Source organism: Rhinolophus ferrumequinum, chromosome 14, assembly GCF_004115265.2.
Source record: "Rhinolophus ferrumequinum isolate MPI-CBG mRhiFer1 chromosome 14, mRhiFer1_v1.p, whole genome shotgun sequence".
NCBI classification, from domain to species: domain Eukaryota; kingdom Metazoa; phylum Chordata; class Mammalia; order Chiroptera; family Rhinolophidae; genus Rhinolophus; species Rhinolophus ferrumequinum.
Genome location: NC_046297.1, coordinates 71,990,682 through 72,112,577, shown reverse-complemented (window position 1 = coordinate 72,112,577; position 121,896 = coordinate 71,990,682). Strand labels below are relative to the sequence as shown.

The 121,896-nt window shown below is 58.3% G+C and overlaps 1 protein-coding gene and 1 non-coding gene across 9 annotated transcripts; one reads left to right on the top strand and one right to left on the bottom strand.

The window, feature by feature from the left end:
* The first annotated feature begins 2,505 nt into the window (after positions 1-2,505).
* On the top strand, positions 2,506-74,224 carry TSNARE1 (t-SNARE domain containing 1). 8 transcript variants are annotated; one of them, XM_033126020.1, is made up of 14 exons: positions 2,506-2,676; positions 28,818-28,942; positions 33,058-33,207; positions 34,162-34,662; positions 46,249-46,326; positions 47,097-47,166; positions 53,418-53,508; positions 54,671-54,742; positions 55,236-55,295; positions 59,354-59,515; positions 65,242-65,314; positions 66,649-67,128; positions 69,701-69,765; positions 73,004-74,224. In XM_033126020.1, the coding sequence occupies exons 1-14, from the start codon at positions 2,594-2,596 to the stop codon at positions 73,568-73,570; spliced, it is 2,577 nt and encodes an 858-aa protein (XP_032981911.1). In that variant the 5' UTR covers positions 2,506-2,593; the 3' UTR covers positions 73,571-74,224. The 8 variants fall into 8 exon arrangements, with proteins under 8 accessions (XP_032981911.1, XP_032981910.1, XP_032981909.1 ...); XM_033126019.1 differs by having other exon boundaries at positions 54,668-54,742; positions 59,357-59,515; XM_033126018.1 differs by having other exon boundaries at positions 54,668-54,742.
* On the bottom strand, positions 39,361-39,434 carry TRNAT-GGU (transfer RNA threonine (anticodon GGU)). Its single transcript has one exon. It is a non-coding gene; the product is annotated as a tRNA-Thr (tRNA).
* Positions 74,225-121,896: the final 47,672 nt, after the last annotated feature.

The window sequence follows — 121,896 nt, the reverse complement described above, 5'->3', positions numbered from 1 at the left end:
GCTGAGAAGAGGGGCACCTCTGGACAGGGCCCGGAGCCAGAGCTCCCCTCCCGCCACCTCACGGACTCCCGCACTTCATCACAGCTCCAGGAGGTGAGGCTCTCGGTGCTTCCAACCCCCCGCCCCGGCCACGGCGCTGTCTTGAAGTTTGGCAGCGCTCACTGGGGAGAGGGGGCCCCTGGAAGTACAGAGTGTTGTGATTTTGTAAAATGCTGTTCCCTCTGATTTTTATGTTTGCTTATTAACATCTCGTTTATGTGTCCCACACACAGCAGTCAGGAGGGTTTTGAGTTGTTGCGGTGAGGGTGGGTGGTAGCCCATGGAAGTCAATTCTTGACTCTGAGTGTGAGAATGCGTGTGACTATGAGAGTGAGTGGGGCCATGTTTGTGCATACGTGTGCAGCCAGGGGGAGGGGAAGTGGGGGCCCAGGCAAATCCCCGTATGCTGTTTGGCATAGGAGTCTGGACAGAAGCTGACACAGGAGGAGGATGTGGCAGCCTTCTTCAGCAGCCAAGTTAGATTCACCATGTGCCTGCCTGACAAACTCCTACTCATCCTTCAGCACCCAGCCCCAATGCTCCTTCTCTGGGAAACCTTTTCAACACCCCAGGAATAACATACTGTATCCCTAGGATCTAGCATGTTGCCTGACACTGGAAGAAAAGATTGTGAGTAAATAAATGATGGTGAATAGGATAAGATTTGTCGAGAGAGGCAAGGGGACACTGAGCCAGGTAGCAAACGTGGGAGGTGAGTATGGAACAGACAGATGGTGCTCCATGGGGCGTGAAGCTGCCTCCGCCCTCGGGGATGGAGGACGAGCTGGCTCTGCCTTTTCCCAGGACAGTGGCAAACTTCTCCACTGAGGATGCGATTAAACAGACAACATGCACATGCTTCTCTCATGCATTTCTTTTAACTTGTTTTTTTTTTTTTGCCACTCCTGCTTGGTGTTAAATACCTTGGGAGGCTGTTACAAGTCTCATGGAGCAGTTGATTTTCTGAGCCTGGTGCTATGACATGACTGGTCTTGAATGGTTGGGGGCCAGGCGCTTGCCTCAGCCAGAACCCTCTATATGCTGGGCCTGTGCCAGCCCCTTCCCAGGGTGCATCCCCCTCATGACAGCGTCACTGCATGGTGACAAGGCAACTGTGTCCGCTCCCTCTCTCCCCAGCGCTTTACTACGCTCGGGTTTGGGCAACTCCTGCACTGAACCTTTGAGAACACACCCAGAAAAGGTGTGTTAACTGCTCAACATCACTCAGCAGATTGGGTAGGTTTGGGGTTGGAACAAATACTAGGTTCCGTGGGGAACACCATGTGAAAACTAAGCCCAGGAGTACAGCTCAGCTGCTCGCTCACCACCCCTCACTGCTCCTGGCCTCACCTTGTGCCAGGCACTCTGCTGATGCAGAGATGCGAACACAAACATCTGGCCTGCCCTCAAGAAGCCCGTCCTCCAGTGGGCAGGACACACACCTGGGAGGGCGATGGTCCCATCCTGATGGACAAGGGGCCCAGATCCTATAGGAAAGCTGTCAACAGCAGCATGAAGAGAACAGGGCTTGTTTCCCCTGTGATGCTGTCTGGGGGTGAAATTAGTCCCAGCTGGCAGGAGGCTGCCTGGCTCAGTCTCTCCATGGAAATGCTTCGCTGTGTGGTAACTTAACAATCCTGCTTATATCCCTCTGGGCGCTGACAAAGGTGTCTGGGTCTGGCCTCCTCCCAGGAGCTCAGCAAGCCCCTGCCCGGGGTCGCCAGCAGTCATAAGGAGGCTGCCTTTAACCTGGGCCGAGGAGAACAACAATCGTGGTATGACAGCGGTAAGGAGGACCTATGTTATGTGTGGCCGCTCCGCTGCCCCAGGTGTGGCTCTTGGTTCATCAGTGGGAAACAGGCTGAGAAGACCTTGAGGGGTGGGGCCCAAGGTCCCCAGGTCCCTTTCTCCAGTGTGTCTCCCGGAGGGCAGGGGCGCCGTCGTCAGGGGCTTGAAGCCCCGTGCCCACAGGCAGAGCAGGGAGGGTGGCCAGCCGCCCGCCCCGGAGGAAGGAGGGCGCACCCGGCTGCTGGCGGGGAAGGGGCCGCTCGGGCTGCGCCGTGGGCACAGGCCCTTGGGCTCCCTTGGGTCTCAGCGTCCGGGGCGACAGGCTGCCCCTCTTCTGGCGAGGGGGGCCCGCGTCCCGGGGAAGCCCACCAGCGAGCCTCCGCACTCCTCGGGCTCGGACCCCTCCAGGTCGGGCTTGGCTCGGGCAGGGGCCCATTCCCGAAACGCCTGCGATCTGGCCCTGTGCGCTCCTTGTCTAACTTCACCTTCAAGGTCACCCGTCTACGGATGCTGAGACTGAGGCTCGGGGTGACGACGGACCGGCCGCCCCCGGCCCCGAAGCGCTCGTGGGCGCGGGCTTTGGGCCCCAGCCGGCCGCCGTCCCCGGCCGTTTCCGGCTGCCCGCGCGGGGCACTCTGGGACTTGTAGACCTCGGGCGCACGCAGTCCACGGCGCGTCCGCGGCTCCGCGGCCATTGGCTGACGCCAGGTGCCCGGCGCGGGGTGGCCTTGCGGTGCTGGGCCAGCGCGGGAGGGGCCGTCACGTGATGTTTGGGTGTAGGCTCCGCCCCTCGCACCGCCCCTCCCGCCCAGAGCGCACGGAGATCGCCCGCGAGCCACCCGGGCCCAGGTGAGGTGGCGGCGCGCGGCAGGTTCGGCCGGCGGGGGCGGACCCGCGAGGGCCAGGCGGGCCGGGGCGGGAGGGTGCGTGGCCCGAGGCCTGGGAGGGCGCGGGTCCGGGGCCGGGAGGGGCGCGCGGGTCGCGGGGCGGGGCAGGCTGGCGGGGGCGGGTCCGCCGCCTGGGGGCGGGGCCTCTGGCGGGGAGGGGCCGCCTTGGGAGGGCGGGCCGAGGGGCGCTCCAGCTCCGCCTCCCCGAGGGCGCCCAGCTGCGGGGAATCACCCCAGGGCGCAGGCTTCGGGTCGCCCCCTGCGGCGGGTTCGGAGCGCTCAGGGTCCCAGGGCGATGGGCGCTCTTTTCCTGAGGCCCCAGTGCCCACTCGTTGGGTTCGAGGGTCGATCCCCAGCCCCCAGCGCGTGGGAACCAGTCCTCGAGGGAAAGCCAGCTCTTGTGCGATTCCCTCCGCGCCTTCCGGCTCTTCCTGAGTTTGGCTTAAAAGGTGCCTCTGAGAGCTGGGACCTTGCGCCCGCCCGGGGAGCATCCAGGTGACCCCGTCGGTGCTGCCCCTTGGACGCCCTCCAGGGGCCTCCTTTGGAAGACTCGCATCACACGCCTTCCGGCCCTGGGGCGGTGTGTGCGCTGTCCAGCGTGGTGGCCACTGGCCTCACTTGGCACAGGTATGGAACATTGTGGCCGTCGCACAGTTCTGTGTGCCAGTCTCCTGGACGGGGTGGGCCTGCTGTCATCCCAGCCCTTTTCCTTCCTCACCTGCCCTCTTCTAGTTCCTGGCAGAATGGCACCTCAGCCTCCCCTGGGCAGGTCTTGGCTCACTTTTCTGACCACCCACCCGCTCCCACCAGTGTTTCCTGCCTCAGGCTCTGCCTCCTTTCCTTTCTGTCACTGCTGCTTGCTGCTTGTGTTCTATTTTATCTTTAGTGCTTGTGAGGCAGGGATTAGGGTTGGTCATTACTGCACCCCCAGCGTGGACACAGTATTAGGGTGAAGGAGACAGATGAAGTTTGTCAGTTTGGAGTGTTGCCGCCTGTTATAACAGTGCTTTCACGTGGTTCAGCCTCACAGGTTGTAGGTCCTGGAAGGAATCTGGTGCAGCAAATAAATGCCTGCCAAGGATAGCACAGCTTCAAGTGCCAGGTGGTGATTGCCAGTGGTTGCGGGAGATTGGCAAATCTTAGAAGGCTTCCTGGGGGAGGGGGAGCTTTAGTCGGACCACTTTCTTATGTCTCCTCCTCTGTTGGCCTGGCTGCACTGACTGTGACAGTCAGTCACAGTCAGTCAGTCACGTTCCGTGACGTGGGCGCCTAGGCACGGAACCGTGGTCTGGGGGCTCACGGGCTCGTGGGAAGGCATCCTTAAGTCCCTTCCCTGGTTCTGTGCCGTCTGCAGGGTGAAGGCCAGGGTCTGGCTCCTGCGTGTCGCTCCAGCCACATCTTCCATGATTTGCCTCATGGGCCCCAGCAGTGCAGAAGTCCTCGATTCCTGAACATCCCATGTCTTTTCCCAGCAGCATGAGTGTGTGGGGGCCAGGCCCTCGGCTTGGAGTGCCATTGTGCTCCCCATGTCTCTTCGGGAGCCCTCCTGTCCCCTGCCTCTTCTGGGTTGGGTTCACCCACTTACGCCCATGGCTCCAAGCCTCAGGTGCTTACCTGGCCTTTCTGTGTTACACTCAAATGATCTCTGTCTCACGCATAATTGGCAGCCCCTGGGGTGGACGGACCTCCCTCTTGGTCACCCTTGGACCTCGAGTGCCCAGCCCGGCTTCTAGAGCCTGTTGGGCACCCAGCAGATGTTGATGCGTGAGTAGACTGCACGGAGAAGCCAGTGAAGAGAACAGAATGAGACATGTGCTTGTGGCGAGGGTCTGTCTGTTCAAGATGTGGAAAGCTTGAAGCATGGACATGGGACTTACCTTCCAGCTGTGATGAGGGGTGTGCTGAGCGTAATGACACGGAGTAGATGTGCGCCCCAGCGTCCTGAAGGAGGCCTTCTCAGGAGGTGGGCTCTGAGCTGGGCTGGGTAGCGCGGCAAGGTTGGTCGGCCAGAAAGGATGGGTGAGTGTTCTGGGGTGATGGCACTGACCGTCCCTGCCACGCTCACACAGCGTGCCGGCTGCTGGGCTCTGTCCTACGTGATTATGCCCCATAACTCAGGTCGTTTTCTCAGTGAGCCCAGGAGGAAGGCCTGTGTTACCCAGTGTGACAGCTGAAGAAACGGAGGCACAGAAATGTGGACTTGCCCACGCCCCTAACTGCGAACTTCTAGGGTGTCATCCACTCTACCCCGACGTACGGGTTGTGTCTGAGGTGGCTGGGCGTTCACTGCTCTGGCCAGTATTGGCACCTGACCAGGTGGCCAGGGCTTGGGCTGTTCTAGCTCACACGGGCAGATCGGGGGCTGCTGGGTTTGTTTTGATTGTGTTATTTGCTACCAACGGAATTTAACTGTGGCTTCGTCTTGCTGTAATTCACTGTGCTTTAAAATCTGATTTGTGTGATGTCAGTAGTGATGGCTTCGCCGGTGCTCGGAAGGCAGCCCGTCTCTCGGATTGGCCGGTTTCTGCCCTCCTGCCCAGCACTGCCTGGCTCCTGAATCTGTGAATGAAGAGAGAATGAGTAGAACTGAAGAATGAACGGGCCTGTCCCGTCTCTCCCCGGGACGTTACCTCTGGTTGTTCGGTACTAATTCTTGTAGGTTTTTCTGTACTTGACCTTGAACCTCTTATCCCGTTTGGGTGTGCTGAAGCAGGCCAGGGGGCTGCAGGTCACATTTTTTAGCTGAGGGACTTGGGCTCAGAGAAGGCTCCTCCCATGTGCCCTGAGCCCAGACGCCAGGCTGCCCGTCTGCCTCCCGTCCTACTTGGGAGCTGCACCACTGACCACCCAGCTGTGGCTCCGGCCTGAACCAGAGGGCTCCCAGTGCGTGTTTGTTGAAGAAGTGAAGGGATTGTGACAGAGCTGAGCTGAACCTGCATCCTTACTCTGCCACGCTTCCTACAGCGCGGCCCGTGGAGCCAGCGGGACTTTCTGTAGGAAGGGACTTGTCTTGGCCCGAGTCCTGCTGGAGAAGACAGGACCCACCAACAGGCTAAGGCAGGTGCCTGGCAGGTGCCCGAGCTGCAGAGCCAATGGCGACGCTTCCTGGGCGTGGGGGTGGGGCTTTGTTAGGGTGCCTTCCCTGCCTGCAGTCCAGCGCTGTGCTCAGAAGCCCGTCGCAGCCGTTCCACCAGCTTTTTCCAGCAGCGGGATTGTCTCCCTCAGCCTGAGCCTTGCTGGGGGTCAGGACGGGTGTGAAGGGAAGTGGAGCCCTCCTCCTTGAGGTCCTCTCTGGGCCTGGGCAGGCCTGTGAGGACTGAGCCAGCTAGGTGGGCTGCAGGTGCCATTGCAGGCAAGCAGGCCTGCTGGGTGGGTCAGTGGCAGGGCCCTTGTGTCCTTGGCGGAGCCACGGTGTCTGTGGTCAGGCCGCCATCCGCGATGCAGAGCGTTCCCTGAGGATGTTCTAAGGCCAGGCCCTGCCCAGAGCCTCAGGGTGTGTGGGAGCAGAATGGGGCTGGCCTCGTCACAGAGTGGGGTCACAGAGGGTGGCCAATGACGGGTGCGACTGTGCGTGGGTGGGTATGTGGGAAGGAGTCCTGGATGCGGGGGGCCTGGGCCGAGGCCCGGACACAGCATTAGCCTGCGAGGAGGGGACGGAGGGAAGAAGGCTGGTGCAGGCCGTGGAGATTGGAGGGTGACACAGGGTGTGGGGCTCCCCGCAGGTGCGGCTGCCTGGGGCGGGGCTGTGAGGGCCTCAGGAGGCAGGGGAGGTCTGGGCTTTGGTCCAGCGTGAGCCTCGCTGCGCACCACTGAAGAGGACTGGGGACGGCTGCGGGAGCAGGGGCCAGGGGTCTGGGTGGGATGGCGTGCGGGGTCTGTGGCTGGAGGCCGCCCTGGCATTGAGAGGTGTGTGCCCTTCCCCAGCCTGCAGCGGCTGGGCCTGGTGGCCCTCCGCTCAGTGTCATGTGGCTGGCTCTGTGCTGTAGACCCCGCCATGCAGTGATCGCTTGCTGGGACAGCTGGGCCTTTCCAGGGACTGGGACAGGGGGCTGCTCATTACCCTGGGCTCCGCCTCTGGGAGAGAGCCGCCGTCCTGGGCACAGGAGAGCAGGGCCAGCATCACGCTGACCCCTCAGCCCCAGCCGGGAGCTCCAGCCCAGGACACCTCTGTTGTTTACTTTCACCGGATCCATGGAAGACTGTCATGTTTTCTGCCTGATTTCCCCTGAGAGAAGGACGGTGTTAGCGCCCAGGTACGGAAACAATGAGGTTCCCCGACACAGCATTGCAGCATCTTAGCTATGGGAACCTGATGAATGTCCCTCATTAGCGCATTCCTGAGCCCTGCAGCAGCCACCTGGAGGTGGTGGCCTCAGCTCCGTGGCCAACACGGACACTGGAGATGTTGCTTGAGGGGTGTGGGGGCCTGTCCCTCTGCTGAGGGGCCCTTCGGGCTGCCTCCCCGCTGCCTCCCACTCCCGAGCTTGCGCTGCCTGGACTGCGAGGCTTGGCCGCCTTTGAGGTGGGTTGGTGGGAGTGCAGGAGGCCTGACCATCACCGGTCAGTACCATCAGTGTGTAAAGCAGCACTGCTGTGACCTCTGGGGTCTGCCAGGCGCCTGCTCGGTTCCTGATGTCCCTCAGGTCAGCAGCCCTCCCAGGGCTGAGGTCCTTCCCAGAGTCCTCAGGGAACGGTCGGGATTTGAACCCAGCGCTGTTGCATTTCTGCTCTGCTGCCTCCCGCAGGACCAGCTTGGGAGGGCCTGCGCCCTGCCTGATGCCCCGTGGGGTAGAGGACGTACTTGGTGATGGCGGTGGTTATGCTCATAAAGACCCAGTCCTGGGCCTCTCTCCCTTACTGAGCCAACGTTCTCAAGGAGAGCTTAGCGAAGGTCAGGGCGCTTTAAGGAATCCAGGTTCGGAAGCATGGTATTTCTCACAGAGGGGAGAGGGTGGCCCAGGTGGAATTCTTGTCCCCGGTCAGGCTGGGTGACCGGTGACATAGAATGAGCTCTCCTTCAGGCTGTGATTGGCCCTCCCTAACCTGTGGAAAGGTGTGCAGTCATCGAGTCAAGCATTTTCAGGGCTTTGGGGCCACGTGGCATCTGTCTCTCCATGTTTGTCTGTCCCCTGAGCCAGACCCTGAGTGTGGTATGAGGGGTGCAGACTGGGCCTTCACCAGCTAGGAAGCCAGACATTGGGGGTCCAGGATGGTGGTGAAGGAGAGGATGGGATGTCATCTGGGGAAGACGGGAGGCGTGTGAGGACTTTGCTCTGGGAACTTGGCTGGACAGAGCCAGCCAGGAGGAGGCGGGTGCCACCTCGTCCCTCCCGCCCGCCCCCACCTTGGCTGCCTAATTCCTCCAGCTAAGGATTCGGAAAGGCCCAGACCCCACCTCTCCCCACATTGAAACAATGCAGCACAGCAGCCTCCTTCCGGGGCTTGGCTGCCCTCCTAGCCCCGGGCTCAGCAGCAGGGCCCAGGAGGAGCTGGATTCATTACCCAGGGCTGACCTCATCCCCGCCAATCCCCGCAGCTCAAGTGCTAATGAGCTTGGGGGTGGGGGGTCCTTTCCACCCCGTCCAGGGTCCAGGAAACCTTCCGTTGTGGGGGTGGACGCTCTGGCCGCCCCCAGCATCCGGTCGGCGGCAGGCCCTCCATTCACTCCTACTGTTCTGGCCTTCTTGCCCGGGCGCAGCTCTGGCGCTCACTCCTGGGGGGCCGTCCGCTGGGCGCCGCCTCCTTCACTTGGTGGTGGCAGCTCCTTGCAATTTGACCTGATCGTCTTTCCAGCCTCTGGTTGACTTGCTGGGCCTTTGTGTCGGCCCCCTGAGCCTGTCCTTGGGTGTCAGCTCGCTGCCCCCTGCCTGGAATGGCGGGTGCCAACCCCACCTGGCGTCCTCCTCCCACCGTTCAAAGCTCTGCTGAGCGCTGCTCTGTGGAAGCGTGCCCACCCGCGGGGCCTGGCACCCTGGCTGCCTGCTGTTTGCTCGAGTCCTGGAGGCGGCCGGGCCCCCAGAGGGCTGCAGGCCAGTGCAGTCTCACAGGCAGCTCCCTCGCTGCCTGGTCATGTCTCAGCGTGGGGCTCCCCTGCACTCCCTCAGGGTCACCGGGGTGTTTTCTGTCTCTGTGGCCCCAGGACAGGAAGAGCATACAGTAGGCATTCCAGAAGCACTTGTGCGGGCTCGAGCTAGTGATTGGGAAGCAGCACGCTGTGCTGGGCCTCCGGGGCACCGGGCCACCCGCACGTCCCCGGGGGCTGGCGGCCGTGAGCAGGTGCGTGATGTGTGCGGCACCCACTGCTCAGTGCAGAAGGGAGACCGTGTCCTGGAGAGGACGGTGGCCCGCTCTGGGACTCAGCACTGCTCGGGGAGGAGTCTCAGCGTCCAGCTCACTGCCTCCTGGGGTCCAGGTAGAGAGCTGACCTGACAGGTGTTTGGCACGTGGGGGGCCTGAGGTAGTGTCAGGGCCACCGAGCAGAGGAGGGGACGGGGGGTCGTTACTTCCTGGACTGCCAGAGGTGATGTCGTTTCCCCAGGGCCACAAAACAAGTACAGCGCAGGGCTGGGAGCAGAGCCCGTAGGTCCAGCTGGAGAACCTGGAGTCTGTCCCACGCTGCCCCCAGCACTGTGGACCCTGGATTGGGGAGAGCTGCTGGACCAGTGGGTTTGAGACGGCTCCTGGGAATTGGAGGGGCTCAGGGTCCCCGGTGCTGCACCCCCTTTCCCCACAGCAGCTCTGGTGTTGTGTCCACCTGTGCTTTCTGGGTGCCGTTGTGTTTAAAGAAGGGATTCTGTCGCTGGGAACCGTTCTAAAAGTGGCTCAGCCTCGTGTTGCATGCGGGGAAGCAGAAGCCAGAGCTGCCTGCTGCTGGCCAGTGCGGCCTTGCCCTGACTCCTCTGGTATGACATTGGACAGGGCAGAGCACCTGCCACCTTTCTGGTCCTCTGCTCACCTGCAGGAGGGGTTGGAGGCCAGTGGAGGGGTGGGGCCCATGGGCAACATGCAGGGTTCGGTCTCATGGGGCTTGGGGTCAGGTTGGCAGGAGTGAAGTCAGGCATCCAGGTGTAGGCACGGATGTGATGGGCTGGCTGGAGGTCCTAACGGTGTAGTCCAGGTAACAAGCGTCCCCCAAGTCTCGTTGCCTGAAGCACCGAAAGTGTGTGTTCTGGGGAATGGAGGGACTAGTCCAGTGGAGTCAGAGACCCCGCTGCTGGGTCACAGAGCAGCTGTTGTCAGGAATGTGCTCTCTCTGCCAGAGGGAGGAGAGCTCTGGGGGTCCTGTCCTGGGAACTAAAGGCTGGCTCAGACGGGAGCCGGTTGCTTTTGCTCACAGTTCAGTGGCCAGTGAGGGATCCCACCCCAAGCGGCCAGGAAATGTGGGCCCCCACCCCCCTCGAGGGAGGGAGCTTGAGATGGTGGCCAGGCAGCTTTGTGCCTTGGGCCACCCTTCCTTCCTGGGTTTCTCTCTTCTTCCTCCAGGGGTTCCCCCTGTGCACAGAGAGGTTTGGCCTGCTGGCTCAGCTCCCTTCTGGTCCCCCTGTTCCAAGAGGCAGGTGCTGGGGAAACCAGATCAGGTTGCATATGGCCTTGGCTCTGTCTGCTTGGTGGCCGCAGGAGGCATGGACATTGACAGCCTGCTGTCTTATTGTTAAATTTTTGATTTTGAGACGATTGTACCTTCACATGTGGTTGTAAGAAATGCTTCTGAGCCATCTGTATCCTTTACCTGGCGTCCCCAGTGTTGGTGTTTTCAGAGCCAGAGCACAGGCCACACCCACCATGCCCACATGGGTCAGTCAGCAGATGGCTGTTTCCATCTCCGAGACCCTCGCTGGTTGTCCTTTTGGGCCACACCCGCCCGCCTCCCTGCTGCCCCAGCCATGCTCAGCTCCTGGGGACCACTGATCTGTCCTCCTCTCATGTCATCGCAGGAATGTTATGGAAATGGAATCACACAGCGTGTAACCTCTGGGGAATGGCCTTTCTCCTTGGTGAAATTCCCTGGAGATTTCTCAAGGTTGTCACATGTATCAGTAGCTTCTTTTTGTTACTGGGTCCTGTTCTGCTGTGGCTGCATGGCAGTGTAACTCTTCCAGTGTCCTTGCATTTCAGTAGTTTGAGCAGTGTATATAGTTCAAAACTAGAACTATGCCGTGGAAGTGACAAGTCTCGCAGCCCCCGCCGGCCCAGTGCTCGTCACCACTGTTGCTGGCCTCTTACCTGTCTTCCTAGCGACACAAGGATACAAATACCAACCAAATGCAATCCACCATATACAGATCAACGAAATGCACACATACACTTTTATTTTACCTTTTTCTTTCACAAGTCATGTTTTAACAAATCTGCACCTTGGTTTTAATTTTTCTTCCTTACTCAAAACAGAATGTCCTGGAGATCTTTCCACATCAGTACAGAGAGCTTCTCTTTTTCTTTTGAGAACTACAGAAGATTTCACGTGTGCAAATGCCCAAATCGATTTTGTCCTCCTTTGTTGATGGACATTCAGGTTATTTTCCATCTTAGCCAGTTACAGAATGAATAACCTTGTTCCCATGTCATTTGGTACATGTGAAGTACACATATGTGTAAGATAAATGCTCCCAAGGGCAAATGCTGGGTCGGGATGGACAGACTTTCCTAATTATGACGCAGCCTGCGCTTCCCTTCCCGGGGACGGAGCAGTGCACACACAGGAAGCGTGACCGCGCCTGGCCCCGCTGTGCCCACACTGCGTGTGATCAAGCTTCAGACGGGGATGTGCCTTTCCTTTATTGGGCGTGAGTTTGGGATGTTTTTACGTATCAAACAGTCAGCCGTTTGTATTTTCTCTGTGAACTTTCCATTTCTTGGCTGCTCACTTTTCAAAAAGTGCATCACCCATCTTTTTCCTGTGGATTATGGAAATTGGCTCATGAGGGTCGGACGAATCCGGTCGTTTGGTTTCTGATGTGCTGTTGCCGTCCCGGGTGGACGCTCTTACGTGCTCACTCGTCAACGTTGGCCTGTGGCTTTTGGAGTTTGAGTCAGTTACAAAGTGCTGCTTTTCTTCAAGTTTCAAAACTTTCAACCTCGTGTGTTTTCTTCTAGTTTCACTGTTGTGCTTGTACAGCTTTGATCCATTTCTTGTCGATCCTGGCCTGGGCGGGAGGTGTGGGTCTGGCGTTGCTGTTCTGCCGACGTTGCACCAGTAGTCCCGTCCGAACTATGAAATCGGCCCGCTCTTCCCCACTGGTTTTATGGTCGGGTTGAGTCATGCCCTAAATTCCCATTCGTATTTAGATTTTTGAAAACTGTATTTTATTGTGATAAAAACCCTTAGCGTGAGATCTGCCCTCTTACCAAACGTTCAAGCGCGCAGGACAGGCTCCTCGACTGAGGGGCGGGTCGTGTCGCGACTTAGGCACTCACTCGTCTTCCTTGACGGAAGGAAACTGCCCTGAGTAGTAACTCCCCACTTGCTCGCCGCCCAGCCCCTGGCAACCACCATTCCAGTCTCTGACTTTGTTGGACCGTGTGCGTGGAATCATGCCGGGGTAGCGCTGCGTCCGGCTGGCTTCTCTCAGCAGCCGTGTGGTCAGGTGTTCCAGCCTTGCCTCCGGTTAGCTGAGCACTAGTGCACTGCATGGAATCCGTGCCTGTGTGACGGGCCCTGGCCCTTCTGAGTCATGCTGCAGTGAACACAGGCATGCGAGTGGCCCTTCAATATCCTGATTTCAGTTCTGTGGCACAAACACCCAGAAGTGGGGTTGCTGGATCACGCGGGGGTCCTGTTTGTAATTTTTTGAGGAACTTCCATACTGTTCCCCAGCAGCTGTGCCATTTTGCATTCCCACCAACAGGGTGCGCGGGTTCCAATTTCCCCACATCTTAGCTGACACGTAACCTTTTGTTTTTTTGATGGCAGCCACCCCGAAAGGTGTGAGGTGACAAGCCACTGTAGTTTTGATGTGCATTTCCCTGAGGGTTAGTGACGCTAGCATGTCGTCATATACTTGTTGGTCGTTTCTACATTGTCTTTGGAAAAACGTCTGTCTAAGTCCTTAGCCCATTTTATAACCAGGTTATTAGTTTTCTTTTTCTTTCTTTCTTTCTTTTTTTTTTAAACTATTGAGTTGTAGGAGTTCCTCATACATGTTTTTGCGGATTAACCCCTGAGGTATAGTTCACAAATATTTCCTCCCCTTCCTTTGGTGCCTTTTCACTCTGTCGATTGTTTCCTTCACTTTGCCCAGCCCACAGCCCCACCAGCCTGCATGCACACACTCAAAACCCACAAACTTGACTGGTTTTGGGTTGAAATTGTGTTAAATTTATAAATTAACTTAGGGAGAGTGACCTCTAGTATCGAATCTTCCTTCTCAAGGAGGTGGTTTGTCTGTCCAGATGTGGTTCGGTTTCCTTTTGTGTTCTTCTGTAATGTTTTCAAGTTTTCTTTACTTGCACGGATTTTATCCTTTTTGTTGTTTTCGTCAGGAGTCTTGTTTCCTATTGTGTCCTGTTTAGTCAATAATTATACCTTTCTCAGTGTTCACCCTTGTATTATTAAACCTACTTGTATTTCTGTTACTGAAATGTCAGCTGTAAATTGTAGCCTCTGACTTGTGAGTTCTTATTGTTGAAGTGGTGAGCTAATCATTCTGCCTTCTTTTCTCGTTTCACTCTTGATTTTTATTAGTTGAGTTGTTTCTCTGTAGTCAGAGCATTGTGTTATTTGCATCTGTCACTCCAATCCCAGGTTTGTTTTAGTCTTGTGTCTACAGGTAAATGTGTTGACTGCTCACTGACAGACAGCCCTTTTGATCGAGTTTCCTCTGTCAGCCTTTGATGGGCTGAGGTTTGTCCTGCAGGTGCTTTCTCAGAATGGCTGACGGGAGCAGTGGTGACTAAGGGCTTATGTGTTCACAACTCAGCTGGGCTTGAAGGACAGTTTGCATGTTGATGGACTCCTGGGTTTAGACCATCATTCTCTGGCTATCTGGTAGATCTCTTTCCACTGACTTCTGACTTTGAGTGTTGCTTTGGGAAAATCTGAGGCCTGCCTGGTTTTTCTTTCTTTTATAAGTGATTTCTTTCTTTTTACCTTAGTTTATTCGTTTTTCTTGTTTCTGCCCCTGGTGACACTTCTGAGTCCCCCTGAAATGTCTTTTCTCTCTAGTCCTCTTCCCGTTTTATCTTCATGTCTTGGACCTAGAGGTGAGAGGCTCCCTCCTTCAGTGCTGCCACCGTGGCAGGCTGCTTCCTGCAGACATGGCTGGCTGGCAGTGCAGCCTGTGGTCCCACTGCTCTGCTGCTGGAGCCTGGCTGAGCTCTCAGGAGGCTTCTCATGCCGGCCCTCCTTGCCCATCCTGTTCTCGGGGGTGTGGTGAACACAGGCTTGGAGTTCAGGGGCAGCCCGTGACGCTCAGGTGCTTTCTGAGATCTGCCACTGCTGCCCTGTGTCCCCTCACTGCTCACAAACATCCCTTTACGTCCTCCTGTGAGGACTCTGCCTCATTTCTCCTGCTCTTGGTAGCCCTACCTATGTTTTGGGGCCTGCAAATTGTATTCATTTTCTACTTTCTCTAAATATGAAGTGTGAGCTTTTACATTTTTTGTTTGATTATTTTTGGGGGTCATTCTTTTCATCTTAATGTGATTTCTAGAAGGAAATAGGAAAAAATATGCTAATGTATGTAGCCACGTTTATATTTGAGGTTAGTTTCCTCATATTCAGTAAACTCCAAGAACTGTGAAAATGAAAAAAAGGATAATGTGATTCGAATGGCTGTTCTGGTGCTTGCACACAGTAAGTACTTAGGAAGGGCTCATTCACTGCCCTGCTCCCTCCTGCCATGGCGGTAAGGCCACCAGCCCTGGCAGGAGTTAGCTTCAGGCTGGGGAGGGGTGGACCCGTGAGCCTCTGAGTGTGGTATGGGCAGAGGCCACGGAGCCAGCGCAGGGCCTGTCGTGCTCAGCACCGTGGACAGCTCCAGGCGGCTGAGCAGGCGCCGCAGGCCCCCTCATGGGCTGAAGGGCAGGCGGAGACTCTATGCTGGGAAGTCCTGTCTGTTCTTGGGGCACCTCCTCCCTGAGGCCTCCAGGTGAGGGCTGGGTGCATAGGGCTGCCCTGGTGTGCCAGCCACTGGCCTGGCCTCACACTCAGTGCCAGAGCGTGGGCAGGCAGGCAGGGGAGAGGCTGTGAGGTGTTGCTGTGGGTTGGGGGTGAGGGTGGTGGGCTCTCCTTTTCCTAGGCGACCACTTTCAGCTGTGCCTGCTCTTTGGGGGCCCGCCTATGCCTGCCTGGGCAAGTGATGGTGTCCATCCGTGATTTAACTCTACCGTCTGTAAAAAGGGGGACCCCTCCCCGTATTTGCTGAGACCTTGCTGCAGCTGTCGCCCCTCTCGTGTGGAGGGGGTCTTGCCCTCCTCAGCCGGTTAATTTGGAGGTTACTACCATTAAAGTAACAGACAAACAACAAGCCTCCGCTGGCCTCCCCTCCCTAGCGTCACGTCACCGGAAGGCTACGGGAGGTGGTGGTGATGGGCGTTCTCCCCTGGAAAGCTGGGCTGTCTGGTGGGTGGGTGCGCCCAAGCAGATGCGGCCATGGCTCCCTTCTGCGGGCTGTGGGCCTCCTCCAGCCACCCCCACAGCCCACTCCGCATCTGCCAGAAGTCTTAGGGTCTGCGGGGAGCATGACTTCTGGGGCCTGCAGCCCCCGCCCTCATGACTCAGGCACAGTCTTGCCCCTCAGCTGCCACCATCGTGGGAGGGGCCCGCTGATGAGCAGGCAGCCGGACAGTGGGCAGAGCCAGGACAGTGGGCAGAGCCAGGACAGTGGGCAGAGCCAGGCCGGAAAGGAAGCCTGGCCTCCTGTGGCCTCCCCTGAGGGTGGGGCAGGGTGGGGCGAGCGCGGCTGGTGTCTTGACTGCCCTGTGGTGCTGTGGGAAGCCCCGCTGCTGCACGGCCCGTTCTGGGCATCGTTGCACGAGGTGCCCGGGGTGGCTGGCTGGCATTCTGTTTGACGTGGTCCAAGTTGCTATAACAACACTCCGATGTGTGTCATTGCAACTCCCCCGGCCGGGCCCTCCTCTGCCTCTGGCTCCGTGGCGCACAGGCACACATGCGCGTGGGGCCGAGCGTCTGGCCTGGGTGTGTGTGGAGGGAGAGGCAGGTGTGGGTCGGGTGTGGGCACGAGTTGGAGCTCTGTGACTCAGGGACTCCATACCCAGACGAACCTTGGCAGGTGAGAGCGTGTGCCCAGGGCACCCGTGAGGGGGGATTTGCCCCCAGCCTGCAGCTGACTCTCCCACCAAGCAAACGAAACTCAGCTGTCTGGACTGGTGACCTGTGCCTTCTCTTTTTGCTGTGTCCTGCCGCTCAGAGGCCCTAGGACCTGGCTGGCTGGCCTGAGCGGTAGCATGCTATGGGAAGGGGTGCTCCAGCATTTGTCCCTGAGAGCTGCTCCCTGGCAGAACGCCAGGGGCCCACTTCTCCCTACTTGCCCTCATCGCCCCCTGGGCCCAGCCCAGGTCCTGCTGGGGGCAGTCTGCAGCCGTTTTATCACAAAGGGGGTGGGCTTTCTGCCGTGGTGTCTAGTGGTGGGTCTGGCCCGTCCTTCGTCGGCACTGGGGGCTTCCTGCCCCTATGCCTGGGGCCCTGGGAGTCCTGCATGTGGCAGGCCTTCAGTCCTTGACCTTTTCCCTTTGCCCGACACCTTTTCCAGGGCACAGGGCCTGCTGGGACTCAGGGCCACCTTTGTGTCCTCAAGGTTCCCTGCAAGGGACAGCTGGACCAAGTGTTCCTTGCAGCCCACCTGGGTCAGCACACCTGCTCTGTCTCCCTTCCCTCTCTGGCGACCCTGTTAGGGGCAGAGTCTGTGCACAGACAGGGCGGGGGAGTGACTTTGTTAAGGCCGTATGTCCAGCAGAGGCAGAGCGGAGACTCAGACCGGTGTCGCTTGCACTCTCCTCACTCCCCTGACACCATCATAAGCAGCAAGCGGGTCACAAGCTCTAGCCGCTCCCCTCCTGGAGAGGCAGAGACCGGCTGTGGGGTCGCCAGCCCACCTCCCCTCCATCTTCCTTCCCTCCAGCTTCTCGGTTGCTGCCTGGGCCCGGCCTTGGGGGGCATGATCTGTGTCTCCTGTGTTGGGACCCCCCGTGGGTGGGGTGGGGGCGGCATGGAAGCAGGCTCGCGTGCCGGAAGCCACCCTGCCATGACCGTGGCATGAACTGGGGGCAGTGTGATTTGTTTTTTCATTGTGAATGATGTGATTTGCTCATTTACGGGTCAGGACTTTGAGAGGCCGTGCTATGCCACCGTAATAAATAGGATGGCAGACTTGCCTGGTGGGCTGACTGGCTGTGCCAGGCCTGTCTGGCAAATCCCACAGAGCAGAGGCACTGGCGCCCGCGCCAGGCCCGTCCTGCCAGGTGCCTGCCCTCTTCTGTGCCAGCCCGCCTCCCTCTTTCCCACGTGGGAACATCTTGGTCAGGGACCTAGCAGCAAGTGGGGGGACAGGCCCGCTGCTGGCTGCATTGCCTTGCACTGTGGGGTCCCCTGCTACCCTGGCGCAGATCAGCTGCTGACTGACCCAGCGTGGGCCTGGCCCCTCGAGGGCAGCAGCTGGGGCCCCTGGACACAGATGTGAGCCCTGTGAGCTGTATCACAGCACCCAGAATGGGCCTGCCTGTGGCAGCTGGGCTCCAGTCTCTGGTGGGAGACCCCAGCAGTGCTGGGGGGCGTGCTGCTCCTGCATGTGGGCCTCCCTGGGAGGCGCAGGAGCTCACGGTGTTCGGGCACCTGTCTGATGTCGGGTCCCTGCAGGCCCTGTCCAGTGTGGATTTGTCTAGCTGCAGCAGTCTGTTGGGGGTGAGCCGTGGGGCCTTCCCAGGGCCCCCCGGTGGGTCCCGCTTTGCTGCCTGGCCTCTGTGCCCACCAGGATAGTCCCTTCTCAGTTCCTCTTCCTCATTTCAAATGGTTTGCATTTGAGAGAACTCTCCAGGGGCCTGGAAGGCATGGGTTTCCCACTTCTCAAGTGATGTGCTTGGAAACCAAGTCCCCCGTGAATGATCCTCAGCCGTTTAATTTTTCCCTGAGTTTTGTAACTAACACCTCCAGAAGCCCTTCTCCTGCGCTCCATTCATCAGCACGGTCCCTGGGGACCAGACTTGCTTTTTCTCTTGGCTCCTTCTTGTGGGGTGTGTGCCCCTCCCTGCCTGTGGGCTGTCTCCCTTTTTTCCAGTCATCTGTCTGTCTCCTGGCCTCTCTCCGTCTCACCCTCCTGATCTCTGTCTTTGTCTGGAGCCCTGCTGGGCTCCTGACAGCCCTGGGCTCGGCCCAGCAGGTAGCTGGGTGGGTGGGTGGGGGCTGCGTCCTCTGCCAGGCCCCTCCTCACCGGCCGAGCTTCCTCTCACCCAGACTGCACCCAGGAGCCTGTGCCTCGGACCCAACCCACATGGTCGGAAGGACCTGGCGGTGGGGTCATGTCACGGAGAGTCAGGCCAGGGCTTTTCTGCTATGTGGTGGTCTGGGGGTTCCCTGCTGTCACGGTTCCCCACTTCTCACCAACCAAGACTCCCGCAGCAGCCTGGGCCAGGTCCTGGGGTCTGCCGCCGAGGGGAGGGGCTGGCAGGAGCCTGAGGCTCACCCTGGGCCACCTTCCTGGAGAATGGCCTGTGGATTGTCTTGGGTGCCTGTGTCCTGGTTTCTTAGGCAACTGGGGGTGGGGTGGGTGTGGGGGAGAGTCCAGTTGTCACCGCCATCCCCCTGCTCAGCCTGCAGTCTGGTGAGGCCGGGCTGGCCAGGCTTTGGGCTCGCACGGCCTCGACGGCCACCTGGCTGCCTGTTGGAGGAGGCTGTGGCCAGGCCTGAGCCGCCTGCGCCCTCCCCTCCTTCCTCTTCCCGGGCAGTTGTGCTCACTCTAGGCCTTGTCCCTGCGCCTCCTGCCCAGTCCTGGGGGCTCCCCGCCCCCCCCGTTTTCTTCCTGTGGCACCGAAACTTGGAGGCTGCGAGAGACGCACAGCGACACTGTCACAGAGAGCTCTGTGGTGTCAGCAGACAGGTGAGGGAGGGCAGCGCTGGGGGACTGCTGGGCTGGAGGAAGGGAGAAGATGAGAAGGAATCCAGAAGCACGGGCGAGGAGCAGCACAGGCGCTCGCTCGGGGAATGTGGGCGTGTGCCCTTTAGCCCAGGTCACCTAGGAGGTGCCAGTCAGGCTTCAGTCTCTCCTTTAGAGCATTTTTGTCTTTGTCCTACTTAGGAAACCGTCCCCCACACGCAGGTTAAAGAGGAACTCACCTGTCTCTCGGAAGCTGTTCTCTTTTGTATGGGTAGCCATGATCTATGGGAATATATTCTTCCTATGTTCGGCAGGGACCAGTTTTTCCCCCACATGGCTAACCAGATGTCCCAGCACCATTTATTAAAAAGTCTTTCTTTGATTTGAGCTGTCGGCATTTATTAGATACTAAATGTCCATATGTGCAAGGGTCTGTTTTTAGACTTTCTTATTCCATTGGTTTATGTTTTCATGCACGGAGTTTTAATTATGGAGGCTTTCTAGCATTTGTTAAAATAGCTTTATTGAGACGTAACTCACTACCCCAGAGTGCACCGTTTTGACGCGTGCAGTTGGGCGGTTTTTAGTGTATTCAGAGCTGTACACCCATCACGATTGTCACATTCCAGAACCTTTTCCTCACCCTAAAGGAACTCATAGCTCTCAGCAGTCACTGCCTGCCCCCTCCCCAGCCTCTACCACCACCTGTGTGCTTCTGTTCCTGTGGATCTGCCTGCCCTGGACATTTCTAGTACAGTGGGATGCACCTGTGTGGCCTTTGTGTCTGGCTCCTTCCAGCTCGACAGTGTTTTCGAGGCCCATCCACGTTGTAGCAGGTGTCAGCGCCTCATTCCCCGGGCTTTTCAAGCCCGTTGGTAGAGGTCTGCTTCCTTTGTTTAGTGTTTTCCTCACATTCTCCGTCCGTCTGTTTCCCCACAGGATCCCCCTGTCAGCTTGTCTAGTTCTATAAAAATGCTGGCTGGCATTTTATTGGGGTGGGAGAACAGGCGCTTTTTGAAACAGGGTCGTCCTGTTCAAGGGCAGGCTGGCTTTCTGTTGGTTACTTCTACCTCTGTCTTCCTGGGTGTTTTCACGTCTCCTCTCAGAGATTTTCCCCATTTCATGTTAAACTTATTCCGAGGTATAGTATCCTCTCTGTTGCTGTTGTAAATGGGGTTTTCATTACCACTCTGCCCTCTGCCTGGTTATTTGTGTATGTGAAGACTCCTCCTTTCTCTGTGTGAATTTTATACCCTGCTACTCTACCACGGTCTTCACTTCGTTGAATTTGGGCGTTGTCTCTGGTGTTTTCCAAGTTTTCCATCCTATCATTTGCAAAGAGAGTCCTTGATCCCACCTTTGTTTCTTACGTCTCTGGCTGGTATCTCTCATGGAAGGGACCGCTCTCCCTATGCCAGGATGGTGTTGGATGGTGCTAAAGACCCAGGCCCCCTTTGCTCCCTCCAGGATCTCTGGGAACTGTTGCCAGCATTTTCCCTTTAAATAAGGTGCTCCTTTTAGGGCTGAAGGATATTCACCAGAAAAGTTCTTGAGTGTTCGCATCAGGAATTTTGTTGATGCTGTTTTTAGCATCTGTGGAGGAATACATCAGCTTTTCCCATCGGTCCATCAATATGATATATTGCAGTCATGGATTCCCTGATGTTGAACGTGCCTTGCATTCCAGGAAAAGTAAACAGATGGGGTTTTGACTTTTGTCTTAGTGTTTTATTTAGTATCATTGCATCAGTATTCATAACTGATACTGATTTACCATTTTTATTTTTCTGGACTGTCTTTAGGTTTTGGTGTCAGTGTTATGCCTGCTTCATAAGAGAGTCTGGAGGTTTTCCCTCACTGTCAATGCCCCAGAATGATTTGTGGGACATGGGAAATATTTGACTTTGGAAATGTGGCAGAATTCCCCTGCAAAACCATCGGGTCCTGGTGCTTTTTTATGGGGTAGTTTTTATGATAAGTGTTTCTATTTCTTTTATCCAAACTTGTGTGTTTAAGCTCTCTGTCTCCGATGGATCACTTTTGGTGAACTTCATTTTTCCCAGGACAGTACCTGTTTAGTCTGTTTTATACTTATTTACATAGGATTTGAAAGTGGTTCCTTAACTTTTTTTTCTGGTTCAGTGACTATTCTTCCTTTTTAATTTCTTAGATTGTATCTTTGTGCTTTCTCCCTCTTTTCTTGACTAAGTTAGCTAGTTGGTTGTCTTTTCTGCTAGTGTTTTTTAGAAAACAGGATTTTGATTTATAAATTAGGTCTATTGTTTTCTGTTCCCTACTTCGTTACTGTTGCTTTTATTTCTGTTGCTTCCTTTCTTATGGTTACTTTTGAGTTATTTTACTATTCTTTTTCTCACCTTTTGAACTAAGAATTTAGTTCATTACTTTTTTTCTTTAAATGTTTCGTGTTATGAATTTTCCTCTGATCATTGCTTCAAATGTATCTTGATTTTTATATGTAATGTTTTCACTGTTTTTAAATTTTTTTTAGAAATTCCTTAGTTTTAGTTGATATTTTTCCTTTTTTTCTCTAAGAGTTGTTTAATAGATTGATTTTAAAATGAGAGAGGCTTCTTGATTTTAGAAAACGTTTTAAATACGTGTCTGTGTCAGTGGCCAGGTCTCGATTTCTGATTTTACACTCTCGAGTGTGTCAGTCCGTGAGCATGATGTGCCCCCCACTCGTATACGTTTTCTTTTAATAATGCTTTTTAGTTTTCAGTATACAGATCTTGCACCCTTCTTAAATTTATTTCTAGGATTTACACAAATTCCCAGAGTGTTTTTATTTTATTTTTAACTTAAAATTTTGGATGTAATAATTCTAGATTTTACAAAAAGTGACCAGATTAACAGAAAGACTTCCTTTCACCCCCATTTCCCATAGTCCCACTTCCCCACATTTGTGTTCTCCCTTTCTCTTTGTAGACGTACACGCACGTGTTCTGAACCGCTGGGCAGCAAGTCTAGACATGATGCCTGTGGGTGAAGGGAGAAAACCAGGAAGTTTCTTGTGTCTGGTCTGAGGGCCCTGCTCGTATTCAGAGGACAAACCTTGTGAATTGTCTTATGAATACCCTTTGCAGCAGAGTGAAAGCCAGGATCGTGTGCTGGATTTTAGTGATGACGTCTTTCTAGCCTCCTGGAATCTTTAGGAACAATTCCTCAGTCTTTCTTTGTTTTCCGAAATTGACATTTGTGCCGAGTGCAGGCCAGTTCTTTTGTAGACGGCGTCTCCTCGTGGCTATTTTTGATGGTTCTCACTGTCCTACGTTGTTGGCAGGAATGTCACGGACGTGCTGCTGTGTCCTTAGTCAGTGCATCGGGAGGCACGGAATGCTGACTTGTTCCATCCCTGACGGTGTTGACTTAGAACATTTGGTTAAGGTGATGTCTGCCGAGTTTCTCTTCTGTCAAGTCATTGTTTTCCCATGTCGAATCAATAAGTATCTTAGGGAAGATACTCCGAGACTTGTGAATATCTTGTTGTTCATCAGCCCTTCATCCACTACTGCTAACGTCCATGGGACGTTCTTGCCTGAATCCGTTGTTATGATGTTGCTAATTCCATCGTTCCTTCCACAGTTATTAGTTTCTACTCTAAGGAAGAACTTTTCCTGTTTTTTCTTATTTATTTATTTATAACAGTGTGGACTCATGGATATTTATTTTGTTCAGTGGGTTATAATCCTTTATTACCTTTATGTATTTTCTTGCTCAAATTGCCCTGGATTTGGCCAGTGGAAGTCTTTTCGGGCTGGTTCCTGTGTTCTTCTGAGTTGTCCCCACCTTCCTTTGAGCACTTCCTTACTCTTTTGCTTAACAAACATTCTAGACTTTTCTTTTGATTTTCTCTAGCCACCGCCGCCCCCCGCCCCATCCTGGAGTCAGCCGTTTGTTTCTCTAAGCAGTCTGAATTCCTCCTTTTGGTGAAGAGTGGTGTTTTGTAACCGAGGCCTGTGTGCTGGGCGTGCTCATTGTCCTGGCGCCGTAGTTGGCAGAGCAGGAGGTTATGAAGCCATTTGCGCACACAGCTGTGTGCGTGAGTGCCTGCGTGCCGTCCTGTGCACCCGTACACAGCCTCATCTGCATGTGTCTGCACTCTGCAAACCGGGAATTCGCACTGATGCCTCCCAGCTCCAGTCGAGTGGTGCTGCCTGGAGGGCGGATGGGGTGCTGGACAGGGGCCGTATGCAGGTGAGGGGGCTGCGGTCCTCTCCTCCACGGCTCCTGTTCTGGCGGGGAGGACCTGTGTGCCTGGTGCAGACAGCCCTGAGAAGGGCGGCCCTAGAGCCTGTCTCTCTGTGGCTTTGGGTAAGTCACTTTCCCTTCCTGAGTTCAGTTTTCTCATTTAAAAATCGGGGTTTCCTCTAGATCAGGGAATACCTGGCAAAGGTACCTCTGCCCCTACCCCTTCTGGGCCCATGGTGTAGACACTTGTCATCGTTCCAGGCCCCCGGTGGCCCCAGAAAGGTCCCAGATGTGTTCAGTGACACTCCCGTCTTGGCACTAGGTGTGCGCAGACTTGGGGCCCAGCCTGTTGGGAAGCCTGGTCTTGAGTGTTGTGACCTTCATGCGGGGTTTCCGAGCTGGCTTGGCTTCCAAAGCAGCCCGGAGGTCGCACGCATATGGCTGAAGCATTTTGGTGGCTGCGTGGGTGGGGGACAGTGGAGGGAAGTGTGCGGGCCCAGATGGCATCATTCCAGCTTGAGGGCTCCTGCACCACTGACTCATGGTGCCCGCCGGCCCTGGGGTGGTCAGGCAGTCTGGGCCAGTCAGCATCCACCTGGAACAGCGTGGGCGGTCCGAGTAGCACTGTGCCTCCCTCCTCACCCTCCTGGGGGCAGCTCAGCGGTCTCTAAGCAACGCAGCCCAGGGCCTCCTGCCTCCCTGCAGCCTGGGAGGCTGGGGTTAGCGGCTGGGCCCAGGGTGGAGCAGAGCACAGGGTAGTGTCGCTGCAGCTCACCTGCCAGCAGGCCTCCAGGGAGTGCGGGCCTGACCAGGTGAGTGGAGGCCCGCAGCAGGAGGCCCCTGGCTAGCTGTCCTTCTGCACTGCCTAGCACGCTCCTCTTCTTCCCCAGCCTTGCCTCCTTCAGGAAGCCTCCCGGATCGCCTCCCTCCTCCTTCCCCTCTAATTTCCTCACACAGACAGGGCATTGAGGAGTGCAGGGTGTCAGCCAGCTGGTGGCCGCAGGGGACCGGAGCCCTCTCAGATTTGTAGGCGTTAGTGTGGGAGCAGGGACGGCGCACAGGGCCCCGGCAGTGTGGGGACAGATGTTTTGAGGGTGGCCAGCACCTGCTTCCAGCGAGCTCGCCATCATATGCGTGTGCCGTCTCCCAGGGCTGCCCTCCCTGGTTCCTCTCCTAGGGAAGGGACTGGGGTCCCGAGCTCAGGACTGGCGGGGCAGTGGCCAGCTGGGGCAGGCTGGGACTGGACCATGTGCTGTGCGGTCAGAGAAGTCTACAGAAGCCAGAGGCGTCCGGGGTGGCGGTGGGGCAAACGCCTGCGGTGTCACACGATCACCGAGCGCAAGGAGGACCTCACCTTGGTGCTGGGCAAGGTGCAGCCACCTGTGTGGTGCTCTAGCTGTTACCTGTGCAGGGGCTGTGAGGCCACATGTGGGGTGACAGGTGGAGAGCTGGCAGGGCGGGCCTCGGCGGTGGACATGCTTGGAGAGGCTCCTGCCATTGGTGGGCAGGTGGCTGCTGGGGCTGGCGTGGGGGGCGCCCCGCATGGCCCTCGCAGCTGCAGGTGCTGGGCCTCATTCCCCCCCTTTAACTTGGAAGTTTCATTTTGCCCTAGAAAAAAGATTTACCTCACAGGGTGGGCTGTGGGAACAGCGATTCCCATCTCTCCAGGTCAGTGTATCCCTTTCCTGGTGGGGTGGGGCCAGGCTGCCATAGCCCTGTGGCCGGGGGTCTGTCGTGGGGGCTGTGGGTCACCAGGCCCACGCTGGTTTGTTTTGGCCAGGCCTCACCCTGTCTGCCCCTGGCCTGGTTAGGACGTGAGAGGATGGTGCCACCCAGCCTGGCTGTAGGAGCCCGGGCCTCCCAGACACTCAAGTCAGCTGTGTCACTAGTGTCACTGTCCTGTGCCCCAAGGGACAGGAGGGCGGGGAGCTGGCGCCTGCTCCAGGGCTGTACCCCCAGGGCCCTGTCCTAGCCCCACACTGGCCCGGAGTACAACCTGGAGCTGTGTGGGTGCTCCCTCCTAACTGCTGGCAGGCCGCTCCCTCCTCCTGGGCCTTGGGGCTTTGTCCTGGGGGCCGAGCTGTCCTGCTGGGCATTCCCTGGCACCCTCACTTCCTCTAGTGCTCTATAAACAGAATCTGGGCTGTGCAAGGACAGACGGCTCCCTTCAGGCTGCTGAGGGGATGGTGGCTAGGGAAGAGCCCGGCGCCAGCCCAGGGGCACGAGGCCCGAGGAGGCTGGCAGCCCTGTGGGCGGTCTCGGAAGCCACTCAGTAGGAGGTTTCCTTGGGAGCGGACCTTGTTCCTGTGACCTCTGTCCGGCAGCTTTGGGGCAACCCCGGGCCACTCCTGATTAGCATCCGCCCAGCCCTCCGGCCCGCAGGCCTTTGTCCAGCTATGCCTCCCTCTTCCTCCTCTGGCTCTGCTCTTGCCCACGGCTGCCCTCGCCCATGGGGACAGCTTGGCTGGGAAGTCTCGGCGTGAGCTGGGTGCTGGTGAATGAGCAGGAGCCGCGGGGAGGAGGCAGAGGGCACAGTCGGGGCACAGGGCATGGAGCACAGGGGTTTGCGCTGGCATCTGAGTGCCCCATGGCCCCTGGTGGCCTCCCCACAGTGGGGGAATGGGTCTGCTGGATTCCAGCCCTGCAGGGTTTGAGGCCCAGCGTGGCCAGCGTGTCAGGCACCCAGCAGCAAGCAGGGGCCCTGCACTGGTGTTTCCTGTTCTCAGTAGTGCCCTTGGAGCTGCCTGGTCCCAGAAGTCTGGGGCTCCTGCCGCGCCCCCAGGGTCTCTGTAAGCTCCTGCTGGAGCCCTTGTCCCCGGATACTGCAGGTGACTCCTGGTAAATGTCCAGGCCTCGAGGCCACATTGGACACAGCGCCTGGCGCACAGTGGGGGTGTGGGGTGTGTCTGTGGAATGCGGCCGAGTCCTCCGGCTCCCTGCGCCTGCCTGCCTGGCATTTGCCTGGCCACTCGGGACACCGCCAGCGATTCGCCAGGGCCGCCTTCCAGGGACGGGAGGACAGTGCTGGGTCCTGTCTGCTCAGGGAGATACCCCACAGCCGCCGCTCTGCTTCCAGACTGATCTTTCTACATGATGATTTCAGTGGGAGTTTACAAGTTAAGCTTTAATGTTTTAAAATTGTACGTGCTTCAAGTCTGGAGAGTGAGTGAGTTCTACACGGTTAGTGAAGAAAACGCAGCCGCCCCAGCCGACGACCCCCCCCCCCAGAGTGGATCTGCCATACTTAGCTCTGCTCTGAATCACACGCTCCTGTTGCTACTTTGTGACTTTCCAACCTTCAGACGTTGTTTATTGACCTGTAAGGTGAGGACTGAAGTCTGTGCACACACGTGCCCTTGCTGTCCCACACCCCACACTCACGCACATGCACACGCCTCACAGTGCACACACAGGCACGTGCACACGTGTGCCCACGCCCACAGGTCCCCCCTCGCGCAGTCACATGTTGGGTCACACCCTGTCGTGGATGAGACCTTCCTCATTGCAGCCATGCACGGGAGAGAGCTGACCGTTGTCAGCCAGGGTGGTTCGTTTCCTGCCCAACTTATTGGAGTTTGTAGTTGCCTGTGTTTGCATCGTGTTTGATGAACTTTCCAGCAACTTAACCCAGAGCCCTCCTCCGATGTCGCCGGCTTAACCTCTTGTACATCAATCGCCCGATGTGTCACCTTCCTGAGGAGGTCCCTCTAGAACTTTCTGTCGGCTCTGGTCTGCTGGTTGTCCTCCTGGCCTGGGCACAGCCTCCTGTGCCCTGGGTCCTTCACCTGCCTCCTGCCTCGGGCGGTCTGCGTCTGCCCACTTTCCTGTGTCATCCCCGTCAGAGGGGCACGTCCCGATTGCTTTCCTGGGAGAGGTGCTGAAGGGATTGTTCGAGACCCCTGTGTCCGGGTGTCTTTCTGCCCCTCATCCCAGCGGTCCTCAGGCGCTGGAGCTGTGGGTCCCCAGGTCATCCTGGCCCCCTGTGTGTTCGGGTGCTGTCCAGGCCCAGGTGCTGAAGTCTCATGGGCGCGAGGCCGCCCTGGTCATGCCTGCCCCTCACTGAGTCTTTCCTGCTCCTTTCAAGCTCAGGCATGTCAGTGCTGGGTGTTCACCATGGACCCCTGTGTGCTGCTTCCATTCCCGTGCTTTTCTCTGTCTCTGGATTTCTATCGCACGGATGTCGGTGCTCCTGAGGCTCCCGGGCCTGACTGCTGATTCCCCTGTGTCGACTTTGTGGGAGACCTCTTCAGCTCATCCTTCACCTTTCTGCTGCGTTCTTCATTCCTGTTGCTTTCTCAACGCTCTGCTCTGTTCTCTGAAAGGCCTTTTCTGTAGAGTCCATCAGGATTCTCAACATGTGCTCTGAGGACTCCTGGGGATGTCAGGGCTCCCGGAGGTCCTTCCTCTGCCAGCCACCCCCTCTGCGGCCACATGTCTTCATATGCTCCACGCAAAGCAGTTGCCACAGCTTGTACCGGAGGCAGGTTTGAGAGCGCAGCCTGTCTGCTAAGCCAGACTAGAGAGTTACCAAGTACAGGACACTCGCTGTTCCGACTGTGTTGTTTAGTTTGGGAAAATAGAGTTATTTTTCATGAAGAATGTTATTTATGTTAAGAGGTAATGGGCTTACTGTTGTTATTTTAAAGTGAACTGGGCATTTTTTTAAAATCTTCATTTTAATTTCTAGTGTAGTAAATAGTGATTGATGTCACCCCCATAAACCAAAGCGCTTTGGGTTCCTTGATAATTCTTCATCGTGGAAGCATCCTGAGACATCTGGGGCCCGCTGGGTGCCTGGTCTCCTGGGCTGCCCTGTCCTGGATGGCTGGGCGGCATGGGCACCACAGGGGCAGAGCGGCTCCTGGAGGGCCCAGCCCAACAGCGGGAACTTGGACCTGCTCCTCGCCCCACGTGGCGCTCACTTTGCTCACGGGCCTGCCTTCCTGCTGAGGGTTTTGTGTGGGTGAATTGAGTCGTGGCTGCAAAGTGCCGAGAACCCAGCCTGGCCTGCATGGAGCGCTCTGCCAGCTCCACTGCCATTGTTAGCACGTGGCAGGTCCGACCAATGCCAGACAAGCCTCCCTGTGCACTGGGCCATGTGCCTAGGTGTCCCCAGTGGCGTGGGCACAGGCACACCAGAAAATTGTGACACTGGAGGTCACAGGTGTCAGTTCTTCAGCTGGAGTGGTCCCCTCTGCCACCCTGGAGCTGCGGTTCCCAGGAGGTGCAGAGCGGCAGGCAGACGCCTGGTGGCGTGCTCAGGAGCCGGTGCTGTCACCCTGTTGTGAGCCTTTGTGCGTGTCTGCTCACCCTCGCTCCTCTGAGAGGCAGGCCTCTTGTCACCTGTTGCGGACGAGGAAGCTGAGGCCCGGATAGGGCGGGCTCGTCCAGGCTGTGCACATAGTCAGTGGCTGAAGTGGGCTCGGCCCCACCAGCCTGCCCCAGCCCTTACCCCCCTGTGCGGCTCAGGAGGGCAGAGAGGAGGGGGACAGATTTGGCAGGTGGCGCGAGCCAGTGGGTTCTCAGAGGGCGCAGCACTCGGCTTCGGCAGTGCCATGGGGACCAGTATGCATGGGGGCCCAGTGGCCTCAGGAGCCAGGCAGGGGGCTTGCTCAGGGGCTGCAGTTGGGACCTCTGTGGTCTTTGAGAGGGGTCCCTTTGGGAGGGTTTATTCCCAGCACCCCCACACTGGCCAGTGGATAGGAGACCACCTGGACGGGGCTCGCTGACCTGAGAACCAGCACGGGCAGCTGGGGTGAGGACGCTCGGGCGGGTGGCAGCCAGCGTGCACCCTGCCTCAGCACTAACCATCTCTCCTCCTCCGCCCCGGTTTCTGTGTTTCCTCCAGCTCAGCGGGAAAGTGGTGCCCTGTCCTCTGTGAGAAGATGTCCTACGGAGCCATCACCGGTAGCGGCGGCCTGGGGAGCCGAGGCCCTTTTGGGGGACCCTCGAGACAAGGCTATCAGCCCCTAGGTAATGGCAGCGGCGGGCCGCGTGTGTGGCGGAGGTGGGGGGTGTCAGTGGCAGGTCTCTGCCGTGTTGTGTTGTCTTGGTGGCCACAGGTGGGCTCAGTGGCTCGGGCGGAGGTGGGGCTGGTGGGCCGAGTCAGTCCTTTCCTCCTGGTTTTGCCCTGTGTGTCTGTCCCGCCCCAGCACCTGCTGGCCTTCCAGCCCTCAGAGCCTTGTTTCATGAGCGTGTTTCATGGTTCGCTTTGTTCTGCCGCTGGCTGGGTTTGCTCTTCAGTCAGCAAGGTGCGTGGCTCCCAGGAGGAGCAGATCACGGGACAGAATTGTCCTCTCCGTGTCCCTGCTCTGCGTTTGGTGATGTGAGCGTGCCGTGGCATCTGAACCTGGTCCGCGTGGGAGGGATGGTCAGGCGGTCCATTTGGTCCCCTTGCAGGGCAGTGCCGAGGCCTGTGGGCACTGCCGGGGCTCTGCACCCAAGGCCCCTCCAGCGGTTGGCTGGGGCTCGTGCTGACCTCACTCCTTCGGGGAGCACCACGTGCCCTCTGCTCCCGCCCCTGTCAGCACCCGACGGCGGCTGTGGCAGCCTGTGGGCCTGCAGGGCTCGCCTCTGGTGAGAAGTTAACGTTTCTCTGGTGACTCAGGGATTGATCAGTTTTTCCCATCCGTTAGGCATTTGAGTCTTCCTTAATGCTTTCTGTTGGTTTTTCTCTTGAGTTGGTCTTGTTCTGATTGATTTGCAAGGTTTCCTTATGGATTGTGGCTGCGGGAGGCTTGTCAGATGTGCTGTAAACTTCTCCGGTTGGTCTCTCTCCCTGGGGTGGGGCCTCCTGAGCGGCATAGGTTCTTCATGGGGACACTCCCGACGGTCGACGGTCGACGGGCGTTTCTGTCATGGTTTGCGTTTTTCCGTCTCGTTAATAAATTCTGTTACAACATGATAACGATGTTACCTTTACTTTCCTCTAAAGTCAACATAGTTTGTTTTCATGTTTAACTCCTGCTTTCAGTGTGTGTTCCTAAGGGAGACGCCTCTTTGCACCCAGACCCCGCGGTGACACTGCATTGAGCGGCTCCCAGGTGTGCAGTGGCACCGCATAGGGTCCTGATGGGATCCACACAGTGCAGTCCATCCATACGCCTTTTAGGTCTCGCTCCACGTTCTTGCCATCTTTCGGTTTTGTTTTTTTTTTCCCTTGAAATTTATTTCTTGAAGAAACCAGTTTTATCTTGTGGAGCTGATTTTGCTATTAATGGAATAATTTGTAGAATCTTAAGTTTTACTGTCTATGTGATGGTATCATTTGTGGATAATGAGTTTTTCCTGTTCTTTTCCAATGCTTTCTCCTCTTGTTTCTCGTTCCTTCTTCCTGTGCTGGCCAGAACCTCTGTGATAGGGAGTGGAAACGGTGATTATATTCTGTGTGAGTTTTGGGAAGAACAGGACTATGTGCTTTTTCAGTGTTTCTGGGATTTTGCTGTAAAACCATCTGCCAGTTAATTTCTCTCTTAAAAACACTCAGGTTCTCTGTTTCCTCTTGGGTCAGTTTTGTTGTATTGTGTTTTTCTGGACATGTGTCTGCTTGCTCTAAATGTTCAAATTTACTGAAATCAAACTACGGAGTGGAGTAGCCGCTGGTGGGGAGTATAACACTTCACGTGGGGATGGCACAGCTCGGAGGGCAGCTGCTTTGGTTCTCATCCTGCTGCTCTGCCGCTTGCAGGCCGCCTGAAAATGGGCTGCGGGTAGGGCTTCCTGGTCACGGTGAGGACCGAGCACTCACAGTCAGGGCTGCGCCGGGCGTGATCGTGGAGCTGCCGTTTTATTAGCATTGGCTGTATCCGATCACGTCCTCTTTTTATTCCTGATATCGTTTATTTTACCTCCCTGTGTTATTGTTTTACAATCAGTATTGACAAAGATGTGGAAATTTTATAAGCCTCTCTGGAGAACTGACTTGACTTTCTTGGTCCCTTCTATTATATATTAGTTTTACAATGTGATTGATTTCTGCTCATATTTTTATTACTTTCCTTTTTAAAAATTTTTTTTTAATTGGGGAATGTTGGGGGACAGTGTGCTTCTCCAGGGCCCATCAGCTCCAAGCAGTCGACCTTCAATCTAGTTGTGGAGGGCGCAGCTCACTGGCCCATGTGGGAATTGAACCGGCAACCCTGTTGTTCAGAGCTCGCGCTCTAACCAACTGAGCCAGCGGGCCAAGTATTTTCTTATTTCCATTATGATTTCTTCTTTGACCCAGGATTCATTTAGAATTGTATCGATCATTTAAAAAAACGTGTGTATTTTTTTCTAGTTGTCTTTTAGAAATGGTGTGTAACTTAACTGCGTTTCTATCAGACAGACACCTACATTGTCCCGATTTGTCGACAGTTGTTGAGATGGGGCCGCTTCCGGGACGCCGGTTCCTTCCCCTCCTCGCTCTGGGGTGACTGGGGAAGGCTCCGCAGCGCTGGCTGTGCGCCAAGCCCTGGGGAATCATGCAGAGCTTCGGGGGCCTCTTCGTGGTCAGTGCCATTACGAAAGCCCCCTGCAGGACTATTAATGCGTAAAGAACTCACGTAAATGGGAGGAAAACCCAGAAACCTCGTCCTGATGGGCCAGGTCTGAGGAGATAGGAAACATGGCAGCCCACAGTGCGTGAGAAGAGTTACATTAGCTCACGCCCAGGCTGCGTGGAGCAGGCCCACTCAGGAGGGCGGCCGAGGGCTCCTGCTGCCTCTGGACCCGCCAGCCTCCCTTCGCCCGGTCATGCCTCTTCTTGGACTGTGCGGAAACCATCAGAGAAGTAGGCATAGGTGTTGGCTGCAGCGTGACTCGTGAGGGAGAATTCTGAAATGCTGTCACCACCTGGCTAGGGGACAGTGGAGTGAGTGCCGTCGTGGTGAGGGTGATGCCGCCGTGAGGACAGTTGTGGAAGGAGGCTGACGGCCTTGGTCCCCGTCCGATGTGATGACAGACGTGGTGAACGGCAGACAGGGCCATGTCACTGCCCCCAGTGTGGGCAGTGTTCCCCTCTGGATGCCATGGTCTTTATCGTTTTCTTGTAAGTGTCAGCATTGAAGTATTCTCCTGGAACTGTGTGTATTGTTCTAATAATCAGAAACAAACAGTTAACTGTCCCTGGGCAACCCCTACCCCCAAAGTTCAGGGTCATGTGATTCCAGAGGGCAGACCAGATGGGCTCCTCCGTAAGTGTCTGGATGGACCATGTGGAGTAACCAGGGGCAGGTGTGAAGGGCTTGGATTTCTGGTGACCAGATGCCTGTTCGGTGGCAGTGTGGGCTGCCAGGCGGGCCTGTGGCCTCCTTGTCCTTGCAGGAGGGTCTCTGGGGGGCCCTGAGCAGATGGTGACCCCATCACCAGATACCTGCATAGCTGGGCCTCCTCCTTACAGACCGTTGTCTGGACAACAGTTGCTAGGATGGAGTTTGGGGGCCTGAGTACTTTCTACCTTCAGGGCGTCTAGTAAGGGTGTCTGGGCGGAGACCCTTCCCGGAGGCTCCCCTCCGTGCTATTTGGAAAGAGGGAAAGTGGCGGGCCCTTTCCTGGAGGCTCGAGATCGGACCCCCTCCCCCAGGGTTGCTCCCCAGCTCTGCAGCCGTGTGTCAGGAAGAGCAGGTTTCTGCTTTTATTTTCACTTCCAGTGTACACGGAACAATGTTTTTATAAATTACAGCAGAACAATCCCATGCTTGGGTGTTGTGGCAACTTCAAATTTCAATAAACCTTCCAAAAAAGCCTTGTTCTCCGTTTTGTCACAGGCAGGTAACTCCTGTCAAAGGCCCACACCTGAGGGCCCTGCTCTACGGGTTTTGTCCTGGTTTGAATCACCTTTCAGAAGGACTGTGGTACAGAGAAAGATCCAGCACATCTAAAGTTTTCAGCTCCATGCTGACTTTCAGCAAAAGGTGGCATTCTGGAGGGTGTGGCAGTCAAGGAGGGCTTCCTGGAGGAGGTGGGCCTGAGTGGAGTCTCTCTGTGTGGATACTCTGAGGACCCAGCGTGCCTGCAGTCCTGTGTGGGGGCCTTGCTCCACCAGCCGTGCCTGGAGCCACTCCGCGGGCAGGCTGGGCGTAACTGTGACTGTCCCTTGCTGTCTGTAGAGTGCGCTAAATGTTGGACAGAGTATGGAATCCGCCATTTCCCCTGCCCGTCGCCAGAGAACAACCCGCAGGACCCCTGTGTGGGCAAGGACGGGGAAGGTGACCTGGGGCCAGCGGGCGCTCCCAGAGGCCTGAGGGCCAGGAAGCGAGGTACTTCCACTGGGATGCTGGGTCTGGGGGTCCCGGGGAAGGCCCCCTGAGATACAGAGCACTGAGGAGGGCGGGGCAGTGGGTGGGAGCCGACTCAGAAGCCCAGGGCTCTGGCTTGGGGAACCTGGGGAGAAGCTGCAGCAAGGGTCTGGGCTGTCTCCACCCACCCCCACTAACCTCCCTTCCCCATGTATTGCAAATGGTGGGGTGGGGCTGGACCGGTGGGGCGCAAGGGCTGTCACCAAGTTGTCACCGTCCTGTGGGCTCCAGGCATGAGGCTTGGCCCTGCATGATGGAGAGTGAGGGCTGCTCATGCCGGGGGTCTTGACTGGCTCACATGGCCCCTTCGCCCCTGAGCCTGGGTTCTCCTTGCAGAGTGGGCTGGCAAGGGAGGCTGGGGTCCTTGGTGCATGCTTTAGGAGGAAAGGGGACAGGGCCACTGCAGACCAAGCCATCGCCACCTGCCTGCCCTCTGGCTCTGAGGCCAGGACTCACGCAGCTGGGCAGCAGGAAGGTGTCAGCAGCGCTCCTGAGGCGTCCTTGGCCGTGGCATCTGGCGTGTATGTCATTGGTGAGGGTTGGCCCCAGGCAAGGGACGTCATAGGAGCCAGCTCGGCCCTGGCCCCAGAGTGCCTTCTCCCTGCAGACAGGGACAGCCACCGTGTCTGTCTCGCTCCTTTGTCCCTGACAGGGGCTGTGGGAGGCAGGCAGGACCAGGGCTGGCCTATTTTGATGGACACGGTGGTCGGAAGTGAAGTGCCTGTTGGATGACGCGCAGCCAGGCCGCAGCGGGCTAGGACTTGGACCCAGGCCTCTGGACGCTCAGCAGGCAGGGGCGGTGGCCGGGAGCGGGCAGCAGTGTCCTGAATTGGAGGCAAAGAGGAGGCACCTGGGAGCCGCTGTCCCACCCTCACGGCCCGGGCCTTAAACACCCACCTTTTGGTGCCTTTCCAGGGCCAGGGGTTGCCCCCGAAGGCCGAGGGATGCCAGAGCCCACCTCGCCGCCCACCGCCGGCCCGAGGAAGGACTCGGCTGCCGGGGCCCATGGCTGGATGGCGGGATCCAGCGCCTCCCGGGCCAAGAAGAGGAAGCCCAACTTCTGCCCCCAGGAGACAGAGGTGCTGGTGACCAAGGTCAGCAAGCACCACCAGCTGCTGTTTGGCTCGGGGCTGCTGAAGGCCGAGCCCACCCGCAGGTACCGCGTGTGGAGCCGTATCCTGCAGGCCGTGAACGCCCTGGGCTACTGCCGCCGCGACGTCGTGGACCTCAAGCACAAGTGGCGGGACCTGCGTGCCGTCGTGCGGCGCAAGCTGGGCGACCTGCGCAAGGCAGCCCCCAGCCCTGGCTCCGGCCAGCCCCAGGCCTTGGCTCTCACGCCCGTGGAGCAGGCGGTGGCCAAGACCTTCTCCTGCCAGGCGCTGCCCTCCGGGGCCTTGGGCCTGGAGCCGCCCAGAGGTGAGTCCAGCCCCAGCTCACCCACAGGCGGGCCGAGGGCAGAGACCCTGCTGGCGGCTCGCCCGCTGCAGCTGCTCCTCCCCCTGCACAGGGCCGCTCCCCTCTCCCTCCCCCACCTCGGCCTCTGCATCTTCCTGTGTCGTTCTTCCTGTGTCGTTCTTCCTGTGTCGTTCTTTGCCCCTCACTCCTGCACTCGCCTGTCTGTCCATCCGACACACGCCATCACTGTAAACCCCCAGCTACTTCATGAGATTTCACTTCCCCTCAGCTCTGCCTTGGCCCGTCCCTCACCCATCGCAGAGCGAGAGCTGGTGGGACAGACAGGGCACAGCTCTATTCTCCAGGTCACCTCGTGCTACCATACCACCGTGACTACAGTAAATACAGTGTGTGCACACACAGCTGACATACAGGGCGTTCAAATGGTTCCAAGCCTTGCACTTCCTGCACGCCCTGGCATGTTTCTCCTGCCCAGCCTGTCCTATGCTGTCCTGTCCTTCCCATTAAATAAAGTGCTCGTGCTGACTTTCTGAGCCGGCTTCGCGACCTGTGGGTTGGAACGCCCCTTGCCGGTGGACCACGAATGCTCCCAGCAGCCCTGAGGGCTGCGGGGCTGCTGGGAGGCCATAGCAGCCGCAGCCGTGAGCTGGAGGAGGAGGCGGCGTGCATTCCCGCTGCTAGGGCCTCAGGTCTCTGTTCTGCCTGGAAGCTGCCCAGACAGGTCACACCACCTGGGACTGGCCGGGAACCAGCGGCTGCTGCACGTGGCCGCTGCTCCCCTCAAGATGCTGGCCTATGCCTGCTCTCGTGCCCAGCCAGTGTGCAGCGAGGACTGAGCCGGTGCTGGCACAGTGGAATCAGTGGTGGCTGGGAGACGTTCTCAGTGGGCAGCCCCTCCACAGCGGGCGCGTCGTGTCTGCATGGCACGGCCCCCCTGCTCGGCCCCCAGGAGAAACGGGCACAGGTGGCAGCCCCCAGAGCCAGCAGGCTGCCCTCACACAGGAGCTGGCTGGGGGCTGGTTGTCTCATGTCAGGAGTGTGTCTGCCAGGAGTCAGGGCGGGGCTCCTTCCCGCAGCCGTGGGGACCACCCGCTGCCTGTCGTGCTAGAGTCTGGAAGCCCCTGTTCAGCCCAGGGCCTCGCCTTTTGCGCTGTGTTGGGTGAGGACAGATCGCCCGAGTGGGTCAGGCGACGTCATGATATTGTGGTTCCCCAGGAGCTGGGGGACACAGGGCTGCTGACCTGGGGTTCTGGGCTCCTTGACCTCTGGCTGTCACGTGGAGAAGCCCTCCTGCCGCCTCATAGGCTTGGGGGGCTTGTGGCACCGTCAGAGTTGGGGGCTGATGAGGATGGTAGGGGTGGCTGTGCCCGGGGCCCCAGGAGGGCTGGGTGCAAACTTGCTGGTGAGTAGCTGAGTGGACGTGGCGTTGATGGGGAAGGCAGTGCTGGGGGAGACGGCAGGAAGGAGGGGTGCTCCTCGCTCTGCCTATTGTTTGGCCCTGCGTCCCAGGCCTCTGCTCCTCTAGCCTCTGTCCTGAACCCCAGGCTCACACTCTTTGGCTTGGGGTCAAAGGGCAAGGGCTGGAGGGCAGCGTCAGGCTACTGGGCCAGGGGCTGCCTCTCTCCTAGTCCCCCACTGCTGTCCCTTCCTTGAGTCTCACCCACACCTGCCAGGGTTGGTGTTTACTGGTCACCAGCGAGAACCCCCTGCCACTCCTTCCCAGGAGAGATCTATCGGGCCTGTCACCCTGTTCAGGCGCCCCAGACATGCGTGGGGGGCGGGGTCCCTGGAGTTTGTTCTCTCGTGTTGCTGCCCTGGGTCAGTGTCCTCCGTCCTTGGAACCCTCGCTTGTGCTGTTCTGAGATCCGTAGAGCGATGAGGGCAGTAGGAACGAGAGGTCCAGGCCGTGATGCCGGGGCCGCGGATGAGCCGCTGGTGGAACACCATGAGTCAGAGACGGAGAGGGAGCTGGAGGAGGGGGTTCAGGCTGTGTGTGGGTCATGTCTGTGAACCTCAGTCCCAGGAAGGTGCTGGAGTTAGTCCGCGGGCATTTCTGATTCCTTTCCTACTCTTTGACCTTGAAACAGAGCCAGAAAATACACAAAGAACTTGAAAACAAAGCAGAAGAAGCACACGTGTTTGGCCAGCCGCCAGCCCAGGCTTTGTACCCTTCTCTGAAGCCAGCCCACGTGGGGTGGGGTGCCCTGCATTTAGCTAAGGGCACCGCCTCCCTGGGTGAAGGCCCTGCCCTCTGCCGTTTCACTTCCAGCCACTCTCACCCTTGGGAGCTTATGTCCCTGGGCCCTGGTGCGGGGGTGGGGGCCGAAGCAGCCCCGCCGTGGAGTGGCCCGCGGAGCCCAGATGCCCGCTTTGTGGTTGTTATCCAAACATGCCCTCTCCATGCAGCCGGCGAAAGTTAACCTTCCCTCCCGTGCGACGGCCATGGACGCGTGTTCCTGGGGTCACTAAGGGAATGTCCGTATTTGGCTGCCATGTGGGAGCTGCAGGCCCCTCGTGTACTCCTGACTGCTGCTTCTCACTGGGACCCCCTCCCTGTAGCCGGGCCCAGACTTGGATCTGGTGACAGAGCCTTTCGGTCCCAGAGCACTTTGCAGGGGCATTGATCTAGAACAGAGAAATGGGGATGCCTGGCGGTGCCTCCAAGCCCCTCACCGTGTCCGTGGCAGACATGGCCAATCAGCTGCAGCATGATTAACCGCCAACCAGCCTGAAGAGGCCTCAGTAGACCCCCTAGCCAGGGCACCTTCACGAGTAGGAGCCTGTCCTCCTCCTTGCCCCGCCCCGCCCCGGCCGCAGGCTCCGGTCTGTGGTGCAGTGGGGTCGTCTCCTGAGATGCAGAGCTGTCCCTGTTTGTCGCAGCCTTTCCCCGGCTTCTCCTCCAGTGCCCACAGCATGGTGCAGGCCAGCTGCCCCCACCCGTCCTCTGAGCACTCCGAGCTGCCCACGTCTGTGTGAGTGCCATGCTGGGTGCACCCCAGAAGCCTGTGAAGGATGCTTTTGTCACCCACTGCATACAGTGGGGTGCACCCCTGCCCCACTCATGGGGAGCTGCCCGGCTGGGGTGGCACTGGGGGGGCCGAGCCTGGCTGGCTCAGCCTTTACCAGTGTATGTGAGGTGGGCTGGGGGCGGAGTCTGCGGCCAAGGGGGCTCTGTGCTGACCCAGGAGTGTCGTGTGGCTTCCTGCGAGGTCCGCTCCCGCTGACCAGCTGGCCGGGCCTGCTGCTGCTGCAGGTGCTAGGGCACCCGGCGGCCCACAGAGCCTGTAACCCGACAACGGCCACCAGCGTATTGGAAGTCTTCATTTCTCTCTGCAGCCGGCAGATAAGGCGGCAGAGCCGCAGTGAGACGGTGGAGACGTGAGGCTGGCACAGTGGACACACTTCTTCTCTCTGGTCGTGTTAGAAAGTTCCATTGTGTCTGCTCACAATGGACGCAAGGCGGGAGGGTCCCGAGAAAAGCCCTGATAAGCTCTGCTGATTTGTTATTTTACTTGACCGAGTGCGAATGAAGTTGTTTTAGGGGGAGAAGAATCTCTGAAATGGATTTTCCTCTGCCTTTTCGGGGTGAGTGTGGGGGGCCTGCAGAATGAGAGACACCCCTCTCCGCCCTCCTCCCGGCGTGTTTCTTTGCTCACAGATTGTTCTGGAACTCATTGTGCGGAGGGAAAGGTGGAGAGCCACTGCCCTTGCCCTGCGGAAGACCACCCTGCCCTGGGGGTCCTAAGAGGACCCCTAGGCTTTGGCACTGGCAAACCAGGCTGTGTGGTGGTGTCTGGGGGTGGAGGCGGGAGGGCGGCTGGACCCTCGTGTGGGACCCAGGTCACGGCTCTCTCCAAGAGTGATTTATCTGCAATACGGTACATCATGTAAGGGCATGACTCAGTGAGATGTGCCAGGCCATAGCGTCCCCCCAGGGAGTTGAGTGAAGAGCCACTGGGGACTTAGATGGCCCCCCCATGTCCCCACCTCTCACTCGCCCTCCTGGCACTCACGTCCCCCACCCCACGTTCGCTCCTGTGGGTAGTTTCCCCTACGTGGAATTCTGTACTCTTGTTCTCTTGCGGCTCTGCCTGTCCTCAGCCTGCGGTATCTGTCGCCTGTGTCAGTAGTGTCTTCTTTCCTGCTCGGGGGCGGGTGTCCATAGTCTGTGTCCCATCTACTGTGACAGCAGTCCCCTTGCTGCCAGTTTTTGGCTGAGCTATCCACCATGGATATCTGTGCATGATAGCTGCGTGGGCAGTACTGTCACTTTTTAGGGGGGTTTGATAAATCCCTAACAGTCAGACTGCTGGTCACATGCTGAGAATAAGTTTAACTTTAAAGGAAACTGCCAAACTGGTCTCCAGAGTGTTGGTGCCCGGTCAGCTCCCACAGTGCCCCGCGGGCAGTCTCTGGGTGGCCGTCCGGTGGGTGCCGTGGCTTGGGACCCCATCACGGTGTCAGCATGCAGTTCCCTGACGCCAAGTGTCTCGTCCTGTACTTACTGCCATGTGTCCGTCTTGGGTGGGGCGTCTGTTCACATCTGCCGTCCGTTCTGTATCTGCCGTTGGCCTCACTGCCTTCTGTGGGCTCCATCTGGATTCTGGATACAAGGACTGGTCAGATACCTGTATTATAAACCGTTTCTCTCACCTCCTGCTTGTCTTTTTTTTTTTTTAAGGAGGGCGCAGCTCACAGTGGCCCATGCGGGGATTGAACCGGCAACCTTGGTGCTACCAGCACCACGCTCTAACCAACTGAGCTAACCGGCCACCCTGTCTTTTATTTTCTTAACTGTATCTTTTTGGAAGTTCAGAAGTTGTATGTTTTAATGTTATCAGTGTTTTCTCTGGTGGTTTCGCTCCTTGTACTCCAACTGAGGTTCCAAAGTCATTGCTGTTTAGAGTTTTATAGTTTCAGCTTCTGCATTTCATTCTATGATCCCTGTCGAGCTAATGCTTGAGTTTGGTTAATTTTGGGTTGAGCATCAATGGCTGTCTAATTGTTCAGAGACATTTCTCCTGAATTACCCTCCAGCCTCTGTCTACAGCCAGCAGACTACGCTCACCTGGGCTGTGGCCGTTCTGCTCATCTGTGTCCCTGCTTACTCAGCACCACACTGTCTTGATTCCAATGACTCTAAAGTTTTCTAAGGGAGGCTGTGTAGAATTGGTATTATTGTTCCCTTAAATATTTGGCAGAATTCAACAAAGCACCATCTGAGCCTGGTGTTTTCACTGTGGGAAGATTTTGAGCTACAATTTCGTTAATGTTAGAATGCTCTCTGTGCTTCTGTTTCTTCTCGAGAGAGCTTTGATCCTTTGTGTTTTTCAAGGAGCTTACCCATTTCATTCGTTTAAGTTGTCAAATTGATCTGCGTGAAGTTGTTCCTAACATGCAGAACTGCGGCAATCACCCATTGCCTGTAGGGTCGGTAGTGAGGTCTCTCATCCCCAATATCGCTAATTTGTGTCCTTTCTATTTTGTTCTAATCAGTGTATCAATTTTGTTATTTCAAAGAACCAGATTTGATTTCATTACTTTTCTGTTTTTCCATCGTCAATATAATTGATTTCTGCTCATCTGTGTTATTTTCTTTCTTCTGTCTTCTTTGGGGGTAAATTTGCTCTTGTCAGATCGTTGCCTTGAGACCTTTCTAATATAAGTGTTTATTGCTATAAATTTTCCTCCGGGCACTGCTTTACTTATACAAATTTGCATATATTGTGGCTTCATTCAGTTAAAAAATATTTTCTAGCTTCCTCTGTGATACCTTCTTTTGCTAATGGTTATTTAGGAGTATATTGTTTAATTTTCAAATAATTCTCACTCTTTCCAGATATCTTGCTGTTACTGATTTCTAGTTTAATTCTGCTGTGGTCAGAGAATATCTTTTGTGTGGTTTCAGCTATTATAAATGTATCGAGACTTGCTTTATGTTCTGGAATATCGTGTCTTCCATGGGCACTTGACAGGAATGTGTATTGACTGTTTCTGGGTGGAGTGTCCTATTAATGTCATACAGGTCACGTTAAACTGTAGTGCGTTAGAGTCTTCATACCCTCCCTGATTTTCTGTTGACTTGTTCTACTAACCACTGAGAGACGTGTGGACAACTCTGACTGTACTTGCGGATGTGTTTGTTTCTCCTTTCAGTTCTCTCAGTTTCTGCTTCATGTGTTTTCAGGCCGTGATGTTAGGGAAGTGTGTATTTAGGAGTGTGTTGTCTTCTTGGGTTGACCGCTTTATCATTTAAAAATGTCCTTTTCCCCTCCCTAGTTCTCTTGCTGTTCTGAATTCTGCACTGATATCAGTGTAGTCAGCCCAGCTTTCTCGTGATGACTACATATTTTCCAATCCTTTTACTCATAAGCTCCACTTGATTTTACATGTAAAGTGGGTTTCTTGTACTCAGTGTGTGGTGGAATTTGCTTTTGCTCCCATCTGACCATCTGTGCTTTGGACTGGAATGATTCACAGCTGTGCCGTCCACCAGAACTTTTGGTGACGATGTGCACGCTGCTGTGGTAGCCACTAGCCACACAGGGACTGTGTCGGACGACTCAGAGTCAGGTCATTTATTTTTAGTGAAAATACCAGTGTTTCAAAGCTTATCTCCCATCTTGACATCTGCTGACTTCCCTTTGTTCTCTTTTCCTTTCTCTCCTCCGTCCTTTTTTGAGAGTAATTGAGTATTGCATTTTGCTTCCACTGTTGGTTTATGAGCTATACCTATTTGTATTGATTTGTACCGGTTGCTTTAGAGTTTATATATCTAGCTTTTTACAGCCTGCTTGCAAATATATTGTATTATGTCGAGTATGATATGCAAACCCTACAGCAGTTAGTTGACTTCCATTTCCCCCTCTCGTCCTTGAGGTTGTTTTTGTACGTTTGCTACAGCGCACGTTAGTAACAACACGTTATTGATTTTAATAATCGTCTTTTAAACAAAGTAAAAATGCGACAAAATGCCTTTTTCTTTTGTCTTCATACTTACCATCCGCCCCTCACTCGTCTTCAGTTCTTTATGTGGATCCAAGTTTCCTTTTATTGTTTCTTTCGACCTGACGGACTTTTTAAAAACATTTCCTGTAGCACGCATCTGGTTGGAACAGATTCTCTCAGCTTTTTTGTCTAAAATAAATCTTTATTTTGCCTCTATTTTTGAAATCTTTTTCCACTGGGTAGAGAATTCTGGATGAAAGTTTTTTTTCCCTTTCTCTCAGTCCTTTAAAGATGTCATTGTATGTCTTTTGGCTTCCATGGCTTCTGATGGAAGGATGAAGCCTTTTTTTATATTTGTTCTTCTGCGTGGTAATGTGCATTTTTTTCTTGCCCCTTTTAAATAAATTTTTTCTTTATCACAGGTTTTCTGCAATTTTGACTATAATGTGTCTTGGGCTTTTTATTTTTAATGTGTATTCTGCTTGGGACTTACTGGAATTCTTGGAACTCTCAGTTTGTAATTGCGTAAAATTTGGACACTTTTAGACCTTGGTTCTTGAAACCCAGACCTTCTGCGGCCCTGCCTGTGTGAGGGCCCTGCGGCTGTCACCTGGCTGGTCTTTTCCTCTCTGTTTCATTTTGTTTAGCTTCTGTGGCTTGTCCTCAAGTTCACAGGATCCTTTATCTTCGGTGTCCAATGGGCTGCTGATCCCAAGCAGAGAAGTGTCACGTCAGGTGCTGTACTCCGTATTTTCAGCAGCACCCGCGCCGTCCGTCTCGCCCCTCACTCGTCTGCACCCTGAGCAGTTACAGCTTTTGTCGGTGCCCCTCTCTGTGAGTTCCATCACCTCTCTGTCATTTCTGGGTCTGATTTTCTGTTGACTGATTTTTCTTGGGGTGAGGGGTCACATTTCCCCACTTTTTTGTATGTCTAGTAAGTTTTAATTGTGAATTTTGTATCCTTTCCTGCTGGATTTGATGGTTTTCCTTTGAGGAGAATCGGGCTTCGTTCCGAGAGCAGTTAAGTTCCTTGTGGGTCAGTTTGATTTTTTTCAACGCTTGTTGTAGAAATCTTTTACGGCTCCTCTGACCCTGACCCTGACCCTGACCCTGACCCTAACCCTAACCCTAATGCCTGTTGTAGAAATCTTTTACGGCTCCTCTAACCCTGACCCTGACCCTGACCCTGACCCTGACCCTAACCCTAACCTCCTCTAACCCTAACCCTAACCCTAACCCTGTGGTAGAACTCTTTTACGGCACCTCTAACCCTGACCCTGACCCAAATGCAGCTCCTGAGATGTGACCCTTTGCGGTCACTGCTCGGTGCCCCGGGTGCTCAGTGAGGTCTCGTCCATACTCCTCGTGGGAGCTCCATCGATCCCCAACCCTGTGTGACTGTGGAGGAATGGCTCACAGCTCCCTGGTTGTCCTTTCCTCAAAAGTCACCCTCTTCTCGGCCAAGTGGGGTCTCCCTGTGCACACACAGATGTGTATTTGGCCGGAGACCAAAGGGACCGGGTGAGGTTCCTGAAGCTCCTTCTGCCCCCGGGAGCTGCTTGCTGCAGCTCAGCAGACCCTGGCATCCCTGTCCCGACCCAGACATGCCGGCCCCATGCTGGTCCCTCTTTCTTGCTCCACCGGCTGGACTTGCTACAGGAAAAGACGGGCGATTTTAGGTCTGTTCTTGCAGGATGGCCAACTGTACCAAGGGTCACCCGTCCTCAGCCCATTGCTTCCTGTCTTTCACCCAGGTTTTAGCTGTTTGTGGGGCGGTGATCCTGGGCCCCGTCCGCTTATGACAGAAACTGACGTACTCTCTAGTGCTACGCATGGTTTCATGAGAACATGGCTTATGGTTTTGGTCATAATTTCTCTGTACCGTTGGCCCCCAGATTCCTGTTTCCATCGTGTACCTCTGACCCGAGCGTCTACCCACACAGCCCACAGCCGGCACTGGGCACCTTTACTCCCCTGACCTAGAGGCACCTCTCACACACCTTGACCCGTGTGACCTTTTTGTCTCTCCCCACCACGCCTGTTTCTCCTCTGCGTTTCCTGTCGTGGCGAGCAGCCCCTTCCATCCCGGTCGGCTGACCAGACACCTGGGCATGATGGACACAGGACACCATGAGGACACCAGCCATCTGCCCTCTTCCTTAGCCCCCGTCACGTTCAGCCTGTCTGCCGTTCTGTCAGCTCTTTCCCTGACCCCTCTGATTTTCTTCTCTGCCCACATCCAAGCCCTGTCATTTGTCACGGGGGCTGGATGCACAGGCTGGACTGATATTTCTGCAGTAAGTGTCTCATTGCCCATCTGCCCGTCACACAGTGGCCACCGTGAGTTGTGAGACGGGGAGCATGTGTGGCGGCTCACGGATGACTACATTGCAGAGTTCAGCTGAGCCTTCCACGGGGCTCACAGCGCGATGGTTGCCGAGACAGTGCCTGTCAGGCGGCCAGCCCTTCCTGGATGTGGGTGGTTTGTGTGCTGGGTACGGAGAGGTTCAGCGGCTGAAGCAGATGGAGCCCCGTCTCCCTCACGCGGCCGTCCTGCCTCGGCTCCTCCAGCTGTGCCCCCTTCACCTGCTGGTGGAGGGGGTCACTGCCCATCACCTCCCAGCCGGGCCGGGTCAGAGGCAGTCACAGGCTGTCCATTTCCTTTGAAAATACGAGGGAAAACATGCGGTTCCCTTCTCAAAGCCCAGGCCTAAGAATGTAGTCACGTGGCTCTCTTGGCTGCAGGGGAGGCTGGGAGGTTCCCTCTGCAGCTGTGTGGCCAGGCACTCAGGACAAGGAGACACTGAGTCTGAGGGGACAGCTCGTATTGTCCATCGGCCTTGGCCAGCGCCCCTGGGGCATTCTTTCCTGCTGAGGCAACAGGCCCCCCACGCACCTTTCCCTCAGTGAGGAAAGGAGTTGGACCTGCTCGTGGCCTGGCCCTGTCCTTGCTCCTGGGCCTGACCTGCTTGGTGTCCTCGTCCAGAATATTGGCACATTTCCTCCTTCCCTCCCTCTAGGTCCACCCCAGCCCCAGCCCTGGTTTTGGTGCCAGCCCACGGTGGCTCTAGGTGTTTACCAAACCCACTGTGGCCATCATAGCGACCGCACCTGCTGCTGTTGCCAGGCTGGCCCACCCGCTGCTTCCTTCCAGAGGCGGGGCCTCCACAGGCGGCTCGCAGGGGCTCTGCCTAGGAGCCCAGGCGTCTGCCGATGGCCAGCAGCCAGACTGGACCTCTCGGAGTCTTTGCCTTTCTGGGCCACGAGGGCGCTGTCCCTGCCGCGCAGGCTGGCTGCAGCCACTGATGGCACAGTGTCATTTAGGGGGTTCTGACCAATGTGTCTAACTGGTGACGTGCCCCGTCCAGGGGTGCAGACAGCCCTCACTCCAGCCGTTTCCCCAGCCAGGGGCACCATAGGTTTCTATTGTCTGTTCTGCAATGTCATATAAATAGGTCCTCCTGAGTGTGCTCTGGGGTTTGGCTGCTTTCCTTGGCGCGAGGCTTTCGAGGCCCGCTGGGTTTCGTGTCGCTCCTCTCGTGGCTCTGTTGCATGAGGGGCCCTGTGCCTGTGTGTCCTGTCCCTGGACAGTGGCGCCCTCTCCAGGTTTGGAGAATGGAGCCACCATACACGTCTTACACGTGCTTCATGTGGATGCATGTGTGACGTGAGCTTCTTGTGGACGTGTGTGTGACGAGCTTGTGGATAAGTGTGTGACATGAGATTGTTGTGGACACGTGTGACACGAGCTTGTGGACGTGTGTGTGAGTCCCTGCCTATGCACCCAGGGCACTGCTGGGCCGCGGGTTGGCAGGTGCCCAGTCTCTGGGACAGTAGACCTTTCTGTAGTGGCCGCTCAGTGTGCGAGCGTCCCTGCCCTGGCCAGAACGTGGCAGTGCCCGCAAAACGTTCTGAATGGTTTTTTGAGTGAAGGTAAAGTTCACACATTTAAAAATTCACCATTTTAACCATCCTAAAGTGTACAATTCGGTGGTTTTCAGTACATTTGCCGTCGTGTACAATCGTCACCACTAATTCCAGAACATTCTATCACCCCAAAAAGAAACCCCACATGCATTAGGAGTCATTCCCAGTGTGCCTCCCCTGGTGACTATGAGTCTGTGTTCTGTCCTGTGGGTGTCCTCTGGCCCCGGACGCTTCGTGTGAATGGAACCAGATGACGCGTGGCCTCCGTGTCTGGCTCCTGTCACTGGTGGGGCACTCAGCCGGGTCAGTGCTGCTTCCTTCCGTGTCTGGGTGGTGGGGATGGATCCATCTTCGTTGTCCCTGAGGCGCAGGTGCTTGTGTCTGCCTGTGGCTTGTGAGCACATGTGTGGGCCTCCTCTCGTTTCTCTGGAGGGCGCGGAAGTCGGGTTGCCTGGGGAATGGTACTGCTGTTTGGCCGTTCTCGGGAGCTGGCCCCTTGCTTTCCTTGCTTTCCTTGCTTTCCTGTGGCTTCTGAGTGCTGCCGGGGCAGGTGGGCTCCGTGTTCTATCTCTGAGCCTCTGCCCGACCCAATGGGGCCGAGTCAGGAAGCAGAGACGATGGCCTTGCAGCCCGGGCGCTGCCAGAGCGCTCTGTGCACTGGGCCCGCAGGCAGCGCGGTGACAGTGTCCTCCTCTCTCCCTGTGCTTGCAGCCACCCAGGTGGACCTGAGCGACCTCCAGGAGCTGTTCCAGGGGACATCGGCCAATGTCTTCCGAATCAACTCTAACGGTGAGTCTGTGCCCGTCCGGCGGACGTGGGCCACCAAGTGCACTGTGGCAGATTGAGGGGACACGGGTAGAGGTGTGCCCCTGGCCCCCCCACCCCGATCAGACTGCCTCCAAGGCCGGGCGCAGGTGTTTCAGGATGGGAGGGCAGGTGGGTCACCGTGTCCCTGGCTGCCCTGCACAGTGCTGCTTCCTGCGGCAGGTGGCCTCAGCTCCACTGCTCTGCCCCCATTGCACCCCCTGTGTGACCTGGACACGTTCTCGTGGGGCAGGAGCGTGTTAGAGCCTCCCTCAGGCTGGCAGGGCTGGCAGGCTGCGGGTCGGGGCGAGTCTCCATGAGGTCAGGGCTTGTCCTCAGCGCCCGCAGGCCTGGGGACGGGGGGAAGGGATTGCTGCACCTTGTGGGCGAGGGTGGGTATTTGCCCCTGAGCTCTGAGAACTGTCAGGTCAGTAAGAGCGCTGACCAGGAGAGGAGAGAAGCCCCCTACCCAGACTGCAGGGCCTGGGGCCTGTCCCAGGACAGCTGGGGGAGGGGCCTACTTGGGGGCTGTGCCAGGGGTATGAGCTATGGGCCCGTGCTGGGCCCGCCGTGAGGCCCCTGGCACTGCGCAGCCTTGGCGTCTTGGCCTGGCAGGCCCACGGTCACTCCGATGCTCTCCCAGGTCCTGGCCCACATGTCTCTGGGCTGCCAGCAGGAGGGCATGCACCCTGGAGCCTGGGCAGCGCCTGGCGGAGGGCCTCTGCTCCTGATGCCTGTCCCTCTTGTCTTGACAGTGACCTCCTTGGAGCAGAGCCTGCGGTCCCTGGGGACGCCGAGTGACACACAGGAGCTGCGGGACAGCCTGTGAGTGTGTACCTGTGTGCACGTGTGTGTGTAACGGTGTGCACTTTGCCCACTCATACGCAGCCTCTGCACATACCAGCCAGCAGCTGCCTGGGCCACACGCACACCTTGCATGCCCGAGGGCCACTGGGCGTGTGCTCAGAGCCAGAGGCTGGGCTCACTCGGGGCGTCCACGCTGTGCCCTCACAGGGAAGCCCAGGTGTGCCTGTGACGCCCGTGTGGACACAGATCCACACACAGCGTGCACTCAGGTGGCCGGGCATGTGTCCACTTGTACACTTTTTTCCTCACCAACTGTCCCCAACATATCTGCCACACACCAAAACTCACCAATGGGAACTGTGCACTTGTGAACACCCTGTGGGCCCAGGTGGTGAGCCAGGAGGTGAGCCAGGTGTACCATACCATATGCACAGCAAGTTGCAGGTAGTGGACACACAGGCTGGGTGGAGTGGGGCTTTGTGGTTTGATTCTGCCCCTGCAGGGGTCCCACTGGGCCTTCCTTTTGGGATCCCCAGAGGCTTGCCCTGAGTCGGGCCGGTGAGACAGCTGGTCTGGGACGAGGCTCAGCTCTTGATGGAAAGGCTCTTTGGCGGCCGGCACCCTGGGTCTCTGTAGGAGGCAGGGCAGGAGGCAGCTCTGTGTTCAGGCCACCCGGGGCCTGGCGTGTGGTGGGGTCACTGAGGGGGAGCCCGAGGCTGCGTCCGAGCCCCGTCTCCTTGGCCACCTCCTTGCCCGGGTACCCTGGGCTGCTCATACCACTTCTTGGAGCCTGAGCCATCCTGTCTGGGGCAGGGGCTGGTGGTGGACCAAACATGCTCTGAGGGACATAGGCTGCAGCTGAGACTGTGTGTCCCCTCCTGGTGTTACATTCATTGGAGCGGTCTTAGCCCCTGTCCAGATGCCTCCATACTAAGCCTGACCAGCCCAGAGGTGGCTCCTGGGGCTGCCGGGCCCCAGGGAGGCTTGGGGTGCTTGGGCAGAGATGAGCCAGCACCCTGTGTGGAGTCACACTGAACGCTGTGCTTGGACCTGAGGGCCTTCTCTATCTGTCCCATTGTCACCCAGCCTGGCCTTCCACCTCCCCTGCCCTGCTCTGTTCTATGGGTGCCCCTGGGGAGGACGCCCTGCAGCGCATGGCAGGGGGCTGTTTGGACCCACCCCCAGCCCTCTTTCTCCCACCACCTTTGCTGTGGGCACACCGAGCCGTTGGGAGCCCCCAGCTGTCCTGTGAGTAACAAGCTCTGATGGCCAGTCCCACGGCAGGAACCCCTAGGAGACCATGCTTGCCAGTGCCAGGCCTGTACCTGTCCCTTGTCACATCTCAGTACGTGTCCGGCCGTCATGGCCCTCCTGACCTGCCCTGTGTCCATGCAGGCACCAGGCCAGCCTCCCCAGCAAGAGCCTCACGGTTTGGGAACCCATACTAGGTGCTGGCTGCACCCTCAAGGTTTGGGCCGGTTGTCCGTGGGGTGGACATTTCCTACCCTGGTGATTCCTGATGCTTTGGAATTAGCCATTGAAGAAGCATCGTGCCCATAGAAGAGGAGGGCTTCCTCGTGGGGCTCAGCCCTGCCCTCCGCTCCTTGCATCCTGCCCACCGGTGACCTGGAGAGGAGGGCAGGTAGTGCTAGTCCCATTTCACAGATGAGGACAGTGAGGCTCTGAGAGTGGTTGGGTATGTGACCAAGGCTACACCTCTCTTAACTGATAGGCCACAAGCCATCTACCCACCCACTCATCCATCCACCCATCCATGCACTCCCCCATCCACCCACCATCCATCCATCCATCCATCCACCCACCCACCCACCCACCCACCCACCCACCCACCTTCCTACCCATCATTTGTCCCTTCACCCAGGCTAGCTGGGACCAGCACTGCCAAGTCTGGGGGGCCAGAGCTCAAGGCAACAGAGGACCCTTTGCAGATTTTATGTGCAATTCTGATTTAAAATTTTTTTATTTCTTTTTAAAATAGCGTGTATTGTTTTCTGATTGTGAAAGTGACATATGTTCGTTATAAGAAATTGGGACATATAGGATGTCTGAGTACGCACTGTTGACATTTCTATATTTCCTCCCAGCCTCTTCTCAAATCCGTATGTGTTTTGCAGAATTGGATTTAAGTGAATAATGCTCCGGACCCACTTTTTACACTGAGGACTGTGGGGTGTGCCTGCCCTCATCACACACGGAAACATGGGCTTTGGAGGTGCAGGGATGACAGGAATCCGTGTCATTACTGAGCTGAGCCTGGGCTGGTTCCTGCTACTCCTAGCGATTTTCAGCGTTAGGAACCCAGTTCCCCGTTTCTGGGTTCGGGTCCTGGAGTGACGTGTCCCTCTCAGGTCAAGAGGTGATATTTTCAGGGCCCTGGCCCTCTCAGGTTTCCCGGGCTGCCCTGCCTGTCGGCTCAAGGATGAGTTCACTTGCTCGGTTCTGGGGAGGAGACATGGCTCCTGGACCTTTCCCCACACAGGGCCTGACTTCAAGGACTGAGTGTCCTGGGGCCACCACCCCCTCCCCACTCCGCCCCCATCAGCCTCAGCCTTCAGGTCTAGAAACTGTCCCTTAGCACCTTCTGTCCCCCATTGGCCCCTCCTCCCTGCAGGGCAGTCCCTAACCAGCCTCTGGAGCCTTCCATGACCCCGTTCCAAGGTGGAATTTGTGCATAGCCTGGACTGTTAGCATTTTAAAATGACTTGAGACCAACGAAGGGTTGCTAGCTCTGTATTTTCTCCACAGTGGTAGTCGCTAGCTTTTTTATTTTGCCAAGTAAGGACAGGAGACAAAAGTATACCACCACCAGTTATTGCCATTATTTCATAAAAGAAGACAGGCCAGGCCTCCAGAAGTGGGTGGGCTCTGATCTCAGGAGAGAGGACAGCCCTTCAGATTGAATATATTTAGCTTTGTGCAAACCTCTGAAGGCTGAGCCAGTTCTCGTCTCGCACAAGACAGGTGTGGGCTTTGTCATTCCTGCCAGCCGCCTCGAGGGGACCCACCCCGGGCCCCATCACAGGCTCCCAGCTTGGCCCAAGTGGGTTGGTGATCTCTCTCCCCAGGGAGCTGGACGGGTGGGAGAGGTGCGGAGAGGGAGGCAAATGCCCGAGGCTCACAGGGAAGCTGGGCTGCAGCTCCCATCCAGCCTCAGTGGACCATGCTTCCGGCATGTTCCTTCGTTGGTGGGGAACCACTGCTGCCTCCTTTTCCGGTGGGGATCTCTGTTTGTGGCCATGGAACTATCATCGGAGCTGAGAGTGGCATTTCATGGTACTCCGAAGGGCAGATACCCAAGCAGGGGGCAGGCTCACTGCAGTTCGCATCCTACCCTCCCCCGCACACACACGTGTGTCCTCAGCTTGGCCCTCAAACCACCCCAGCCCCGTGTGAGGCCCTCCTTTCTCCCACCCTCCATCCTCGCCTCTTCCTGATTTTCCATGTCTTGCTTTCACTGCCAGCAGTTTAATGCCGCTCGGTTGGAACGAGCCCTTTCCGGTGGCCTGTGTGGGCCTGGGTCCTGGCAAAGGTTTGAGGCCCAGAGGGAGTTCTGTGGAGCAAGCACAGAGCGCCTGTTGGTAGCACCTGCCAGGACACAGGGAGGGCCCAAGGTATGGCCGGGGGCGGTGGGCATGCCCCCCTCTTTGGCCTTCTCTGCTGCTGGAACCAGGGCCAGAGTTTCAGGGGGGGTTGGTATAGGGCCAAGGTCGTAGGAGGCTGAGCAGAGCCAGCGGGCAGGTGGGACGCGTACCAGGGGAGGACATGCTCTGAAGCCAAGCAGCGAAGGTTCAAGGAGGTGGCCATTGCAGGGCTCAGGAAAAGGGGAGCCACCGCAGGGCCAGCCAGGGGCCAGGCACCCCCAGGGACCAGTGCTCCCCTCCCTGGCATCGGGTTCGCATGTCAGAATTGGTGCCAGCAGGGCTCAGGAGGCTGGGTTAGGCTCATGCAGGGCTACGCTGGCGGCTGGTGGCCGGTGTCTTGAGCTGTGAACTTCTCATCGCAGCCCTGCCGTGACTGCACACAGAGCCCTCTGGGCATTTGCTGAGAACCAGAGGGGAGGAGGCGTATCCAGCCCCTTCCTTCCCGCTGCTATTAGAAGGCGTTCTGTGGAGTTATCCCTGGTCACCTGGGCTGACCTGAGGTCCCTGTGAGTCCGAGATCTGACGCTCACTTCTCACAGCTTCCTCTGGACCCAGAGACTCACTGACCAGGCCACGGCCTTTCGAAGCTGACTCAGCTCAGTCCCTCCTTTAACACATGGGCAAGTGGATGCCAGGGTGGGGGGAGGGGCCGTGAGCGAGTGCAGAACTTTGGAGGTCTGCTTCCCCAGGACTGCCGTGGTGTCCGCCTGGGACCTTGGGCCAGGGAGACACTGTTGCAAGCTGGACATGAAGCTCAACGCCCTTTCTGGGGGCACCTTACAGCAGCCCCAGGCCCGGCCTCGAGGCCTCGCGGACAGTGGGATGAAAGCCTAGAGTCAGAATGTGGCAGGGCAGGGGGGAGGCTGTGTGGCTCCAAAATGTCTGGGGCCTCAGCTGGGATCCTGAGAGCCTGGGGGACACCGCAGCCGGGGCTTGGGCAGCTCGGAAGTCACACTGTGTCAATTCTGCCACCCTCCGTGGTCAAAGCCATTCGAGCCTGTCCAAATTCAAGAAGGGACTCAGCCCTACCTCTCAAGGAGAGAAGTGTCAAAGAATTTTATGGTCATTGGAAAAAAATGGCCGGGTGCCCAAAAGCAGCCTCAGACATGTCATGTATGAGGAGCTGCAAGGAGGGGCCTGGGCCAAGCCAGCTCTCAGCGAGGGGGGCACGGCCAGGCCACTCAAAGCCTCGTAGTCCTGGGGGATTGTTTGGGTTTTATTTCCAGAGCAGTAGGAAGCTGGTGGAAGGTTCTAGAAGGGAATGATATACTGGCTGGCACTGAAGACATGTCCTGAGTTGTGCAGGGATTCTGGGATGGGGGCCCAGTACTCACCCCTTCCTTCATGGGGGGCCTGTCTCCAAGGCCGGCCCATGCTGGGGCCTGGGGAGCTGCCCCTGGAGCGGCTCAGGCCGCTGTCACGCGATCCCCCGCCCACTTTCCTCTCCCTCGTTTGCGCTGATAACCCCGTGTAGAGTCCCGCGTGGGAGACGCCCTTGTGGCTGCTGCGAGGGCTCACGTAAGCCCATGCGGGGGTGTGGAGCACTGATCTCCTGGCCTCGTCTGCCCGCCTCTCAGGCTGGTGAGGGTCTCTTACCCACTCCTGCCCTCCGCACGGCAACCGTCCTCCTTCCCTGTACGCCCTGCTCGTGTGCTCTGACCAGGGCGGGTGTCAGGGACCTGGCCGCCTGTGCCTGGGGGGTGTCCACCTTGTCGGATGGGGTCCATCTCCACAGGGTGGCCCGTAGGATCTTCCCGTGTCTTCAGCTCTGGAGCTGGCACAGTGCCACCACCCACACCGCTGCTGAACAGCTTCCTACCGGGAGCAAAGCGGGGCCATCGGGCTGTAGCTCGCGGGGTCAGGAGGGGTCTCTGGTGTCTGCTGGGCTTCCCCTTGCCCAGTGTGTGCACCCCAGGAGGCCTGAGGGCAGGGTTTGCCCGTGGTGTCAGCTGTAAGTGACTGTGGCTGTCACAGAGCTGTAAACGGTGGCTGGGAGGGAACCTGGGCCTGGAGCTGGGGGTCTCACCCAGGACCTATGGAGCTGGCCCAGCAAGTGCGTGGGCCCATGTTCCCTCTGAGGTCCCCACTCCCGGTTCCCACTGAGTGTTGACCCCGGGGGCCTTTCCCCAGGAAGGGCTTGTGGCTGAGGCCCCTTCAGGGGGTTGGGGGGTGCAGGTGCTGACCCAGCAGGCCAGAGGTTGTCTGCGGTGGCCGTGGAGGTGATGAGGCTCCTGGTGACGGCACACTCGAGTCCGGTGTCTCCACACGGGCGTCCCGGGAACCGGAATCACCGTGTCCTTCTTTCCCTGCGCCCCTCTGCTGTCTGCTCTGCCTGTTGCTTTCTCTGTGTCTGTCTCTGCCCCCTCTTGGGCCTCACTCTGGGTCTGCCCATTCTGCTCCCTCTGTGGCCACGGTTCTTCCTACCTGTGTCCTCCTGTCCTCTCTGCCTCTTTCCTTCCTGTTGGTTGTCCTCTCTCCCCTTTTCGCTCCTCCTCGTGTCTCCTGCCCTCTCGGCGTTGCCCCCTTTCTGCTTCTCCCTGCTTCCGCCATTTCTCCTGCCTCCCCATCTCTCCTCCCGGCCCCCCTGCTCCCCGCTGCCCCCCTCAGGCACACGGCGCAGCAGGAGACTAACCACACCATCGCTGCCAGCACCAGCGCCATGAAGCAGATGTCGGAGCTCCTGCGAGGCTGCTCCCGGGTATGTTGCCCAGGCGGGTAGAGTGGGGCTGGGGGCTGCGGCTGGCCCGGGGCACACGCCTGGTGCCGCTTACGGGGGCCTCACTGGGACTCGGAGACAGGCTCCATGGGGCTGTTAGGCGCAGACAGGGTGCCTCGGAAAGGCGTCCACTGGGGAGCTGGTCTCACTGAAACGGGACCATTCTGCTGGCGACTGTGGCCCTTGTCACCCGTGGGTGTGCAGGGTGGTGCATGGGCCGAGTTCAGGTTGGAACCACAAAGAAACCGCTCTCCTAGGCTGGGCTTAGTCTGTGACTTGAGACGCAGGGTCTGGGGAACAGCCAAGGCCCTCTGGGGAGATGATGGGAGGTGCCAGGGTCAGGAGAGGAGCAGAGGCCCATGTCTGTGTCCTGGTCCCAGGGCTCTAGGGCTGACGTGGCTTCATCTGTGCTGGAGCTGCCTGGCAAGAGCTGAGGGCTGGGGTTCCCAGTGGCCTGGCGGCACTCAGCAGACCAGAGTAGGCGGTGCCAGGGTCTGGGCTGGCTTGTATGTTGTTGCATTGGCAGTATGTCCAGAGTGCCAGCTCTGTGCCAGGCATTGTCTGGGCGCCGAGGTGTGGTGTGAACAGGATAGACAAGGCCCATTGCAGCGGGCGGACGGAGGCCGTGCGTGAGGGCTGAGATTTTGGTGACGGGAGGGGTGGTTTCATGGCTGCAGTCCTGACACTGGTGGTGAGGAGTAGCGTGGCCTGTGGTTGGGCACATGGGCCCTGGGGTCAGTGGCCTGGCTCCACCACCCCTGTGGCATTAAGTAGGCTGAGGGCTACGAGCTGTGGGACGGGTCGTAATGCTTCTCTCCTGAGCGCGTTGTTTTGGGGACCAGACAGGCATGTGCTGGCTGCACAGTCCATGTTGAAGGCTGTGTGGGGTACGGTGCCAATGTCGGCCGTGTCCGTGGAGCCCATGCTGGCATATGGGGGGCTGGAGGCGATGGGGATGAGCCTGGTTCTGACGGCGGACGGTGTGATGATGGCGGTGAGCTGGGGATGGGTGGGGAAGGGGCCTGCTGTAGGCACTGCCAGGAGGGCACAAGCAGTGTGGGGAGCCAGAGCTCCCCAGGAGCGCAGGGCTGTGGGGGCAGCCAAGGCCTCGGCCGCTGTGGAAGCCACACTCTCTTTGCAGCAGGAGCGTCTTCAGCTGGACAGCCTGAAAACTCAGCTCTCCGAAGCCATTCAGCGCTATGGAGCCGTGCAGAAGGTGAGGCATAAGCAGGCAGAGGGTGCCTGCCAGCTGGGGGGGCCTCGCTGCCTTGAGCACCCACTCTGGCTGTGTCGCCCTGGGTTGGCCTGGTATGGTCCCATTCCCCAAAGCAGAGGAAGGGCCAGGCTTGGGGACATTCAACAGTCACCAGTATCCAGCTAGTGTGACCGCAGGGTGTGTGTAGTACAGGATGTGGCCCTTCTGGTGCTTCCCAAGAGGTGTCTGTGCAGCAGCCTCTGGGGGGATAGGTGACACCCCTTTGGACGGGTGAGGAAACAGATCCAGAGAGCCTAGGTGCCTGCATGGTGGAGGGGGGCTGTCCAGCAAGCGGGCAGAGCCCAGCCACACTCCATGGATGCTGCATTTTCTCCTTGGGCCGAGGTTGTGTTTTGCTGTTGGCTACTGTCCAGTACTTCACGTTCATCTGACTGTCTCTCCTCTCCTCCCTGCCTTTTCTGTTCTTCCCATCTCCCTTCTCTTTTTCCAACAGAAAATCGCAGAAAAGTCCAGAGCTCTGCTTCCCACAGCTCAGAGGGGTGGCAGACAGCAGGTGGGTATCAAGCATTTGCATGGCCAGTGGGCATTAGGGGACAGCAGAGTCCAGTGCCGTGGTGCTCCAGGGAAGAGCAGGAGGGGCCGAGGGCAGGGGTCTCTGTCTGAAGGGTCTGCCTTGATGAATGACCTTTTACAACATTGGCATTTGACCTTCGGCCTCTGGCACAGGCTTGATACATGGTAATGGTTGTTGACAGTTCCACTTGCTGTACAGGGCTACCTTGAATCAGACTAACCCTCCTGACAGTAGAAACTAATAGAAGACCTAGAAAAGAGTATCATTGGAGTCCTATGTGAATGGATGGAGGGAGAATGAACAGAAACAATATTTAAAGAAGTAATGGTTGAGAATTTTCCAAAACTGTCCAAATACTTCACGACACAGAGTAACGAAGCTCTATGAGAAAAAATCCAAAAACCAAAACAAAACAACAAAACCTACCCTAGTCACATCATAACAAAATTCTGAATACCAGGGGCAAAAACCATATCTTAAAAGCTGATTGAATGCTGAGAAAAAAGTTACATTATTTTACAAGAAACAACAAGACGTACACCTGACTGCTTAAAGGAAACAGTGGAAGCCAGGAGGTGATGGAAAGGCACCTTCAAAGCTCTGAAAGAACACGAGCGTCACATCTTTATGGTAAGCCAGCATTTCTTACACAGATGAAAAAGTCCTAACCATGAAGAAAAAGATCGACTAACGTGACTTTGTTAAAATCAGTTCACCCTTAAGAGTGTGAAGAGGCAACCCAGAGAGAGTGAAGGTATTCGTACAACATGTACCTGAAAAGGACTTGCAGCCATAATATATAAAGGTCTTTTATAAATCAACAAGAAAAAGGCAGACAACTCAATTCAAAAACAAACAAGGGCAAAAGCCGTAGACGGGCCCATGGCAGAGGGACACCCAGAGGGCTAGTAAGCACACAGACGTGCTCTCAGCACATGTCATTGGAAGCAGGCAAGGTGAGCCCATGATGCTGTGTCACTGCACTCCTCATACCCACCAGAGTGACTACGACCTGGGGAAGCATCGTGTCGGCAGGGCTGGGGGCAACTGGAAATGTCACGCTGTTGATGGCAGTGGGAACGGGTACCGCCACTCTGGAACACTGTTGGAAAATGTCCGCTAACGTTAAACCTTGTCTTGCCTGTGATCAAGTACACACCCAGTGGAAGTGCCCTTATTTCTTCGCCAGAAGTCACGTAGGAGAATGCTGTCAGCAACACAACACGCAGAAGCAAAAGCCTGGGAAGAGAGCCAGTCTGTGTGGAATGCCTAAGTCACGTGTGCTGACTTCACACAGGGAAGGCTGTGCAGAGCACGAAGTGGTGCGGGGAGGGCCCCCCAGTGCTGTCACAGACATGCCGGTGGGCCAGAGAGCCTGACACCAAAGAGGACAGAGGTCAGAACGAGGCCGCGCTGACGGGCGGTGTTAGAAGCCGGACAGTCATGAGTGTCTGGTATCTTGACCCGGAAGTCTTTCCTTTGTAAGAATTCATGGACTTCTATACACTTGTGATTTGTGCACTGAGCTGTAGATGTGTTATATTTCAGTAGGATTTCTTTTTGAAGAAGGAGGAAAATGATCAGAAGTGCTTCTGAGTAACAATGACAGATTAGGTTCTTTTCAGGAGTCTTGCAAGCTGTAAGCTATGAGGTCCTGCTCCATCCTGTTAACACAGGGATCGCTACCGCGTTGGTACTCCAGAGCCCGCCTCTCTCCTGGGAGCAGGCCAGCCTCTCTCCAGTGGGCCTCCGAGGCCGTGGTCAGCCGTAGCCTCAGCCGGGTCCCGGGTCAGTCTCGGACCTCCGTCAGGCCCAGCCAGTGGGCAGCACAGGGGCGTGTGTGGGCCGGCGCCTGCCGTGTGCTCCCGTGCAGCGGTGAAGATGCACTTCACCTCCCTGGCCAGCTGGAAGTGTCCAGAGCACAGACGGGGAGTTGTCCCTCACCTCTGTGCCCCACTTCCTTTCTTTCACGTGGGGGCTGGGGAGAGGACGGCTACAGTCATGCCACTTCTGATGGTCTGGGCTTTGACAAGTCTCTAGAAACTTCCGTCAGCTAACAAATACTGTCATTGATATTTGGAGAAATCGATGACCAGCTTGACTCATAAACAGAGCTGTTTCCCAAGCTCGCGCCCTGAGCCCTGCCCTTCCAGGGGGTCATGGACGTTGCCGCATGGAGCCCAGGGTCAGAGCACATGAGAAAGTGGCCCTTTCCCCAGGGCCCCTGAGGACCCTGGGGTCCTGCCTTGCTCCTCACTGGCCCTGGGCAGGGGCATATCCTCCTGGCCTCCGGGAACCCCCCTCAGGGTTTCGTCTTTCTCACGGGAAACTGCTCAGCCCCGCTCTCCGGCAGTCACGTTGGGCTGTGGGTTTCTTCTATACGTGTCAGAATTGGACCCAAACCCTTGGCCTTGGAGGGAGGAGAAAGCCGCCTTTGTTGATGCCTCTCGGGCTGGAAAACCATCACACGCGGCCCCTCCACACTGACCCCAGCGCCTTGCCAGCAAATCTCTAATCCCAGCTTCGGCGCTAAAGACCCAAATTGGGCCTTTGTGACGAGAATAAAGGGGTGCTTTCTGATCCTTTCAGAGGGCTGCGGCGGGATCAGGCAGCTAAGCCATTTCTTCCTGCCCTGCCTCTTGTCAGGAGCCGCTCGGGGAGGGCAGGCATCTGCTACCTGTGGAGGGGAGGGCACTCGGGCCGAGCCACCACACATCACGGCCTGGACCCTTGGCCTCCAAGTGGGGGTCACTGTTCCCAGTGTACAGAGGAGGACACTGAGGCCCAGGGCCTCCCAGCAGGCGAGTGCTGGGTTGCAGCTTTGGGGGGGGCTCTGGGAGCCGCAGAACTGGCCTGTCACTGGGCCAGAATGCACTGCTCACTTCCTCCCGCCCACGCCCACACCCGGGAAGAGGTGCTACTGCTGCCTTGGCCAAGTAGCTCTTATCAACAGATTTTTTTAGATCTTTAATTTTATATTCATCTACCCATGTATTTATTTATTTAAAGGCCTCTGCTGACTGCGGGGGAAGAGGTCCCGCCGTGGTAGCGTGTGTGTAGGAGAGTGTCAGCTTGGGAAGGAGAACGGGGTAGTGTGGCTTCATTCCACATGCGGGACCGGCCGGCAGTGACCCTCTTACAGAGTGGGCAAGCCCACCTGCAGATGTGAGCGCAGTCAGAACGCTGCTGGTGGCATGTCCTGTCCCTCCAACAGCCGGCGTGCTGGTGGACCTCCTGCAGGCAGGTCTTTCGGGGCTGTGCTGGCGTTTGTCAGAGTTGTCCTGGCGTTCTTATTTGTGCAATTTCTTGGTTTCTGTGTCCAGCCAAGGATGTCTGTGCACTGGGCTCTTGCCATCTGTGCTGTATACCCAGGCCCGGCGTGGGGCGAGCCGTCACGACCCCCGAAAGTGTGCCAGGAAGAATTTGAGACTTCACATTGTGTCCTCCTGGCAGGCCTGTGCGGGGCCATGGCAGGGTCCGCAGGGAGTAGGCTCCCCTGGGAAGATAAGCGTGGTCCCATAACTGCCTCCATGAGACTCGTGCTCACGGGGTCTGCCAAGTGTGCCCCCGGAAAACCCCTGGAGTCACAGCTCCCGAGAGCTGGGAACACAGACTGTGCTCTGTGGGATCTTCTGTGTGGCCCTGGCTCAGGCTGGGTTGTGGGGTCCTGCCAAGTGCTCCCCACAGTCAGGCTTGGGATGGCCAGAGCTGGGCACATGGGCAGAGAAGGGCAGGGGCCTGGTATCTGCCTGCCCCTCCTCCCTGCGCACCATTTACATCAGCTTCAGCACCCCGTGGCCCTGTGGGCATGTCCCGTGAGCAACAGGGTAGAGGTCCTGGGCCCACCGCCCCACGTGGCTTCAGAGCCCAGGCTGCGGCCGCCTCTCTCCTCGCCAAGAGCCTGTGGGGCTGTGGGAGGGGAGCACAGACTCCTGGGGGCTCCTGGCACCTGTGAGCTGAGGCTCAGCCAAGGTGGGGCCACCTGCTGCTAGCCTGGGAAGACGACTTGGGGGTGGCCTGTTCGTCTCTGTCACCAGCAGAGTCCCCGGCCCCCTTTTGCCGAGTTGGCTGAGGATGAGAAGATCTTTAATGGAGGTGATGGCATGTGGCAGGGCCAGGAGCAGGCGCTGCTTCCGGAAATCACAGAGGAGGACCTGGAGGCCATTCGGCTGCGTGAGGAGGCCATCCTGCAGATTGAGGTGAGGGCCCGGCGTGGGCATGTGTGTGCGTGCACCTGTGCGCTTGCACACGTGCCCTTGGATCCCCGAGTGTGGTGACTCAGTTCTCCAACAACAGCGGCTGGGCCAGCCCTGCTCTGGCCCCACTTGCTCTGTGGTCAGCAGACTGAGGCCATCTGCTGCCTGAGCCTGAGGGGCTGGAGCTGGGATCCCAGGGCCTTGCCTGTGATGACAGCCTTTCCGTGGCTCTGGGCTGCGCAGTGGAGCAACTGGAGTCCAGGGAGCCCATCAGAGTTCACGCTGTGTCTTATCCCCGCCTCCCTACGTTTCCCCAGTAGAGCCCAGCCCTCTGGCTGGAGCCCAGGGCCTGCGCTGGGGAGGTGCATCTCAATCCCTATGAGCACTTCCTTCTCTGCACACTTAGGTCTCCAGGAGCCTGGCTCTGACCAAGGGGTTCAGTGCCTAGATGTTTTGAATGAACTACCAGGAGAGCTGAACCTGCAATTTGGTTGTGCTGCCAGCAGGTGGCGGTGTGAACTGTAGGTCCCACCATAGGGCATAGGGCTCCTTGTTCTTTGCCTTCTGAGGTTCACACGTGTGTAATACATTCTGCCAAATGTACCCGTAGCCACACATGGCTGCCAAAGGCATGTGGAATCCTGACAGGTGTGTGCAAGCAGGTACTGAGTGGGTGTGCGAGAGTGTGGGTGCCTGAGTTGAGCAGGGGTGTCCTAGCTGGGGTGTTCTGATAGCTGCCCCTTGGTTAGCCTCTTTTCCAGATGAGAAGGATGCAGATCAGCGAGGTCTTCCACCAGGCGGTGGCAGAGCCCGCTCTGGCCCCCATGGCAGTTACTTCACCTGGCTGAGTCTGGTTCTTCCTGTCTGGAGGTCAGGGCAGTGCCCTGTCTCCCTGGGGAAGGAGAGGTTGGATGAGATGGGCACATGCCCCTCGCCACTTCCATCACGTAGCAGGCTTGGCAGGCAGTGGTCTGGCCGATGAAGCTGGAACCATTGTCGTCTGTCCACTGCCAGCCAAGTCTGACCACCGGCCCCCACAGCTGTGTCTGTGCCAGGCTGTCCCTGTGAAGCCCATTTCACCTGGTCTCACCTGGGAGGGCTGGCGCTCCCTGCTCTCCTCCTGAGCCGGAGTGTCACCTGACCCAGGTGCAGAGCTCAGAGTGCACCAGCTGCTCCGTTGCCATGGCTACCCGGCAGGCCTAGGAGGGACCAGGCTGGGGATGTGGAGGCCAGGAAGGGCCTCAGGCTGAGCAGAGCGCCCAGGGCTCAGGGCCCCTCCCCGGAGTTGGCAGAGTGCAGCGGACTGCAAGGGGGGTGGCTGCTGTGGCTAATATCTTAACTATAAATACTGAATAAATCAGCACGTGAAGTTTGCTGTTCCATTAATTGGAACCGTCGTCGTCTTTTTAGGTGGATGGCTGCCAAGATCCTAATTATAAGAAGAGATTGTGTGATAGAGAAAGTGCAGTGGTATTTTCTTTTCGTTGTTAAACGTGAAAGGAGCGAATGAATGCGCGCGCGCGCGCACACACACACACACACACACACACAGGTTTTATTATGTCCTGCGCAAGGTTGTTATTCTGCAGTGCCAGTAACAGAAGAGAAAGAAGATTCTGTGTGAGCTTTTAATGAGTTCTAGTTTTAGAAGCACGCAGGAAAATAATTGCATGATGTAAACGTTTACTAAGTTAAGGTGTTTTTGTAGTCTCCCCCTCACACTTGCTCTCCCTCTCTGGTGCCCACCCCCGGTGCCCGCTGCCCTCATGCACTGCAGCTGGGGCTGCTCGATGCCCCCAAAGGGCAGCCCCGGGGCCTCTCATCTTTCTGTGCAGGCCCCGTGCCTTCAGGCCCGTGAGCAGCCTGGCCTTGAGCTCACACCCCAGGACTGAGGACTGGACTTCTGCCTGGAACATGGTTCCCACCCATGCTGCTGGTGGGACCAGACCTCTGGGGTATCTCCCAGGTGTGCCAGGGAGCCGGCCCCACCTGCCCTTGGCGTCCTCCGTTAGCAGCTGAGGACTGCCCAGGCGCCCGGCGCCCAGTGCTGACTGGAGGGGCCCTTGTCCGTGTCTGTCGCCTGTGCCCAGCTGCTCCCACTCCATGCTGCTCCCTAATGCCGAGGCTCCCTGTCTGCGTCCCCTCCCTCGGGCTCCTCCTCCTGGCCCCCCATCTGTCAGTGACAGACCCAGCTCCAGGTCCCAGCCCCTGCGCCTGCCCAATTCTGTAGTTCCAGGGTCACAGCCAGCTCTTCAGTGTCCCATCTGTTCTGCAAACGCCCCCTCCAGCCCCCGAAGTCCCAGGGCCCGCTGAGTGAAACAGGCACAGCCGCACGGAGACCAACCCGAGGCCACAGCCTCCCTGCCCGTCCATGGCGCAAAGGGCCTGGGGAGGAGAGAAGCCGAGCGTACACGTGGTTTCCCAGCCTTATGTGCTGGCTGGCCGGCCGGGACAAGCAGTGAAGCCCCGCATGTGAGGCGTGGAGTGGGAACCGGGGGTCTGTCTGGCCTTGTCCTGTGTGAACAAGTCGCGAGTCATCACGTGGGGAAGGGTTCTCTGCAGGAAGCGTTTTCCGAAACACAGAAGGGGGAGGGTTTTCTTAGCATTGCTGTTTCCAGGAGCCCAGCCCAAGTTTTTGTTCAGGACGAATGATACTGATTCGTCAGAGGTCATGGATCTGAGTGGGGGACGGTCTGCTGAGGACGGGGCTGGTCCAGCCCCTGCAATGCCAGCTGAACCCTGTGCTGAGAGGGACGTGAAGGTCAGTGGTCTGAGCGTTAGGTTTTTAAAAAAGGGAGGCCGGAAATGACGGGTGTCCAGGTGAGAGGTCACGCTGACCTCCAAAAGTCAGTGAATGGAAGCCGCCTGTTGCTCAGCTCTGGTGCTGACGTCCGGACGCGGGGGTGCTGGTACCCTTGGTGACAGTGTTGTGTGGGTCCCCCCACGTGAGGCCCCCTCACTGGGCTGCAGCCTCCCCGTGCACCGAGCGCTCTGAGCATGAGTGAACCCCCTGGCTTTCTCAGCCCTGCTCAGGGCCCCGCCGCCTCCGTGTGTCTCACTCTGGACAGAGCCCCTGTGCGTTCCTGGCAGGTGTTGCTGGTGTGGTTGGGGGGGCGGCCAGGACCTGGGTGGGGCCCCAGCCCTAGGTGGCCAGGCCAGGGGAGGTTCCGGCAGCCGTCCTCAGCCACAGCAGTGTCCCGATGGCCTGCTTGCTGCAGAAACAGCCTGCCTGGGGGTGGGGGCCGGGCCCTGGCGGAGAAGGCCGTTTGTACAGCCGGTCAGCAGCCAGGGCAGTGTGTGTGTAGCCAGTTGGAAAGTCGCCTTGGCCACTGCATCTCCAAGGGGCCTCCCCCAAAGCCCAGGACGCGCGCCAGACCAGAACACGCTCCGTCCTGGCGGCCCCAAGTTACTGGGTCAGCGCTGCTCCAGACCACCCCAGGCAGCAGCTTTGTGTTCACGTCGGGGCCAGGGCACAATGGTTTGCAGAAGCAGGAGCAGCTGCCATGCCACCCCAGCAGGAGCCTGAGGGCCCTGGGCCCCAGGGGCACTGGGCTCATGTCCCCTGCTCAGGACACCCCCCTGCCCTCTCCTTCGCCAAAGCTGTGTCCCTGTAGGCCAGGCAGAGCCACGGGCAGCACTGTGCCAGCCCACAGGAAGGGCTGTAGCACCCACCCATGCAGGGCTGCACCACTGAGCTCCCTCCAGAGGGAGCGAGGACCAGCTGTTGACTTCCAGGGGTGACCAGAGTGGTGGGGTCCGGGTAGTAGGGACCTGGGTCAGGTCAGCCCAAACCCAGGTGTACGGGCTCCAGCGTTTACCAGCCCTGCACGCTTGGGAGAATCCTTAACCTCTTGGTGACTCAGTTTCCTTGTCTGCCCTGTATGTGAGCTGAGGATGCCTCCCACAGCGTGGGACACGGAGCTGCCTTGCAAAGGCCCCTACGGGTCCGAGTCCAAGTGCACCCAAGCCAGCCTCGTGTGAGAAGAGGCCTCTGTCTGTGTCAGGCTTCTGTGTGTACTCAGTGGCCACGGTCAAGGTTGGTGTGTGGCCGATCAGTGCCCAGCCCCTGGCAGGATTGGGGCGGGAAGCTGGATGTCTGTGTGGAGCTGGGGCCATTCTGTCTGAGGCCCGGGGCAGCCTGTGGCCTTTGACTTGTGACCTTGGTGTCTTGATCTCCGGGTGGAACCTAAGCTTGGCCTCCACAGCTGGGGCCTTACCCAGGGAAGGCCACGGCGACACGGCTCCCAGGAAAGGGCCCAGGCTTGGGGCCCCCAGTACTCACCCATCTGCCACTGCCCCCCAGAGCCGAGACCCGCAGCCCCCACACTCTCTACCCCCTTCCCGGCCATCGGCCCCATTTCCACAGAGTTAAGCCCAGTAATTGATTTGCAATTGATAGTGCGCGTCAGTTCAAGATCATGCTAATTGCCTTGTTTCCCAGAACACTCCTAAAGGAAAATGAATTTCCCTGCAATATTTTGCAGTGGGGTGAAGTGACCCTTGTGGAAATCAATCCAGGCTCTGCAGTGAGCTGTGGGGGGGGGGGGCGGGCACGCTGGGGAGGGTTTTGCAGATATGAGTGGTGTGGTCACGTCCCTCAGGTGCATTGTTGCTACTTTGCTGGACAAATGGAGTTAAAATGGAGTCGGCGACAGGAAGGTGCAAGAGGCCAGCATGACATGCTGGGGTGGGGGCGCCCCGAAGTCCTCCTGGCCCGCGTTTCTGCTCCTCACCCCATTCACCAGCCTCATGAAGCCACTCAGTCTTTGGATAGCAGTGGGGCCCCCGTCCATCCATCACCCATCTGTCCACCCACCATCCATCTGTCCGTCCACCCACCCACCCACCATCCACCCATCCACAATCCATCTGTCCACCCACGCACCATCCATCTGTCCGTCCACCCACCATCCATCCATCCACCCATCCACAATCCATCTGTCCACCCACGCACCATCCATCCGTCCATCCATCCACCCACCATCCATCTGTCGGTCCACCCACCCACCCACCATCCATCTGTCCATCCACAATCCATCTGTCCACCCACCCACCATCCATCTGTCCATCCACCCACCATCCATCCATCCACCCACCATCCATCTGTCCGTCCACCCACCCATCCACCATCCATCTGTCCACCCACCATCCATCCATCCACCCATCCACAATCCATCTGTCCACCCACCCACCCACCATCCATCCACCCACCCACTATCCATCCGTCCATCCACCCACCCACCCACCATCCATCCGTCCATCCACCCACCCACCACCCTGAGGCCTTACCTGGTAGCACATGTGCTGGCCTGTGCTCGGTGCCAGGTACACGGAGGGACAGGTATGACTCTTCTGTGAAGGAGCCCCAGTCAAGTACAGGGAGTGAGGTGTCACGGGTGAGGGGCCTGTGGGAGGGCAGACCACGCGGGCTCCTCTCTGAGGGCTGCAGGGCAGTGTTGGGGACACTGCCTGCACTAGACTGCAACCCTCCAGGGGCCGAGCCTGGGTCCTCTGTACCCAGCGAGAGGCTCATGGCCTGGGCTACTCAGAGAGCTTGGGGTTTGGCCTTGGAGTCAGGAGGCAGTATTCAGATTGCAGTCCTGGCTCGGACGTGTGGGGCGACCCTGGGCTTGTCTCTGCGTGTGACTCACTCACAACCCTGATGCCGTGCCCCGGCCCTCCGACCTGCAGCCTGCAGGCATCTAATGGCCTCCATCCCGTTTCCACAGAGCGACTTGTTGGACGTGAACCAGATCATCAGGGACTTGGCCTCCATGGTGTCAGAGCAAGGAGATGCCATCGGTGAGTGGGTATGCCCCCCTCCAAACCCCCTCCCTTCTCCTTCCCCTCCCCCCAGGTGTGGGCTGCCTCCCAGGGGAACGAGGCCCAGGGCAGGATCTGAAGGTGTGAGCATTTGCTGCCTCCCTCGGGCACCCCCCAGGTCCGCCAGCCCCCGGAAAGGCCAGGGCAGGGGAGGGCTACCCGCTGTGCTCACTGGAGTCCTGGCCTCCATGCCCTTCACCCTGGGCCTTCTCCCGCACCCAAGGACTCCGCAGGGTGAGGACAGGCCATTCTGGGTTGGGGAGGGGTCATGGCTGCAGTGCGTCCCTCAGTGGGGGCTGCTGGACACATCGAGACTGGAGCCACCTTGGGGGCCTGCTTCTGTCCTTCGGCCTCTTCTCAGGAAGGGTGTGTGGTGGGGACAGGGCTGTGCTGGGAGGGGCCGGCGTGCATGTTGTTGCCTTGTTCCTTCCACGTGAGAGCCTCAGCCCCGCCCCGCCTGGCCCGTCCGTACACACTGGGCAGCCATGTGCTTTTCCCGCTACTGCCCTAGTGCCAGGAGCCCTGAGGGGCCGGGGGGGAACTCGTGGCCATCTGGCCCCCAGGGCCCAGAGACATTTGGCCGACACAGTTAGCTCCCAGACAGGCCCCAGGGACTCGCCCACCGACCTCTGCACCCCTGCTCCCTGGGGGCCCCCTGCCTCTCTCAGGCCCTGAGCCATGGGGGTTCCGAGGTTCAGGTACATTCTGGGCGTGGGTGCAACCCTGCCGTCCTCTTCCCAGTGCTGTGTGCACCCCAGGAGGAGTGGCCGGAGAGGGCCGAGCCTTGCTGCCCCTGGGGTGCTGCGGCATGCCTGCCTGCCCCCCACTCCTCCTCAGAGCCTGGGCTTCTGCAGGGCCTGCTCTGCAGCCTGGACAGCTTGGCTGGACCCCACGCCCCCTCAGGGTGCTCTCTCCACGGTCGCACCCTGTCTCCACATGCTCCCACCCCCTCAGCCCTGCAGCCCTGCCTGCCTCTGGCTGGCTGTCTCGGGGTGGGGTGTGCACAATGGTTTGTGTGCTGTAGATGGCCACTCAGTCCATGTGGTCAGAGACACTGTCTCCCAGGTGGGGGGGAGGGGCAGGTGAGGGCTGACCTGTGGCCACCATGGCCAGCGCCAGGCGGGGTGGGCACCGGGGGACTGGACGCCCCACTTTGTGCTGATGTGGGTGTTCCTACAATGATGGATGGTGGTCCAGGACCACTGTACCCCCCTTAGAAAGCAGTGGGGGCCCGGGGCCACGAGCCTGGTGGCGCTCTGCCCCCCAGCCGGCTGTGGCCTCGGTCTGCCCCTCAGCCTCTGGTGCCTTTCCAGGGTCCAGCGGCAGCAAGGTCACGTGCCGGCGGAGCTCCAGCCCCGAGCCAGCCGTGGCGGCCCTGCTGCCTGGGCCGGGCTTCGAGCCCCTGCGGCCAAGTCCCCACTCCCGCACCAAGACGCGCAAGCCCAACTTCAGCCCCCAGGAGACGGAGGTGCTGGTGCAAAGGGTGACGCGCCACTACTCGCTGCTGTTCGGGGCGCTGCGGGCCACGCCCGCCCGGAAGCACCGCGTGTGGAGCCGCATCCTGCAGGCGGTGAACGCGCTGGGCTACTGCCGGAGGGACCTGGGTGACCTCAAGCACAAGTGGCGGGACCTACGTGGGGTGGTGCGCAGGAAGCTGGCGGAGCGCCCCCAGGCTCCGGCCGAGGGCAGTCCGGCCCCCGCCCTCATCCTCACGCCTGTCGAGCGCATGGTGGCCGAGACCTTCTCAGCCGTGGGCCCCCCAGGCGAGGGCCAGGCCACCGAGCCCCTGCCAAGTAAGTGGGCCCCACCCACACCCCATGTTGCCCAGGCCGCCCCAGGCCCAGGGCTCCATTACGTGACCACGCGATCACGACCCTCAGGAGAGCTGAGGCCGTGGACACACCATCACCGCTTGGCCCCTCTCTGCCTCTAGTTGGGGAAACCGAAGCTCTGGGCCAGGAAGGGTCTGCTCATTTTGGGAGTGAAGTAGCTGGGGCTCAAAGTCAGGTTCATCCTGGCCCCGAACGCAGGGTTCTGGGTTTGCCCCACCGCGACGTAGCACAGCCAGGGCCCCCCAGAGACCTCAGGAGCCTCCGTCACACAGGAGCTGACAGGGTCACCCACATGCCATAGGCCCTCACAGAGACTGGGCGGCAGGGCCATTTCCACCTGCACCGGCCCAGCTCAGTTCCATACCCCGCCCCCACCCCTTGCACCCTTCTGGAGTGTGAGGGAACAAATGGGGGTAACACCCCCTCCCACGAGCCCTTCTAGCACTCTCGTTCTGGGGCCCTTCTCCTCAGGGTCCCTCAGTGTCCCTACCAGGCCAGGGTGACACCTGGTGGCTCTCAGACTCCCAGGGCACATTTGCTGAACCCCTCTGAAACCTTTGCCGGAAGTTTCTGTGCCTGGTGAGGAAGGAAGGGGCAACTTGGCTGGGCCTCGCTTGCCGCGCACAGCTGTTCGGCTCAGCCCTGCTGCCGCCTCCTCCGCGCCGCCTCCTGCTCTCGCCTTCTCAAGACGCCACACCTCTGAATGTCCCCATCAGCCAGCAGCGCTCTTCACCGTTGTCCGGCTGCACCTGGTGGCTCCACCTCCTCCTGGCAGCTGAGCCCTGCTGAACCCTTCTTTTCTGGGGAACTGCTGGAAGAACTTGGGGACGAAGCCAGGAGCAGGACCAGCTCCCTCTGGAGGGCCACAAAGTGGACAGCAAGACTTGGCCTCATGGGACGAGCGGGGACCACAAGCGCCCCCACCATTGGTGCAGCAGAGCTTCCAGTGGGCGGGTCTCCGTGTACTGCACAGGGTCACGGGTCGGGGATGGCACAGACCTGGGTCACCACTGTGCCCGTGGGCCTGTCATGGACCTGGGCGATGGAGAGGGGTGGGGCTTGCCTGTTAGGCCTGGGGAGGCCACCCTGCTCTCCTGCAGGCAGAGCTAGGCCTGGTTTGGGGTTGTCATGGGGCAAGGTGGGGACACGGGGCTGAGAAGGGTCTGGCAGCGGGTGGCACTTGTGTGGCCCTCATGTGGCCCTGGGTGCTTGGACCCGTCCCACAAATCCTCAGCCCTAGATCTTGGCAGGAACTTGGCCGTATTTGTCCTGGTGGACCCTGTGCTTTGCTCAGCCAGCTCTCTCGTGGTGAGGCCCTGGCTGCCCTGGTGGGCCAGGTGCCCCCTCTTTTGGAGCCCATGGCTCCTGCGCTCGCCTCCGTCAGCGTTGCCGACGGGTCTCTTAGTGCTGTCAGCTCCTCCTGGGAGGGCCTGGCACAGTGCTGATGGTCACTGAGGTTTGTTGAATGACTGAGTGACAGACGGATGGGGCAAGACTTGCCCAGCGGGGCAGAGGTGAAGGGCAGGGAAGTGCTTCAAAGCCTGACTTTGGGGGTGCTGGTGGCAGAGATGACTGCTGGTGGCCCAGGCCCCCCAGCTCCTCCTTCCTGGTCAGCAGTGACCTGGGGCTTGGGCAGGTCAGGCCTGCAGGTTGAGGACAGCCAGCAGACAGAGTGTAGGGGCCTCCATGGGGTGCCTGTGCCCTGGGGCTGTTGGGCGGCAGTTTCTGCATCTCCCCTGTGCCCCATGCACCTCTGTACATGCTCTCTGTGCATGTTTGGGGAATGGCGCTGAACGGGGTTCCCCGTCCCCCTTGGAGGCCTGGCCACGGATCCCCAGAGCAGAGGCCCTTCAGGGTTGCTCCTGTTGAGTGCCCCCTTAGCCTCTGAGGACTGGTGGTGACCCGAGGGGCCTGTGGCCCTGCAGAGCTGCCCCGGCCGACCTGGGACTTTCCAGACAAGGCGAAAGCGGTGGCCTGGGGCTCCTGGGGCACCAGACTGCTGCAGGCCACGTGGTGGGGCTGCACCCGCCTGACAGTGCCCAGGGCTCGGGAGGGAGCTGGCTGAGCGGCTGCTCTTAGATGCTCCAGCAGAGCTGTCCTATGTGGGGAGTGCACTGCGGGCTGAGCCCACTCCCGGGGTGATGAGGACCTTTCTTTTCTGGTCTCACTGGGCCTCGACTCTGGTTAGTGCCAGGTGCCATGGGCCAGCGCGTGGAGAGTGTTCCCGGCCCAGCCACAGTGGTCCTCGCAGCAGTTCTGTAAGGCGGGGGCTCTGCATTCTCAGAGCCTTCACCCTTTCCTGAGTGGGCTGCCCTGTCCGCGGGGCACCTCCAGGCCGTCTGTCCTGACTACTCGGCCAGCACCCCATCCCTGCAGCCTCAGCTTTTCGGGAGGCTGGACTTCTCGCCTGGGCCTCAGTGACCACCCGAGGGACAGATACCATGCACTCTCCCTCCCTGCAGCTCCCAGGCTTGGGCTTCCAGGCTCGGCCTCAGGTCCACCTAGTAATTGCTTTTGTTGTCTTGATTTGCAGAGAGTATTGAAGCCAGCCTCGAGGCGGCGGCCAGCGAGCTCCTGGCTGGAGCCAGCCGGCATCAAGTAAGTCAGTGTGAGGGGCCAGCCTGTGGCCTCTGCAGCCCCCAGCCCCAAGGCCCAGGCCCTGACCTCACCTGGGAAGGGCACACCCACAGGGTCTCTGAGCCCAGGAGGCCTGGTGTGGGAGGGGAGAGGAAGGGCTGTGGGTGTCTGTGCCCCCAGGGTGGTCGCACCGCCTCCTCATCTGCACCCCCACAGAGGGGCACCAGGGTCTTTGCCCGCTGGCTCAGTGGAAGCTAGAGGCTAGGGCGTGAGGTGAGAGGTGAGCAGTGCCCGCCTGGTGGTGGGTCTCACTGTAGTGGGTGCTGGGCCTGGCTGTGACACCCCAGGAGCCGGCCGCACACAGCTCTGTGGCTCCTCCTTTTTCCTCATGTGCAAGCTGGGTCTGTGTGTGCGCCGCTGTCTGGAGGGTGCGGCCGTGGAGAGGGCCCAACTGACCTTCCCACCCTCCTCCACCTGCCGCCTGGGCGCCTGTGGGCTCAGCGTCTGCCGGCTCAGCGTCTGCCCCTGACCTGGCCTTGGGCTGGAGGCTGGGCGGGGGCCTCCCCGTGGACCAAGCAGAACTTGGCTTGGGACAAGTTATCTGGCTCAGAGGGAGTGAGAACATACCAGGCCTTTATTGGCTTGCGATGGGGCTTCGGGCAGCCTTGGGGACCGACTGCCGGGCCTCCTTTCTGACCTGCAGCCACCACGTGGGCACCTGCCTGGGCCAGGTGGGCTTGGGCCTCGCCCCGCTGGGACTGAGGGCCGGCAGCTCTCCTTCATCCGCGCCTCCATCACTGCTGGGACCTGGCAGTCAGTGAGGAGCTTGCAGAGCCCAGCCCTCGGGAGAGGAGCCTGTGTCCCTGGTGTGGGGAGGGAGCGTTTTCTGGGAGAGTGCGTGCTCCGTCCTGAAGGCCAAGCAGGAGTTGTCCGGGCAGAGGGGACAGTGTGCACAGAGGCTGCCCCGCGAGCTCAGGGCAGCTGTGTGTGGGCCGTGCCAGTGGGAGAAGTGTGCGGACCAAGCCCTCATTCTCACGGGGCTTTGGGAAGTCCAAGCTCTACTTGGGAAGGGGCCTTCGAGAAGGGAGGAGGGGGCGGGAGGACGCTATGAACCGCAGCAGGACGTGGGTGAGATGATGAGCGCCAGGAGGAGGGAGCGCGTGGCGCCCTCCCGGCACCACTCCTGTGGGGAGCGCAGAGGGGGCAGGCCACACGTGGGGACAGGCGCCACAGGACCCAGGCCTGTGCTCTGAGGGTGGACACTGGGCCCACTGCTCCTCCCCCTTGTGTCTGCCCGTGGCCTTCAGATTCAGAAGGCAGGGTGAGCAGCGGTCGGCCACACATGACAATTGGTGAACGCACATCAGGAGAGGACACGGGCGTGCCAAAGTCTCACCTGCAGGACAGGGCAGAGGCACGGCCACTCAGGGCTGTCTGCCCCAGCCCAGCGCATGCACGTTCCAGCGCACTGAGGGCAGCCAGGCTCTCTACCTGAGACTCTCCACCAGGCCTGGCCCTTCCACGGCGTCCCCGAGTAGAGGTACCGGCTGCACCTGACAAGCGAGGTGGACCCGTCGCAGGCTGAGGGCCTGGGCTGTCTAATGGGGACTCTCCCGAGGGTGGCTCCTGTCGGGGTCCTCCCCACCGGAAGCCTCATCTTGAGAGGGAAGCACAGCTGGCAGGGGGGCTCCGTCCATGAGCACGCAGGGGTCGCCAGGTCAGGAGGAGCGGCAGGCCCCTGGATTGTGGGAGGAAGACGTGAGAGTATATGTCTGTACCACGGAAGGAAAACGTGAGGGTGCCTGGACCGAAGAAGGAAGATGTGACAATGAGCAACAGCAAGAGGAGGAGGAGGAGGCGGAGGCATGGACAGCCACCTGTGCCCACGGACACCTCGTCAGGCTCAGACCCCTGCCGGCACCCCTGCCCCATTCCCAGGAGCTCGTGGGCCCAGCCGTCCGGGCTGAGGCTGTCATGGCCCAGTCCCAGGGGCCATAGACATGACAAGCGGGGCTCAGACCCAGAAGGTGCCACAGAGTTGGTCCTCCCACTCGCTCTCACCCCCACACGACATGTGTCCATGAGACAGGACTCACCACACCCCTGTTTCAGGCCCCTTGGTTTTCCCTGGAACGTTTGTTGACTTATCACATACCCATACAGTCCAAAAAGGGTTAGACAACCTACAGCCAGGCCTTTCATTTGCAGATTAGGGATTTGAGCCCAAAGAAGAGAAGAGAAGGGTTTCCTGTATCACAGCCAGCAAGAGGCAGAGCTGGTTTGGGTGCCCGGTGTCTAGGATTTCACGTCCAGGCTCCTCCTGCTGCCTCGGGACGTTCTGCTTCCATGTGCACCCTGTCAGGCTCCTGGGATACCCGCTTGGTGGATGGGTGGATGCTCACACAAACAGATGGGTTCCTGGATGGACAGATGGATGGGCGGATAGATGGGTGGATGGACGGAAGGGTTGGAAAGGTATACACGGGTGGATGGATGGATGGAGGTACAGGTAAATAGATGAACAGACTGATGATGGATGAGTGGGTGGATGGGTGAGTGGATGATGGATGGATGGATGGGTGGATGGACGAAGCATGGGTAATTGGATGGACAGGTGGGTTGAGGATGGGAGGCTGAGGAGTGGGTGGATGGAGGGAGGCACGGGTAAACAGGTGGATGGACGGGTGGATGTAAGGGAGGAGGAGGAGAGGAGGGGAGGAGATGGATAGACGGAGGAAAGATGGAGGATGGATGAACAAACGGATGGACAGAGACATGAGGGGAGGAGAGAGTGAATATGTATAGACAGATGGACAGACTATGGTGGATAGAAAATGGCCAGCTTGGGTGGATGGGCGTGGACGGATGCGCAGACGGGTGGATGGGCGTGGACAGATGCGCAGACGGGTGGATGGGCGTGGACGGATGTGCAGACGGGTGGATGGGCGTGGACGGATGCGCAGACGGGTGGATGGGCGTGGACGGATGCGCAGACGGGTGGATGGATACATACATGGCAGCATGTGGCTGCCCCAGGACCTGGGAATCGTCAGGTAGAGGTTTCAGCCTCAGCATCATTGGAGTAGGTCTTTCACCCGCTGAGTGTAGTTTCCTAGTCAGGGTGGTGCTGCCCACTGCAGGGGGCACTAGGACACCTGAACAGTGAGCGTGCAGAGGGCCTCGTACAGGTGGCAGAGCCCTCTGGTGCCGCCCCAGCCCTGGCCTGCGAAGGCTCATGTTTCCTGTCTCCCTCTGCCAGCCGATGAGGACGACGAGGCCCCCAGCTGCCTGTGGCTGCCCCTGCGAACTGTGGATGGGCCCAGCCTGCCCGAACCTGACTCCCTGGACCTCCGAGGAGCCTTCCCCGCGCCCACCTCCTCGCTCTCCCCACCTGCCTCACCCGCCTCGGCCCCTCTGGCAGCCACGATCCCGGGGGCTTTCCGGCCTTCTCCACCCTCCTCTGTACCACCCCAGCCCTCTGGGAGGCCCATGGTGGCCGAGGCCTCCGAGTTTGAGCGGCGGCTGCTGGACTCCCATCGGCGTCAGGGCGCCCTGCTCTCCTCCTGGTCCCAGCAGCAGAGCGCGCTCTTGGCCCAGCAGAACCTGCTGCTGCAGCGGCTGGCGGAGCAGAGCCAGAGGCTGGCCGACGGCATGGAGGCCCTCAACCGGACCCTCGAGAGGCTGGTGGATGCCTGCCCGGCCCCCAGAGCCTCGCCCACGGTTCAGGACAGCACCCCTGCTGGTGGAGGGGCCCATGGACCTGACCAAGGCTCCCGGGGAAGCCCCCAGGACCCCCCCACAGGCCTGGAGGTCTTCTCAGGGATGATCCTGAAGGTGGAGGAGGAGCTTTAGGGTCAGGACCACAGTGGAGTGGGACTCCAGTCTTAAGAGGCGGGGCCTTGACAGAACCAGAAAGGACACAGGCCATCCACCTGTGGCTGCCCCTTCTGTTGCCATGGTCGCTGGGGCTTGGTGTTGTGCAAAGAAGGGCTCTGAGAGCCAGTCGGCTGGGGGACCAGGCAGAGTTGTACTCAGGGACGACACAGTTGGGATGGCAGAGGGTCGCTAGCAGGGGGCGAGCCAGCACGTACAGGCAGCCAGCAGCGGGGGCGGGGAGAAGCACACGGGGGCAATACCCCCAGACTGTCCCCTTAGGGTTGGACCCTAGAAATGTGGCTGGGCTGGCTGTCAAGAAGGCCCCCTGACTGTCCCGAGTGACTCCTGGAAGCCCCTCCATGGGCGTATGTGGACTCAAAGGGCCTGGGCTTCTGGGTTGGCTTGACTTGGGCCCAGGGAATCAACCACGTCCCAAATATGGGCCGTCTCTACTGTTACATGTCTGTTGTATGAGACTCATATGCACATATGTTCCTTGGTACTGTATGGGGGGATGCCCTTTTGTTACCTGTTGATTTTTTTTACAAAAAGTATTTTTTTTATTTAAGCATAAAATGACAAAAATGGCCGTAATGGTGATGCTGACGAGTAAAGGAGATGGAAGCAGTGGTTTTCTCCCGGCGGCGCGGAGGGTGGGCTGGGCCCTGAAGAAGGCGGTGTGGCAGAAGCCATAAAGAGGATTGGGCAGAAGTCAGTGAGGCTGGTGGAGCAGGCGGGTGGGGATGAGGGGCTGGCAGAGGGAATCAAGGGCGAGGTTGGGGAAGAGCGACCCCACCCCAGCCTTGGGGCCAAGGGGTAGCGTGGGTGCATCGTGGTCTGTTTGCCTCCACAGCCTGGCACGTCCTTTGCCCTTTGAGGTCTGAGCCCGGTGCTGCCAGATGTGGACGGCCGGGCAAGAGCATGGCTGGGACAGGGTGCCTGTCCTTTGGGCCGTGGGTCGGGGTGCACCGAGGAGCCCAGGCTGCAGGCAGGGAGAGCCAGGGCCTTACCTGGCCTCAGAGGAGGAGGCGCTCGTACAAGGAGGGGGACCCGAACTTGGTCCAGGAGTGCCCGTCACACCGGGGGCTCTGGAAGCTCCTTCTCTGGGGTGTGGGTGGGGGGGTGACCTGGAGATCCTTTAGGAATGAGGCTGTGATTTGGGTCTAAACAGGAGCCGGTCAGAGTTTGAGCTTTTGAGGAAAGAAGGTCTTAGCGAGCATATGCGGTGCAGACAGCTAGGAAGATGGACGGGGTTCCAGCTGCAGCCAAGGCGGCCACCAGCCTCAGTCTGCACTTCTGTAACTGTCCACAGGCAGCCTAGGTTTTGAACCAAATGACCAGGAGGGTATGGACCTGGAGAGGGGCATGGCAGGAGAGAAGGGCTCATCTCACACCGACAGCAGTGGAAGCTGGAAAACGGTGCAGTGTTCCTGCCGCGTGTTGACAGAATAACCGTCAGCGTGGAATTGTGCGCCCAGCAAAACCATCTTTCAAGAACAAAGACAGAATGGAGACATTTCCATACAAGTGAACACTTGGAGGTTTTACCACCGAGAGACTTTAACGGAAGCAATTTCTGACGGGTGGGTTCGGAAGCGGGGAGGACGACGCTCGAAGGAAGACCGCGTTCAGGGGCCGCGAGGCCGGCGGGGCCGACCGGCGACTGTGCAGGGCTTCCGGCATTTCATGGCAAATAGCAGTAGTGAACATGATGTCTAACTTGTGGGGTTCCATTTGCAGAAAGGACAGAAAAACCACCCACGGTGACAGTATATTATTTGGGAAGAGCTGTGAAAGTATTTTGAGCTACTGTTATTTGCAGGGAAATTAAATATTGGTCAAGTTTAGCATCTGTTAATAACTATACATGGTAAAAAAACAAGGGTTCCTTCATCAAAATTAAAAACGTGTGCTCTGCAAAAGACCCTGTTTAGGGGATGAAAAGACAATTTACTTACTGGAAAAATTCGCAAATGACATATGTGACACAGGACTTGTATCCTGACTGTATCAAGAGCTCTCTAAATCCAACAATAAGAAAACAAACAGTTCAGTTAGAAAATGGGCAAAAGATTTGAGCAGATACTTCACCGAGTTACAGATCGCAGCTAAGCACCCGGAAAGGTGTTCGGCATGACTGGCCACTAGGGAAATGCACAGGAAACGAGAGCCCAGCGCGTGCCTACTAGACCGGCTAGAACAAGGGACACAGGACAGGGAGGGACGGCACCATCCCCACGTGCTGCTGGGAATGCAGAATGGACAACGGTTTGATATTTTCTTAAAAAGTTAAACATGCACTTATCATACGTCTCAGCCATCGCATGCCTGGGCATTTCTCCTAGACGAATAAAATACCTGTATATGGGTGTTCGTGGTATCTTTATTTGTAATAAGCCCCAAATTGGAACTAACGCAGGTGTCCTTCAGCAGGTAAGTGGTTAAACAGCGGGCATCCACATCACGGGCTCCTGCCCGGCAGTGCAGATGGACGGACAGCCTGGAGGGTTCCAAGGGCATTGTGCTGAGTGGAAAAGCCAGTTTCAAAGGTCACAGCTGTATGATTCCCCATGTGTAACATTCTCAAGATGATGAAATTATGAAGATGGATAACGGACTGATGGTTGCTAGGGGTTCTGGAGGTGGGGCTGGTGGGGTACAGCGCGAGGGAGCCCCTTGTGGTGATGGAGCAGTTCTGCATCCGATCACCCGTGGTTTCAGGCGTCTGTGTGGTAAAATCTCACAGAACTAGACACACACAGACAAGAAACGAGTTTAAAAAAACAATAAATTTTAATGCAAGGGTAACCTCTAAAAGTAATGTTGGAGTATATAACTTCCAAACTAGTGAAAATGGAATAAGACTACAATTAGGCAACAACAACAAAAAAAAATTTGAATAAAAAAGGAAGGGGCAAAAATGAGAAACAAAAGTAATACAGAAGAAAAATGGGACAAATAGAAAACCCGAGGCAGGCTTTTGGAACCATGTCCAGTCAACCAGTTAATGCGCGTGGCTTAAAGGAGCCCATTGACTGTCAAGGATGGGCAGATTGGAAGAAACAAAGTATCTCTTTGCCATTTACAAGAGACGCATTAAACCGTAAGGACATGGAAACCGTGAAAGATATGCCAGTCAGAAACGGCCAAAGAAAGCTGGGGTGGCAGTATCAACTTCAGACAAAACGGACTTTAAGACAAAGACGTGTATATATATAAATAAGAAAAAGAGTTACTCCATAACAGCTTCAGCTCACAAAAATCCTCAACTTGTGTACACCCAGTAAAATAGCTTACATAAAACAAAAAAGGCAACAGTTTCCCTCCTGCAGAAGGAGTCCATCGTGATAGCAGAAGGTTCTAACCTGGGGCACACAGACAAGAAATTAGTGACAGCAGATTTCCAAGCAAGAGGCACTTGATTTACTGGACACTTACAGAAGAAACAGAGGACACTTATTCTCCTCCAGGACGCCTGCGTGGTCACAAATTTTGACTGAATTGTGTTGTAAAGCCAGTGTCACCAAACTTCGAAGAATCAGTAATACGTAAAACACTGCAGTTATCAGAAAATGCAATTAGAAAAATGTAATCGTTAGATATCAGGAGCAAAAAATAAAAAGTTCCTTGTATTTGGAGATTTAAAAACAGTTTCATTCAGACGTCAGGGAAGAAATCATTAATGGATATGTTAAAAAGCCATAATTGAATCATAATGAAAATACTGCACATCAAAATCTGTGAACTACTTCAAAGGAAATTAATAGCCTTAAATGCTTATACAACAAAAGACTGAAAATTAATGTTTTAAGATATTAAAAAGGCATTAAATAAAAGTAAAAGGACTGCAGAATAAACCCAGAGAAATTAGAAAAAGATTGTAGGGACGCGAGTGGAATTCACTAACTTAGAGTCTACACTCATGATTCTTTGGAAGGCCCATGAAAACAGACGAACTACTAGTAAGATTGATCTGGGAGGAAAAGAGCAGAAATTCCAAAACAATAAGGGAATTCTAGGAGCAATTTTATGCCAACAATTTGGAAACTTAGGGGAAAATGGACAGGTCCCTGGGAAAACAAAAGCTGCCAGCACTGACTCAAGACTCAGTAGAGCCTGTCAGTACTTCTGTGGCCGTTAAAGAAATTGAGTTGGTAACAAGGGCCCTTTCTAGAGTGAAAACACCAAACCAGGTGGTCTTTGAAGTGTATTCTACCCAACTGTCAAGGAAGAGGTCCAGTTTGACACAAGCCTTTTCTAGAGAACAGAGAAAGGGAACATTCCTTCTGTCTCATGACATCGGATGTGGTCATCCTAAAACATTAGCGAGCCGCTGTGTCATGTGACTGGCCCTTCGAGAGCTTGTGTTTTAGCTGGAAGACCAGAAAACGATCGACTTTTAGTGGAATAACAGTCCCCACACCCCGCAGGGCTGCTGCGAGGTGGGACGGGACGATGTTGAATGCAGATGACTCACTGCACCCCGGCCCGGCCCTCTCCCCGTGTTAATGCATTTGGTCACCACGGGGCCTGTGGCTGGAACTGTGTAACCGTCTTCAGGAGGCAGCAGAAGGCAGTGATGCCCCGTTCTGGCCCCCAGCAGGTGCTCAATCATTGTCGGCCTCCTTTCCGCCCTGCTTTTCCGCATCCTACATGCTGGGTCCTTCTAGGTCTTTGCTGAAATACATTCCTCAGAGAGGGTTCCCTGGCCTTCTCTCCCCGCCGGCTGACACTCCCTGTAAGGATTTGTCTTCTTGGACTCTGTCCCTCTCAGGTCGGTAGGAAGCTCCAGGAGGCAGGGCTCTGTGCTAGGCCCAGCTGGGGCTTGGCCCACTGGGTGGGTGAGGTTAGGAGATGCAGAAGTATCTCCAGTGGGTGTGGGCCTGCGTTTGCGGGCCAGGAGGCTGGGGGCAGATGGTGGCCTGAGCCTTGGGCTTCTGAGCTAACCCAGGTCCAGCAAAGGGCAGGACTAGTGAAGAACCCAACTGGCTGAGGGGCCTAGAAAGCACGGGGGACCAGGAGAAAGGGTCTTTGGGTGGAGGGAAAGGCGAGGGGGGAAACGGATGGGACGTGTGCCCGCCTTCAGAAGCCTGAGGGCACTTGGCCAGGGGTCCCCCTGGGAAGGTGTGCGGGGCTTGGAGACTACAGGCCAGGTTTCCTCTGGTACCAACCTATGACGCACCACCGGGCATCCCAGGGGAGGGTGTAGTGGTCGGTGTTCCTAGTGACAGGATGTTTAATTTGGAGGGGACCCTCCCAGGTAATTTGGGCAGAGGGCCTGCTGCCCTGGCCAGGCTGGAAGCCAAGTCAGTTGGGAACCTGCTTGGGCAACATGAGAGGGATGCAGGTAGGAAGGGTGGGGGCTGCCTTTTTCGTTTGGAGGCCGCGCAGGTTAAATACGCAGCAATTGGATTTTGCTGAGGCCTGAGCGCACGACGCCCGGTGCAGCGAGCCCTGGAGGATCTCATTTTCATGATCAAATCCTTATAGATTCACTCCCCCATCTGCTGAGAAATGTAAATGGGAATTGTGTCTCAAGTGCCAGGAGGGACAGCTGGTGGGGACATGGGGACAGAGAGGGGTGACCCTGTGTGTGCTCGGGCCCCAGAACCGTGCCCGTTCCATCCACAGTGCTCGGTGCCCGCTCACTGGTCCTGCTGGGAGTGAATAATAACCCTGGGCAAAGATTTCAATCAGCCTGCTGGGGTTTAATAAATCACAGGCTCGATGCTTCCTGGTGGGAGCGAGGTGTGAGGGTCACGGCACGTGAGGGAAGGGACTGGGGATGCTTTCCTGCCACGTCAGCATAAAGCAGTCGGGGCTGTGCCCGCTTCTGCCCCAGGCGCCCCCTCGTCAGACAAGGCCCCCCCTGAGTAGGCCCCTGCACCCCTCAGCCCTCATCTGCCCCACAGTGTCCTTTAATCGGGGCAGCTGCGGATTAGGTGGGCCTGGGTTCATGGCCAGCATGGCCACGGCCTGGCTTCATCGTGATTTTGGGGGGTGGCCCCCCTGGCCAGGACATGCCTGCTGTCCAGGCTGACTGTGGGAGCAGACGCGGCTCGGGGCATGCTCAGCGTGCAGGCACGTGGCTCCAGTGGCTCTGGCTGCAGGTCGGCGACATGGAGCCGTGACCTTGTGCAGCTCACACCCAGGCTGAGCGAGGACGGGCGCTGATAGCTGTGTGAGCCCCTGGCCCCTCGCGGGCAGGGCCCCACCACCCTTTCTTTATCCCTGAAGACGTCTCTGCTCAGAGCGGGAATGGGGCCTGTCCTGGGAGCGGCCGTGGAGTGCTGGCTGTGACCCCTCATCCGTGTTCTTTCTGCTGCCTCTTCAAGCACATGGTGCTCACTTTGGGTGTGGGAGGCCAGCTGGGCCCTGGTGGCTGGGCTGTGGGGTAGCGGGCAGCTTGGGGGTAGCTGTGCCACTCCTGTTTTATAGACCAGGGTCAGAGGCGTCCTTGAGGCCTGGGAGAAAACGCCACAGAGAACGGCTGATTAAAGCCCAGCACTGTGGGCCAGGCCACGATGGAGGATATACATCAAGTCGACCTAGATTGATTTGGAAAGGCCTGAGGGAGGAGAAATGGGGGCTGGTCATCTCACAGCTGGGCGTGCCTGTGCTCCCCAGGGAGGGCTGACCGCTGAGTGCCGGTCCACACGGGTGTGGGCACGCATGCAGTGCAATGGTGAGCTTGTGTGTGCATGCGTGTGTGCATGCACGTGCATGTGCATGTGTGTATGCATGCGTGCGTGTGTATACCCAGGCATTTTGTATGCCCTGTACACATGTGTTTATGTTGCCCTGTGTTTTACGTGCGTGTGTGCCGGGTGTGTTTGTGTGCATGTGTGTTTATGTGTATGGTATGTGTGCACGTGTGTGTGTGCACGTGAGGCTTGCTTGCCTGCCCCTGGGGCAGTGTTGGGAGCACAGAGGTGGGAGTGGTTCACTTGCTGGAAGGGGTGCCAGCCAGGTGCGTGGAAAGGCTTCTCGGAGGGCAGTGGGGTCTTCAGAAATCAGATTCGGGCTGAAAGGGATGCTGGGGGTTGGGCAGGAGGCGGGAAGAGCAGCACACCAAGCAGCACTGCAGCCCCTGAGCTGCCACCCACCAGAGAGGAGGAAGGGGCATCTGGCCACACGTCCAGCCACCCAAGCTGTTACCACACAGCTTCCTCCGGTGGCCCTTCAGAGAAGCCCAGGCTTACTCACAGTGTGCCTGGACTCTCACCTTCGGGGCCGGCCTCCAGGCTCCCCTCCAGCCAGGCTTCCTCCTAGGCTGAGCGCTTCAGTGGCAGGCTGAGCTGTGGAGCTCAGGACCAGCAGGGCAGCTGTCCAGCCCTCCTGAGCCTGGGACACAGGGCAGGTGGATGGGAGTGGTGGGGCTGGGGGCGCCCTGCTGCAAGATGGTGGCATGAAGGAAGGAGGAGGTTCCCAGAGGCTCTTGGCTGGGCAGGCAGCTGCCAGCCTGCTCCCGGAGACAGCTCCTGGCTTCCTGCCCAGCCCAGGTGTCTAGACTCAGCAGGCCAGCTGTGCAGGGTGCCCTAGACTCAGTGAGCTCCTGCCCAGCCTCTCTGCAGGAGCACTCGCCTCCCCCTGCCCCCGCCCTGTCCAGCTCTGCATGCTGTAACCCCTGGCTTCTCCTGAGAGAGGAGGTGCCTTGTCTAAGGTCACCCCAAGTGGGGGCTGGGCTGAGAGTGGGGAATTGCCTCCTTCAGAGAGAGGTGAGGAGGGGACACCACCCCACGGGGTGATTGGGGGATGGGTGTGTGCGTGGGAAGGTCCCTTTCAAGGTAGAAACAATGCAGTTTTAAAGTGGTGAGGGATTGGGGCTCATTTTCAGCAGCTGTATGCAAATTGCATGCAAATGAGCCTGTTTCCCTTTAGGTTCAGAGAAACAGTGTTCTAGAGGACCAAGTCAGCCCAGCGTCTCGTCCGCATTCAGAGTAAGAATCTCCTTCAGAAACGGAGCTGAGGAGGGACGGCCATTCTGCTGTGTATTTAACACATGAGGACGGTCCCTGAGTCAGAGAGACTGAGTTCTGATCCCCGCTCTGCCAGTGACAACTTGTGTACAATTCTGAGCACAGTGCTTAATCTCTCTGCTCCTCCTTTTCCTTTTTTATAAAATACACACCAGTAATGCCTTGGAGAGTTGCACGTGAAACACTTAGCACAATGCTTGTTCTGATGATGGTGGTGATGGTGGGTCCTCCATACCAGGCACAGTACAAGGCACTGGGAGAACGACGAGAAAAATGTATCTCTGTGTTTGAGATGCTCATGTCTTTTGAGGGGCCTCGCGGAGGTGGGGCCAATATCCCAACCTGTGTCCTTACCCTCCAGACACTGGAGGCCTGTGCCCCTGTGAGCTCCACTATTCATGCCCCCCCACTGCCACCTCTCCTGTCAGGGCTGACAGCGTGCCGGCCTTAGGGTAGCTACGATGTGGGTTTGCAGACCTTCCTTTCTGGAGCCCCCACTGTGCCAGGAAGGCTGTGCTGACAGGGAAGGATGAGACGTAGTCCTGGCTCTAGAGTAGCCGCCGCTCTTTCCCCATGGCACGCATCCCACCGCGCAGGACTGCACCCTGTCCTCCAGCGGTCTGTAGCCCTGCAGGACCCCTCCCCCGTCTTCACTGTGCCCTAGGAGCCTGCGTCCCCCCGGCTTCTGCTCCTTCAGGGTTGGCACAGTGCCTCTCCCTGCCATCCTGGACCTGCCAGAAGGCGTGGCTCGGCCCCCAGAGCTTCCCACCGGGCAGTGCTGGGCATGAGATGGGAGCTACAGCACCGAGAGCCCCCAGAGTGTGACCCAGTCCCTGTTTCACTGTCATGCCAATTCGGCCCTCCGTGGGGGGTTGTTTTGTGGATGTGGGACTGAAAGGAGAAAAGCTTGCACTTGCTCCCAGTCATGCAGCTGGCAAGTGGCGGAGCCAGACTTTGAATCCAGGTCTCTGATGCCCTGGTCCACCCAGGTCCTCCAGTCTTCTACAGAGCCAGCAAGTCGGGGAAAGGCAGGTGTTCTCCTGGAGGCACTGGCTGCAGGAGGAGCCGCACAGAGACGGCAGAGACACAGTGCACACGGTCCCATGGGGCAGCCCACCTCCACCCAAGGTGCACAGAGCAGGGTTCTGGGCTTTCTGGAAGCTCAGAGAATATTTGGTGTGTTTGGCACCTCCAGCTGGTCTGGAGAGGGGTGGTGAGCTGGGCTGGGCGGGCTGCCTCCTTTGGGGCCCGTGGGGGTCGGCTCATCAGTATAGGCTGATGGGCAGCTTGGGGCGAGGGAGAGGGCTTTCGGGCCAGGACGCAGGGCATGCCGGGCACTGGGGAAGCCAGCTGCAGCCCCAAGGCTTGGAGCACGGCGGAATCCAGTTGGCTGAGCCCTGCCTTTTGTGAACACATACAGATTGGTTTCATTGAAAAGCCTGAGCGCTGCCAGACCCTCGGAACCAGGGCCCATGGCTCTCCTGCCAAGAAGGAGGGGAGAGGGAGACAGAATTTTATTGCTCTCTCAATGAAAAGCCAGGAATATTTGCATGGAATTGATTTCTGTCTTTTGAAAAAGGCTCAGCTCTTCCCGCAGCCTTGCTGTCCTGATACAGCCCCAGGTCTGAGGGGGTCTGGAGGCGACATGAATGAGCAATGGGTGGGCGGCCACAGTGGGGTGTCCCGAGACCTCCCACCTCCCTGTCCCTGTGCTGTGACCAGGTTGTTTGTGTCACTGCTCTCGCCCCAGCTGTGTCACACGAACAAGGTCATACCCAGTGGTGGCTGAGCAGGTGCCCTGGTTGTCTGGCTGCAGAGCCCTTCCTGCCTGAGTGTGTTGCTCCCTGCCCAGTGCGGCCTCTGTGAAATGCCACCTGCCCTGGGAGGCACTGCCTCTGGTCCGAGGCCCCTCGTCTGTGTGAGTGGTCAGATGCCATCCTGTAGGGCAGGAGGGCAGGGCCTCGTGTCCCAGCTGTGTGTGCCCTCACACCTGGGCAGGACCTGGTAGAGAACAGGTCTGCCCATGTATTACTCAGCTGAGCCTCATGCCTGTCCAACGAGGGGCAGGGCAGGAAGCAATGTGTCCATCCTGCAGATGAAACAGCTGAAGTGCAGGCAGGTCAGGGGGCTTGCCCAGTGTGAAGAGGAGCCGAGGCCCAGAGATGCACAGTGACTTGACCTGGGTCACACAGTGTAAAGCCCTGGTACCTGGTGCTCGGCCAGCCCTCCCCTCACCTCCTGCTCCCAGTGCATTATTAATCTGGCCTTCTGTAGGAGACAGAACAGTGTGTCTGTTTACTTCTTGACAGCAGAAAGGGAAAACAAGAAAACTAGACCAAACAAACCACCCGGACATCAAACAAGCTTGCTCTCAAGTGTGTGCTCTGTAGATAGAAGAGCGTGACGGGCCGTGGTGCTGGCCCACCGAGGAGACACAAAAGGATGTGAACTACCTCCTGATGGGCGATAGTTCCCAGGGCCTGATGGGTGCTTCCTGAAGGCAGGGGCGTGAGGCAGATCTGTCCGGGGTGGACGGGGGTGTGTGCCCTAATTGGACAAACCGTGGCTGCCTTGAGCTGCTCCAGGCCCATTCACGGGGTATGTGGGAACGTGGATGGGAAGACGTGAGCCGGAGAACCCACACTTAACCGCCTTTAAGCCTCCTTTCTTGATTGTGGCTTTTTGAGGGGTTTGGCTTCTCCCTTTGAGCCTCAACTGAAAGGAATTGCCACCTCTGAGAGAAGACCCTAAGCAGGTGTCTTTGGATGAGATCCCTGTGACAGGGGCGCAGAGTCTGAAGAGCAGAGGTCTGACCGCAGGTGGGGGTGGGAATCTGGATCTGGTCCCAGTCGACTTGTACGTGACCCGTCACTCACCTTCAGCCTGATCCTGGGCGTTTTCGGGCCCCTTCTTTAAATGGGCACCCTGTGCGCGGAGGGGCGTCCAGGCCTGAGCATCAGAACCACGGACAGCGCCTGGGGTTGGTGCTCTCAAAGGGGGAGGGTGGCGGGCCGCTGCGTCATCCTTCAGGGAGCCCTGTGCCCTCCACTGCTGGATGCAGACCTCAGGCCTAGGGAGCAGTGATTCGCCCTGCTCTCCGTGCAGGGCACGGGAGGGAAGGCACCGTCACTCAGGAGGGCTCTGGCGGGGCCCTGCACGTCTCCCATGCCAGCCTCGCCTGCTGGGCACATCACAGATGTGGAGGCCGGCGCCCCTGCCCGCCATTAGTGTCCAGCGAGGCTGGGCCTCCCTCACACACGTGCAGGGTCCCGGCCACACTGACACTTTGCTCTGTGACGCCCCTGGTCCTTAGCCGCCCCTGCAGCAACAGCCAACGAGGGCTCATGCCTGACGCTGTCGACAGACCCGTGAAAGGTTCTGGAGGAAAAACAAAAGCAGAGGGGACAGATTGTTAAACTGTCCCAGATGCTTTTACGGGAGCCCGCCGTCCAGCCCGCTGACGAGGCCGGGAACTTTGATGGTTGTTCCTCTTCCCGCTGGCCCAGCCGTCCTGGTTGTCTGCCTGGAGGGGACCCTGACGTGGTGCATGAGCCGGGATGGTGTCATGGCACCCACTGCTCGAAACCTTAGCACCGCGACGGGCCTGCCTTGCTTCTCCTCTAGGGGCGGGAGGCTCATTGTAGCACGATTTTTAGCTGATGAAGAGCTCCCTCAGGCCCCCAAATGTGCATTTTCCCCTCAAAATGCTCTTGCCGCTGGCAGAAGAATGGATGTGATATTGGAGAGACACACGTGGCTGTAAGCGTGAGGTTGCCATGTGGGTTTCATTAACTGGGCACAGCCGCTAGCCTTGGCGCCTGCGGTCCCCATGTGGGAATGGCCACAGAGGCGCTGTCCACGTGAAGGAGGGAAGGGAGCCTCGGGGGCTGCGAGGACCGCACAGCAGGGTAGCGGTGGGCTTGAGCGTCCCTCCTGTTAAACAGCTCCTCACAGTCCTCCCGTAGCCATCAGCTCAGGCTGTTCGCCTGCAGGAACAAATGGCCCGACGTCTCAGGTTGGTTTTGGCTTGTGTTACATGTTGTTTGTAGCGAGTTGGAGGTGGCTCCTGTGCCTTGTTGGCTCTGGAACCTTGCCCGGCGTCTGGCAGAGACCAGAGTGGTGGTGGAAGCATCTCACGAGGGCTTTGAACGTGTCTGCTTGGAAGTAGCACTGACACTTCTGCTCACTGCCTTGACCAAAGCACCTCCCGAGCCAGTCCCGATGCTGGAGCTGCCCTGTGGTCCTGCAGGGAGGGAGGGAGAGGCCCCCTGAGAAGGGCAGTGGGAGTCTCTGAACACTGTTGAACATGGCCCCCAGCCCTGGCTCCCGTCCTCCCCTCCCCTCCTGGCCTCTGCCCAGGCCCTGCCCTGCTTGGGGGTCTGGGAAATCGCCACCCTGCTCCTCCATTCCCTGGACTGGTTCCCCTCCTAGGAGCAGCTGGCTCCCAGGTCAGGGAGGAGCCCCAGGTCCCCACCCAACACACTGACCTCGGTGCCCCTCCAGGTGTGGGCATTCGCTCTCCCGCCCCCACTGGGCCTGTCCTGCCCAGCTGCTCCGTCCGCCCGCAGGAGGAGATGGCCTGGCTCAGGGGCTCTGTGCACTGCCCCATCCTAGAGGCCCAGGGCTTCCTTCCCCTGGGGTTTGGAGCGCACACCGGGGCCCTCAGCCTCCCTGCAGCCCTTCCCCCGGAGCCTGCTCCCAACCTTGTCCAGTCGGAGCTTCCACCTCTGGGTCAGATGGGTCCTCGGGCTCTGGAGGAGCCCCTGCCTCCCACCCTGCCTCCAGCCCCCTGAGCACCCAGGCTCGGGGCTCAGCCGATGCACTTGGCCCAGGCCTGGCATCTGTGCTTGTCGAGGGGAGAGCTGTGTGTGCAGGGCCCTGTCTGGCGGCAGCTGCTCCTGGCATCCGGGCACAAATGCACGATTGTTGAAGGAGTGAAGGCTCGGATGGGCGGATGGATGAGTGCGTGTTGTGGCCACTTTAGGCGGCAGCCTTTGTGACATCCTTGCTGCTCCTGTGCCCAGACACGCAAGGCGTGCTGGCACGCAGCAGGTGCTCCCACAAGTTGGCAGAAATGCTTGAGGAGAGGGGAGCGTGGTATTGAGAAACAGCCAGGCTCTGCCATGTGCGGACGTCTTCTCACTTACTGAATCCTCAGTGAGCCCCCGGGATAGCCCAGGCTCCGTGTAGAAGACAGCGAGGCTCAGCGTGGCTAAGGGGCCTTCCCAAAGTCACACTTGATGGGAACCCAGTCTGCTGGTCCCTGCTGAGGGCCGGGCTGCCTTCCTCCTCTGAGGACGAATGAAGAGGCCAGGACTGTGCCCAGAGACGGTTGGGGGCTGGGAGGGGAGGAGGGAAAGGGGTATGCCAGGCAGACAATGGGCGAAGCTTTGGAAGATGCCTCTTGACTCTAGCTCTGGAGACAGCTGGGGCGGGGACAGGGGACCCAGCAGCTGGCGCAGCCCAAGAGGTGGGACCTGACAGAACGTGGAAAGGGCTGCTGGACCATCGGCACAGTGTGAAGCTTTGGAGGACCTCTGCTGGGAAGCCCAGCCCTGCCATGTGTGGGGTCCCGGCGTGAGCTGTGGGTGGGCGAGGTGGTCCTCTCAGAGCCGGCCAGCAGTGGACGTCCCTCTGGGACCTTTACGGGACACGGACTGGAAGCTGGGCGTGGGAGCAGGTCATGTTGGGTGTCAGAATTGTACACAGTCACGCAGCATCATACGATGAAGGGAGCGTTGGGGTCCGTGTGTTGGGAGCTCAGAGCAGTGGGTTCAGGCACCCTGCCCACACCGTAAAGTCCTGTCACTGTTAAAGGACATGCATCTGTGGAGCCCTCACTCATCTCAAAGTTGTCATTTTCATGATCTTTTTCCAGTATGTTCCTGACCCAAGGTTGTATATAGCATATATTTATGACATAAAGTGTAACCGTGTGATGAACTTCCATCAAGCACCTCTTGACGACCGAGATCCTCGCCATACGCCTGTGTGGGGCTCAGCCCATCCCCCTCTGCATTCACCCCCAAGGAGCCTCTCCCCGAAATTCCATGTCTATGCTTCCCTTGCTTTCATATAGTTTACAACAGTTTTTGTATTATTGTATACAGACCCTGTTGGTAAAATGTGTTGATTGCTAAACAATATATTGTTTAGTTTGGCTTGTTTTAGCCCTACAAAATCAAGCTGCAGTATTTACATTCTCCCCCGACTTGCTTCTTCTCATTCAGCTTCCTTTCCAGGACTCACCCACATGCTCGGGCATAGCTGGGGTTCAGATTTCCCACTGGTGCATACAATTGCACAGCACGAACGTATCATAATTTATTTATCCTTTCTCTCAACGGGGACGGAGAGCGCTCCCAGCTTTTTGGAGCCGCAGACAACACAGCCGTGAGCACTGTCTGCCTCAGAGCAGGAGAAAGGGTTTCCCTGGGTCCACACTCAGGCCTGGACTTCCCGGATGCTTCCATTGCATCCGATGAAACTGAACTGTTTTCCAAAGTGGCTGTCAGTCCTCCCATCTCACCAGCGACATGTGAGTGCTGCCCACCCAGTATGTGATATTGTCAGATTCCATCATTTTTGCCAATCTGGTGGGTGTCAAATAGTGTCTAATTGTGGTCTTCATTTGCATCTCCCTGATTGCTAACGAGGGGGGAATTGTTCATATGTTTATATTTACTTCCTTTGCTGTGAAAAGTCTGTTCATGCCTTTTGCCCATTTTAGAATCAGATTGTTTGTGTCCTTCTAATGATTTGCAGCATGTACACACACACACACACACACACACACACACACGAGCGTGTGCTCGCATCTCGATGCTCACACTCTGTTAGTTTGCGCGGGTTGCAAACCTGGTGTCTGGCTGCAGCTTTCCCTGTCACCTCCCCCAGGGGTCTCTGGCTTTGTGCCAGCTCTGAGCGTCTCACTTCGTAAGTTGGAAGGAGTCATGTCTCTGGTGTCTGACTAAGGACCCCACAGGACTGCCTTTCTCCACGGCACAATCGTGCCTGCACCGTGTGGGAAGCACCCCCCCGCCCCCCGTCCCGTCCGGCTGTCCTGCTGGGTGGTCCCAGGTCAGGTCCCACGCGAGCTGCTCCTCCTGGGCCCTGCCAAGCCTGGGGTCAGTCCCTGCAGCACTGCTCACCGCCTCGGTCACTCCCCTTTGTGCTAAGGGACACCGTCTGGTAGGTGAGCTCATTGCCTATGTTTCCTGGAGCGACTTGGCTCTTCCCGGCCCGGCCGGTGGGTATTAGAACCGTCGTGTCAGGTTCTGTAAACAATCCTGTTAGCACTGTTGTCGGAATCTCATCGCCTGTGGACCAGTTTGGTGTGAGCTGGTATCTTTGTGGTATTGGGTCTTCTCATCTGTGATCATAGGACATCCCCGCTGTATTTACGTCTCCTTCAGGTTTGTAAAAACAATGATTTTCTCCATATATATCTTTCATATATTTTTAAAGGTTTGTTCCTAAACAGAGATTTTTTTGTTTGCCTCTGTAAAGAGCATATATAGCAGCGTGTTGCTGACACGTGGAAACGTGTGTGATTTTTGTAAATTGAGTGTTTCCTCTGCCAAATGTTAATGCCTCATTTCTGATACTTTGCCGGAGAATTCTTACGGGTTTTGTCGAAGACGATCCCGTTATTACCAGTAATAACAGTTTTATTTCTCCCCTCGCCATATGATGCCTTTATTTCTCTTTCTTGATTACGGTGTGGGTAGGGAGCCCAGGTCCAGGGCGGGCTTTGGTGTGAGGACGGACAGCCTGGTTTGACGCCTCATTTTAAAAGGAAACCTTCCAACATCACCCCATGAAGAATACCGATTTTAGAGTTATGGGAGACGCTCTCTGTTAGAGTCAGGACGTTTGCTCAGGGTCTGCTAAGAGCTTTGTGGTTTTTGTTAATCCAGATGGGTGTTCAGTTTCATAACTATTTTTTTAATCTGTTGAGATGATTATTTAGTTTTTCTCCTTTAATCCATTAGTGTGCTGAATGCCGTGTGCAGAGTTTCTAACGGTAAACCATTCGAGTCTCTGGGATACACTCAGCTTGGCCCGAGTAAGTAACAATAATAACAACAACAACAACAGTAATAATTACAGCAGCGATTCACCCTCACTGAAAGTCTAACAGTCATATTTGCTTTAGGATTTCTGCATCTCTCTGAACCTCCTCCACGATGCCTTACTTTTCCTGATCTTGTCTGACTCTGACATCAAGTTCCTGTCAGCCTCCTAGGATGACGTAGGGATATTATCCCTTTCTTTGTCTGTTCTCTGGTGTGTCCTTGTGAGAGCACACGGGGGCCATTCAGCGGCTCCTGGCGGTGCAGGAATCGCTGGCTGGTGGCGATGGGTGGTGGCCGGGGCGGGAGCCGGGGAGCCTGTGCAGGTCATGCTGCCGGGAGGGGCAGAGAAACGGAGGCTGGAGCCCTGGTGCCCAGAAGACACAAACGGGGCTCCTTCTCCCTGAGAAGGCTGGCAGGGGGGTGCTAGTGCCACAAACGAGGTAATCACATCGTGAGATAGAATGGGTGGGATGGGACGGGCACCCCACCCCTTATGGAAGACACGTGGAGACCCAGGCACATGGCTGAAGAGAGGAGAGAGGGGCCCAAGTCAACAAGATTGTCTCAGACAGACCTGCCTTCTGCCCCAAGCTGACACTTGCCCTGAGGAAGCCATCCACACAGCAGAAGCAGCAGCGGGGCCAGGAGGTAGCCTTGTCCCCCATGCACCACGGGACACAAGTGTCTGCTGAGGATCAGACAAACAGGCTCCATCCAGAGGCAGTTTTCTCCTCCTGCTCTTCCCGGGTCGGCAGGTGAGGTCCTTGAGACCCCACTGCTGGAGGCGCAATACCCTTTCCCTGGTTTGCGGAAGTGTAATAGGAATGAGAGTGTGTGTTTACTGCAAGAAGTCACCAGGGGCCACAGGTGTCACCTCCTGAGTCCAGGAGACCCGACTGTGAGCACGTTTTGTGGATGAGGAAGCTGAGGCCGAGGGACCAGGTCACCCAGCTAGTGTTCAGTGGAGAGCAGGGACCTGCGTGCTCTCTGGGGACGGCCTGTTTGCCAGGCAGCTCCCATGGAGCAGCTCAGGTCAAGCCAGCGGTTCCTTTTGTGCTGGCTCACCACGCCCATCAGAAGTCCTGGTTTTGGCGGGGAGGTGAGAGAAGCTCACCGTCCTGATCAGGTTTGGGGTGGGGAGGTCCCAGGGGAGGGTACCCCTGAGCCGGTGGGCCCTGCATTGAACCCACTGGCCGGCACAGGGACCTCCATTCATGGTGTCGCAGCTGCCAAAGCCAAGAGCTCTCGGCAGCCCTCGTGCCCCATCCGTCCTCCTTGGGGTGGGTGTCCAGCCCCTGTCCTCAGGACAGAGTCCCTAAGTCCGCTCATAATTCTGGAAACTTCCCCCAGCAGAATGCACCAGCTTTGGTACTTACAGCTTTTGTAATCCACTTGGAAAACATGGCATTTCTGATGCGAACACTTAAGAAACAATGCATTCCACACCCATCTATCCAAATGGCTCTGATTTTGAATAATTCTTTTGAAATGGAGTCTAAATATATACAAATAGATGTTTCTGAAATGTCATGTATTCTGAATACATTTGCATGGGAAGCAGCTTCTGAGGAAGGAGTGGGGATCTGGCAGCTTCTGAGGGGCAGGCGAGGGTCCCTGTGGGTCAGAAGGAAAGGGGCTGGGGGCACAGGGACTCAGCATAGGGGCCCAAGACAGCGGACAAGGAGGCCGTGGCCCCGGGGACAGCAAGTCCAGCACCCACCTGCCTGCCCAGGGCCCCTCCTTGGGAGCCCCTGGGGGAGTCAGTGCCCTTCTCTGAGCTGCATCCTCTCGGGGACCTTGGGGACCTCGGGGACCAGCACCCAAGGCTGGGAGCTGGCCAGGGCCCCTGCTGATGGTGGGGGGAGACTTGCTCCCACCCATACCTGATGCCCAATGCCCCTCGCCCCCTCTCACCCCACCCTCCCTCCCTTCTCTCTGCTCCCCTTCCCCAACCCCCTCCAGGAGCCCCTGCTGCGGGAGGTAGGACTCCAGTCCCTCCTTTCCTTTCTTTTGTTTGTTAGTTTCTGTCCTTTGTGATGAAGATACTTCCCACCTGGCTGGGAGGCCTGTGGGGACAGTCCCAGAGAGCAGTTTCCAGGCTCTCGGCCTCATGTGGGAAGGTGCTGGCTCAGGTGGTACATGGCCGTCAGCTGTTACCGATTAGCCGTTGGCCACTGATATAACTGCCGCGGCTTCGTTGGGGGTTGGTTGGCAGGCAGAGAAGCACACGGGCGATCGCGCATCTGTGGGGCCTGCTTCCTGTGTCTCCGGCCCAACCGCCAGTGAGACTATAGTGGTGTGAACCCCCATCCATGGCTCCGTGGGTGTCCCTTTTTGGCCTCGCCATATCCTACGTTCTTATGCGGGGAGTTGAGTCCCTGCACGACAGGGCCCCAGGCCGCAGCTTATATTTTAGGCTGGGGCATAAAAACGCTGGTTGGAAGGTGTGCTCTTGTCTTTGGAGAAAACTCTGGGCTCCAGCAGGGCCTGCCCCTCTCACTGCCCTGATGCTGACCCTACCCCACCCCAGGCCCTCTGAATTCCTTGGAGGAAAGCCAGGTCCCGAGGGCAGGGGAGGGGGAGTGCCTGCGGGCCTCACGTGACTCCCTCCCCACTCCCCTGCTTGTAGGCCCTGTCTGGGTCTGTGGGGAGTGAGGCCCTTGCTTTTCAAAGGTGGTGCCCCTCTGCCCGCCTGGGGGGTCACTCCCTCTGCTTTGCTCAGCCCTCCTGCCACCGTTTTGCTTGCTGCTCCCTCATCTTAGGGCAAGGGGTCCAGGCGGAGGGCCCAGCATCCATCCTTCTTCACTGGACACGGAGCCCCTGGAGGCCTGAGGACGGTGTCCACAGCCGCCTTCCCTGGACCCCATGGTTGGGAAGTTCTGTGCTGAGGGAAGCAGGGGGCTGGCGGACCCGAATGCAGGGGGAGCATCTGGGAAGGCGTCCTGGAGTTGGGTTTTGTGGAGTGAGCGGGAGTTTTCCAAGTGACGTGCACAGAAGGCTGAGGCCTGGCAGGGCTGGGACGGGCTGAGCAAGCCCAGGAAGCAAGTTCAGGGGCTCAGAAGGTGGAGCTCTTCCCCAGCCTATGAATTACTTCCACAGTGACTGCACTGGGATGCTTCTGACCCCGAAAAGCTGACACTAATTGGGCCCCAATCAAGAGCGTAATTCAGGTTAATTGGCTCCCCACTGGCAGCCCCCACCAGCCTCCTTCAATGAGGGGCTGTCATTTCTGAGTAATTAGTCACAGCGGTCGGCCAGGGGCACCCAGGGCATGGGGAGCCAGAGGGCAGGTGGGAGAACTCCTCCTGGGTGTAGAGCCAGGGCTGAGCTACCCCCACTGGCCTCCACCCTGCCCTGCCCCTGTTGAACTTTCTTCCTCCCATCTGGTCTCTGGGCAGCTTTGTCCCAAAACCAATACTGAGGGGCTGTGGGTGAGCTGCACTTTCTAAGCCTCAGTATTTGCATCTCTGAAATGGGCGTGTTTGGGCCCCTTGCAGGGCTGTGCTGGGGGTCGTGGTCAGTACTAGGGCCCAGCGCCGTCCCTAGGAGGATCAAGACCAGCAGCCATCAGGACAGGGCAGCTCTGTGTCTTGGAGCCCCTGCTGGAAGCGCAGTCCCCAGGGGACTTTGTGACAGCCTTGTGGGAATAGGACCCAGGCAGAGGGCTCCGCTGTCCACCCAGCTTTGCTTCCAGAAAGTGACCCACTGCTGCCTGGACACATCCAGTGCCAGAGTTCACCTCTTCCAGAGGCATCACCACTCCCCAGGGTTGGCAGAGGAGATGTACATAGCCAGGTCTGTCAGCTCGGGCTGCTGTGACAGACACCACAGACGGGGCTGCTGAACCTCGGACACTGAAGGTCTCAGGCTCTGGAGGCCGGAAGTCCTGGGTGGGCTCCTTTTGAGGCCGTGCGGGAGAATCTGCTCCAGGCGCCTGTCCTTAGCCTGGAGACGTCCGCACGTTCCTACGGCGTCCGCCCTGTGCACCTGTGCCCAAGCTTCCCCTGCTCCTGAGGGCACCAGGCAGATGGGCTCAGGGCCCATCCACACGGCCGCCCTTTCACTGGATCACCTCTGTGCAGGCCGCTCTCCAAACAAGGCCGGTGCTGAGGTCCTGGGAGTTAGGACTCCAACGTACGAACTTGGGGGCACAATTCAACCCTAACACCGACCTCCCAGGTTTGCACCGTGGCGTCCCCCATGGCACTCTGTCCCTCTGACCCCTGGGGCAGGTGTGATGGCTCCACGTGGATGGGGGCTGTCTGAGACCCGGAATACCCTTCCCTCCTTCCTTGCAGTAGCCCACCCCGTCCTGCGTCCTTCTGCCTTTAGAAATGGCCCCGTTCCCTGAGCACAGGCTCTGCCAGCTCCGAGCACCTCGTGTGGCCTCTGCAGGCCCCTCCCTTGTCAGACGCAGTGACATTTAACAGGAAAACTGATCATGCCTCTTTAAGGAAGTCTTCTCCATGCTTTTCCCAGAAGGTCACCAGTGCGGTCAGTACATTTTCATCGGGGAGTCGGAAAGGTCAGCCCATCAATTGGGCCGTGTCCAGGGATGGCTGCCTGCTCCCAGGGCTCAGGAAGGGGGCTCCTGTCTCTCGGGGTGCTTCTGCTGCAGCGAGGTGTGGCCTCAGCTCCCCTCAGTCCCACCTGAGTGCCCTGGGCCCCTCCCCATGCCCTGCCTCCTGCTGCTGGGGGCTGAACTGAGAGAGGTCTACAGCTCCCACTCTGCAGCCCCCAGCAGGAGCTCCTTCCCTGTGGGGGAGGCTGCAGGTGCTGGGGGCTAGAGCAGAGGTGGCTGGCAGGGGGGCTCTGCCTTGTGCCAGGAGGGGGGCTGGCAGTGCTGGGGCTGCAAGCCTCTCATCAAAGGCCTGTCTCCACCTCCACCATCTGTCCCAACCTAGCATCTGGCCGCCCGGGGCCCTGCCTGTCATGCCTGCCCGCCTCTTCTCCTTGAAGTGGCTGGAAAGGCCCAGTGCGGGTTTTCTGGTGTGGCAGAGCGGGGGCTGCAAGGGGCTGGCTGGGGGAGCCTGAGTATCGACGTGGAGGATCCTGAGAAGTCACTTACTGGCCCCCTTCCTGTCCACGTTACCTGTCCTGCTTCTCTTGGGCTCACTCTCCACTCCAGTCTGGCTCCCAGCTTCCCCTCCTCTGTTCAGCACCAGGGTGGGGATGCATCACACCCAGGCAGGCACTCTTGCCACCATCCAGTGTGAGGCCCACGTCAGGGTCCCAGGAAGGCTGGGCAGGCGTGGGCACAGCCCTGGTGGATGGTGCAAGCAAGGCCAGTGCAAGGTGCTGTCAGCTGGGCTCTGTGTGGGCCATACGATGGGAGAGCCAGGGCTGAGATTCTAGTGCGGCCACCTGAAGCGTGGCAGCCAGTGACATGTCCAGGTCACACGGTCGGGCTGTGATGTAGGACAGGGTTTGATGCCAGACCTGCCCGACCCCAGCTGCTGTTTCTTATAGCCTGTCGCCTCCCTCGGGCATACACGTGCTTGCAGACGGCTCGTCTGGGCTCAGTTTGCATCAGTCTTGTTTAGGGGACTGGTTGTGTGAGGAGCTCTGAGGACACTTCAAGGCATACCCACCCCGTGGCGTCGGCCCCTCCGAGAGGCGTGTGGAGTGGCTGAGAGCAAGCTTTGCTGATGGTTTTCAATCCTGGCTCTATAGCTCACGAGCTGGCTCTGGGCAGGTCATGTCACCTCTGAGCCCTCATCTGCAGACAGGACCCACCTCTCAGGGCCGGGATCCAGGGTCGCGTGTGCGAATCCACCCAGCCTGGTGTTCAGCCGCCAGCCATGCTGGGGGCAGGGCGGTGTCCTGCGGAGGGGAACAGTGGTGGTGGGCGTGCACCCAGGACACACACACCTGACCACAGCCCCAGCTCGCGGACTGCGGGTGCCTTCCTGGGTCCTGAACTGCTCCTGGGCTCACAGCCCCTCTCCTGTGGCCTGGCCCCTGCATGCCACAGCCCGCAGCTGGCACGAGCCAGACGCCCCCCGGGGTGGGAGGCTGGGGGGCTGAGGCACAGCAGCGCCTCTTTCTCCGGATCCAGAGTCGCAAGATCAAGTGCTGCTTTCTGTCGGCTGGAGTCACCGTCTTGCTGGTCATCATCCTTATCGTCGTCACCTCTGTCCGAAAGTGATGCCACATGTGGTAAGTGCCCAGCCTGCCCCCGTGCCACCCATCCCTCCACCATCCACTCACCAGGTTTTCCACCCATCCTTGATTCATTATCCATCCACCCCTTCATCCATCCTCCATCCCTCATCCATCTATCCATCCATCCTCCATCCATCCTCCATCCATCCTCCATCCATCGTCCATCATCCATTACCCATCCATCTATCTATCTACTTATCCATCCATCACCATCCTCCTCTGTGTCAGGCCTGGGTGAACATGGCAGGTGGGGGCCCTCTTTTCCTGGAACTCACTGCCCAGGGGCCAGGCCCACCTGAAACTCCTTTTATGTCAGCGCTGACTTCCAGCAAGTCATGACTGGCCATTCCCCTGGACAGTCAGTGAGCAGAGCAGGCTGGGCTGTGTGGTGGGAGCCCAGGGGAGAGATCGAGGTCCCTGGTGGGGAGAAGTGGTCAGGAAGCCACACTGACTGGGGACAGGGAAGAGGTGTGCTGTGTGTCCAGGGTCAGGACTCAGCATGTGACCGGGGTCAGGACTCAGCGTGTGACCGGGGTCAGCGCTCAGCGTGTGACCGGGATCGGGGCTCAGCGTTTGAGCAGGATCTAGACTGGGTCTGTGTCAGGGTTGGGCATCCTCAGCCCTGCCGGGCATCTGGGCAGCACCCAGGCAAAGGCATGGTGCCACCGTGGAACACTGAGGCAAGAGCCCACCGTGATGGACTGTGCAGTCCCCGTTCAGAAGAGGGGCCGGCGGTGGGCTGAGACCCGGAGGCTTCCTGGTGGCGCTCGTCAGGAGCAGCGTTTCCTCCTAACAGGCCTGCATGCCCTGCCCCCGGCGCGCTCCCCCCATGGCCGAGCAGATGATCACGAGGAGGGTCAGGCTGGCCAGTGGGAATGGTGCTCTGCCAGGAAAAAGGTGGAAAAATAAAAGCATGAAAATGCTGGCGGCCAGCACAAAAGGCAGCATGTGTGTGAGAAGCGTGGGAGGAGCCAGTGGGCGCGGTGGAGTTTGCCCGCTGGCATGGTGAGGCCGTGCTGTCTCACTGGTCCCAGCCTGGGAACGGCTCGGCAGGGCGGAGGGCGGTGGGACCACAGCTGGTGCCCACAGCTGCCCGGGGGCTGCACCAGCAGGCAGGGCTGGACCTGGTGAGGCCGCTCTGAGTCTGATGACCGGGGCCAGATCCCCGCTCACGGCTTTCTAAGCACGTGGTGTTGGGCTCCAGGCAGGAGCCCTGTGTCCTCCTCGGTGGGCCCGGGACCTGAGGTGTGGACGGGTGTTTAAGAGGCCATGGTGGCCTCGTACACACAGTTGATGCACAATACGTTTGCTCCTGCCTGCCCCGGCCTCAGCCTTCTCTGTGCTGCTGACCCTGCCTCATCTCCTGTCCCCATCATGCACCCCCCAGAAGCAGGGGGCTGCATTTCCCTGCTGACCCCTAAAACCCAGGCCCACATGATGTCCAGACCGGAGCTTCCAGGCTTTTGTCCCATCATGGTGAGGGACACGTGAAGCCTGGGGGCCCGTTCTGTTCCTGCTCCTAGAGAGGTGGCCCTGGTACCTCTGTGTCTGGGGCAGCCCTGGCCCTTGACACCCCATCCCTCTGTTCCTCAGCCAGCATTAGCTTCAGATTTGGTGCCTGTGACTCCTGGCTCTGGGCCAGCGCCCGTCACTGTCCTTGCATTGTGACAGCCGCTGCAAACACACAGCAGCCTGTGGGCTGTATCAGGGCACTGGCCCCCAGGGACTGGGACGGGGCAAGCCCAGGGTGAGCAGCTGCATCTGATGGATGGCAGCTAAGTCTCATCCAGGACGAGCAGAAGGGCAGAGCCACGCTGGCCCCCCAAGCCCACCTTGATGTTGGGGCTGGGCTCAGGGCCAGCCCTCCCAGTCGTGCAGCCCTTACTTACCAGGCGGAGGAGGGCTGGCCTACCTGCCCCAGAACCTTTGCTGTCTCCCAGGAAACAGACAGCACGTGGATGAGGGAAGGAGCTTTGGGGATGAACTGGGGGTTGCGAATCCCCAGGAGCAGGGCGTGGGGATACCCTGTCCAAGTGACAAGTGTAGGGAAAGACCTCGTCTGTGTGGTGGGCGGCCCTGGGCTTGAGTCCCCCCTCCCCCCGCCGTTTCCGCCTGGGTGATGGGATGAGTCCCTGAACTCCATGGACTTTGGCACTGACCTGTAATGGGGTGGGGGGGCCGGGTCACAGCCCACACGGGACCACTGTCCTCCACCTCCTTCTCCAGGCATGGGCTCCAGACGATGCAGAAGGGGTGGGGCCCTACCTTCGGGGACCCCTTTAGATGCAGGGACTTGCCCCTCTACCCCCCCAAGGGAGGACGCGGCACAGGGCGTCCTCAGCCAGGCCTGGCAGAGAAAAGAGGGTTTTGCTGCAGAAAGAGAGACTTCAGTGGGACCTGGAGGAACCCCCTGGGGCAAAGTCTGCCAATCAAGCATCTGAGAATTGGGGTGCACTCAACAAAGGCCCCCGACATCTCCTGCTCAAAGCAAGCAGTTTTGCTTCTGGGTGCTTCTCAGTAATTGCAATAATAAATTGAATAATTAAGCTAAATCCACAGAAGAGAATTAAATATTAATTTCTAATAAGCTATTCAGTGTCACTAGCGACACCAACAGGACGTGTGTGCACTGGGTGCTGCCCTGCCCGGCCCCCAGGACCCTGGCTGGTCTTCAGGACCCTCCCTCCCAGGGCAGGACTGATCCACAGGCAGCCTCAGTCCAGGAGGACAACGGTCAGCGTGCCAGTGGCCCATGAGGCTGGTGTCAGGCCCGTCAACAGGAGGAGGGTGTCTCCAGGGTCTGGGCTTGGACGTCCCTGGGAGCCGACTTTCCTCATTATCAAGGGAGGGCGGCCAGCGCCATTTGGCAGAGCGGTAAATGGATGAGAAAAGGACACACTGAGGGGCATTGACAACGACGTGACGGATGGCAACGTCCCCCTCAGGACCCAGGCTCTGAGTGGCATCTGGGCCCCCAGAGGTCCCCTCGGCCGTCACCATGCAGCCCGGCGAGTGCCCGGGGTGCTGTGGCCCCGGCTCATCCAAAGGCAGTGCTGCAGGATGGACCCTGAGTGTGAGCTGCGCTCACCGCCACTCCTGGACACTCCCTGGGCTGGGCCGGCAGCTCCTAGTTTAATCCGTCACCGCACTGACCGCCCAGAGCCACTCACTGGGCAGCTTCTTCATGAGTGTTCTTTGCCCATCTCCCTGCTGGCTTCATCCGGCTGGAAGGGGCTGCACGCCCCTTGGGGTCATCACGCTTGTCATGGCCCTGCAGCCCTGGCAGCAGAGGGGCTTGTGGGACGGCCAGGGAGCCAGTCACTGTACCAAGTCGACCTCCCCTGCCAGGTGGTGCCCAGGTGTGCCAGGTGAAGGTCCTGCTTCCTTGGGGCCTCTCCAGGGACCTGGCAGTGACCACCATGGAGGGATCACCGCAGGCCCCTGCCCTCATGGCAGCCCGGGCCCCGTCAAGGCCTCCACTGCAGTAACTGTGGACTCCCCTGTGTCCTCCCGCTGGGCCCCGGGACGCGGGTAGCAGAGGCGAACAGGACATGCAGAGAGCAGCTCTGCTATAGGCTCTGCCGCACTCAGGGCAGAGCCTGTGCCGCGTGGGCAGTGCCGGAGGGACTCTGGCTGCGCTCATGGATTGGGGGAGGGGAAAGGGGTCCAGGGTGACCTGAGGCTCAGGAGGGGAGAGCACGTCTGCTTTGACTCAGTCCGTCTGAGCCCGGAGGCCCCGCGGCCCTCCCTGATCCACCCCCAGGGCAGGGCAGCTTGGGGAAGGGGCACTGGGAGGGGGCCGACAGGCCATAGTCCCACCCAGCCGCCAGGTGTCCCGTCTTCCTCCCCGAGTGCCTGTGTCGTCGGTCAGGCTGTCCCCAGTCTCAGGCCTCCACACCCTCACCTCCCCGCCTCCAGCCCCGAGGGGTCCTGCAGAGACCGGTGGGGCTGGCATTGTAGAGAATCCTGGAAAGGACACACTTAACCCCAGGGCTGGACATGTACTTGAACCCGGGCTGGCAGCAGCGGGGCAGGGGGTGGGGGGCAGGGAGGAGCCTATGTCCAGCTTGGCCGAGCAGAAGCCCACCCTGCGTCTCACACAGTACACCTCTGGGTGGCCTCCTGGCACCACAGCTCTGGGCACCCTGAGAGCCCCCAGAGGGGCTGGGAGCCTCCGGGCCCCCCTCCCCGCCTGGCTGCAGCCCTGGTGTAATCGGCAGGGGCGGCCCAATTCCCAGGAGCTGGGCGTTGTCATGAGTCCTTTGGGGTCCTGCTCTCCTACCTCTGCCCCTGTGAGAAGGCCCAGCTGGCCTCATGGCCCCAGGGACTCAACAGCCCCATCTCCAGCCACCTTTGCCCACAGCCAGGCAGCGGGCATCATGTCCTCACTGGATCTTTTAGGGGCCTTCAGTTTTTTCTTTTGTAAGTACATTTGTTGTTTGTGCAAAACTCATGCATGCTCACTGTAAACAAATGTGCAGAAGAAACACCAGGGAAAAGTACAGAGAAAACAACGGAGCCCCCACCCACGGTCACACGACACAGGGCCATCTGCAGAGCAGGTGGAGTGGGCAGCCCTGTGATTCCGAGGGGCCGTGTCAGTGGGGGCTGCAGGAGGGCTGCCCAAAGGAGGGGCATCAGCTGAGCCGCAAGCCTGCCGTGGAGTCCCTGGCAGTGAAACACGGGGACGGGGCGGGGTGGGGCGGGATGGGGAGGAGTCAAGGGCAGCTCCCAGGTGAGGTGAGAAAGGCGGTGCCCCCACTAGCAGCAGGAGAGAGTGGGGTGGCAAGGAGCAGGCGTTTCAGGGTGGCAGCAAGGTCAGGGAGGAGCTGGGCCAGGGCCAGGAGTGTCCACACTGGCACCTGTGGCCACAGCGGCCACTCCCCTCATAGGGCCTCTGTTTCCTCATCTGTGAAATGGACACTGGTGGTCCGGGCCTACATCCTGGGGCAGATCCAAAGTTGGCTGTGGAAAGGGCAGCAAGGACAAGCTGCTGGCTCACTGCCCGGCCCCCAGCCCCAGCTGAGCAGGACGGACACTCTGACAGCGCTGCTTCCTGGGAAAGCTGTGGGTGCCCCGTGGACGGCGGCATGTTGGAAAGGTCCAGGCCCGGGTGCCAGCGCCGGCCCCTCACCCAGCCCGCTGGACCCCGGCCTCCCCCACCAGTCACCTGAGCTTCCACTTTCTCTGCCTGGAGATGATGGAGCCCATTGCTTTGCAGGTTGATGCTGTCACCTGGCCTGCATGGACCCAGGAGAGCTTCGCACCTGCCTGCCCCCCACCTGGGCGCTGACCCTCCAGCTGTGCAGCCGCCCCTGGCTGAACACACCCTAATAAACTGCCACCGCCTAGCCAGCCCTGCGCCTCTCTCCCCATCTGTGGGCTGAGAGGCCCCGTGAGGTGGAGGCTGGGAGGTGGCAGGGAGTGTGAGCGTGTGAGCTGGGTGACGTGGGGCGTGGGTGTGAAACGCGCGGGGGGGGGGTGGCCTGGTGTGGGGCCCACGGCCTCTGCCCGCTGCTGCCTGGTCCACCCCTCCCAGGAGGCCCTGTATCATTGCCAGATATGGGAGCCCTGCCCCCTCCTCCGGAGAGCAGAGCAGGAGCCCTGCCCCTCAGGAAACACCCCTGGTGGTTGGAGTTGGCTCGGAGGCCCCTGCTGCTCCTGAGATCCTAGCTTCTCTATTCCCTGGCACCAGCAGAGGGACGATGGGGCGTGGAGCAAGGGGTCCCGCGCAGGGCGAGCCTGGTCTGGGCTGCCCCTAGGCTCCCCTTCTCCTGCAGGACTGAGGGGTGCGGGAGATGCCCCTCAACAGGAGGGGCTGGAGCCCGAGGCCACTGGGAGCCACCTGGCCAGTGGGCGGGAGAGAGCAGCAGGCAGCCCCCTCGCTGTGGGGAGTGGGTGCCTGGCAGGCAGCCCGAGGCCCCAGGGCACAGCTCTGGGGTCAGCGTCTCCCGTCTCAGACCCCCATGGAGCTCAGAACCTCGGGGTGGGGGCCATGGACTCCAGAGTGAGCTCACCTGCCAGGCATATGCCAGAAGGATCTGCAGGATGCTGCCTCCTGCTGGGGTGGGCAGGTGCAATTGGCCCCTCCCCTCCACCCCCCACACCTCTCCCCTAACCCAGCCCCTCCCCCAATCTGCAGCTGAGGGTTTGAAAACGTTTGGATCCAGGCTGCTTTGTCCCAAAGGCTGCTGCAGGGCTTTTAAGATTCTGTGGCGCTCCTGCTTGCTCAGAGGCCCGAGAAAGGTGACACCTTTGACGTGTGGCCAGCAGCAGCGGGGGCAGGCTGCCCAGGCCCGGGGGTGTCTGGAGGAGGTGCCAGGAGCAAATTGGATTTACACCGTCCTGCTGCAGGTGTGAGGCGGCTGGCCGGGCAGCCAAAGGACATGGCGCCCATTGATGTCTGAGCCCTCAGGCTGGCAGCTAGCTACTGGCCGGGCTCAGGACTGGCCTCGGAGCCCAGAGGCTCTGCAGAAGCGGGCAGGCCCTGGATTTGGGGACAGAGGGGCCAGAAGACCACCGGTCCATTTCTCAGCCCCCAACCCAAGTGGTGGAAGTCACGAAGCGGGGGTCCCGTAGTTGAGGTCCCAGTGCTGGGGCTGTGGCTCCCATTTTACAGATGAGGACATTGAGTCCAGAGAGAACAGGTTTGTCTGTAGAGAGGTGCTGCCGGGGGGACGGGGAAACAGGCTGGGGCTCTGCCTGGCCTCCCTCTTAGCTGTACGACCTTGGAGAGTCTGCGGGGCTAGCCAGCCCTCCTCTGGGATACACAGGACCCCAGCAACCCCTGCTGGCCCCGTCAGCACTTCTTAGGTGGCCCTGGTGGGAGCAGCTGTTCCGGGGTGAGGAGTTCAGGCATGCGGCCCGAGGGCAGCACGGGGCCACGAGGCAGGCGCCCAGGACAGTGCTGAGGTCAGCGGCAGCTGCCACCGCCTGGCTGGACTCTGAGCCTCCCCACCAAAGCCAAGTGTCACAATGACCTTCAGCTCCATTGTCTGGAGCAGCAGCGAGGCTGAGAGCCGTGCGGGCTGTCCTGGCCCCGCCCAGCCGGCGCACACCTGGTGTGGGCCCAGGGTGGCACGGGGTGACAGGACCAGCTGTAACCACCGTGGCACCTCCTGGAAGCAGCAGGGCGGGTGGGATTTGAACAATGACACCAAGCCGGCAGTTATGGCAGAGCCCTGAAACAGCTCAGGTGTTCCTGGGCTCAGGTCACCTGAAGGCTCACGCAGTCACATGCTGCTGGTTGCTGCCAGCTGCCGGCCAGACACCCCCATGTGCCCCCGCCCCCAGGGCCTGGGCTTTCTCTCAGCATGACGGCTGGCCCCGGGGAGCGTTCCCAGATGGAGAGGCAGCCACGGATGGTGGCCGCATAATTCAACTTGTTGGAATTCTTTCGCCATGACATGACTCCAACCTTCATTATGAGGGTCTCAGGGCATGGAGGTCCCATGTGAATGGGGCTGTGGCGTCCTCCGCCCCTTGCCGAGGAGCCCATCACCTGGCCACGGCCTCCACGCCCTCGCTGCCTGTTGACTCAGTGGCGGACAGGTGGCTGTCTCAGCACCCACTGTGACCACCAGGAAACATTCCTGCCTTGGGCACCTATGCGGACAGTCCCTGGATGGCACTGTCGGGACGCGGTGGAGGATGTAAGTCTGAGGCACAGCCCCGTGGGCTCTGATTGTGGGGGGAGGCGCTCCTGCACACACCCCATCCTCAGGAGGCCCCGCCTTGTGGGGTGGTTCCTGGCGAGGGCTCAGGAGGCCTCCCCTTTGGGCACATGGCTAGTGCTTCAGGGTGACGGCGACCAGTGAATCCCAGTTTTTGGCTTTGAAAATGGTTTCTTGGTTGGAAGATAAGAAAGGCTTTGGCATCTCAGGCACAGAAGTTCTTGGAGAGGAGAAGTGACCCTTGTCTTCAATAGCTCAGAAAATATCTGTCTTTTTAATCTGTTTAAGCATCTTTCGAGCCACATATCCACCCGTCCATCTTTCTATCTATCCATCCATCCTGTACCCATCCTCCGCCACTAATCCATCCTCCATCCACCCCTCCATCCATCCGCCATCCATCACCCATCCATCCCTCCATCCATTTTTTTTCTCTTGACAGCTACATGTTCTAAGTGCCCCTCTCTCACCTGGGCCCGGCTCAGGAAGTAAACCAGGACCCCTGCCCATTGGAAGCTCCCAGTGTTGTGGGGATTCATATGTGTAAACAGAGGAGCCGCAGCTTGGAGCGGGAGGCCCAGCGGTGGAGGTACCCAGGAACAAAGCTGACGGGGGCAGGTGGCGTGTGCTCTGGCTGGGGTCCAGGGTGGCTCCCAGAGGAGGCGACTCCTGAGCTGCGGGCAGGGCGGGAGCATGTGACGTCCCTCCAGCCCAGCAGCTTCAGAGGCCCAGAGCCAACTTTTGGCCTGAAGTTTTCAGTTCTCCCCTTTAACCAAAACTCCGCGCCCTTCCCTTGGTGAGTTTCCAATTTAAATACCCAAATTGTTTACTCGCTGCAATCAATCGACAAGGGACCAGCTTGTATTTGCGATTCAATTGACTATGATACACTGTATTACAATTACAGCTCGAATGGATTTCTTTTTAATTTATTTTTCTCTTAACATTCTCTTCCATGGTAATTCCGAGACTAATTGTCCTCACAATCATTCTCATCAGCTGGAGAAGGATAATGAATTGTTACAGTTCACAGAGGCTGCATCCTCCAAGCTGCCAGGGGTCTCTGGGCTCCCCGCTCCACTTCCTTTCATCCTCCCTCCCAGACACCCACGCCTTGTGGTCTGAAGTCCCCACAAAACGTGTCCTCAGAGGAGGTTCCACCATAAGCACTCAAGATAGAGCCAGTCCCTGCCCCTGCTGTCCTTCTCTGGAATTCTGGGAGGGAGGTGGGCAGGAGGCCGCTTCCAGCCCTTCAGGCCTGTGCTTCTGCTGGACTCCTGAGCACAGCTGTGTCCACTCTGGGCCTCAGTTTTCCCATCTGTGAAGTGGGCCAGAGGGTCTCGTGAATCCCGCAGCTGCGATATCCTATGTGTCTGTATACAATTCAGGGGAGGGGGCGGGCTGTGGTATCTGTGACTGTCCCATCAGTCCCCAACTTGATGCTGGATTGTGGCTTTCTGGGCCACCTTCCCCGACCCTCAGTGTTCCCATGTTGTCATGCCTGAGGACTCTGCCACAGCTGCCCTGCGAGACACTCCCTCTGCTAATCACCCTCCCCACATTCACCACCAGCAGGACTTGTCTCTGGGGTGTGTGCTGGGCGCTGGCTCCAAGCCAGCCATCGGCCAACTGGGCGGGCAGGTGGGGGTCACCACCAGACCCATTGTCATGCGGGGTCTCTGGTCCCGCTCCCTACACAAGAACGCAGGACATGGTGAGGCCACAAAGGAACACCCACGGAGCCATAGACAGGGGAGTCGTACCACTATAGTCTTGCTGGCGGCTGGGTTGGAGACACAGGAAGCAGGAGCCACACGATCTGCAACCTGCCTTCCGCGTCCCTGCCAACCAACCACCCCACTTGCTGACTGCAATCCTCGCTTGCTAGTTTAGCCACCGCAGTTACGTCAGTGGCTAATGGCTAACCGGTTACAGCTGATGGCCAACTAGTCACAGCTGATGGCTATCTACTACCTGAGCCAGCACCTTTCCACGTGAGGCCGAGAGTCTGGAAACTGCTCTCTGGAACTCTGTCCCCACACCCATTTTCCAGACGGGACACTGAGACTCCGAGGGATCAGACAGGACTGTGAACATGCCTAGTGCCGGCCGCTGAGCAGTCCTGGGGCGGGCGTTGGTTCCCAGAGCTGGGCAGCTGTGCAGGGGCCTGTCTCACTGTGCCACCACCCACCTGGAGGACACCTGCTTCTGCTTCCCTGGGAGCCTGGGGGGACAGAGAGAGCCTTCCACAGCCCTCACCCCACCCTGTGGGGCTGGCTTGTCCCGAATGCCCTGACCCTCGTGTCTGAGGGAGGGAAAGGGGAGCTGGCCTCCCAGGGCTCAGGCCTCGGTGCCCAGACAGCCAGGTGGTGATCTCCGCAGGTGAGGCCACACCTCTAAACCCATGGCCACACCTCTAAACAATGAAACAAAAAATGCCCTCTGGTGTGCGAGTGTCTCTGCATCACGTCCATGAGTGTGTGACGAGGGCCGTTCTCAGAGCCGGAAGAACTGGTGGCCTGGCTCCAGCTTGGCCCATCCCAATGCCCCAGGGGACCTCGTCTGACCTCAGTTTGTAGGTGGGGTGTGGGGAGGGACATCAGTGTGGTCCTTTACAGTCTGACTCTCACACAGTGTGGGACGGGGGTTGGTCCTCTGCCTGTGACAGACAAGACCGGGGGCTCCGGTTGCTGTCCCCCCATGCTCCCCCAACCTGCCGGGCTTGGCACAGGGAGACGAACCACTTCCGAGGCCTCTGAGGGAATTTATTTGGCAGCCTCAGGAATAGATGGATCCATCTATTAGGTTCCTGTGTGGAAACGCAGCCAGATAATTCCCTCCTGCATTGCACTGCCTGAAAAATCCTCACATAATGGGGACTTTTTTGCTATTTTGAGACATAGATCCTCACGAAAGCCTGGGTGCTATTTCCATTACAGGTGCCACGACTGTGAAAAGGAGACTCAGCGACAGGGGTGCCAGAAAGGAGGTGAGGATGAACGAGGGGCACCCCACATTGGTCCTGGCACGGAGGGGTCAGCCCATAGGCTTCCAGAGAGGTCCAGGGTGGGGAAAGTGGCCAGCCTGTCACCTCTGGCCTCAAGTGGGGTTGGTTGGACCTTGGAGCCTCTGGGCCGGGAAACAGCTGACCCGTGTTTAGAGGAGGCCAGAGCCCAAGCAAGGGCATGGCCGCGGCGGGCGTGGGGCAGGGTCTCGTCCGATCGTTCGGGTTTCCTTCCCACCCTCATTGTGCCAGCCAGAGAGAGATACCCCAGCACATACAGACCCCCATGAAACGTCACAGTCTCGCTTTGCTGGGCGTCCACCCCTGGCGCCCTGTGCTGATGGTCAGGGCCATCTCAGTGCAGGTGGTCTTAGCCCCACCCTGGGGTCCTGACACTGGGTTTAGAGCCAGCTCTGCTGTTTTCTCACAGTCAGGTTCTCAACTTCAAGTTCCTTATCTGCAAAATGGGCACTTTTCCTCTACGGGTTTTGAGCGGACGACACTGGCTCATTTAGGGAGGTACTTGGTGCAGACAGGTCTGTAAGCCCGGTCTGTCAGTGCGGCCGGCCGTGGGCTGGGCCGCCCAGCGTGGCGAGGGCCCAGCACTGCTGCACGTGAATGCCCACGTGCCCTCTGAGGCCCTTCCAAGTAGGGATCACCACGGAAAGCAAGGACCCCAGAGGACTGAAGTGGCCCAGCCCTTGCTTAGGGCCCTGGAAATCCTCCTTAAGATCACTCCTCGTGCCCACGTGCTACAACCAGGAGGCGGCTTCTCTGTGCTTCTGCCCCAGCTGGAGGGGCCGAGTGGCTCCCCAGTGGGGCTGCCCGCAAGGAGGCGCCAGGGAGACTGAATTCAATTACGCACCCGGTATTTCGTATGGGTCATGCCAGGAATGCATCGATCCCCCGGGCTGACAGACCGGCTGTGAATCAGATAACAACCGGCCTGTAAATGAAATATATTGGTCCGTGCAAGCAGCTTGGCTGGGTGTCCGCTTGAGGGTGGGACAGATTTACGAGCCCAGAGGGACTCCTTTCAGGCAGGGTGGCTGGTGCGTCAGCAGTTCACCCGACACCTGGGCCCCGGGGAGCCCGGGACCTCTCACTTCACGGGCTGCATGTCCCAGGCACGCGCCATGGGGTTTCCCACGATGACCTTCACACCCAGGCGTCCGATGGCCAGCGTCACGGGAAGTGAATGACCAGAGTCTGCATCAGCGTGTGACCAGCTCAGGGTTCAGGGCACAGCACTAAGACATAACAAGATACCCTGGGCCACGTGCGATCCAATTTCTAATCTTGGCCCTTTGCTCTATGCCTTAGCCAAACGTATGACCAACAGTTCCTCCAGATGCCCAGAGACTTTCGGGCCCGCCCAGGCCCTGCTGAGACAGGAGCCATCCGGGCCCAGCTCTGCCTGCTGGGGTCTCTGTCACCCAAGGAGGCCCCTTTGGCAGGGGCCCAGCTGGTCTGTCTTCACGCCTCTCCTTCCAGCTCCAGCAGCTTCTCAGTACGCTTTATGGGGTTCAATTATTATACCTTCAATTGATTTGAGTGATGTCAATGGTTCTTAATGTCCCATGTTAAATCTCCCGTGTGAAATATCATTAACGTTCAGCATAAAACACCTCGTCACAGCTGGGAAGGCAGCCACCGGGGCCCTGACGGACGGGCAGGAGGGGTCCTTGTCTCTGGGCCCACGTCAGCTGGGGCACGAGTCCTCCCAGACCCTGAAGCGAAAGGATTTTAGGTCGAGAACCGAAACTTTAAGGAAAAACAGATTTGAGGTTTGAGGTTGGAAGCAAAGCCATTGGATTTGTTTTCTTGCTTCTGCTGTAACAGGTTCCCATCAGCTTAGTGACTGAAATCAATACACATTCGTTTCTTACATTTCTTGATGTCAGAAATCCAGAACGAGTGTTGGGGCTAAAATCCAGAGCCAGTTCCTTCTAGAGGCTTCAGGAGAGACTCCGTTACCCGCCTCTTCCAGCTTTTCCCGGCACCTGCAATCCTTGGCTTGTGGTTGCACCACTCCAACTCCTCCTTCCATCGTCACATTCCTTTCTCCTCACTCTGACCCCCAGAAGGACCCTTGTGATTACATTTGGGTGCACAGGATAGTCCAGGTGAATCACCCGGCCAGTGGCCCTGACCTCAGCCTGACATCAGCTTGGGGCAGGACAGCAGGAAGGCGTGCGGAGGGCCAGAGGCCAGCTATAGGCCACCTGGGCCTGCAGTGCAAGGTCGGCCACAGAGCAGCTGGGGTTATGCCCTCTGGGTGAGGAAGGCCTGGGGCTGCTGTCTCCCTTCACTGGGGGAGGCACCAGGGCTCCCCATCATGGGCTGGGGGAGCCCCTTCACTGGGCGCCCTCCTGAGACCCCTGTAGCCCCTGAGTGACCCCAGGATGGACATCAAGGACCTGTGCAGGCTCTGGCCGTGACCTGACTCCCCCATGTGCCACACACGCAGTCACCCCAGCAATCCTCCCACAGCCCCTGCTCTCCTGTACGTACGTAGTCTTGCACATTCACTATCCCTTTGCCATGCAATTTCCTCGTCTCCCCTTTCCATGGACAAACTCCTGTTCATGCTTCAAGAGGTAGTTCTGCTGTCTCCTCTTCCAGGAAGACTTCCCTGCTGTACTCTCCTCTCCAGCTCCTCCCACCCGTGCGTGCTCCCCGTGAGCTGCTGCTCTTGCCCACGGCTGGTCCCCTGCGCAGAGCAGCCGTCTGGCCTCTTCTAGGGGCTTCCCTGCTGGGCTTGGTGCTGCTGGCGCAGGGCATGTCGCCTGCACGGCCCTTTGTCTCACGTGGAATTGATGTTTCCCATCACTCTCCTGTCTTCTTGGAACAACTTCAGGGTTTATTGAATCTGGAAGGAAAGGAGAGCGAGAGAGAAAGAGAGCCCTGCACATTGCACCAATCAGTTGTTCTGACAGTTTTATTAGGTAATGGGGTAGTTCGGTCACGCTGTAAAATGGGGCTCCAGAGGGGGAGGCAGGGGCCATGGCTGGAAACACAGGAGGAGACTGGCTTTTTGTAGACTCGCTCCTGCGGGCTCCTTCATGCTGTGGAAGATGTGGGTTCAAATCCAGGTCTCCCACTTAGCAGCTGGATGACCTTGAAAGATGGCTGTGTCCCCAGAGGACTGGGGCCTCCCTCACTCTTTCCTGAGATGGGCAGGCCACTCAGCTCGTGGGCTGGAGTCACTGAGAAGTGCCGGGAAGCCATGCGAACTACAGTCTCCACAGGGAAGGGGCCAGTGGGGAGAAGAAGCGCAGGCGAGGTCCAGGGGAGCCTGTGAGGAGCCTGCATCAATGTTAGTGTTTACCCATGGCGTCTAATTTGCATGTTAATTCTCACCCAAGCCGGTGAAGCAGAAGAGTAGTCCCAGTTAGTGGCCCAGAGAGGTTAGCACACTTGTCTGGGGCCATACGGCTCACGAGAGTCAAAAGCTGGGCAGAGGCAGGACCCACGCCCTCTCAGCGGGCAGCGCCTCACGATAACGCATCACGCGCCCTGGGCCCCCGGGCCCGCAGATGGCGGAATGGACTCTTGCCTCATGGGATCTGCTTTCCCCTTTGACCAGCACCATCCATCACGGCCCTCCAGGCTCTCGACGCAGGTCGCGGCGGCAGGAGAGGCAGAGACCAAGCAATGGGGCGTCACAGACTTCAGCAACATTCCTGGGGAAGTTGTCCATAAACCAGAAATAATTGATCTTCCGCAGGCTGGCAGGACACCCAGCAGAACACGATGACAGTTATGGCTTTTCTGCTTAACAACCCTCTCTCTCCTCTTCGGGGGAGCCGACGGTGCCTGGCTCTGGCTTGCTTTTCTAGACCAGGCGTCCCCGGGGCCCCAGGGTGGTTTGGCCCTTGCCCCAGAGGCCATGGCAGATGTCCCCAGCTGGTGCCTGTGGAGTAACACTTGTATATGGGGGGGCTGAGGTCATAGGCAACTCACGCCACCCGTGGGCAGTGCATGCAAGACTCCACTGAATCACAGGCCAAAAAAATTAGAACAAAATAACGGTCAATAAAAAGTGATTTTCTCATTTCTCTGGCAGCCGCATGTGAATGGACTGGGGCTGTGGTTCCATGGGCTGATTCAGGTCTGAGTGTGCGTCGGAACTGTGGAGGGGTGTCGGCCCCCAGGATAATTTCCCTTCTGCCTCCTCCAGACTGCTTCCGAGAAGCGCCCTCCCCCTCCACTGCCCCTGCCAGGCCGCCCTGGGCTGCAGGAAGGCGTGCTCTGCGTTCCAGGCTGCTGCATGGGCTGGGGCCGACCTCCCAGCCTCATATGCTGCAGCTGCCCAGGTGGACTGGTCACCTGTGCTGCAAAGACCTGAAAACAGTAAGTTAAACAAACTCTCAGAGAAAGCAGCACCTGTCACATTGCTCCCTCCCTCAAGCTTTCTTCTCTAAATAGACCAAAACATGGTAATTTTATGAACAAATCAAGCAATGCATTATACATTTTTATGTTCTTAGGCTGACAAAGTGACTTGGAATCTATAAAAGGCACCACAAAGAAGTATTCCATTTAATTTTGCCTCCTGATTGGCCTCCTCTCGACAGCCCTGGCTGGGCCCTCCTCTCGGCTGACAGGACTGGGTCTACTTCTTCACGTAGCAGTGGTCTTATGGCCAGGAAGGCTGGGTGACTCTGACTCCTGGCTTTCTCCACGCCTTCGGAGGCTCCCCTGGTGTGCGTGTGCTGGCCCCCGAGGGCCGTAGAGCTTTGGTCACCCTCCATATCTCCCGTCCCTGACTCTTCACGTGAGTCTTGCTGTGTCTCTGCTCAAGATGCTCCTCACTTGCCCTCTGCTCTGCTGGTGAACTCCTACACATCCTTTAAAACCCAGCTCAAATGCCCCCTCCTCTGTGAAAGCTCTTGTCAGTGTCTTGACAACTGCTCATTGGTAGCCAGGCTTTATGTTTGCCCTCTCTCGAAGCTGAAAGCACAGCTTGGACTGTCAGACCAGTGGAAGTTCAGAGCCGGGAGCAGGTGCAGAGGAGGGGAGGGAGGAGTAGGGGGATTCTGCCGAGGGTCAGCGTGAGCAGACATGGAGACAGAGACGGCGGCCTGGGTAGGAGGGGCCACCCTGATCTAAAGTGTGGCGTGTCCGGCTGGGCCCGGGTCCTGGCATTCTGTGTCTGTTGAGCAGGTGCTGTCCTTGGTGTCCGAGCACCTGTGCCTGGAGGCCCATGCAGCCCGAAGTGCACCTCCCCTTTGGCCTTCCCTGAGCATCAGTGACGTCAGAGGCCCTGGCAGGTGACCGTGGCCCGTAGTGGCCCTGTCTGGCTGCCCTGACCCTGTCTGGCTGCCCTGGTACGGTTCCCGGTTTAAAAGCCAGCTGCTCCCTGCGGAGAGTGTGACCCTGGGCAGGAGACTGATCTCTCACCCGAGGTCACTGGCACAAAGAGGCTGGCACTGCCTTATGGGGTCGGGGTCGGCTGGTTGCGCGAGCGGAGGACCCGCTCCAGGCTGGCGCCGAGCGAGCATGTCTTGGTTTCCTCCATTTGTTGCCTGGAATGTGAAGAGTGAGCTGATGTCAGCCTGGATGCCGCCAGTTCAGCATCTCTGAGCCTGGGCCATACGTTGTCCTTTTGACCCCTGAGTGGGGAAACGTTCTTGTTAACGGTGGGCTTTTTGACAGCAGGTAGCATCTGGACAGGAGGCCAGGTGGGCCCAGGCTGGCATCCAGCCCGTCTGGGATCAGGGGCCTGTGTGTGGGGTCAAGTGTGGGTCAGGAGGCCGCTGGCATATGCTGCCCTGTGTCAGCCCGAGGCCTGTGCTGAGGACGGCATCGTGGCCCCCAGCGCTTGGTGCACCGTCAGGCCAGGTGCAGGCCAGCGGGGAGGGCGGCGCAGGGCGGGTGGGGGAGACAGGGCTGTCAGCTCTCTCGCTAGGACCGTGTCCCTTTGCTTGGCACACTGGGCCCCTGTGTGTGCGTGTGCACGTTGCTGTGTGTGCAAGCGAGTGTGGGTGTGTACACGTGAGTAGTTAACCTGCTCAGCATGAATGTGTGGTTTTGTGCCCGGCACCCCCACTGCCTGGGACAGCCTCTCCCCCCAACCCCCACTGACCACTGTCCTGGGGTCCAAATGACAGCGTCCAGCTTCCTGTACAATCTTCTCCAGTCACAGCTATTGCTCTGGGGTGGACTGTGACCCCACCCCACACGTCAGCCTCTGGAGGTCTGGCCCTGTCACCTCTCCTGGAGTGAGGCCCCGCCCGGGAGAAGGCTGTCAGCACTCTGCCTGTGGGGTGGGGGAGCCACCACCCTGCCGTGAAGCCCTCTCAGTTGGGGTGGAGCGCTGAGGCCGCCCCCCAGGAGACCCACCCAGGACAAGCTCTGTTGGTTCTGCTGGGACAGCCCCCATGGTCACGTGTGGCGGCGGGGGAGACAGGTGCTGTCATCCCTAGCTGGACAGATGGCTCAGGGTGTGGTGCTCCTACACAAAGAGAACGAAACGGGGGACCCGTCGGCCACTCTGCGCCCTGACCAGCAGGACTCATGCCCAGCTCCAGCCTCCTTGCTGGGCTGGCTTCTCCCTCCCGGTCAGCCTCGTGCCCTGTGGCTGTTTCTTCCCGGAAGACCTGTCGGCTCGCACAAGCCTGCACGGATCCTCGCCACGCTTCCGAGTCCTGCAGAAGCTCTCCGTTCCGGGCGGTGGTCCCCGATGGCCTGCTCTGACACGGCCTCTGCCTGTGCCCGGCCGACTTCCTCTGCTTCCGACCGTCCAGTTAGCTGAGTGCCCTTCGGGTGGAGTGGCCAGGTCCTCGCTGTGGACACCACGTCTGCTCCAGGAGGCTTGTCTCACTAAGGACTTCGAGCACGGACACCACGGGCCCCGGGGACCCCTTCCTTCCACCCTCACCCGCACCCCTACTCCCAGCCCTGATCCAAAGAGGAATGCCAATGGACTTACTCTGATTTAGGACCGACCGCCAGGAGCCTCCTGGACTCGTGGCCGGTCTGTGTGTGGCTGGGGGCTGCTTCTCTCTACTCAGGTTCTCATCGGGTGCTGGCCACTCATCAGTCAGCGGGGGCTTGTCCAGACCCCGCACGTGGGCTGGGGTTCAGAGAGGGACCTCAAGGCCTCCAGCCAGGCCCAGGGACTGGCCGCACGTCCTGAGCTGGAGGTCCAGCGCAAACCTGACTGAGCATAGTGGGCCCTCGCTTCCCTGGGCTGCCCTGGCTCAGAGGAGGGGCTGGGCTTGGGCACAGCTAGTCATTCCGGGGTCCTTTGCCGAAGCACAGGCGACTAGCACGCCACCCCTGCCATCTTTTCTCGCAGTAAATCTGAATGGAGTAGGTATTGAATGACTGATTGAGTGTCTTATTGGATGAATCCCCGGATGACGATGTGAGTGGATGGGTGTATGATGGTGGGAGGGGCCCCCGAGGCAGCCCCCAGCTCAGGGCCGGCGGGGCTTCCTTGCCACATTCAGCTTGTTCCCACGCCTCTGCTCCCGGCCTCTTGCTGAGCCCCGAGCTTCACCTCCTTCCTGGAGACGCCCCTTGGAGGAGGGAGGCAACCCCCCCCCCCCGCTGTGTCTGCCCACCTTTCTGGGCACGGTGCCTGGCTGTCTCTGGTTCCTGGGTCTCCATCCCAACTTTTGTATTTTTTTCTCCATAACTGGTATTATTATTTACTTGCTAAAAATGCTCTTTCTCCCCCATGCGCCCAAGAAGTTTCTGGGAAACAAGCTGCCCCCACCTCCCAACAGAAGGCTGAAGCCCCAGCCGCCCTGGGGAGATGCAGTGGGCCTGAGCCAGCCCTGGGAAACCTACAGCTGGTAAAGAAAAGGAGCAGATGGAGGCCCGAGCTGGCAGAAGGACCCCCTGGGGCCCAGCACTGCGTGAGCTTCAGCAGCCCCAGGGGGTCAGACCCTGGGAGGGGGGCTGTACAAGTGACCCAGCCCAACCCGCATTAGATACTGGAATCCTGCTCCAAGTGACAGCCGGTTGTTTAAGCTCCCCTGAGGATGGAGAGCTCTAGACCTTCAGCAGCCGATCTTGTCAATCCTGTGCGCCCATGTACCCCCTTCTCACCTGGGCACTCTGCCCTCCTGGGACTGCAGGGCCAGCGGTCCCCTGAGGGTACACGCCCCAGTGGGTAACAGCTGGATGGTCCCTGGATACGGCCCCTGCCCATTCCTGGGAGGTGGGGGAGTCCAGCTCCATCCAAGGGACCCTGACCCCGTGGAGCTTGGCCTTCTTAAATGTCCTGTGTGCTGGCCTCACGCTGGGACCAGGCCTTGCTATTCTGTGTGGTCCCACCCCTGCAGCACCTCATCTGGGAGCTTGTGTGCCCACACATCTGTGGGATTGGAATCTGTGTTGTCTCAGGCCCTGGGGTCAATGGACATTGACGTTGAAGCAGTCCCTTGCCTTCCTGGGGCTTACAGCCTCGGGCAACTGTCAGTGAGCAGAGGAGCACAATCTCGGGGCACAGTGAACTCCAGAAGCCCCTCGTCCTACACCCCAGCCAAGGCCGTCCCACCTCTGCCTCTGGGTAGGGTCCCAGTGATGGGCTCCGTGGTCAGAGGGAGGAGATAGTGTGTGGGCACCGCTGGCTCTGATGACATGGGGTCCCTCGTGCTTCCTCACAGGTAGGAAAGAGGACGGGGGCAGGACAGACCTTCAGCCTCGTTGATTCATTCATTTGATCATCCATTCATTCCTTCATTAATTCACTCATTCAAAAATCTTGATTGAACATCTGTGTGCAGCACAATATTCTAGGTGCTGGGGAGAGAAGAAAGAAGGCAGGCAAAGAAAGAAGGCAGCCATCAGGGAGGTGCTGTGAATACATTGCAGCTGGTGGCAGGAGAAGGCTGGTGGGGGAGGAGAAGGCATAGAAGGCTCTCTGAGGAGAGGACGCTTGAGCTGAGTCCTGAATCCAGGCCTGTGAGGATCTGGTGGGCCAGGCAGCTACAGGACGGCGGGGAGCCTGTGCGGACCGCCTGGGGCGGTGGTGGTGGGGGTGATGGTGGTGATGGCGGTGATGGGGGCGGTGAAGGGAATGGTGAAAGCTTATATTATTGACCTTAAATAAATGGTGCCTCTGACAATTTTCCATGTATTAACTCATGTAATCCTCACAATGAGATAAGCTAGTATCTTCCACTTTTGCAGATGGAGAGACCGGGGTTCAGAAGGGACAGTCCTTTGTACAGTGTCCCAGGGCTCTTAGTGTTGGAGTCAAAATTTGAGCCCAGAGAGCCTGACCTTGGAACGCCTGCTTTAACCACATCTGATAAAATGCAGCTGGCTTCCTTGCCTACCGGCTTGTCCTCCCAGAGACGACAGCACCGGCCGCCTGCCTGTGTGCCTTAGTCATTACTGCGAATGGCTGGATTCATCTTTGTCAAGTTTGCACTTTCCCCTAAAGTTTGAATTAACCTCGACGTTAATTTGCTGATGAAGCGCTTGCAGTAGGTCACGTAGCACGAGCACCTGTGACGTCTAACACATTTCCAAGGAAATTATTGTAATGTGCTAAAAGGGAGATTTAAAGGTTACCTGTTCCCCTGCAGTCTATGAACTGTTTTATGAAAAAGTCATAACTGAAATAATTGAAGTGTCAGAAAGGGAAAAAAAGGATAAGAAACTCAATCAACAATTCTCTTATCACTTACCCATCATTCTGATTTGATTTGGAATTTGGCAACCTATCAGTTCTTAAAGAACGCTCTAGGCAGAGGGAAAGAGGAGCAGGGAGAGAACCACAGAATCACAAATGTCACAGCTGGGGGGCCGCCGTTATCCGTGCTGAGCCTCAGACTTTATTCTGGTAGTGGGCTCCCCATCCCCAGAGGTATTCAAGCAACTTCAACCTAAGTTCTAAGAATCTTAGAAGCGCAGGGTTGGAGGGAACCTTGAGGCTCTCCGGGGTCACCAGCCATAGAATATACTGTTCGTCTCAATAGCACCTCGTTCAGGAGGCCCCCAAGGTTCCTTCCAACCCTGAGCTTCCAAGATTCTTAGAACTTAGGTCTGGTCTAGAGAAGCAAAGCAACTTCCCCATGGTGACACGAAAAGTCAGAAGTGAGTCAGATGTTGGAATGTCTGGTCCTGGCTCCTTCTGGACGGAGTCCTGGAGAGAAGCTAGGAAGGATTGCAGTGGGTGGGGCTGGGGGTCGGATGTGGTAGAAATGGGGAGAAACCTGAGACCAATCTTGATTACTAGGCTGGGGTGCGTACGTGCCTGTCTGTTTAGGAGCTTTGAAGGGTCAGCTCTGCAATTCACAGGGATGAATAATACATTGAAGGAACATTAAGTGGCGTCAAAGCCAGAAATGATATCTGGCCAGGAGCCCAGATGCGATCAACAGCCTGGCTTGGCCTGCAGGCCGGGCGCCTGAGGGAGAATCCAGGCCTGAGCAGCGCAGGTCTGGCCTGAGGCTCCCCCTTACAGGTGGGTGGAGGAGGCGTCCCCCAGCACGGTGTAATTAGCTGGCTCTGGCATCCCCGGTGAATCCACAACTTTCCCTGCTGGTGCCTGACATTGCACTGCTAATGAGGGCTTTTTGGGGAAGGAGGGTGGATGGCAGGGACAAGTGTCGCCCTCTGCGTTTTTTTTTGTCTGGGAGCCCTTCTAACTGTGGTGTTTGGAATCGCCGAGGGTCTAGTTAGTGTGCAGTTGTTCACTGGGCAGGTCTGGGCCTGTGCCTGAAGCTCTGCATTTCCAACCAGCTCCCCAGTGAGGCTGGCCTACTGGTCCTCGGCCCTCACTGCTGAGCGAGCTGGGTGACGGACCCAAGACGGGATGGGTTTTCCCTGCCTCTGCCATTTCACACAAGAGAGCTTTCTAAAGCCACTGGTGCTGAGGTTCTGGTAAAAACAAGACAAGAGGTCCAAAATGGAGCTGCTTATGCTAAGCCCCACGTCAGCAAACCAAGACTTTGAGTTTTGGCTCTCCAAACGGAACCTTAAACCAGCCAATCAGGACTCTCCTGATCTGCAAGTAGGTGACCTGTTTGATGGACCCTGCGACAGAGAGTGACAGAGCACATCGAAACAGGAACCGTAGTCCTTTTGCAAACTGATTTCAGAGGTGAGGTCGCGTTCTTTACTGAGTCCTGCCACCTCGAGGGCAGGTCAGGACAGCAGGAGGCGGCCACCGCTGCAGGGACCCACCTCACAGGGCAGCCTGGTTGATAAACAGAAATTATGCACCTAAGTGCTCATCCCAGCGCCCGGCACACAGTGGGGCGGCTAGCCATTTCCCACGGCTCTCTCCTTGCCACGTCACAGCTGAATTCTTTACAGGGACACCCGACAGCCCAGGCTGGCTCTGGTGTTGAGGGAGACTGAGGCGAGTGAGCTGTGGCCCCTGGCGCAGAGGGTCCTGCAATTCAAACACGGCCTGGCCAGTGGGTTGATGGGGGTGGGGGGTAAGGGAGGAGGGGGACCCAGCAGAGCCAGGCGTCTTGGTGCCTGCACCTGTCGCCTCCGTCCAGCCCAGGGGCCTCAGGTCTCCTCTTTGAGCCCCTCCGGGGAGCCCAGACTCAGAGCTCCCGAGCGAGCGGAGCCGTGAACGCAGGCGGGTGCGAGGGAGGGCGTGAGCCGCCCTGAAATAAGCCTTATGTAACCAGGACGTCGGGAACAGCTGACTCTCCGCGCACAGACCTCTTCTAAAATAGATGCTTGTCTTTATATAGCCCAGTGCCTCTTTCTTCTGGCTCTGCCGTCTTCCAGAGGCACTGATGTAGGTCAGATATTGCTTGCTGAGAATTAATTAATCTATAATTGTATCAAAGGAAAGGGAGAAAAGCAGGAAGGTGCTCAGCAGGCTCACCGGGACCTGAGAATCAGCATTCCAGAATGAAGCTTTGGGAAGCGCCTGCAGCTCGGGGGCCACGCCTCCTAAGACTGGCCTCGGCCCTGGCCCCCACCCAGCCCCCAGCTGCCCTGAGCCAGTGGGGACAGCCCCGACTTGGAGTCCAGTCCGATATCCTGTCTTGCCTCAGCCAGGGTGGCAGACCCTGCAGCGTCCCCCAGCCCTGTGGTGTGGTCACTCGGAGGCCTGGCTCCTCTGTCAGCACCGGGTCCCTGCCCCCACCACCTCGTGTGCTCTCCCAGCCCGCCTTGCGCCCCTCCCCCGCCCCCTGCGTCCACTCTGGCTTCCCAGTGTCCATGTCCAGCTGGGCCTGTCTCTAGAGCTCCCATCCAGCCGCCACCATCTCCACAGGAGGTCACAGGTACCTGAACTCAGCATGTCCAGCCCTGAGCTCCAGAATTTCCCCCAGCCAGCTCTCCTGCAGCCTTTGTGTCTGTAGTTGGCAGCTTCGTCCTTGCAGGGGCTGTGGGGCCTGGGGGCCAACCGGATACTCCCCACATCTGGTCTGCTGACAGAGCCTGGCGGTATGTCCCCTCCTCCCCGCCTGCCTCCCTGTCCATCCACGTGCCATCAGTGTCCACTTACCCGCGTAGGGTCTCCGACACCTGCAGGGTCTCCTTTCACTCCATTCTCAACAGAGCCGTAGTCAGACCAGGCCCCCCGTTTAACCCCCTCCGCAGGCCCCGAGCTCCTGACAGTGGCCCGTGAGGCCCTGCAGAGCCCGGCCACACCTTCTCGTCCCTCCCCCCACTGCCCCTCCACTATTTCTCAAACACGCTGGGCTCCGCGGTGCTGTCACAGGCAGAGAACAGTGCAGTTCTGGAACGAGAGACACTGTCCCCTTCTTGACGGAATCTACCAGCTCGTCCACACTTAACACCGAACACCCTCCTTTCCCAGTTTTGTACCCGAGAGTCGCTGTCCCCAAAACTTGGTCCTCACCAGGTGCTGACTAAGCGCTGAGGAGGTGCCTGGGGCCACCAGAACCTTCCGTTCCTGCTCAAAGCGCCGGTGAATCCAGGCTGGACACGGAGGCTCAGGACGAGGCGGGGAGGTCCACCTGCTGGCCAGGCCGGGACTGGGTCAGCGTCTCGGTGCGAGGTCCTCACTCGGCTGCAGCATCGTGTAGCCCAGGACCCACCTTGGCGGCCCACTTCCTGGGAGCCCCGACCAAACGCAGTGTCCAATCTCTGAGACGGAGCCCGGCCACAGTGCGGCTCCACCTGGCTGAGGGTCACGGGTCTGCTGTGCTCTTGCAGACCCCACACCCTGACCAGAGAAGTGGGGATGCTCGGAGGAGCCTCCCTGGGCTCCCTCTTCAAAGCCCAGGCCGCGGCGAGGCCATGCTGGAGCCCCTGCCAGCCCGAGGCCTGTGACCTCCGTGGGAGCACCTGGCGGGGTCCTCCTTCCACAGCTGTGTGCCCTGGGCTGAGGTACCTCCCCCTCTGAGCCTCAGTTTCCCCGTGTGAAGCGGGGATGGTAGCATTCCCCCTCCTGGGGCTGTTGGGGGACAGACAAGACTCGGGTGCAGACTCCCCCACCCCGCGGCTCCTGTCCGGCAGCAGGTGGTCCGGGGCCATCTCCTCCTCCTCTGTCCTGGGACAAGGAGACCCTGCATCCACACATCTCTGCTCCCTTTCTGCTGCTTTGTTCTGCTCACTGCTATGCAAACGTCAAGGGAGAATTTCAATGAGGGAAAACTGCCTCAAAGGTTGCGTTTCTGGCAGGATATCAGGACACTTGTAATTAGGGTTCGAGCGAGGCCTGTCCCAGCTTTGCAGGCGAGCCCAGCAAAGGGGTAGTGGTGCCTTCGAGCGGCAGGGGTGTCGTGCTGTGGGGATGGCAAACGTGCTGCTCTCTGGGCGCCCACCGTCTGTGGCCCTCCTGGTTTTCAGCGATCAGAGCCCGTGGTCTGCAGCCAGCTGCTCCCCTGAGCTCTGGACACAAGGATGAGTTCTGACTGAGCGGCCACTCCCTGCCCTGGCCCAGCCCACAGCCTCCTGGGGTCCCCTCCTGTCCACTGCCCCTCACTGACCCCCTCCAGCCCTTCTCAGGATGGGTCTCTAACAGTCCTGCCAGAGCGGACGTCTATGCTTTATCTCACGCTGGTCCTTGCTCAGCTGTCTGGCCTCGGGACGTCCCACTCCTGCTTTTGATCCTGGAAGACATTCCAGGCGAGTGCTCCCGTCTTTACTGAGAGCACCCCTTTGTTTGGGGTCAGTGGGTCAGACCCTTTCACTGCACTGCCCTGGTTTTCCCACGGTCCCGGGGGCTGGAGTGACCACTGGCACTGAGACCCACTGAAAAAACTCCTGGCTCTGTGCTTGGCTCACAACGGTGACAACAGTAATCCTGGCAGTCCTATGGGGGGGCCCCAATAGTCACCCCCATCTTTCAGGTGAGAAAACAGGACCAGAGAGGCAAATGGACTGGTCCCAGGCCACTAGAGAGGTTGGGCAGGATGGGTGATCACTGGCTGACTACCTACTGTGTTCGAGGCCCTTCCGTCCTGACGCCTCATCTAATCTGGGCTCCCTCCTGGGGCTCAGGTACGTGCAGGTGCTGTGCAGTTTTCGTAGGTACAGGGGCAGCTGGATGCTGGCCTTGCTCTCCACGGGGTGACCAGCAGCCACAGTGCCCTGTTGGGCAATTAGGCTTAGGGCACCAGTGGAGCAGAGAGGAGGGGCCCAGCAGGCTGCCTGGAGGAGGTGACCTCTGAGCAGAATTCTGGAAAATTCAGTGGTTAGATGGGTGGAATGTGTGTGACATTGCAGGGAGCAGGGGACGAGGAGGATGGCAGAGATCGGGGGCAGGACCACACCAAACCTCCACAATTAGCAGAACTATGGGGACCCTGGGTTTGAACCCAGAAGACTGAGAGGTTCCTAAGACCTGGGGGCCAGCGGCCCCACCTTACAAAGGAGGAAAGCGAGGTTCTGAGGGGCATAGGGATTCACCCAGGTGGGGATGTATCCGACCCTATCGCTGGGCCAGGCTCTGAAATAAGAATAAAACCAGCTCAGCGTTAAGAAAAGAGCCATGACGCCCCGCTGTCCTCAGCCCAGTTAGGGAGAGCCGGAGCCGGGACGGCGAGGAGCCGGAGCTCCGTGAGCGCAATTAATCACTTTTCAATTAGTATTCTGGTGCTTTGTGGAGGATGTGAAGCAGGTTAGCTCCAGATTGCAACGCCAGGGCCTTCCGATGCATTTTTATAAATGCCGTGAGCCGAAATAGAACGCTGGCAGCTGAGCCGGCAGCCCCGCCAAAGGGGACAAGAAGGGAAGAGGGAAGGCATGGCAGGCCGTTCGGGAAGGCTGGGCTGGGCCGTGACCTGGGAAGGTTCCCGAATGCAGTTGGAGCTCCATCAGTGATCCCAGAGTTGGGGGTGTTCTGGGGGAGGGGGCCATGGGTTGCCCTGCGGTTCTCAGGGTCAGTTTGGGATTTCTGAAAGGCTGTTGGAGCAGGAGCTGGTTGTGCTGGCCGGAACTACTGGCAGGCACGGGTGGTGTCTCAGGTTTTA

Bases quoted from the DNA above. Each gene is read 5' to 3' on its own strand.
- TSNARE1 (XM_033126018.1), top strand. From the start codon at position 2,594: ATGTTTGGGTGTAGGCTCCGCCCCTCGCACCGCCCCTCCCGCCCAGAG. The intron at 47,167-53,417 runs GTGAGTGTGTAC...TGCCCCCCTCAG, and splicing joins CAGGAGCTGCGGGACAGCCT to GCACACGGCGCAGCAGGAGA. The intron at 53,509-54,667 runs GTATGTTGCCCA...CTCTCTTTGCAG, and splicing joins TCCTGCGAGGCTGCTCCCGG to CAGGAGCGTCTTCAGCTGGA.